This window comes from Xiphias gladius, chromosome 19 (assembly GCF_016859285.1).
Source record: "Xiphias gladius isolate SHS-SW01 ecotype Sanya breed wild chromosome 19, ASM1685928v1, whole genome shotgun sequence".
NCBI classification, from domain to species: domain Eukaryota; kingdom Metazoa; phylum Chordata; class Actinopteri; order Istiophoriformes; family Xiphiidae; genus Xiphias; species Xiphias gladius.
In genome coordinates, this window is record NC_053418.1 from 4,225,236 (window position 1) to 4,350,356 (window position 125,121).

General features: G+C 40.4%; 1 protein-coding gene and 1 long non-coding RNA gene across 4 annotated transcripts; one reads left to right on the plus strand and one right to left on the minus strand.

Moving 5' to 3' along the window:
- The first annotated feature begins 698 nt into the window (after nt 1-698).
- On the plus strand, nt 699-6,735 carry LOC120805634. 2 transcript variants are annotated; one of them, XR_005709579.1, is made up of 3 exons: nt 699-890; nt 2,343-2,398; nt 6,657-6,735. It is a non-coding gene; the product is annotated as an uncharacterized LOC120805634 (long non-coding RNA). The 2 variants fall into 2 exon arrangements; XR_005709578.1 differs by lacking the exon at nt 6,657-6,735 and adding an exon at nt 4,011-4,736.
- Nucleotides 6,736-9,400: 2,665 nt separating this feature from the next.
- On the minus strand, nt 9,401-64,298 carry smarca2 (SWI/SNF related, matrix associated, actin dependent regulator of chromatin, subfamily a, member 2). Of its 2 annotated transcripts, XM_040154995.1 has the most exons (35): nt 64,196-64,296; nt 63,294-63,417; nt 61,691-61,954; nt 60,842-60,971; nt 59,946-60,446; nt 58,848-58,949; nt 57,896-58,148; nt 56,498-56,624; nt 55,650-55,823; nt 54,960-55,133; nt 53,619-53,789; nt 52,646-52,696; nt 51,083-51,213; nt 49,475-49,532; nt 49,060-49,154; nt 48,425-48,572; nt 44,810-44,973; nt 43,065-43,131; nt 42,841-42,951; nt 40,646-40,888; nt 38,344-38,457; nt 37,601-37,705; nt 36,505-36,591; nt 35,776-35,822; nt 34,443-34,609; nt 33,204-33,367; nt 31,136-31,363; nt 30,628-30,705; nt 29,229-29,447; nt 27,118-27,341; nt 21,114-21,219; nt 20,817-20,918; nt 18,917-19,043; nt 16,832-16,965; nt 9,401-11,938 (listed from the first exon to the last, which is right to left on the minus strand). In XM_040154995.1, the coding sequence occupies exons 3-35, from the start codon at nt 61,922-61,924 to the stop codon at nt 11,903-11,905; spliced, it is 4,872 nt and encodes a 1,623-aa protein (XP_040010929.1). In that variant the 5' UTR covers nt 61,925-61,954; nt 63,294-63,417; nt 64,196-64,296; the 3' UTR covers nt 9,401-11,902. The 2 variants fall into 2 exon arrangements, with proteins under 2 accessions (XP_040010929.1, XP_040010928.1); XM_040154994.1 differs by lacking the exon at nt 63,294-63,417 and having other exon boundaries at nt 64,196-64,298.
- Nucleotides 64,299-125,121: the final 60,823 nt, after the last annotated feature.

Here is a 125,121-nt window from a genome sequence, read left to right on the forward strand (position 1 = left end):
TGAATTTCACAATCTCGGCTCAATGAATCACAAACAGTCTTTATATTCTATGAGAACTAAAAACTTAAACAAACAAAAACAAAACAAAAAACAAAAAAAACAGATTTGCTGCTTAATACCTACGATTAGCATGGACCTTTAAATACTGTATACAAGCTTGAAAACCCCAATCTGCAAGTTCTAGTTTGTGTACACACAAAGCATCCAAAATCAAGTCTCAAAATAGCCACCACCTCATAAGCTAGCTACAGGTACATACAAGTTTTTGTTGTTTCGTTTTCGTTTTGGTTTTGTAATCAAGAAAATATGGACAATTAATCTTTCAATGGCCACACTACAACCATGTCTATCATACTCCAGGTTACCAGAGACTTCTAAAAACTCCACAGAAATGTAACAATATCTCAGTTAAGCCCATTAAATGTGGATTAAAATCACTATGAATCATACCTCCATGTTGTAATGCCTCTCCTATAAGATTCTACGTATTTTTTGACCGTTAGTAATTTTCAAATAAATAAACCGTGAAAGTGGCCAATCGGCATTCACAAAGAGCGTGTTGCTTGACTGACAACCTTTGCACCCAATATAATTAATCGCTGCCGAGAGCCAAGGGGCTGACAGGGACGGGGGCGGGTCTTCAAAATGCCAATGACAAGCCTGATTGGACGGTCTCAGCGTTGCTAGCCTACGTGGACGAAGTTTGTTTATCATGGCGATGAAGTGTAAAAATCATTTGTGAATTATTTTTAAGCATCTTCTGGGTTTTATTTAATCAAAAACTGGGGCAAACAAAAGAACATTGATCTCAAATGTTTTAGAGGAGATTATTTTTGAGGGAGAGACCACATAATAACTCAATTTGTACAGAGCGACCCCATCCTTGCCATGTAAGTAGCCATGTTGCTAATACATTTGGACTCTTTAACAACCCGTTTTTATGTGTTATATGTTGAAAGGACACACAAACTGCTGGCTTGGCTACCAACACTGTCCCTTGATTACTCCGTCCGTTGTGAACTGCAATGTAACCTGGAGCTGTACCACTGGCAAGTTTGTATAAATCGGCTGAGTAGAGCGGCAATGAGAATCAGTACCGCTAGCAGTGCAGTAGAGGCAGTGGGGAGAGGCGTGTTAGCATCAGCAGATTGTTGTAAAGTTAAAGAAGAAACGAAAACAAGATTCGTTTATGTCTCAGGAGTAGTTTTAACGTGTAACTTAAAAGCCAACAATGCCTGCATTTATATTAACACCATGCCTCACTTCCAGCTTTATGTAGTGAATTTTTATATGGTAGAGCTGGGTAAAGGTTGATATCGCTAAATATATACCTTTTAATAAATTAATATTATTGTATCTTTAGGACTTGACAAAAAAGCTTTACACTAAGGATTTTTCTAACAAATAATTACAAACCTTTACAGTACAGACTGTAAATCATTCCTGACACAATGGACGTTAAAAATTTGCCATCTTTCAAATGTTTATTCACTGTTGAACGGTGACTGTGGCATGTTCAAAGGTTTTGGCTCCCTTCTACTTTTGAAGTCTCAGAACTCGTTAGGACTAGTAAGGCAGGTCAAGAACCTTCATTAGGAGTTGTCAGCTGATGATGATGATCCAGAGCTGATAAATTCTCCGACTCTTTAGACCCTGTTGTAACACACGATGACCATGGGCTCCTCTAAGCAACTGGATGAGGATCTTAAAAAATTGATATATCTAGTGAAAATTTGTTTTGGATGTGTTTGAACCACCGCATGATGAAGACAAGATAGGTTTGACGCAAAGAACGATGCAAAAATATATCATTTCCTAGTTTTTATTATGAAACACAAACAAGTTACCAATTTTTCATGTCAGTTAAAATAAAATATACTTGTGGACAAGCGATATAAGAACCAGAGGATGTAAAGTTTAAAGAATTTTGCAGGTTTCGTTCAGTTTAGATTCAGTTCGCTTTAAATTAATAGTAGAGCTGCAACAATTAGTTTATTAATCAGTTAGTCGATCATCCAAATTAATTGGCAACTATTTGAATAATCTAATAATCTTTTAACAAATTTTTCAAGAAAAAATGCGAAACATTCACAGGTTCAAAGCTCAAATGTGAGAATTTGTTGCTTTTCTTGGTGTTAAGTAATTTTTTTCAGTTTTGGACTGTCGGTTTCGACAAAATAAGACATGTGAGGACATCACCTTGGACTCCAGGGATGATGATTAATCGTCAAAATAACTGGCACATTAATTGATAATAAAAATAATCGTTAGTTGCAGCGTGAAATGTGAAATGTCCTGACAACTATTCGATGGATTGCTACTGATATTCATGTTCTTCTCAGGATGAATTCACACATCTTTGTTGATCTCCAGACTTTTCATCTTCTGACATTATCAGGTAAAAATTTCAATTTGTCAGATACCCATACAAATGATAGTATGATCACATGCTTAACTAAGATGGTAAAAATAGTAGCGATGTCCCGAGCCAATCTTAAGAATCTGTTTCTGAGTCTTTCTCTAAGTTCCAACAAATCCAACAGAGTGAGATGTCTTGTTTCTAGCGTATTGCATCAAGTCACTGTCAGGGGGTGGCATTCTCCCAACTGAAATTTCATTCATATTATATCAATAATTTGATCATTTTGGATCAAGAAGCTCATAAAAAATTAAGGTGTGTAAGATTCAGTATTGCCAGATACCCGGTATTACGGGCTCAGATCAGGATCAGGGGCAGAAAAACTGGATTTTTCCGATCAGAGCATGGTAGACATTATACCTGCTAAACATCAGACCTCAAAAAAATATTTCTTCGAAAGGCTTTACATTCTATACAACATAGGACACCCTCTATCCTTTGACCCTCAGTTTGGTTACCCCCAAAAAGACAGTCAATTGGGGGGGGACATGTCCCCTGGAGAGCAACAGACGAGGATGGACAGACAGACATACAATAGAGGTTATATATACAGTGGAGACAGAAACAGCAAAAGTAGCATGACAGTACGGAGAAACAGAATGACAATGTTAGGTAAATAAAGTGTGAGCAGAGGAAAAATATGGATCAGGGGAGACATTGACCAACTGCCAGGGGTCACCAAGAATTGTACCTCTTGTGCTACCCCAGATGTCTGACTGTATTAGGATGTTGGGTTTGTCACAGCAACCTTGTTCAGACATATTCTATTTATCTCTACATATTTTTATAGGTAGCAACTTTTTTCAATCGCATTCTGTTTTTCATCAATGGAATCTGTTAGCATTTTGCACCAAAACCTATAAGAGAGACTATTAAAAAAACAAAAGCAGTTTGTTTTTGTTTGTTTTTTTTTACATCAAAAGCTGAAACATTTAATCAATTGATTAGTTAATCAATAGAAAGTGAATAGCCAAATATATCATGTTTTTTATAGAATTGTAAAGTTAATATCTCTTTTATTTGATTAATAGAAACAGTGAACAGTTTAATTGATAATGAAAAAAATGGTCAGTCGGGCATTTATGTATGTAAACTGGGAACCCTGTTGATCTGACACTATAATTACATCCTTGCCCTCAATGGAAAGAAAATGCGGTGCTATTCATAATCTAATAGAGTTTTCGTTCTGTCTAAACTAGTGCTGAGAAAGTTATTCAACGATTCAGTCTACAGAAAATAATTCACCAATAATTTTGATCACCAATTATGTTATTTATCGAGGAAAAATGGTAAAAAAATTGCACTTTCCAGCTTGTCAAATGTGAGAATTTGCTGCTTTTTGTTTTATAGCACTCTAAATCGAATATCTCTGACATTTGGACTGTTGGTCGGGCTAAATGGCCAATCTGAAGATGTGGTGGAAAGTTTTATCAATTTTCTGACATTTTAATGACAAAAAATAAGCAACGGCTCAATGGATAATGAATATAATCACTTTTGCAGCTCTAATGTAAGGCACAAATGACGTTAGTGTATACTGTATGTCCTGTTTGTACATGAAACCCTCATTGTCCTTATGTCTGTGATGTAGCCTTCCAGCTTACCAGGACTCGAAGCTTACCGGGCTGCAAAGAAAAATGAGCCTTTTCCTCGATCATGCGTTAAACTGATAGTGAACCCCGGAATCCGAAGGGAGACAAAGCCTTTTCCCGCTTTTCCTTTTAAGCTGTGCAAGAGTTAGCATCGATAGGGCCCGTTTCCCGCCTTGAATGTGGACGGGTTATAACACCAGACAAACTGGGCTCTCTAATAATACAGAGCACCTGGCCCTTTCAGATCACCATTCATGAGTCATTAGGAAGGAAAATTCCCTGAATCAGTTTGGGGTTGGAAGGACCTGCATCTGCTGCTTGGAGAATGTGATGATGGTGGAGCCCTGGACAAAAGCTACAGAGGAATAGCAGAAATTGCACTGGCACCTGACTTTTTCCAGCTGACATCTCTGGCGCTCAGACAAGGATTAACATCCAATTTGTTCCTCTCTTCCTGGGCTCAAGTCTATCCCAACAGCTCGGCACTTCAAAGAGGCAGATAAAAAGGGGGCGATGGATGGTCATTCTTCAGGGGGAATTGGCTTAGTGAAGCTCTGTTTAAAATGGCAGGAATACAAAAAGGAAAACTGTTTTGATGTGCTGCAGAGTGTGAGGGTCCGGCCAGCTGTACAGTATGACGGGCCATCTTTTGCCCTCCTGTGCCTGAGCTGCACAATGCAACCACGATGCCATTAAATACGGTATGAACCCTTCTGCAGCGCAGACGGACCACAGCACTGGTTTACACAGGTGTGTGTAAATGTTGGTTTAGGGTTACGCGTCTGAAAAGTACATGAGAATAAAGAATGAGATTGAGATTTAAATTTTAAATTCATTTTAAGAAATCAGTATAAGCATATCTGTGATGTTTGTTATGACTGTGGTAAATAACTTGTGGTCAAAACTGTAAAATACCAAAAAGGGGGAATTTAAATTTTATTTATTTACTATTTTCCCCCTCATTCCTTGAATAAATGCATGAAATAGTGACATACTGGCACCACCTATAGGCCGCTTGATAGAAACACATTGACTCCTGAGCCTGTAACCCCTGGTTGCACACGTTACTTCACCAGTGTAGCTGGTCTGCAGAGATATGGAGCGATTTTTTTATTTTATTTTTTTATTTTTTTTTTTAAATGTGTGGGAGCATGAAATCCCAAGATGCTGACACTTAAAAAAAGGCAGGAAGCAGGACATATGACGAAAAGTACCTGGAGTATGGCTTCACTCAGACCTCGGATGGCGTGTTGGCAAAGGACAGTCTTAAAGCCTTCAGGATTCTGAGGCACTTGCAGAAACGACATGAGGCACAAATCTGCCTGTGCTTTTCGAACGCAAAATACAGGGGCAAAATATTTTCACCCTCAAAAGGTGGTCGCATCCCCAAAAAACCCAAAAACCACTGCTGTAATGTACTGTATGAAAAAGGACCTTTTAACTGCTTTTGACAAGAAATATGATCCTGTAGAACCTGTTATATGTTAAATATACCGGTGAAATAGGTTATGATCCAAAGGAAATTTAGACCGGTTTCAATAGATGGCTGCATTTAATTTAATAGACATCTGTGCTTTCACTGTCTGTGTGAATGCAGTTTGAGTCCTCCAGTTGACAGCAGGTCTGAAGGCAACACCAGCTCCTCTGCCGTCATGAGAAACACACACTCTGCGGTTTCAGGCTTCGAAACCGTTTCCACAGGAATGTTCAAAAACGACTGGAAAAACAACTAAACAACAACCACTTTTAGCTGCTCGGGGGCTTTCAGTCATTCCACACGGTCTTCATCATCAAACGGCGTTTGGCAGATGTCATGGAATCGTAGATTAAAATCAAAATGGAAATTCGATTCGTTCAAATTTCTTTCTTCCTTTTCTTTTTTTTCTGAGCTCTTAAAGGACATTTTGTCCATGTCGGCTTCTCCATGTCTCCTTTTTAGTAGCTGTTTGTGATCATATCACGTGAACTTTGAACTTCAGCTTAGACATTCAGAAGTCCTTACAGTGCTCAGAAATGAAAATGGGAATATCTGCTATTCCAAGACAACTTGCCAAACTCCAGCCGCTACGGAAGATTTGATTTTAATTTCACTTTATTATCAGAATATTTTTTCCCAAACTCGCGTCACCGAGGTGTGCACTGTTTCACATACATAACAAGATGCAACATTTAACCCAATTGCAAATACTACAAATATATATCACACACTGCAAATAAGTAGCTGCAGTGCAGTGTATTTAATCCCTCGCTCTCGGATTCAGGGCTTAGTCTACACAGATACACCGAGGCTTTCTTAGACCGTGTAATATGACTGAAAACCCCAGAACCGGTACTAAATGGACCTTGGAGCTAAGATTGTTTTTTTTTTTTTTTTTTTTTTTTAATCTGCTGTTTCCAAAGTCAGGAGTGAACTTTGTGTCCCAGTGTCCAAAAGCAAAATTAATAATGATGATGATGATGATGATGATGATAATAGAATAAAGTTGAAAACAGTGGCCAACAGCTGTAGCATCATTAGAGTTTATATGTCCATTCACAAGAAAATTAAGAGAATTCAGTTTTATTTTCGATTTTAAGGAAAATGCTGGATTCATAATGACTTTAACTTAATTTGTTGCCTTTGGGTTTTTTTTTGCTTTTTACAGGAAACTGAACTGAAACCAGGATAAATGTCATCATTACCCATGACCCATTGTTGGCTAACGAGAGCCCGGCAGATGTCATGTAAGAAAGCAAAAACTCTACCTCGTTGCTGTTGCTGGTCAATATCCTGTGGGCCCGAGTTATTGATTTGAGAGCATAGATTTATCAATCAACTGCATGAATTTCTTTATCTGTGAATCCTGCCAGGCCCTGTGCATTACTGTGAGACAACAGTATTGCTTGTGAGTTTTTCCTTCCTTATCTTGCTAAACAGTTGCATCAGCTGACATCTGAATACTGTACTCTAAATAAATGTTTTAACTGAACAGTTAAATCAGTGGCGAAATCTCTCACTGACTACCCCGATCATATGTTCGGTCTAACTTAGAGTCATCTGAAGGAGCGCACTAATATTCTTTTTTTAAATATTAAAAAAATCGGCCAGTAAACATCTGACTTATACATTTTTTGTTAAAATGGGAAGGTCTAAAAGTAATAGTAAAACAAGTTTCTGAGCCATTTTTTCCTTGCATCCATGGTTTGCTAATTGGTAATGTAGGTAATAGAGAAGATGGTAGTGCATACATTTGCTATCGGTGTGTGAGGTGAGTAGTGCCTGAGCTTCAATTCCTCCAAAGTTTTTGATGCTCACAACTCAATATAATCTTTTGGATAGTGTCAAGACAGTTGTGTGGACAGACATGGCGGTAACATGTATGGTTGAAGAGCATCTGCAAGTCTTGCTAAGTCTTCAAGCAGTGAATTCATTTGCCTCAAAAAAAAAAAAAAAAAAGCTTCAGAAGGTATAAAACGTCTTGACTTTAACCTTTAAAAAAATGCACCGTCCCACTCGTGGGACGCTTTGGCCTTGGCAGCACTACTTTAGGTGTGTTTTGGTCTGTACCGGACCCAGTCTTTACACAACCTTGACAAATTACACATTGTCTGAGAGCTTCAAGTCTCCTGATTCTATCTGTGCAAAGTATTTCAGGATCCCCATCTCACTGCAACAGCTGTTGACACAGAAGTGGTTCAGACTTGGGGCTATGGTTTCACACACAAATGGGCCTATTATAGGCTTAATATTCCCTTTTTTTATACAAAAGAAGAATAGGCGAGGGAAAAAAAACAAAATAAACCTTGCATTTCTAGCGTGTTTTTGCCTCTGTAACTTCGGTTCATTGTGTTTTATACTCATTCTGACATTTTGGTTGTAAAATTAAAAAGAGTTACCTATGAAAGGAGACCAGGGTTATGACTATAATCAAAAGGGTTGAAGAACAGTTACCTTTTTACCTTTTTTATTTTGGGTAAATTCTTTTCGGGCTTGTGACAAAGATAGAGGTGTCTTGTAACAGGTTAATGTACGAAAGTCATAGATTTTCTCTTTCCTGCTTCTGGCGCGGGCTGTATAACAGTGGGATTGTTGTGACAGTGTATTGTGCTGCCGGAGGCTGTTCAACCCTTTCTTCTTTTTTTTTTCAGACCTGTAGCAAACGCTGTTACTACTGCTGCTACAGTAGCTTGGAACCTCATCGTTTCATAATGGGCAAGTGTTTATTTTAACAAAACTCGAATGAATGCATTTTTAATTAGTTAATCCACCCTTCCAATTCATGCCACTTGTCTGGGTTGAGGTCACAGTAATTTATTTAATTATATCATAAACTGTTCGCAAAAACTGATGTGAAGTGCTGAAAAAAATTATGTTATAATAAAGAATTCCCAACCATATATTCCATACTGGTTTCTCTTCATACTTACATACTTTCTATTTAGTATTTAAGAAGTCTCTTAAAAGTCTTACATTTAACCTGGGGATTGATGCAGAAACCCTGGAGCAGAGTGACCTCAGACAGGAAGTTGTCTCAGATTAGGTATAAGACTTTTAAAAAGTTTTGTAATGGCAGTTACCAGAGGCAGTAACACAAACAGCATCACCGGAAAGCAGGTCGGGCTGCTCGCTCATTTCTCAACCAAAGATCAGCACGCTGAAATGTTACATGTCATATTAATTAATTTATGTACTGTCATGACGTGACAAAGACTTTTTCAGAACTTGCATACGTGCCGTTTCTAAACTCCATTAAAAGGCAGTAACAGGTACACAGTCTTGCAGTGATGGAGGAGGTATTCAGACCCTTAAGTAAAAGTACTCCACTGCAAGTAAATGTTCTGCAATAAAAATGTTAAGTTTGTAAGTATAATCAGGAAAATGTACAGAAGTATAAAAAGTGAAAGTACTCATTATGCAGAAAAATGGACCCTGTGACTAAAATATAATTATTTCTCATTTGATTATTACCACTAATGATTGTTTCCATTCCATATTTCCTGCTAATTATTTTCTTAATTAATCGATTGTTTTGTTTGTAAACATTCAAAAAATTGTGAGAAATGTTTCACAGTTAACCAAAGCCCAAAGTGACACTTTCAAAATGTCTTGGCGTGAGGAGAAAATCCTCAAGTACAAGTCCCTCAAATTTGTATTTTAACTACAGTACTTTTTAAATGTACTTTGTTACATTCTACCACTGCAGTTTTGTAACCGAAAACCAGCTTTCTAACTAAAACAATGAATGAAATTCAGGGCTCCGAGGACTTTCCATTTTAAACAGCGTGTACAATAAATTCCATAAGCAGCGTGCACCGCAAAACCCGTTACACGTGCACAAACTGTCACAGATTGTAAAAATGGTTCCCAGCAAAATATAAATAAATAAGCAAAACATTCTTTAGTTTTTGTTTTTGTTGTGCTGAACATCTGTGAGATTTTATTTGCCCTGGGCTATGAGATACAACCACAAAGACACTGTGCAAAGAGAGCAAAGATTAAGTCACACTTATGGAGAATCGGCAAGCACATATTACACAAACAGAAATGATATATCTGCATGTACACCGTATATTGTCAAAAGAGTTCATGCTACAAACAACATATAAACCAATAAAATGAAGGCTCCAAACTAATACACAAGCGACACAAACACACCAATCCAAATGTATAAATCAATACATTTTTTAAAATATACTGTTATATATTCAATGTTATTCAAATCAGAATACTGTTTTCATTGTAATATCCAAAAACCCAGCAGAGACTTGGTTCTTTACATTCTGTTTGCTGCAACAGATCTGCCTGGTGTAACGTATTCAGACGCTTTTAAAAAGCTACATGTACTGCTACGTTAGATGCTGGTCGGGTTCAACAAAACAAGGTGTTTCGCCATGGATCCGCTGCCGGGGATAAAATGTTGTTCTGAACGGCCAGTTTCGCACTCAAAACTACCAAAAACACACCTTTTTCTACGTGAGAAAATTATGGAGACAGAGTTTCTGCTCTGATTCACAACAACTTGAAAGCATTAGAAGATACATGAAACACATGGACTAAATGTTGTGCCGCCTCTACAATGTAAGGTTACAGTTTTCTTAGTAAAAGCAATTTAAAAAAGCATTCGGCATTTATGGCCACCCCAAATTAATCTGTAAATCATCAGGCAACAGCTGACATTCTGTCATATTGGCTCTAAGATACATACATTTTTGACACATCTGTCTGAACAATCTCGTAATTGACCGTTCGCTAAGCCCTCAGTTACTGACGCTACGTCTGACAAGCCTTCGCAAATTCAAGAGTAGTTTTCTACACAACGGGTCTAGAGCTGAAATGATTAGTCAATTAATCCATTAGTCGATGGACGTTGACGTAAAACGGATTAATCGTTTTTACTTCTTTATCAAGCGAAAATAGTTTAGAAAATTTTGTACTTTCTCAGGTTTCACCTTCTAAAATGGGAGGACTTTCTACTTCTCGTTGCCATATGTCACGAAAAAACTGATTATCTGGGTTTTGGACTGTCGGTCGTACTGACTGTTGGGTTTTGAAGACGTGACAAGGTGACGTCCGGAGTCCTAGACATCACCCTGGACTCTGGAAAGAAATAATCTGCAGATTAACTGGCAATAAACATAACAGTTGCAGCCCTAAACAGGTATTTTCTTTAAGGCAGAAATGGATAAAAGCACGTTTCAAGATTCTCGCTGGTGACCGTCGATTTTTGCCGAAAAGACAACCGTCGCTACCAGTGTTTAATCTGCAGAAAGCTTTTTAAACATAACCGATTACCCCACAGACAAAATGTGGGTAGTTAATGATAAGGAATTAATCTGCAGATTATTTTCAAATCATTGTTTAGTCTGTGAAATGTCATAAATGCCCGTCAGAACTTCACAGATGTCTAAAAAAACATTTAGATTACTACAATGTATGACCAAAAAAAGCAGGAAATCTTCTGATTTGAGAGTCTGTAATCAGAGAATATTGGGCAATTTTTCCACTAATTTTGCTTAAGAAAAATAAAAGACCGAAACAATTCATCGACTATCAAAACAGCAGCCAGTTGTTTTTCCGCCGATCGACGACTCATCTCAGCTCTAGTTGCTACTTCAGTGAGTAAGATAATTAACCGGATATTGTAACCTTTGGGGCTTTCATAACAGCAGGTAACCACTATGTAATCTATTCAAAAAATACATCTACCACCCTCCACATTGTTTTAAATGCGGTTTAGCTAAAGCTTGCCAGGCCTGCCGTACCTAGCTACGGTTGCCGAGCTATGATTAGACAATCTCTGGTCAGGGGCGGGGTTTAGCAAACGATCGATTTCTCTACGTTTCAACTTTTGGCACTGCATGAGGTGGAACAAGAAATCAAAAAATCTAAAACGTGATTGCCATTTTTTTTTTTTAAATCTCCACTGGCTCTCCAAATTTAATTGGATGTCCTTGGCTCTCTCTCTCTCTCTCCCCTACATATATAATATAGTTTTTATTACATACTTTTTTAAATTTGGATATTAAGATTTCATTTTCTAAAAGTGCAAGCAAGTACAAATAAAGCAAAAGCATGTGTTGCATTACCATATTTTTTTTCTCCTTTTTTTTCATACAGAATTTAAATCTTAGTTAAAGCACAGAGTTAAAAAATATACTACAAAATTGTCTTAAAAACAGGAATATAAGCAGATTGGTATTGCTGTAGTTTATCGATTAATAGTAATACATTTCCAAGCTGGTGGTAGAAGGGACAACAATACGTGCTACAGACAGACCAAGAGGACAAATGAACTCAAATTTAAGAAAAAGGAAAAAACAGAATATGCACCTGAACGACAGTAATGAAAGATATTGTCCTTTTGTTTAAGTGCTATAAACAATATCCTCACATCCTGGCATCGCACCGTTCTCACTCATCATCGCTCTTGCTCTTGTCTGACTGATCCTGCAGAAAGAGAAAGGGGGGGGGGGGATAAAGAGCATTTAGAGAGAGGGAGACTTAAAAGGCAGATTAGAGAGGGATAACGCTGTTGAATGAAGGTTTATTGTCTGTAGAGGAGCATCAACAAGAGGCAGCGGAGGTCATCTCAAGCTGAATATATCAACACCCCAAAATAAGCAAGAAGGCTCCCCAGGGGAAGAGACGGTTTGAAGGTGAAGCCGGTGCCCTTTCCTTAGATCCTCTCCCCCTGTTTAGAGTCTGTTTCTGGGCAGAAGCTGACAAGGAGAGCGCTGAAGAGGGATGACGAGGTTTAAAAGACCTTTTAGAAGTTCAGGAGGGAAAGTTCAGTTTGTAATCTGTAGCGAGAAGAGAGAGAGATAAACAGAGACAGAAAGAGACCGGGCTTTCCTTTGAACACACTGCACAAAGGCAGATTATGTTACCGCCGTGACTGATAGACAGCTGTGGAAATCACTCACTACATTTATATTCAGAGTAATGTGGCTTCTGGCCATGCTTTGGTGAAGGTCTTATTTTGACTGAGCTGTTTACATTAACCTCAAACAGCCAGCAGTTCAGTATCACTCTCGGCACGAATAAAAACACATGCTGAGAGTTGACTTAGATCTAATGAAGGGGGAAACTATTTCTGATCCCCGTAGATTAAATATTAAGATAGCGCTCAGTGCTGTTCTTAACGATGTCAAAACGTATTTGTTTTGCTCCTGATTTATACTCAAGGGGATTTGGACCGAGAACCGGCGCTGGCGAGAGCATGTTGTTTGAGGCACCGCTGAAACATGAAATGCGATCCAATAGGTAGCAAATTAAGTGGTAGAAGGCTTATTAAATGCCAAAACACTGCCCAGCAGGTTGTAATACTCACTATACTGGATTCTACAAGTTATCATGGCAGCAGCTATTCTATCCGTCGTCATCACGATCGCAGGTTAAACAACAGAAACATGGTCGTGGCCAGCGCAGCGTCTCGCTGGACGACGTCGCACTGCCTCGCTTAAAAGTTGAGCCAGGTTCAGCTTTTTTGTTTTTTTTTTTCTGCTAGACAGCCCTGCGTTGTTTTGCCGGACCGACATTCAACAAGTGAGCAACACTGTTGTTTCCTTCAAAATAAAATGGTGTAACAGATGTTATGAGGGAGTCTGCATGCACATTGTCACACGCCGTGCCACCCACCTCCACAAGGGAATTCTCACCCTGTGGGGAAACACTGGAGAGGCTTATTTTATATAGGCTACTTATGTTATATAATTTTTCATTTACGCGTTGTGCAGCTGTATATTTTCAAACAGGGAAGGAAACCCTGTCCTTGCATTTTATTCTTATCACAGCCTGGTTTAATGAAAGTGCTTGTGACTGCTCACATCTGGCTTTGAACTTACAACTGAACATTTAGCCCACTCCGCAGAAAATACTGGGATATATGTCGTGTGTGGCCATTCAGCCTGAAAATACAGAGAAATGACTTTTGGTCCATATCGCACAGCCCTAAGTTGCTTGTATCAAAAAGTGATTGAAAGACTCTAAAGACAGTAGCCGTGGGGAATATAAATAAAGCTCAATATGGTCCAAACATGTATGATCCACCCCCCCCCACACCCCTCTGTGCATAGGTTCATAGAGGGGTGTTACAGCCTGAGAGGTTTCCATGCTACTTAAGTCTTTCCTCTTAAAAGCAGGGGAAAGGTCCTTTTTAATTAGTCTGGACTGAATCATTAATTTAGGTTATAATAAAGTAATGATTAGGAATGTAGGTGGGTGAGAAGTAAAGGAACTACTAGCCTGAATTTTTAGACTTCTGGTTCATTGTATAGAAAACGACAAGATGGCCAGACTTTCCCCAAAATTCCAAATCTCAGGTTGGTGCCCAAATGAATAATTCAAAAGAAAAGAACAAAAAATTTAAAAAAAATAAAACCCCGACCATGTCAGTTCCCGGTGAATGAGTCGATCAAGACAACTTTAACTGGCAGCAGGGACAAAGCTTGCAGCAATCGTCCAGCACTCTAACCACAGTACAGGCGTCGATAAATTCTTTACACCGTGGACTGTTTCACTTTTACAGCATCAAAAAAAACATCAACAAATCGGATTATGTTAGACAACTGCTATTCAGTACTTTATGATAATTAGTAAGACATAGCTACAGTTGTGTGTTCTGACATTGTGGCGTTGGGACTCCCTCTGTAGCAGGTTTTAGCGCCCTGTTTTTGTGTACACTGGTTCATATTCATGTCGTAAATATATAAATGTATTGTAGACAGCATAAAATTATCAAATACATCTATGAAAGTTGTATAGTGAGAGGGGCTTTTCACGTCTCATTTACTTGGAAACGACCTAGATCTGACAGGTGCTGTCTTTTACCTTGGCAGCTGTGGTAGATATGCTACTGTATTTATCACACTATCTCTGTGTTTTTCTTACAGGCTTCACTGGTTGCCGATTAAATGAAGAACTATTTAAGAATTCTTTTTAGGACCCAAGAACTCGCCCATCAATAGGTCCATAAATGTGAAGATGTCTGTTTTTATTGGGAAGACGCACAGCAGTCATAATGGAGGGAAAGAGAGAAGTCTATTATCATTAGAGCTGTTATTACTGACGGAATGAGAGATTGCCCCACAGAGTGGCAGCATCAAAAGGCAGATGGGACTACGCTGACACACGTTGGGACCATGGCTCATCTACGGGGATGAACTCTGGTGGAGTAAACTGAATAACTGTTTAAAAAACGTGAGCATCAGCTGCAACACAAATATATACAGTATGGTGTTTGCTGCAGGGGCCTCATAACTTTGTCTGCACAGTAAATGTCACGTAACGTGAAGATATCCTCTACTTCCATGCTGCTTCATACTTCCATCTTTTAAATTTATTAGTTTTATTTTCCTTTCTGTGTCATGCTAAACATCTGGCCCATCCCACATGGGATTACAAGACACTGCTGTTTTACAAAACACACATCTTCTAGTAAAATATATATATATACAAAAAAGAGCAAAAAAAAAAAAAAAGTACTTCTGTATTCTTTGAAATAAAATTTATGTGGAAAGAAAATTCCAAATGAACTGTTCACTGAAAAAAAAGAATAACCTGCTACATAGCTACACTTTATCTGGAGAGAAAAGTATTACATTTGAGGAGTTTGCTTTTATCAAATGAAGGTAACTTCAAACCTCTCTGAGGTGTGTATGAATGAATCAGTGCGGCCAGGGTTTCACTTACACAACCAGAAGCAAAAGCAAAAGCAGCAGCAGGAGGAAGAGGAGGAGCAGGAGGAGCAGGAGGGGAAGGTATCTATTAGGTGTTAATTATATGAAGTCAGGTACATTAGTGGCGGTTGTCATGGCTTTAATTTCCCATTACTGGTTTCACTGAATGCTGTGTTGGGCTGTTTGTACGGGTACACTGAATAGGATAAACATTATAGAAGTTGGGGGATACGGTATTAAGTTTACAGGTTTTGCTCTGTGGCTCACTGACATTTACTCGAGCATACGATGAAACCCATCTGAAATGTAGAGAACCATGTTAGCATTAAATGTAGTGCAGACTGAATACTTAATCTAGTTTTATTACTGCCCAAATTATTATTTAATAATAATTATTATTTTTTATTACTGTAATATCTTTCGTCAGTATGTGACACTTGTACACAGCGCTGAGAGAATCTGTAACATCTTTTAAATCACATCTCAAAACGTTTTTAAACACGTCTTATCTGTTTTTTAATATTATTAATGCTTTAATTGTTTTTTTTTAAATCTTATATTATTGTTGAGTATTTAATCAATTTTATATTTGAACTATTTTCATTCAATGCAGCCCCGAAATATTTTAATCGTGGTTCAACAATGTAAAACACTTTCTAACTTTGTTATGAAAAGTTCTGTATAAATAAACTTACCATGATTATTATTATATTATTATTAGACTGGTTGACAGGAAATTAATCAACAATGTTGATAACTGATAAATAAATAAAGTCGTTTTTTTAGGCAAAAATACCAAGTATTTGCTAGTTTCAGCTTCTTAAATGTGATGATTTGCTGCTTTTCTGTTTTATTTCACAGAATTTTGTTGAGTTTTGGACGATTAGTCAGACGAAACAATTTGACACCATTACTTTAGGCTCTTGGAACTTGTGCTGGGCATTTTGTCACTCTTATAGAATAAACGATTAATTGATTATTCAAAAAAAAATAAAATAACAAAGATTCATTGACATGCACTGATGTAGGAGTTTTTGGGAGGCAGTTTTACTCGGTACATACAGTAGCCTTCAGAACGTGCAAAAAAAAAAAAACAGGGTCCCTGCGGTTCTCGCTGAAAAGAGTGGATTTTGGCAGGAAATACCTGGATCTCACTTCACATGCTTTAAACCTAAACCTGATTACTTATTGATGTGACACTGATGTCTTCAAACACCCCCTCAGACATTCAGTGGTGGCGAGCCCAGTCTTTCGCCTGCACCTGGCATCCCAGGTATTAAACAGCTGGAAGGAAACCAGCGCGACTCTTGAATCGTCCACCGTGCTTCAGAAAGTTTGCCAACATCACACAGTGCGTTATTTCCCCGTGCTCCGTGCCAAAACATGGGGGATGCGCTGCGACTATGAGCTTCCCTATGCTGTTGTAGCTAAATGTTATTAAAATGATTCGATAGTTGTAATTTATGTCAGTGTCACTTCCATATAAAGTCACGTCTCTCATTTGCCCATTCAGAATTTTATTCACATGATGAAGACCTGCTGAGTTTGAAAGTCAGTTTTGCCTGACAGTGACGTATTGGTGTTTTTCTGACTCAAGGATCATTGGATTATTGTTCAGATCTACCAATGACACGGTAAAATGCTGTAGAGTGGAACGACCTACATTATCATCCTGGTCCTCGTCGCTGTCGTCGTCGCTGACCACCGGCTTGGCCTTCCCTCGGCTTTGCCTCTTCTTGCCTTTGTCGTGGCTCCGCATCTCCTTACTCAGCTTGATCTTAACCCGCACTGACTTGGCTGAATGAAGCACAAGGGGAAAGCAGGCGTAACTGTGAGGTTCGACCAAACAGAGTGTTACGTAACTGGTTTCATCACTGGTTGCTCAGTCAGAAAACATAAATTACACTCATCTCGTCTAAGTGTCCGTCCACATCTGGGCACAGAAGAAATGTTGATTATATCTTGAATCATTGAATTATGTTTACTGTGTTGTAGATTCAATTTTAAATTGATAAAATTGCATTTTTGCCAATCAGTCTAAACTCAGTAACCCATCAAAACAAAAACAAAAAAATTAGAAGTTTTCTCAACTTTAAATCAAAAACTGAAATCTCTCACTTACAAAATATCCAGACCCTTAATTCAGTACTTTGTAGAAACTCCTTTGACAGCAATTACAACTTGGAGTCTTCTTGGGCAAGTCTCTACAAGCCTTGCACACCTGGATATGGGCGGTTTATCCCATTTTTCCTGGCAGATCCTCGGCAGAATTGTCGGACCCTTGCATACACATGCGTGTGCCTTTTCTAAACTACTCTATGTCGAATCAACTCAATTTGCCACAGGTGGACGCCACATCTCAAGGATAAATAAAGCAAAGAGGATGCACCTGACCACAGCATGGAGTGCCAAAGCAAACGGTCTCAATACTTTTTGTAAATGAGAGATTTCAGTTTTGATTTTTGATAAATTTGCAAAACCTTATAAAAACATGTTTTCACTTGTCATTATGAGTTACTGAGTGTAGATTTATGGGGAAAAATGGTAATTTTCCCCAGGTAAATTAAATCTATGACACAAAGTTTGCAAAGTGAAGAGGTCTAAATACTTTCCTGAAGCTACTGTATGAATCTATGTGGATTAGAGCTGAAACAATTAGTCAGTTGACTGATTATTCATACAATTTTGATAATCAGTAATTGTTTAAATTGTTTTTGTGTGTGTGTGTGTGTGTGTGTGTGTGTGTGTGTGTGTGTGTGTGTGTGTGTGTGTGTGTGTGTGGTGTTTTTATATCATTTTAAATTAATATTTGGGTTGTGGACTGTTGGCCAAAAAAAAAACCCACATAATGAAAACTTGACCTTTTAGCTTTGGAAAATGCTCCTTTTTCATTATTCTTATAACCAATTTTTAATCAACTACTTGTGAAGATAATCAGCAGAGTAAGTAAAATGAAAATAATTTGTTGCAGCCCTAATGTCAATTGAAAATAGCATGTTTTAATATTATTATTTTTGGTAAACAAAAAGATAAACTGGACACATTACGTGTTTGTGCTCAAAAATAAAACTTGTTTGCTTTTTTGTAATTTTTGATCCGCATGTATTTTTACTCAAAATATTTTACTGTTTTTTTGCAACGGATGGATAAGATACAGATAAAAGGCATTTTTAAAACTTACAAAAAGATCATGTTTCCATTTGAGATGACATTTGTGAATGATTTCAGGAATATAATAAACTCTTCTTAACTCAAAGTCTACTTTAAAGCTTTTTCTGGAGCTTTCAACCGCATCAGTCTTCATCCCAGACTTTCTGGAGCTTTCAGCCAGTTTTTTTTGGCTGCTGTGGGAGGCCAGTTGAAAGCTCCAAAAAAAAAAGCAAGAAGTGGACCTTTTCCTTCTTTCTTTCTTTCTTTTTTAAACAAATGTCTCAAAGGTCAAGAATGTATCGTGATGCCCAATTAAAATAAACCTTTTTTTTCCCCCCAAGTGCAGTTGTTGCAATTGTATTCTTCATTACTATCTTTAACATTATATTTTTCCTCTGTGTTAGAAAGCAGCAGTAGCCCAAATTGCTCCCAGTGGGACGGCGGCAACGTGAATCAACCAACCCGATCAGCATTCACTGGGTTTACAGTGTAGAATTTAAATGAGATGGCACAAGTGTGTGTGTGTGTGTGTGTGTGTGTGTGTGTGTGTGTGTGTTTTCGCATGCATGCCCTAGAAACAGTAACAGAAACATCTTACCCTCAGCCTCTGACTCATCCTCGTCGTCATCATCCTCGTCGCTTTCATCGTCACTCTCTTCGTCCTTTGCAATCTTCTGCCTGGCACTCTTGAAGACAGACTGAAGGACGATGGAGTCCTCATATATCTGCAGGAAAATAAAGAAAGGAGACCGGACAATATAAACAATTCTTCAAACAGCATGAACGACATGCTGTGTAATACTGGGAATGTGGGAGAGAAGAGCCTAACGAGCAAAAGAGGGATGAGGGCAAAGATAATAATAGAGAGATGAATATGAGTGGGAATAGTAAGACAGAAGATATTAAACATTAATGGACAGAGAGAGAATGGATGAAAAAAATGGTAGAGTAAAACTAGAGGATAAAGGGCTACAAATAGACTGTAAATAGTTAAACTGAGCTAACTAATCTGAAATAACCTGCTGCATTTTAACAAAAAAAAGAGAAGAAAAAAAGAACTGTGTGTGGGTGTCAGACCATGCGCAATGGATCATGGAACAAGCAAGTGGTACTTCAACAAATAATTATCTCTTTTTCTTTTTTTTAAACTGACCAGTTTATTGTTTTACTCTATAAAATGCCCCTAACACATTCCCAGAGCCCCGAGTTGATGCCTTCAGATGTGTTGATTCGTCCAACCAACAGTCTAAATCCCAAGTGGATTCAATTTACAATGATATGAAACTGAAGAAAAAAAAACAACACGTTTTCACATTAGAGAAGGTGGAGCTAGAAAATGTTTGGAGTTTCTCTATAACATTCGTTTCAATGAAGGGATACGCCTTGAAGGGATAAGTCTGCACTTGGGGCCTCCCCTTTTTATATATGGCCGAGGCACTACACTTTCCTACTCGGAGAACCAAGTTTATGCAAATAACTATACTAAATAATAATGGAGACTTACTGTAAGTATTGCTGGACAAGCTTATAGACGACTGACCACTTATCCACCTACACTGTGGATGACGCAAGTCTGCCGAGGAGCCCGCGCCCAGGACAGCACGAAGCAGGCTTGAAGACGTCAAACCAATAAAATGCTGCAGTGATAAAGACCCCAGGGACAAGCAGTTTGCAGTAATCCTGGCAGAAACTTCAGAACTGAAGTAGGCAAATGTGACAGTGTCCAACGACCAGTGAGGTCTTTGTTTGGTAATGGGCTTTCCCCTTTGTGGCTTGGCCCACGATACAAACAATTGGCTCCTTATTCTGAAGGCCCTGTGCAAACTTTTTAGGCACTAACGGTAAAGTGAGGATACTTTCAAAAATAATGCCTTGACTAGCTTTTATTTATTAGTTAACTTCATACAAAGAGCAGTGAAGAGAAAAAAACCTAAATCATATCAAGATGTGCTGTGTCAACCCTTTGCATTTAAATCAACAACAATTCTCCTCCGTACGCTTACGGACAGTTTTTCAAATTACTGGGCAGGTAGATTGTTCCAACGTTCTTCTGTGGATTTAGGCTGTCTCAGTGTCCCCTGTCTCTTCATGTAAGTCCCAGACTGACTGAACAGGGTGCAACACATGCAACCTTATCCCTCCGCATAACTGAACGGTGGAGAGTGAAACGGCTGCAAGGTACTACTACTGAGCATATGTTAACCACCATGGGAACAAAAGCAGGATAAGGCCTCAAGGTGACATCAACATCATGCTACTCAGAGAACCAGGGTTACACCTAAAGTAACCTTTAGTTTTACTTGATTACTCAAATCATCAAAATTGTCGAGTGAGCTTTCTGTCCATTGATTAAGTAGTTAAGTGTTTCTCCACGACGTGAGAGTAAAAAACCGTCAGAGCTCTGGCTCTCCATCACACATGGTTAAACACCACACGAAAAACCAAAGATTAATTAGACAAAATAAATGAGAAAAGGTGCAATTCGCTGGGCTTCCGACCTGGGATCCCTCCAGGTTGAAGGTCTGGGCGTTGTGACAGAGCAGCATCACATCCTTCTCCAGGTCTCCCACATTCCTGTATTTATGATTTCTCACACGTTCCTGTTGACAGAAAAAAACCAGCATGGAAGAACAGCTTGATTCACACTCATCCCTGCACGGCCAAATAAATAAAATATTTAATCTATTATAACTACTGTATAAAATAGCATTTACAATATCATTGGACTGTCAGACGCATATTTCTGTTCCCATTGATCATTTCTGTTAAATGCTGGGTTATCATATTTATCATACCTTGATCTTTTTAAAGTCCACAGGTTTTCTGATCAGCTCATAATATTCAGGAAGCTCCTTTCTGGATGGTAGTTGGACAAAGACCTCGCTTAGTTGTCTTCCTGACCTGGAAATGAACATAAAGTAATTGAGCATAATAATTAGATTCGTACTCTACCGCATCAACTTGCAGATCGTAACTTGAAAGCATAATCCTTAAAGGATAAGGCTGGTGATTTTCTATATTTTTCTCATTTTCAGCAAGTCCCACGAAAAGACCAAAACCAGCAATGAATATATCCTACTAACAAGGATTGTGTGTATCAAAAGCCTGATTTAGCTTATTCGTCTTTTCTGTAGAGCTCCATTGTCATCCAAAAACTATTAAGAGCGCATCAGTGAGCCCCACTGTCTCACTGGGTGACATGTTCCTTTATTACGAAAAGTATGGGAATTGTACTTTATTTAGAAACAGCTCATCAGACTAATAGCAGTGATCAGGTTCGGGAACCAGACTCCAGAGAAGAGCAGTTCCTGCAGTGACTGCAAACATAGCTGTCAAGTGAGATGGTGAGTCTTAATTGTAAACCTGCAGTCTGCCTCTTCAGTTATCATCAGTTAGCAGGAACAATTAAAACTTTGTGATTACCCAAACACTGAAAGTAATGCAAAAGAAATGTTTGTTATTGATAATAATAAATTGTGAGTTGTGTTTTCTGTGACTTGAAGTCCCAAACCTTTCCTGGGTGTAACTGCAAATTGGCCTCTTGAAGTGTGCTATGTTACAATATCTGTTTTTATAAATAAAAATGATTCATCACAATTAATTAAAGAAGTGTTTGTGCTTGAGGCCGAGTTGGCTGTTTAGGAGTTACTGAAGTTCACTACAAGCGACTGAGTACAAAGGAAGGTTGGCCATGTGGCAACTAGAATGATAATTCAGAAACCACAAAGCTTTTCTGCGAATAGGATGTTGAATAGGATTCACGAGAATAGAGCTGTGTGAGTTGTTGTGGCTCCATCTATTCATTTTCCAGAGCCGCGTGTGTATAGACTCCATACTCTGAATACTTAAAGGAAACTGCCAGCAATAAGTTGAGGATTGCTTCAAATCAAAGAAGCAGAGATAATTTCACACCTTTTCCCTCCATATTTCACCAGTGAGATTATACTGATAAACTAAATATGTTAAGTGCTCTTTCCCTTTCGAAGGTTCCTCTGAGGCAGAACGACACACCGAGCTGCAACAACAAGCCCACGTTAACGAGAGAGCAAAAATTTGACGGGGTCTGTCTCTTACTGCAATATCTTTCCACAACTGATTTCCCCAGAGTTTGGGAAAATATCAAAGGAGACAAGTAAGTGAGAAATGAGCATTCAAGTTATTTTAACATCAACCCTGTAAACACACATGATCTTGATTGCTCATGTCAGTAAGACTATTTCATGCTCATCTGCTTTGCTTCCTCCCACAAAAGGTTTTTCTGTGCCAACGCCAAGGTCTCTTCAACGCTGATCCATCCGCCTCAAATTATTAATGCTTGATTACTTTCTAAGGGGTTAAAATCTGCCAAGACCTGTCACTGTTGTGTTTTTAGTCTTTATTAGTATAAACTCTAATGTTTCTTGAGTAGATTTAAACTGATCTGTCCGGCCACATGGAGATCATTTAAGGATCCACTTGATGCTTCTTTGGCTGACTGTTAGGACCCCCCACCGATTAATAAGCAAGCCAGAGGCCAGATACTGTAAGCACGCCTCTGGCCTGAAAGAGAACAGTTCAGATCCTGGACTAGCTGGGAAAAGCTGTGCAAGAAAAGTGAATGAGCCATTTGTTTCCCCACACTGGAAACACACTAGTGTGACCTTAAATCTGCAGTGATTCGTGACCACTAGAAGTAGAGTTCCAGTGTGTCAGATAATAAGAGTTTAAAGTAGAGTTTAGCAGTGGCTTCTCTACAGATCTCTTAATGGCTTAGGGACCAAAGTACATCTCCACTAGACTTTTACCATGTGAACCCTCTGGGCCTCTCAGGTCATCAGGTAGAGGGCTGCTAATTGTTCCCAGAGTGCAAACCAAACACGGAGAAGCAGAGTTTAGCTACTGTGCACCTTTAATCCAGGTTTTAAACTTTTATACTCTGTGTTGCTTTTGACTGAATATTAAATACTCATCCTGAACCATCTTACCCTCCTTTCTTGTATATATGTGTCTGTTCTTAAATTTTTAATTTCCTTTAAAAGGTTCATACTCTTAATTGGCATTTTAATGTTTTTATGCTATTGCTGTTTTTATTGTATGCTGTTCTTTCTTTTTTTTTTTATAAATGTTTTTAATGCCTCATGTAAAGCACTCTGAAGTGCTCTTGTGAATGAAATGTGCTATACAAATAAACCTGGTCTTGCCCTCAAATGCTCAGATTACAAAACAGCTTGCAAAAGTTCTAATACCATTATACATATTTTTTCGGCATTTTGCGTATATTTAACAGTCGACAGTGTAAAGAGAGACAGGAAACAAGGGGAAAGAGAGGGGTGCGACGTGCAACAAAGGTCCCCCGGTAGGGAATCGAACTGTGGACATCGCGGTTTAATCAGCAGACCACCAGACGCCCCTGACAAAAAGGTCTACTTTTAATATAAAAGTTGCACTATGAGGCTGCCTACACATAATCACTCTGCACTGACTTGAGCCAATTCTTTAGCCACAGTAGCACCTTGACTCTAGGGATGGAAATGTAGTTTGGTCCATCGGCCATCGAATGCGGTGACAAACTCATTATTTATCAGCAAAAGACCAACCTAAATAAGCTTTTTTTTTTTTTTACTTTAATACTAAACAAATATTCCATCTAGAACACACAGGAAATCACTCAACCGAGTCCCTGCGACGCATGAAAACAGAAAACATTTCTACATATAAAATGACAACACAATATTAACCGCACGGCTCTTTGTTTACCAGATCTTTAAAGAGCAGATACAAATACTAAATTCAAATACATCTTTTCCTGGGTTTTATGTCAGGATGCACCAAAAATGTGGTGGTTTTTGTACTGGAAAAAGATGCAGAATATCATAGTCATAGTCAACTTTAAAAAATTAAACTGAAAAATAAACCCTGCGCAGACACTATCACCTAAACGTTGAAACTGCATCAGCAGAGAAGCTCAGCCTGATTTAAAGGATGCTGATCTCAGATGACTTGGATACTGTACAATCGCCCCACTGCTCGACTCTGAGCTCTGAACGTACTGTGAGCTTAGATCCACTGTGTAAACTGTGCTGAAACCACAAAGGTGGGTGGTATGTTCGAAATAAGTTTTTGCATCTCAACCGGGACCTCTGGGAAACAGACCCTATTGTTGACTTAAGCGAAAGACACTGGAATTAACGGAAATGTGATCTCGCAGGCTTTGAAATAGAGGGGTTTCTACTGACAGGGACTGTGATAGCAAGACGGCAAAACAACCGCTGATTTCAAAACAATCCGTGTTCGACACGCTACATTGGAAATCACAGTGATCTCTGTTGCCATTTTTATTAGAGATCTCATCACAGTTACACCTTAATCTGGTTTATGGAGGACGTGGAGCCACGACTGCTGCCAGGCTCCACTGAACAGGTAAGAGTTTATTCAATTCCAGGAAGCTCCAAATCAATTTAAAGTTGCACTCACATTTGCTTATTGCATTTTAGAGGTGTAGTTTGTTTTATGAGGAAACAGCATTGCAACCTGAGGTGGAAATTCCGAAAATCTCCCAGTCTAGTTAAGTGAGAGGAGAGCCAGAGCGATGACTGAGATGCTCTGGTAAGAGCAACCATCAACTAGGAGGGGAAAGAATTTGACATCTGGAAAGGCAGGAAGCAGTTTCCTGGAAAAGCTCCGAAATAGTACTCAGCCAGTGCATATCTGAGTAATGGGAAAACAAATGCACATGTTTCACCATGCACAGGTGTACATGACAGAGACACGAGACACACATAGTTGCAAGAGAGAAAAAAAACAAAAAACTCAGACACAACAAAACAGAACACACACACACACACACACACACACACATACAAATACACTTTCAGGACTGCTGGACTGAAAGAATACAAGGATGTTTATCTCACTGTACTGTTCCTAAGACATGACTTCATGTCTTTTTTTTTTTTTTCTCATGACCAGGTAGAAATATGTACTTTCCATTAGTCTCATGAACAGAGAACTGAGAAGTACATTTTTAGAGAAGTATCATAACAAGGACAGAACGGCAGATTCGTACCTCTTTGATCCACTATAGATGAATTTGGGTAGTAGGCGAAAGCACGCAAGCCGCCATTACTGTGTTAGCACCTCACTTGTAAACCCGTGTATAAGACTGTGATGTATGAAAGGATTCCACATTTTAAGCGCCTTTGCATCAAATACCATTAAGATTAAGTTTATTATCTACAGAGCTTTACAGTTAACAGAGAGCTTCAAACCAGTGATACTGTAAAAGTGGAACTTCGGCCGGAGAGTGCAGTACCAAGCTAGCACGAGATTAGCAGGACCATACGGGCAGATTGCTCCTTTGTGAGCATGCTGCTCAGAAGTTAAACATGAGGATTTAATGGAGATTTGTGAAAGTAAAATTGATTTCATGGAGCAGAAACTTGTGGCTTTTACTTTCCTTTTTTTCTCTCAACGTCTCAGTTTGTTGTTGATAACAGACGAAGCGAAGAGAAGACGTCTCCCTGGTAAAACTGGACTAAACTTCTGAACGTCAAGTGGGACTTACTCCTCATCTAAACTGGCCACGTAGTGAGAGAAGCATGTCAGCAGCACAACAGTAATATTTACAGTCCTCCATCAGTTTCTGCACAAGATGTGTTCAGCCACAGAATCATTTTGACCACCGTTACAGCCCAGCGATCAACGCTGTTTGAGGCTGCAGTTACGTGTCAAGCATGAGGCATTATGCTGAGGGTGTAGACAGCCCCGCTGTTTCATATTGAAATGTATCTGTTCAGTCAGATGGACAACTGGAGCATCCTGTTTGGGCAAAGAGCCAAGGGTCCGGCAGAATACTGTATTTCTGAAAACAAATTTGGTTTTATCGAGGGCTGTCAAATACTGTGACACTGTGTGAAAATGTCAGCACACTCACTGCGACCAGCGATTTGTCCTTCCACACCAGATTTGTGGATGTTAATTTAACGTGAGGAAGATGACGCCAGAAATAAACTTGGCTGCCGGTTCAGTAGGTACACATGCCTAAAACTAATGCAGTCTAATGCAACAAGTAGCGGTAAATCCTACTTTCATACACACTGATGAGCCACAACATTTCATCCAGTTACCGGTTTTAGAGTCTCCAAAAGTAGAATGGGAGGCTGGGCCTTCAGTTATCAGGCCCCACTACTGTGGAACCACCTTCCAGGTTGGGCCCAGGAGGCAGACCCCCTTCTCCATGTTCAAGAGTGGGCTTAAAATCTTCCTTTTTGAAAAAGCTTACAGTTAGGGCTGGCTCAGGCTTGCCTTGACCCATCCACTATACATGCTGCTATGGGCCTCAACTGCCGGGGGACTTCCCATGATGCACCAGCCTCCTCTCTCCATCTCTCCCTCTCCATCTGTATGCATTCATATCCCATTAATGCATTTTACTAACTTGGCTTCTTCAAGGTCACTGGGATCTCACAAAAACCAATTCATTCTCAAGAATGGGGATGAGATCAACACAGCTGCACAGGTTGTTTTAGGTCGACTAACACAAATAACAATTTCTGAATTAAATTAAATCTGCAAATTTCTTCAATTTCCCATAAAGCGATGTTGCTCCTGGCAACCTATGATGCAACTTCTGTGTCAACTAAAAGTTACGTTGGCAAGACAGAGATGTTGTTTGCCGCTCACTGGCAAAGGCAAAAGAAAAAAGAAAAAAAATCCCTTTGAAAACAGAAAATGGCAAACATACTCATTTCAGACGGAATAATGCAGTGACATAGAATGGCCAATGAGTCTGATTTAACTCGTGGAAATAAATCTCCTTACCCATCTCTGTAGTTGATCACTGTATCGATGATGGTGTTCATTTGCTTGGTGAGTCTTGGGGGGTTGGGGGAGAGTTTCTCCGCCGGTGGACGTCCACGTCGCTTCTTGGCCTTGCTGCCTCCGTCGTCTCGGCTCGACGAGTCCTTGTCCTGACGTCTCTTGCGTTTGCGCTTTTTCAGCCGGATCTCCTCCTCCATCTCCTCCAGGTTTCCATCCTCAATGGCCTGAAGTTGAAAGGAGCCAGACCGGAGACATGGTTAAAAAGGATCAAGTGAAAACCTCTATTAAATTCATGGGACCTTGCAAAATCCTACAGCTCTACTTCAAATACTCTTTTAGTTATGAATTTTTGAAGTTTGGCCCTTGGAGCTTAATTTCCTCATATTTGCGATTCTTTCTTCTGTATTCTAAGCCACAAAAATCACTTATTTTTCACTGGACTGGGTTGAAATTTGCACTGAACATCCAAGAAACCCTGAGGATAATTTGCAACATGTATTTATGTAAATAAGTGTTGCTGAATGCTTTACAGTGATCAAATTACTAAAAAAGGAATAATTTTTTTTACGTAAATGAAAAGTCTTTTGTTTTCAAAAATGTATATCTCCACTAGTTTTCACTTTCCTGCAAACAAATTTTGATTCTGTGTGGTGTTAATACAGTCCTATCACGACTAGAAGTTATTTGGTCCTGTATAAAAGAAAGAATGCCACAGATCTTGCTAAATATAGCATCAGAGCTGAAAAACACACTTTTTTTTTTAAAGATATTTTGACTGCAGGTCTGGGCTAATCCCACGTGAAACAGGTTTAGGCGGATTATTGGAAAATGGATTGCTGCAGATGTTCGTGTATACTCGTCGTATTCAGTCATGTGTGTATCTTCATCAGTTTCTCTTCCAGCAGTGAATCCTGAGTCCTTTATCAAACATGGGGCACACCACTTCTGTCCAGGCTTGACAGACCTTCCTGTGCATGTTGTAAGCTCCCTTGCTTTCTCTGTATCTATGATCCACGGTGAGTGTCTCCGTTTGCTGTTGGGAAGCGACTTGAAGGGATCACAACACTGTGAAGCAAGCTATATTTCACCAAGAAGTACTTTTGGTGATGCCAATAAACTGTGGCATCATCTGTCAAGTCAGAACATCCTCTTCTCAACTTCGGTGGTTCCCTGTCTGTCCCCAACTCAGCCAAGCTTGAAAGATCAACTTTTCCATTTAGCGCAAGCTGTCTTGAGACGGTCGTTTTCTTCTTCTTGGCTTTTTCCAATAGAGCAGGTCTCCATGAGCTCACTATCACATCAAACTGCTAAATGATGACATGAATTAGGATTGCACTCTTTTATAAACTTATGGGCGTGTTGCAAATTTCTGAACCCAATGAAAAACAGGCTCAGTGGGTATCATGCAGTGATAGAAAACCTTGAAGTAATGATTTTGAACAAATCAGAATGATCAGAAAACAGGCAGCCTACAAGTTTCTACATTTTTAATTAGAGTCTCTCTGAACCACAGCTAACACTTCCAACATACTGACAGCTCGGCCTCCAAGTTTCTTTGTTCTATTCTTGTTTCCCCTGAAACACCTGAGTCACAGTCAATAAAATGGATCTGCAAGGCCTGAGATGTCTCTCCAGGACAATGTGTCACTGTATATTTGATGTGGGTGACTGGGTCCCATTTGTATCATGTGAAAAAAAAAAAAAAAAAAATTTGGCATCCTATTGTGGTTAAGACTTGTTTTGCTAACACTAGATAATAATTTGCTTGGTCCAAAAAAATATGTAGTTGTTTAACACCTTAAATAGTCCCATAGTTTACATTCATCTTCTTCAAGTACAAAAAAAAAAACATTCTTCTGTCGATGAGGTGCTGCCGTAGCAGGACCTCATGTTTAACTGGGCATGTGTAGAAATACGTACGGATGTCTTTTTGTAGTTGCCTCTCACCTTAATTTGTACCATCAACGCATTTTCCAAAGTAGTACTATCACTATATAAACTTTTTACTACATTATTATAATGGCAAAAGATAAATTGATATATATATATATTGCACTTTTATTTCTGAGAAAAAGGTTCAGAGATTGGTACAACGTATGCTCAGACTTTACCCGTAGCCACTGTTTTTCAGTCAGTGTGTCACTGTAGTCCACATCCCGACGACAGCGTGATCCTCGGCCGAACATCTTCTCCTCCTCCTCTTCATACGTGAGCCGCTCCACCTCAGCATCATCTTTGATGATCCAGGAGGGCAGCTCGTCCTCCTCCATTAGACGAGGCTTACGCTTCGGGTTTCTTGCGTCCTCCCGGCGTCGGTCCATGTCCATGCGCTAGAGGAGAAAAGCAGGAAAATCACAGCAGCTCAAGCACCACATGACACAATTCTTGGTTCTTTTATGTTATACCACACAAATGGAACCCATAAGCTGGATTTGTACTTGAATCAAGGGCTTAACAGCAGTTCTACCTTAGATACCTATGGCGTAGGTTTTGATTTACATATCAGCATCGGATTTCTCCTGTTGGTATCACCACCGCATCACTGGATGGATCTATCGTACATAATCAGGCCATATTGTGCTTTAATTATATTCCCTGCAGTGACTGTGTTTACATTCTTTCATTGAGCTTGTGATTTAACGTGACAGGCCATGAGACTAAGTCACCTTGTCTCATTACTGAATAGGAGACTACTGCCATGCAATCGACATGTTTATGTCCATTCATTCAGGGTGAACTGGAATCGCGGTGAGCATAGGGTTTGCAGTGGAGACGGTTTTGTTACATGTGTGCAACTAAAAAAGTGTGTAACTACGGATCCGAACTAACGAATCGCAGTTTCCGGAGCTTCAGTGGCCACAACGTGTAGTTATTTTAGAGCATGTGCATACAACCTCTTAATGCAGAACTATAAATTCAACCTTACATTGAGTAATATTAAAGCTCTTTTAAAAGTTTAGTCATGGGGCTAGCCATTAAGAGCTGGCTGAAACATGGAAGACGGGGCAACACCACCAGGAACCAGTGAAGCTTCAGGTTGTGTAGTGCCAGGTTTATGAACACACAAAAGACACAACATTAAACTTCCGCTGCGTGTTGTTCACAAACTAGTAGTTGAGCCAAGTGACAGAACAACTGTACAGGATATTGCAAAGACAGATCAGACAGACATGGTTATGGACTGTAAAACTGTCAAGTGGTGTACTGTGAAAGACATGGTGACTGTGAGTCCTGTCTCCACGTCAGTCTTTCACTATGCAAGAACAAACATCTGGCAGGGGACAGTTGTTGCGAAGCGTGAAAGTGCCTGAACAAATGGTGAATTCTAACCAGAATAATGGTCCTGACATGATGGACAACCTACAATTACTTTGGGGTAGATAGAAAAAAGAACCAGCTGTCAGCGACTCCTCTTTTGGCAAAATAATATTTTAAGACTGGCCATTTCACAGTTTTACTGTGCAATTTAAAAAATCAGCTAGATCCCACAAAAATGTGGACTTTTCTTACCATAAAGAGCTCAAATTCATCTTCATTGCGGGCTATCATCTGGTTAAGGGTTTCATCATCAGGTACCTCATCTTCCTCCTAATATAACAAGAGGAGAAAAACATGAAAAGACTGTCTCCTGGAAACAGTTAAAATACAATACAATCTTTTAACTATTGCAGCAAAACAGAAGCTTCTCATGCTCAGTTCGAAACAAATCTGTCAAGTGTACAGATTAGATTAAATACCAATTAAATTGCTGAAACTGCATTACAAACCCATGTAATATTACAAGTGAAAGATGGTTAACTCGCTGATCATACCAACTGAGCTGTCTCTGGGCCGGAGGTAATTCAATCAAAACCAGCATGCATAATTTAACTAGAGGGACAAAAATCTATTTGAAGCCTCCTACTTTCATTATATAAAGATGCCTGCTCATGCACGAACACCTCATCCCGCTCTCGAGATGCTTATACTTCTAATATAATAAATGTCCAAAAACAGAACTTACAAACTCAGAATTTACCTCATTCTGCTCCTCGTGCTCTAAAATGGCCTGTAGGAAGGCACGGCGCTCGTGGCTCGAGGACTTCTGGTCAAACATGCCTGCCTGGATGACCTTCTGATCCACGTTCAATTTGTATTTGGCAGCTGCCAAGATTTTCTCCTCCACACTGTTGACGGTGCAGAGACGAAGCACACGCACTTCATTCTGCTGACCAATGCGGTGAGCCCGGTCCTGAGCCTGAAGGTCCTGGATTTAGCAGATGAAAGAGAAATATGAGACCATTTCAGACTGCCTCAATATTAAACAGCCAATATGTCCTTTTACCAATACGCAAAGTAAGTAAGTACCTATACTCCTCTTAAACATAGCACATCTGGCCACCTATGCTTTCTCTGAATTACATGAAATGAAATCAAACGTAAAGTCCTGTATCATTCACACTCCTGTTTGCCTGTTAAAGCCCTGACCCACTAAACCAAAAATCAAAGAAAGACTGATCAAAGCTACTGCGTCAGCACAACTTCTGTTACAAGTTGTACTTAAAAACATGCACGTACGTTCCGCTTGAGAGGAACTATCTGCTCAAGTCAAAAGTCTGTGTCCTAATCCAAAAAACATCACAGAAAGACAAACACAACTAACCACTTTTCTTCTGCTGTGAATCTGTCCAGTCATATGGAGAAGATATTGGACAAGGACACTTTAAAATATAGCTTTACTTTTCTTTGCTTTGCATTACATAGGTGTGATTACGCTGTTTTCTTTTGTTTGGAGAAACCATGCAAAATGATTCGCTAGATTTAAGAGCCAGTCTGACAGCGTTACCTCTGCCAGTTCAACATGTCCAGTTTATCTTAACGGCCATTAATAAAGGCTGACTAGAGCCAATGGCGCTGAACACATCGCAGAAACTAAAGGCTGGCCACACTTTCAGCAGGGACCCAGCAGCACCTCATGTAATGGCCTCTGAGCTGTTCCTGTCATCTTGATACAAGGTACTTCATACCTGACTTCTTCATTTTACTGAAACCTGGATTGAATGTAAAAACGAGACAATGAATTGCAGTCAAACTCTAAAGCAGATATTCACTGAGCCTGTCAGAAGTTACTGTCAGGAGCCCAAAATGTTGCATCACTGCACTTTTTTCAGTTTATTATAAATGAGCTCAGCCACAGTTAATCTGATTTGCATAATTTATATCCGGAATGCAATGGAAGACAAAACAAAAGTGTTTTCTGTTGCTGATGTTGAAATATGAGTTGAAGGGGACTGCAGGCATGAATTCATCCTGCCAGAGAAAGACAAGTTAAAAAGCTTGATGTGTTCGGCTCAACAAAAAGATCATTGATTGAATAATGCATTATGATAAGTGTGTGTGTGTGTGTGTGTGTGTGTGTGTGAGTGTGTTGGGGGGGGGGACTTTTTACTCTTTGACTAACTTATTTCTGTAAAAATGATATAACATAAAAGCACCCCACTTAATAAATATCACTGCCTGCTTCAATCATATCACACTGGACCGGAGCCATTTAAAGTCAGGAAAAACAAACAGGAAGATGATGTTGTATTGCCTCTTGTCTTTGTGTTGTGTGTGCTGAGTGGAGAGGTACGGTAATACATCGTTTCATTTGTGTTTCTCTCTCTCTCTCCATTGCTCTCACTCACTGCTTTGACCTGGCTTAAGTCTCCCACCCTCCTTGTGTGTATTTTACACCTGCTTTTTCCACAATGTCCTCTGTTGCAGTGGAAAAATCAGGTGCAGCAAATATTTGTCTGAATTTCCATTTCCCTCCTTAAAATACATGAGACCAAACACAATTTTTAGGGTGCTACTTTTCTTCTTTTTTACCAGCAGAAAACCTCAGTGTGGTCCTCAGTAAATAACAACAAACACTATTTGACTGGGACAGAAATCTCTTCTAAATATCCCTTTAAATGTGCTTGTCTAGAGGTTTTATTTTGTTAACTACCGTAAACAGCCAACGCTATAACAAACATACTGAACACTTTCTACAATCATGCGTTCACACCATGAGCAGTAATGTCATTACAGGTTTTAATAATAAAATATGGTGATGGACGGACCTGGTGGGGGTTCCAGTCACTGTCAAAGATGACGACAGTGTCAGCAGCCTGCAGGTTGAGGCCGAGGCCGCCGGCTCTTGTGCTGAGCAGGAAGATGAAGTACTGAGATCCTTCCTCGTTAAATTTCTTCAGCAGGGACGCTCGGTCCTCAGACTTGGTGGTTCCTGAAACATCAAACATGATCACTTTGAAGTGCAGAGTCTGTCAAATTAACTTTGAAAAGTCGGCTTTCACTTCTTCACTTATTCTGATAAGAAGCATATCGTTTTCAGGAAACATGTTGACTGTGCCACAGATGTGACCAATTAAAAAGGTTTCAGCGGTAGCGGCTCTAATTGAGCAGGGCTCAAAATATGATGAAACCATTCAATAACCATTGTATATGTGTGATTAAATAATGATAACTAAGGAGGCTCACAAACTGCATATCAGAGACAAGTATCTTAATCTAGTTTGTTTCTCAAAGTGCTGTGTGAATGGTATAAAAGTATAACTGGGACACTTGGAATATCTGGAATATCTAAATATGACCCACTTTATTTTTCACAAGCTTTTAAGCATTGAAATACTGGACGTCCTGGTTCAAAACTATCAAATTATTGATATGAATGAAAGTTTAATCGGGAGAATGTGACTCCTTAAAACTGACGTCACGTGGTCGGCTCGGGAGGAAACGCATCACTGTGCTGGAGTTGTTGGAACAATAGTGATGTTACAGAGTGGAGCCTCCCCCCTCACAAAGGATCTTTGGCTGAGTACAGACGCCAGCTTGCAGACAGCACTTTAACCTGACAACAATCAAATTTCAATATGACCTGTTATCACGTCACTCAAGGAACTAAGATTGGTTAGCGACGGCGGGTATGACAATGAAAGCAGCAGTTAGCGTTGGCTAAAAATGGGACGCTGCTACCTGAATGTTTTGTGCACTGTTCTTTGCTAATGAAATAGAAGAGATAACGGGTTTGATACCATCAGAATGAAGTGAATCTGAGTTACGTTATTTTGCCAACCCGGGTGTCAGAACAGAGGCAGAAATGAATAAAAATATGTTGGAACAGCATACGCCACAAATTGTGGATCATCTCAGTTACCAACCTTTACAAATCAGCTTGGGACATTTATTTATCTAATAATCATATACTATATATTCTACATTATACTTATCATTAAGGTGCAATCATCTGTAGTATTGATGATTGTAGAATTTTTAAACATTATTATGGGGGGCGAGCTTACCATCAAGACGTAAATACAGAAAGTTGCGGTAGCTGAAATAGTCCTCCATGATTGTCATGAGAGAAGTCATCTGGCAGAACAGCAGGACTCTGTGGTTGGTGGCCTGGAGCTTCGGTAGGATGCGATCTAGGAGCTCAAACTTCCCAGAAGCTCGATACAGGTCCGGCCTTGGAGTGGAGATGATGAAACCAAAAGTGTGTCACATGTTGTCATTAACACAGATGATTATTAAAGTCTCTGTGGCCTCTAGTCGGTTAGCAGTTAATACTCTTAATCGGTAAATAATGCCACGATGCTATGTGCAGTGATGCAATGACAAGTTAACGAGATCGTTTACTGTCTCGTTGGTTGATGGCAGATGTAGCCTCGTTATATTGTCTCTGTAAAAAAACTGTTTCCTACATCCAGGAAGAATGGTGTCAACATAACGCAATGACAGGGATTAAGGCTTTGTGTTACCAATAGTGAGCAAAATTACACTTTTCAAGCAGTCCTGCACTTCTCCGGGCACCTTTGTAACACAGAAACATTACAACCTAAAAGAAAATTCGATAGTTATTTTGTAAAATAAATATGACTGAAATGCTCTACAATAGAAACTATCTAGAAGTGATGGAGGTTTCCAGTAATTAAAACTTGTAAAACTTTTATCTCTACCTACAGGATCAATGTTTGTCCAAACAACGATCAATGATTTTAGGAATTACAGGCCTCTAGGTTGATGGTGATAACAGTAAACATTATTAGCAGATTTGATAATGACACATGGTAAATCTGTGGCTTAAGCAATATGTCATTAACAAAAGAGGAATGTTCTTTACAAATCAGCATACAACAAAAATCCAGACCAGCTATATAAATTTCAAGGTCTGGCACAAGAGATTTTGTGTATGTGGTAGATCGGAGTGGATATGTAAGCCCCCACACAGCACAGGAGCGATATGATACTGAATTACACACACAAGGAAATCCTCCTGCCTGAAGCCGCACCAGATGGAGAGCTCAAGCACAAAGACTCTCCGGCTACTTTACTCTATTCACTTCAAAAGGGTTTGAAGTAGAGCTGTAACAATATGTTGTATCCTATTGTATTGTACTGAGCTCTTGTTTGGATATACTGCACGCTCTTTTTAATGATTCTGTGCAGTGGTGTTGAGAGCTGAGACGTCATGTCCTGTTCCTGTCACCACAACTGGCTGTTTCTGGTATTTTGGAAAGCACAGCTGCTGTTTACGAGGATGGGAAATCAGAGAGATCCGCTGCCTGGTGGGCAAATACAGTAAAATGAAGTGTGTAAGTGTAAAGGACAAAAGAACTTTTTTGTACAACTTACCCACTGATTATGCCATTTGGATAGCCCAAGTGTTCCGCAAAAGATTCCTATAACAGAGAACATTTACTCATTTAAAGAAGGAGAGACTATGAAACTAAGTCCTATATTTAAATTTGACTGTACTGCGGAAAGACCTCAAAAAAAGCTTCTGACCTTTCATAAAACGTGGTGTTTTGTTAAAGCAGATTGCCTATCAGTCTCTCCTTAAATTATATGTATATGTTTACATGTGTTTGTATGTACATTTTCACACACGGGACTTGTTTTGAAGTTCTAAGCCTGCAGATAACGACATCTCTCCCTCAGTACAGAGTGATGTCGGGCAAATCTAAAGCTATAATCAGCCGGTCTATGAATTGCATGGTTGTTCGATGACCTCAGTCTAATCAAGGAGATCAAAAACAATGTCAGACACTACCCAAAATGTTAGAGGCTGTTAAAGGAAAAAACCATAAACCTGAAATGAACAAAGATGATAAGGATGAAATTAAGGCCTGAGAATGAAAAAAAAATATAACTTCGGATGTCATGCAAGAATTTCGAGGGAGTGCAGAAAACTCTCAAAATGAGGTCTATTTTAGTGAAGGTAATACATTTGCAATTAGCTGATGATTATGAAAATGAGACAAACATGCACAAGTACTGCAGAAACAAATATCAAGTTTTAACTAGCTCTAGTAATTCGTTCTCAACAGCCAGTACCAGTGGTCTAGGCCAAGCCGTGCTCACCTCAATGTGCTGGAACATGTATGGATGGTTGCAGATCTTCTTCAGCTGCATGATGGTGTTCATCAGGGTCTTCGCCCCTCCTTTGCCCTGGAGAAAATTATTTCATAGATAAAAGAAATTTAAATTACCGAACAGAACAATGATTCTTGTCATGATGTGAGTTTACCCTGCAATAACAGATTTTTTTTTTTTTGGGGGGGGCAAGTTGGTTGCTGCGGAAACATGTTGCTAACACAACGTTGACATATCATCACCTCTTAAGTTAATATGAAAAACTTTTTGGCAAATAGTTGCTTATTTATACATTTAGCTTTGCAGATTAACATAATCATTCATTTGGAGTCATGTTTCTGGCCACCTGATGAATGTAAGTCCCAAATTAACTCTCTTTTAGCTCTGTCTTTGGTCTCTACCAACTCCTAAAAGGGAAATATCTGGCTCTTTAGCTCCGAAATGCTCCACTCTGTTCACTACTGCTGTGTCCGTCTGCTGTTTGGTGCTGAGCAGGTAGTGAACAGTGCGTTTGTAGATTTGTTTTCACTGAAAATAGCTGCTAAACAATGAGCCGAAACTCACTATGAAACTCTGTAAAGCCGAGACACCTTTCACACTGTCAAAATGTTTTCAAGTTGTCATGATAAAAAATATCTCTTATACTTTATTAAACTGCACTCAAATCTATGATAAGCTTTGATCACTCCTTTGAACTTTGAATGGATTTTGAACAGTGTATTCCAATTTTTCTCAAAATCTATGCAGTCTGCTTTCCAAAGTGGTTTGGATAATAGTCATTCTGCTTCACTTGAACTTGAAAGCCAAGATGAAGCTTCTGAAGTTAAATAAAATTGACAGTTTACTCTTTATCTTTAGCAAACACAGCGTTTTGTTCATTTCACAGCGCTTTTTTAAAAGCAAAAGCCCAATGAAACTGTAACTCCAATTACACAACAAAATTCAGGGACCTTCTGATGTCAAACAGAAGGGAAGTGTAAATATCATTGAGCTCTAGGCCATATGGCTCAGTTTGCCAGCATGACACGCTGATAAAAGAAAGTGTAGACATACAGTGAAGACATGGGGGTCTTTTTATATTTACCTTCTTGTCTTTCTCTGAACCGTCGGTGAGGAGGATGCCTTTCTGCATGTGGCGGTACAGAACCTTCTGTATGGCAGACATGTCACATTTAATGACATACTCCACCTGTGTGAATGACAATAAAAGCAAAGCTTCAGTGACACAGAGATGTCTTTTCAATGGTGAGGTAGCCCGGCTTTTTTGAATGCTTTACAACTGTGGATGGTAACAACATAAGAACAAAATCCTGGTGTCATTATCGCTTTAATCCAGATTATATCGGTTTTACTTACCATATTTTCAGTGTATCCTTTAGAAATAAGACTGCACTCATAGTCGGAAGTAAAGTTATTAACAAGGCATTTGTGTTGCCTTGCTACATTATTTTATACCCGGGGCATGGGGAATATGTCATCCTTATGAGGAAGGGGTGCACATTATTTTCAGATAATAGCACAGCTCTGACATAGTGGCCTCATCACTATTCTTAAGTAGCACTTAAAGTTGATTGTTTCAGCAGTTACAAGGCTACGACTTCAATTATTGCTTAAGTTAAAAACTAGCTTTCAAGGCTGGCAAAGATTTTGCCCACATAGTCTTTATTTAGAGAGTGTACTGCCCCAAAATAAGAATAAACATACTTGTACCTGGATTTATGGTAATTTAATCAAACAACAGTGCAGATTTTCTGCATTGCAGACCATGTAACATATATAATCATGCTACATGAAATGAAAGTACACAAAGCTTGGTGTTGATCTCACCTTTTCTGGCAGCTGAGACTCCACCTCTTTCTTCAGTCTGCGTAGCAGGAAGGGGCGGAGCACCTTATGCAAACGCCGAATAATCAGGATGGTCTCCTCCTCATTTAGGTCAACCTGAACAGGTCATAAAGTATATGTGATGATACACCACAGGTTATACACGGTTTAACCTTCTTACTTAAAATAACAATACATAAACAGAATCTTATATACATCAACAGTTTGTGGGACTGTGCTCGAATCTGCCCCTCTTTCCTTGAGGGTTGGATGTTTAATGAGATTGGAGACGTTTTTGAGCGTGGTACTGTTGTTATGGCCAGTTGTCCCATTAAGGTGTTTTTATGTGGGGGCCCGTGTACTATGCACACGTGACGTCGATGCAGTGCACAGCCCTGCCGATGTTTTCACACTATTCCACTGATCAACAGTTGGTAGTGGTACCACTCAAAAAAGGGCGTGAAAAGGTGGTGGACAAGACTGCAAGCTAGTAAAAATCAATGTAAACATTACACAATTAAAATAATTTTAAAAATAGGTTTTGCAAATATTATATTAGGAAGGAGATGTATTTGACATTGTATTGCATTGTTGTGCTTTTATATTTGTTCTGCATCAAATTCGATAGAGTTCAGGATTTTTAGAACTGGTTCAATAGGATCAGTGTCTCCCGATTCGTTGTTATTGGGGTGTTTTTCACTCTCTAATTTACGATTTTGGTTAGGCACGAGTAAAAATTTCAAGTTTTTCAAATCTCACTCTGGCCTGGTGATGGGGACAGGGAGAATTATTGTATTTCAGAATTCTTCCAAATGTCCCTTATCCACAGAGCCAAAGGTTGCTCATTTTGGCCGTACGGTTGTGGACCTATTACTGATTTAATTTGGGTATGTTTTTTTTATGTAGAAATTCCCCAAAAATTGCAACGGGCTTAATGGGCTAAGTCTTCATTACAGACAGTGGAGAACCAACCGGAAATACAACATAAGTCTCCAACTGGGCTTGAACCAGGGATGTTACGGTTTCATGATCAGCATCTTAACCCTTAAACTACGGGTTCGCCCATTAACTTTTTTTTCTTTTCAATAAAACTCCACATGGCACCCTTAATATTAATCTAATGGTCAAAGCCTTCCAGAGCTCAAAAGCTTGCCATCTGAAAATTAATATTCCGTTTTATTTGTATTTTTTCTTCAGTCAGAGCCCAACCTGAAAGTCTCAGCTGAATGTTGGAGAGAATTTTGTGAAGAGACTGGCCGACTGAAGCAGCTTCTTGTTTATATCTTCGGCAGCTTTGATTTGTGTTTTGGAAACATAAGCCTTTCCTTTTTTGTTTCCTTTAAAAGTGGGTTTAGAGGTTTCCTCAGCCTCAGGCTAGATGGCATCTCAATGTGGACAGCTCAACCTATTGTGACCCTCTGTAAGGGAAGAGGACAATACTAACAGTACTTGTGGAAAAAAATTAGAAGGGGTTTCATATTGTAGCAGACCCTGAATCAGTAATAAGGATGCTAGTCTGTAATTGAGCGTGGCTCTAACTTCCCAGAGGGCAGAAAACATTTCCCTAGGGTAAATTGCAATTACATTCATCCTTATGGTGAACATTTCCTGAGTGTTCATTGAGTGTTTAAAATATATCTTTCTCGTGCCTTTAACGGAGCTTTGTAAAAGCTTGTGCTTTATAGCGGTGTACTAAACATTATATTTTACATACGTTTAATAACTTCCTTTTGCTTTATTTTCAGGAGAAATGACAAGTGTGATTACTTCGAAGGGAAGAAAGTCCTTAGGGTGACAGATTTAAAGACAGATCCATTTATAGAAACCTTTTATCAGGTTTAAGAAGATGCACAGTATCTCCACGTTTAGCAAAAAATGGATCCCCTTTACATGGTAAAGACTGCAATTTACATTGTATGTATTCAGATTTAGAAATATTTCAAAAAGTTTTGGACTTGGAGTTTGGGCAGTCTATGGCACTGATTCTCACTCAGGGTGCTCCCAGCAGATCAGAAGCCAATTTCTAACCACAGGAGATAAAACAATTGGTTGAATTTTTGGAATTCGGTTTTCCAAAGATTCAACCAATCGTTTTATCTCTGAGCATCGCTGTTTTCTTACTTGGATTCTGGTACTCAAGATAAACATCACATACAATACGAAGCAGGCTAAAAAAAATGTATTAAGAGCATTTGCAAAAAACTATCTGATGTATGTTATGACCCTTGTCCACCCAAAAATGTTAACATTTCACCAAAATGAAATGGAAGCTAAAAGAGTCCAGGCTGTTTCTCAAAGTACTTACCCTCTCTCCTGTCATGGCGAATGGTGCGTTGAACCACTGCTCGAAGGTGCTGCAGCTCTTGAAGATGGTGGGCAGGAGGAAATTGAGCAAGGCCCACAGCTCAGGCAGTTTGTTCTGTAGTGGTGTACCAGTGAGGAGGAGACGGCGGGGAGCCACATAGTGGGTGTTCAACACCTGGGTCAACTTACAGTGGTGGTTCTTCATGCGGTGACCCTCATCCACAATCATGTACTTCCAACGAATCTGTATGTGGAAGAAGACTGGTTGGACCCCTATTTCTACACTTTTGGATAGTGAGAACACAAAAATGCCATGACCAAATTTGCCTTTGACATGGATATGATTACAAAGGAGGTCAGGAGTGGCTGCAGAGAAGAAAATGCAGATTTTACTGCAGACAAATGAGAAGTTTCTTATTTCCTCTATTATTATTACTCTTACAACAAGTGTTTGTGAACCCATTTTTTTCTAACTAGTACCAAATTAACATGTACCTCTACTTAGTAAATAGTGAAAAGGAATAAAAATTCCTGCAGCCCTGACTGTGTACACAATTATACACATCATGCATTCGAGACCACAGCTTACAGCCTCCAAAACATGACTTAATGACACATACTGAAATATAATTTAATCAACCCACACATTTGCTGAGTCTAACCCAAGCCCAACGTCTTTATTAGAAATTGTACTGAGGAGGTTTCAGACCTCTTCACATTTTGTTAAACGGCAACTGAATCTCTTGATTCTGACTGCAAACCGTACAATCGAGTTGCAGCCACTGCATATTTATTTGCAAATCACAAAATTAACTATGCCACTGGTGTAGACATCTTCTAAGCGAAAGAGAACAAAAGCGAGGCTCTTTGTCCTTGAGATACTCAGAAGCTTGTGTGTTAATTTATTACAAGCATGGTCGACTTCTGTAGTGGATTGTTCTCAGGTCTCCCTGAAAATTCCCTAAATCAATTACAGCTCATGCAGGGTACTGCTGCTGCCATGGTTTTAACTGGAACAAAGAAAAGAGATTACTTCACGTGTTTTTAATTTCAGAACTGGAGTCAAGTTACTCTTAAATGACTAAACTTGTCAGATTATAATGTCACATGCTGCTGTATGGTACTTTATGTCCTCCCAGCTTCTCTGCTCACTGTACGTAAAACTAATGGACTATTCAGACAGAGATTCAGAGAGCTGTGAAAAAGCTGCTATTCAACCATTCATTCTTTGATCTCTTTCACCTTTGTCAGTATGTGCTCGTCCTTGATGATGTATTCATAGGTCGTCAGTAAGACACTGGATTTCCCATTGCAGCCCTGCACCCCCCAAACTTAAAAAGTTGTCAGCTACACTACAGGGGAAAGTTGAGAAAACTCAACTTTATGCAAATATTCTCGGATGTAGTGCGAGCGACAGCCAGGTGAGAGCCAAATGTGATTGATTCCAGCTCAAACTGACGCACAAAGTGTTGTTTACTGCTGCACTCAACTACACGAAGGAACTTCAAACCATTTTAACTTTAAACAAAATGGCAGAAAAGCTGATTGTTGCAGTCTCTAGCTTCCCAATTCTCTATGACATATAACAAATTACCAGGACATTCAAAAGAGCGGCGTGTGGAAACAAAACACCGACATTATTCTGTCTGGCGGCGGCGAATACATCAGAAAACAACTGTCCAGTCAGAGCAGATTATGTAAAGAATGTTCTCAACACAAAAGACCTCAAGAACTACAGATTCATGAGAGGCCAGATACTACAAACTACTTTGTATCCATACGTGTGAACGCACAGACGCAAGACAAAGACCCACGATGAAACACCTTCTAGACGCAAACTGACCCAAATAGTGTCTCTCTTGATCTGAGGAGTTATAAGTGGCTGCTACAACTGACCTTTTTAGATCTTATTTTACCTAGAAGCTGCCATTAATATCTCCTTGAATTCTGCAGTAAGTGCAGAGCAGTTAAGATACAGATGGTCAGTCATGAAAAGTCTTTCTGGCACTTGCGCGGTGTCATTTAACCACTGATTAGTAAAGTTGTGGTGAAAACTGTAAAATTTTAGGTGAATTAAAGAGTATGTATCTGTAAAATGTGTGAGACACTATGTGTATGTGAAGTGTATGAATTGGCAACAGAGCGCAAGTGGGAAAGTGTATTATACAGAGAGGACAGAGCTTTGATCTCTTTCACCTTTGCCAGTATGTGCTTGTCCTTGATGATGTATTCATAGGTGGTCAGCAAGACATTGAATTTTCCATTGCGGAGCTGAGGCACGAGTCCACGGCGCAAAGCAGGGGTGCCCTTTAATGGGGGAGACACAGAGAAAAGACAACTTTCTGTCGTAGGTCCGCCAAAGGAATCAGAATGTCTTGGATGGAGAAAAAAAAAAGAGGAAAATGACTTTTCTTTCTTACCTTGTAAGCAATTTTGACAACAGAGGGTGCCCACTTGTCAAGTTCATAGACCCAGTTAGACAAAGTCCTTAAAAAAAGAAATCAATGACAATCATCAAACGTGGAGAAGGTCACATGTTAGAAAGTGGTCTCAATTTAGAACAATGTTGTTCAAAACTGGGCCCCTTGGGCAGATCAATGTCTCTGCCTACTAACTTTATTTTCCTAACACACAACTGCAAGTGAAAGAGGAAGAGTTTAATGCTTTGCTCCACATTAAGAAGCACACAGTTACCCTGAGGTCAAATTTAAGCCTGTGCTTTGCTGTTTGACTACAAAACGCAGTTTCACAACTCAGTTATGATGAAAAAATGGGTATTGCAGAAAACAAACCCATCCTTCCTTCTAATCCTTTAACACCTGCAGTTGTAAATTATCACTAAAAAGAAATACTAATTAGGTGAAATGTGAACTTTGGAATTACAACACAGTTTTCCCTTCACTCTAAATCTGAAAAAGGTAAATATGTGAGTACTAAGGGTGTTTTCACCTGCCATGTTTATAGAAGCTGAAAAGAACCCAGGAGCATTAACCTACTTATACTGTTTTTTGGGGAGTTAGGAGTTGGAGTGGTTTGTGCTTGAAGGTGTTTGAAGAACCTGAAGGGATCAATGGCGTGAAAAATGCGAGGAAAAACACACGCTCTGTGAAGCTGAATGAATGATTGAAGAGATTCCCATATATTCATCTCAAAATTAACAACAGAAGATGGAGAATATTTGCAAAAAAGGACGATTTTCAATTTTTTTTTTTTTAAATTGACACTTGAAAATAAAATTTATGAGTTGGAACATTTTATTGCATGCTTAAATTTATGCGATTTTTTCAGCTTGGAAGGTTTTTGCTCAAGTCCTGCACGCTCCTTATGGCAACCAGTGGTAATTTCCGTTCTGGTCCAAATACAAGTCGATATTTTTTTCTGAAAATTACATTTGATGTGTAGATCATATTACATTCAAGGACTAGACAATTACATATCCACAATATCAGATATTATTTTTGAAAGAGGAGAGTATTGGTGTAACAATAATACAGAGAGAACAACAATAGAGAGTGTTGCTTTAAGGGGTGTTTGTAGTGTTACTGTTGCTATTCTCAAGTCTTTTAGATTTACTCGGCCTTACGTGTTTAGGAAGCACTGTTTATTCTGCGGGAGTTTTTGACGGCTCATGTAATATGTTTTGCTGCCATGAAGGTCAAAAGGTTGTGTCGAAAGCTGAAAAACGCCAACAGTGAAAAAAACGTCTGACATTTTCACATTTTGAATACACAAACATAAATGTGGGATTTACATTATGTTATATGAAAATTTTCGAGGTTTTGGATATTAAAATAAAGCACTGGTGAATGCACTATTGTCTGACCAAAGTAGTAACTCACTGCTGCTTTAGAGACAGTCTGTGTTTGCTGTTAACTTTGACTCATCATTCCCTGTAGGCAGATGAGTGTGCACACCTGACACTTGAATTTCATTTGAGCTAACAGGTGCATCGGTGTCTCAGTCAGGGATGGGACTCCTGACTCCCCTGTTCTATTATAGCTCTATCTTGCAATTTGGGCTGATCCGGTTGGTTTATTTCAATCTAAATTTAATTGTTAGAGTAATTTCAAAAACTGTGCTCGTCGGTCCCTTGCTGAAAACATTTCAGGGTGTCATGACACTGAGCAATAACAGCCATGGTGGAATTCAGCTGAGGAGTACTGACGAGAGAGGAACAATGATGAGATAGGGACCGTTGAGCCTCTTGTGCTCCATCAGGTAGGTGATAAGGGCGATGGTTTGGATGGTTTTGCCGAGGCCCATCTCATCAGCCAGGATGCCGTTTAGATTGTTGTTGTACAGGGACACCATCCACTCCAGCCCCTGGATCTAGATAACGCACAGAAATAGAGCCTGAAAATATGCTTGCAGAGAAAACCTCATTCCTCAATTCATGTCTTTCCAAACCTTTTATGTATCATTCCTTAACCACCAATCATAAAAGACAACACTTTGAACAGTGATGTGCCATATCAAGGAAAATTACATGCTGCATGTCAAAGAGACAAAATGTTTTAAGTGGCAAAAGTTTACACTGTTTTAAAGCACAAGTATGACAATCAGCTCAGACAGGTACCATGAATAATTTATAACCACAAAAAAACATGGTGGTTGTCATGCCCTGCTCTTTCTTATTAAATCTCTCCTGTCACTTTTAGCTGCATCAGTCTAAAAGAAAAAAATGCTAGAAAATAAGCATTTCTTCTGCATCTCTGCATGTGATGGTACAAACCATTAAATACATCTAAATAAGTTAACTTGATGCATTTCAAAGCAAGTTCTGCAAATATACTTTGATCTTACTGCCACTGTGGCATTTTATATCCCGACTGATTCAAGCACCGTAGCAAAATATCAGATGTGTTACCAACTGAGCAACGCGCCTCTGGCAAAAACAATCACTAAAAGACAGAATGGAGAAACAGGAAAGGGCAGGGGGGCACTGGCAGCAGAAAAAAGGGACCAATTAGTTAAGGGCATAGTTAACTTAACACCTGACAGCAGAGCTAACTTCAGAGGAAACGACTGGCTGTGGGTAAAATCAATAAAACTTAAAATAAACTTAAAATTGTCCCATATGAGTACTTCACAGCTTCCGTAAATTCTTGCTAAAAATTCAGGTTTGATACACATATTGCTGTGGTTACTGCACGCAGCTGATCCAATTGAAATTGAAATCTCTCCCAGGAGCTACCACCATATTTCATTTAAAATCTGGCACACCATTAATCAGAGGAGTGCTAGGACTGCAACCTGATTGGAAGAAAGAAAACACGAACAGCACCCAATTTGCCAGTTCCATATCTCTGGTACTATACTATTTTTCACTGCTATCCCCACTTATCCCCACTAAGAGATGGGATTATAGTGTCACACTGGAAACGTGGTTTTGTCGTTATGAGCAGACAGATTGTCTTTAAGCTTGACTAAAATTATTGAGCATTTAGTTGCCCTGCAGCTAAACAGATATGTTTGGTCTCTCGATCCATAACCAAAGCCACATGACCACTAATAGTGCTTTCACACTGCACAGAAATATTCAGGAACCCTGCATGAGGCAAACCGACAGGGACAGAGGGGATCCCGATTCCTGTTTCCACAGCTCAATAAGAGTCAGTGAATGTCCAGAGGAGCGGCAAAAACACTACATAAATAGATACACACATCATATACACATCATCACAAAAGACAGGCGACTAAAGTCATCATCTTGCTTTGCAATATTTTTTACTACTACTGAAGAACATAAACGTAGGGGTGTTCGTAGAGCTGCAACTAACTATTATTTTCAATATCAACTAACTAATATCAACTATCTGCCTATTGTTTTCCTGATTAACTAATTAAATGTTTCACCTCTAAAATCTTTTGTTTTGTCCAAAGAACAATTCAACAATTCACTATCACAGAAGACTAAGGCCACATCCAGACCAATTTCGGCGCTGCGTGAAAACACGCCGCCCTCTCATTCAACCGAATGAGGCCGGCAGGGCTGCCAGTGCAAGGTGGCTGCGGCAAAACAATACCTGGTCGTCAAGCAAAAAAAAGATTAACCTGGCTGAACTATTGCTGCAACATAATACGACATCATCCAGCAAATACATGCAAGCGCACATTCCTGGTGGATTATTTTCTAACGTGAACCTGTATTTCTACCACTAACCTTGCGATCCTTGTGCTGAAAGATTAAATAGTTTCTGCTCTTAACTTTCCAGAGTTGTACAATCCTGTCTGTGAGTGTTATACTGTGAACCGCTGTGAAGTGTTTTGGTGTCTTATACGCCTTTAAACCCATTAATCTGTTGCTCCAACTTCCTGGATTGTTTTTCATTGTCTAGCGGGACTTCAAACAACACACCCCCACCGCCACAACCCACTTCACTGTTTTAATGCAGGGCTGTTTTCCGTATGAATCCCCCACATGAACGCCAGCAAGTATTCACATTTGAGAAGATGAAGCCATTGAATTTTTTGCTTAAAAAATTGTTAACACTAATAAGTGATTATCCAAACTGCTGCCTAATCAATGAATCGACTAATTGTTTTAGCGCTAGGTTCTTGTAATCTGCTGTTTCTTGAAACAAAATTAATAAGAGACTGTCAATTAATTACTAAGCAGCCTGACTTATTTTAGTACAATGACCCATCAACAAAGAGCGCACATGATCATTACAAAAGTTTGAAAAAGACAGGGCAAATAAAAATTTTTACTCAACATTAACTGAAACAAATCAGACACTTGTCTAGTGTTACTGAACCACGAAAAGTCCAACTGACATCAAAAATCTCTTATACAACAGCCTTATAAAGAAGAATATGCCAATGGTTAAATCTACAGGCGGACAAGGCAGACCATCCAACTCAAGCATACAATGAGCAATGGTGAGTAAGGGCTATAGATGTAGAAAAAACCTCAGTGCTCCATAGTAGACAGTAACCTGTTCGTGTAAGCACTGCGAAGATGCAAGCACGTATATAGTCCTGCATAGACATAAAGGTGGTGGCAAAGGAAAGGGAAGACCGGATTCTAAAATGAAAACCCAATTTCAACTTCAGGTTTTTCACCCATGCTGAACGTGAGGCGTGAAAAAGAGAAAAGTCATGAATTACAATACCTGTATATTTGTATTGAGATACAGGCTCATTCTCAGAAGGTTGATGGAAGGTTCAGTGGCTTTGATTTTGCGTTTGAAAACATCATGAGTTTTGTTTTGTCAGCTTTCAGAACAAGTTGTAAATCACAAAAGATATGTTGTACTGTATTAAAAGATAGCTGTAGCTGACACAGAGCCTGGTTTGGTGTAGACGTAGAGCAGTATATCACAATATTACAGTTTGACACTGTGGCACAATGTCGCACGGCATAATACTGGAAAACAGCAGAAGGTTCTATAGGACCATACCAGTTGTTCTAGGTGTTTTCTCTCCAAGTACTTCATGAGCGCAAAGTGGACTAATTTGCATTCATTTCAGTTTTTCCATTACAATCACCTCTGTTCTGGCTGTTAATTTACTGTCGTTTCATTTTAAAGACCAATATGAAATAATGAGTGAAAATGAAAATGTGAAGGTGGTCGCTTATTGTATTAAACAGGATATCCATTAGATAGGTGATAAACAATCAGTTGGAAACCAATTTAAAGCAACGTGGATAAAAAATAATAAACAATCTAAAATCAACCACAATTCAAAGGTGAGCAGCAAAAGCACCCAAACGCTGCTGCAAGTCTACAAAATAAGAGGGACTGCAGGTATACTGTGTGTGTGTGCATGTGTGTACCTGGTACTGTTTGAGCATGCCGTTGATCAGCAGTGACGATTGCTTCTCCACCCTTTCAATCACAGCATGGGCAACGCCATAGTAGGACTGGGAGCTGGTTTGTCCAGTAGGAACACTGTACTCATCATCCACATCCTGCTTGGCCGAGCTGAATGTGTGTTTGGTGTAAAAAGAAAAAAAAAATTAAAAAAGACAGAAAACACATTTGAAACCCCCCTAACACATCGATTTGATCAGTTTTCAAGCCTTAGCTGGGTCTGGCAGCAGGAGCACAGCCTGAGGACAGCCTGAGCGCCTCACTAAGGGTCCCTCTGGAAAAGACTACAAGTCTACCAAGACTACCAGAGCTTTACTTATTTATTTTGTTGCACCTTTTTCTTTCATCTGAGTGCCTGGAATTTTGACTCATTTACCCCCACAGTGAGACTCCTCTTCGTAGAACCAAATTTAATGTTTAATGTTTGATATCTTTTAAAAACAATACAGCCTGGTAAAAAGTACTCCATCAAACAACACTAAAATTCCAGCATACCAAGAACTGGACATTTAATTAATTCTTTTATCTTCGTTTCTAACTGACACAATTCCTGCCGAGTAAATCTGAGATAGAGGGATAGTGGGAAGGAATACAGTACTCGATGATGTGCTTGGCAGCCTTCACAGACACTTCATTTCCATTGGGATCAATTATCTTCTCCTCTGTTTCTGCCTTGGCCCCCTCCTCTTCGTCCTTATAAGGCAAAGTTGACAATACATAACTGGGATTATACATAAAATAATGATAATAGTACAAAGACGATCACAGAAGAAGCTCTGATGGAGAAAAAACCAAATCATCAGCAGTAGCATTATTCAAGTGCACACAGCTACAGCCCCCTGGTGGATTTTGATGTGTGTGTGTACTGCATGTGTAGAGAGGGTCTGACTGTTAGACTGAGACATACTCTAAATCCCATTTAATCACATTTGCATGATTTGAAGAACTGCAGATGAGGGAGGCTCATCTCAAATCCTCCACTGTTGGAGTTCATTAATGAGAAAGTCACTGACCTCCTCCTCAAACTCGGAGCCACTCTCCTCGCTGTCGGATCGCGGGGCGACTTCATACCTGGTTTTCAAAGGTGGAATCACCAGGAAGAGGGGAAAAAAAGGGAAATACAAAATACATTTAAAAGCATGAATCACGCATTAACTTTAAGTGTAGCCACTGTCACAGGTTCTGCTTTGGTGGCAAACATAACTTTTGGCACTGCTCAGGAGGTGCTACTAACCGAGGTCCAGGTACCTTAGGGTGGAAGAAATGCAACAGGTGGTTTGCAACGCTACAAACACAACAATTAATAGCGCAGGACGTGAGTTAAGATTTGCACTCCAAGGATGTGTGTCTCAATATGCAGGAGACAGTCTGATTCAGAATATCTGATGCGTGTTTTACTGCAATGTTACGCATTTGTCCATGTGAACTGTAAACTGTGTTGGGGAGTATGTTAAAAGTTTAATTACATTTCCCAGTAACTCAAACGTTCAGGTAGTGTTTTTTGAAAAACACTCTTTCAAAATCATGTAACATTTGCAGGAGCTTTTTTTCCAAATTAGTAGCAGGGCAGTGCAACTGAAAACCTGCATTACTATATTTTCTCTTGAAGAAAATGAAAAGAAATGATTATCAGAAATGAATAACTCCCCCATGCTCTCTTCAAACGTCACTTCCTTTTCTTCTAATTTTGGATGAATTTAGGAAGTGGGATGTTTTTCTGACGGTACGGAGCAGAGAGAGAGAGAGAGCAGGACCTGCAGCTTCTGGTGCATAAGTCAGGGTAGTAGACCAGTCCTGAGGGATGCACCGAACTCTGGAGAGCTGGTCAACTGTGCTCTGTGGGAGCTGGTGTGGCACCAGTAATCATGTACTCTGTTTTTGCTCCACTCTGTCATTCTCCTACTGCAGGTGGCGTTCTTCCATTAATGTAATGATACTGACATTTAAAAGTCAAGAATATTTATTTTAGCGCCCCTATTTTCAATGTTTTTTGTCCCACAACTGAACTCCACTCTGTACACTCGCTTACAAAATACCACATAAAAATGCCACTGTTGGTCCCGCTGTCGCCATATAGTGTTGCCTTTTCAATTACATATAGCTGAAACATACTGGTGTGGGGAACACAGAGAGAAATCATGGCAGAGCCTAAAACCAGGACCTTGCAGGTGCTTACAGATTCAGGTTATGGAAAGTTCCAGGTTATGGGTATTTAAGTTCCTATAAAGGAAAAGGCCTGTAATTCTCAAAAAAAGTATCTTTCAGAAGTGATCCTGGTCTCAGGACTGTGACCACAACAGTGACCATTTTATTTCAGGTCTGTCAGTGTTGGCTCATGTACAAAAAAGGGGCTGCCTGTTAGGGCCTTACATCCACAATTTGAGGAAGGGACTGAGCATTTTGTTTCAAGCATTAGAGACATTGGGTTGTTATTAAAAAACACACAACTAGGTAGGAAAAGCAGTGATAGCCATCCTCGCTAAACAGAAAAAGACTGTCACCCGAAACTCAGAAAAGTCACTTATAAATACTTTCCAAAAAGACGAAACAGCAACATCACTTTAATTTAAAAGAGATATCAGAGGTTGACAACAGAATAGTGCAGTAATGTGCCTCCTCACCCAGGGTTCATCTCGAGCCAAGCCTCCAGCTGGCTGGATTTGGGAGCATCGGTTCCCTGCAAAACTTTCCCAGTCTCTGTCTGAATCACTTTGACTGGCAGCTCACTCATTTGGCTGCTCTCGTCCATGGGCTGCCGGACAAACAAACCACAAAGAGAAACGTGTGCATTAATAAAACTGAAATACAATATCTTCATTTAATCAGTGATTACAGATTTTTTCCTGTTATCTTGGCTGCACTAATATAAAGGAATACTGATATAAACAAAATTAATTACCGATTGGGGAGTGGATAATCACTTGACCCGTAAATCACATTAATATGAGATAAAACTTTCGATTACTCGCATAGCCCCAGTTCTCTGAGGGTTACGCATCTTCTGTGAATACACAAGGGAGCGTGTCCCTATGGTAGGACAGAGAAACAAATACTATGAAATAGAAAACATATTGTCTAGGCAATTCTGATGGACCTGAATATGAGTTTTGTCCTTGCTTTACTAATTCATCTTTATAAATGGTACTGGAAAATAAAGGAGGGATAATAACTCCAAGTTCCAAACCATTTATCACCCCCTTCCTCAGAATCTAACAATTGGGACTTCCAAAACCCCTTTTAAAGATGGAAAACCACTGCGATATTGTTTCTTCCAAAAATGGCCTTCGAGGCATATCTCTATTTGACAGGAGAAGAGAGGAGGAGAATGCATTCAAAAGCTTTGGGAAGTTGTGAATGAGAACAAAAATTTCCATTTGGTTTTTTAGCATTATTTACAAGACATTCAATTTGCTTCAGCCCTACTATCCAGGGACCGGTTTGCATCTGAAAGGGATTTACTGTTTTTCTGATCTCATGTTCAGTTTATTTTTTTCATTTTTGCCAGAGTACATTATTAGGATGATGAAGAGTGCAGGTTTGGTTTCACAGCAGCCAAAATGCAAGTATGGGTGAAAGCAAGAGAGCAACAAATATCAGTATAACACATTTTGCTTGAAACATAAATATCCTCAGAGGACAAGGGACAAAATTACAGCCTGAGATCCAGCTGTGGATTTAGAAACTTGAAATACCCTTTAAACCTGCAATAACTGATTTGGGGGTGGTGGAAACAAGCTGTGAACACAGCAATGACATATCATTATCTAAGTTGATGCAGTGGATTTATTGGCAAACCAGCAGTTACGGAGCAACACTATTATTCATTTGGAGTCATTCTTGTGCCTTCTGGCAAATTTAAGACCAATACTAACTCTCCTTTAGCAGTTTTTTTTTTTTTAGCTTTTTTAGCTGAATCTGTTTTTGGTCTCGACCAACTCATGAGGGAAAATGCTTAAATGCTTCACTATGTTCACCAGCTAGTCTATAACTGTGTCCGTCTGCTGCACAGTTTTTGCATCTTGTAATTTGATACACTGTTATTATCGGAATGTTGGTTAAAGCTGCTTTAAAGAGACATCTCAGACAGCTAGATAACAAGTATACACAGTTAAATGACCAGGATGGGAAAAAACTACCAACAGAAAGGAAAATTTAATAGCATACAGAAAAGCACTGCAGCTTACCTCTCCATCAGGTCCAATTGCGCTGGTGCCTTCGCCATCTCCATCAACCTTCTAGACATCAAACACATAAACCCATTGTTGACACATTGTAAGTGTTGTCATTCTATATCAGAACAGGTTATGTTAAAGTGTAAGTCACGGCAGCATTAGGTCATTTCTCAAAGGAGCGGCTCTAATATGGGTATGGTTGCTTTTAATGGCATAGTTCCGGTCCATTCCTCCTTTTCACAGTGGTTACAAAGGAGCTCTCCAACAGCATTACTACCAGTCATGTAAGCTATTCCCAGAAACATCTTTACACGTGGTCAACTGAGGTAGCACAGTATGTGGTTACAGAAAAAGGATTTTCAAATGGCTAACATGAGTGTCAGGGACGTCACATCAAGTGTAATGAATGACTGAGAGTCTGCAGGTGTTCGTTCCAGTCAAAGACGACACCAGATGAGTTCACTGATTAGTTCTGCCTGTCTGACAGAAGGTGTGAAACCATGTGGGGTAGTGTGAACTTTCAGCCCACCACGTCAGTGAGATACCCTTTAATGCTTTAAATCACAAGGAGGCCATATGACGGAAGAGATTAGGGAGATTTCAAAGAATAATTCATGTCATAGTTAAACCGTGGTCCATGCTCCTACGGAGGGCTAGATAGACTGTATGTCAAGATATGAACCCGGCAACACAGAAACACCACGAATACCAACCTATCTGATAATGGGTTTGGCTGTATTTTGACATTTTTTACTGCTTTAGACGAGGTGTAATGAAAAAAAAAAACTGTATTTGTGACCAATTTTTAAAGATTTACATCTTCTGTAGGAAAGAATGGGTTTAGGGTGGACTGCCATTGACATGGTAAAGGACCCAGAAGGTACTGAGAGACTTATTAATGCATTAACGATTTATCTCTTGTCATGGTTTTTTTTTTTTCAATAGGAAAAACAAAAAATTACCACTTTAACATTTCTCTTCCTACCTTCTTTCTCTTCTTCCTCCTCTTCTTCTCCTTGGCAGCTTGGGCAGCTTTGTGTTCATACACCAGGGTGGTGAGGTTGGCCACGTATTCATCCGTCTGCTGCAGCAAGTAGGCCAGTCGCTTGTCTTTCTTTTGGTCAATTAGTTTTCGGTAGCCTTCCTCATCTTCTGCCTGAGAGGGGGATGATGACAGGAGATTGATGGAGGAAGAGGACCAGAGCTTTTTAAGGATATCAATCACCAAAATATTACGTACAGCTTAATAATGTCTAGTCGGTTTGCGCTTTATATGACTAGAGCAGCTCTGGTGTAATAATGCATCAATACAATATACCACATCAGTGTCGGTGTAAATACTAACCTTATTTAATGGTTATCAGTTATCAATACCTATCCATATTAAATACTGTTTTCTAGTCAATCTCATGACTGACTAGTCACACTTACTATGAAGCTCTAGATGTCTTACAAACAAGTGCCGCGGATCATAAACTCTGATTGTGAAAGTTCAACACACTGTCTGTCACTTGTACTCATTGTATTTGCCACATTTCAATTCCTTTATCGGGTAAAAAAACACACGAGCAGCCACATTCACTCAAATTGTAACATCAAAATTCTACAAACTTCATAGAATATACACGATGAGACAAAAGATTATCACAACTCACAGATGAAGGGAAGAACATTAATCATAACAACGGCACATGTCAAGGTGTGGGACACATTCGGTGGTAAGTAAACAATCGGTTTATGTAGTCCATGTGTTGGATTTCCGAAAAATGGCCAGGTGTAAAGATCTGAGCGACTACGTCAAAGGCCACACGGTTATTACGGCAGTGCTCTGAGGAGGAAAAAAACATGAACTGCCAACAGCGTGTTGGGAAATGCGCGTGGAGCTAGTCTGAACCATCCACCTCACAACTTATAGGACTTAAAAGGATCTACTAACATCACATGCTAACATCTTGCTACCAGATACCGCAAAGGACCAACAGCATATTAGGCAAAGTTATAAAATCCCTCGGACCGAACAACAAATAATTTTACCAGCACAACCTGTGCCGTGACACACGTGTCATAAGTACACCTGTTTACAGTCAACTAAGCTGAGGACAAAATACAAAGTGTATTCTGAACTACAGCAGTTGTATATTCATTTAAAACAAAAATCGAAAATACACCAATAGTTGATACTGATTTCTGATTTTGTTTTGTGTGAAGTCTATTTTAATAAGGCGAGAGACAGCCGTGAAAAAGCTCAAGCATAAAGCTTCTAGGACTGTCGTAGATTTATTTCTAAAAGAGGTGATACAATTTATTGTGACTCTCAGGCTCTTACCATAAGTCTCCTCATCCTCTCCTTCTCGATTCTCTCAGTCTCCTTCTTCTGCTCCCGCTCTGTGTTGGTGTGCCAGTTGGCAATAGCTCTGGTGAGTTTCTGCATTTTACCGGACACTGAGCGGTGATACTCTTTGAAGTCCTTAGCATGCTGAAGGATACTGTTGAGATATTCCTGAAAAACAAATCGTAAAAATTGTTGAAGTATTAATACTATTTTGAATACATAGCACACGAGAAATATCATTAAGAGCTGTATTACCAGACTCCACTTTCTTTGTCAGTTTGTCCTGTACTTTAGATCAATTCATGTCGACATGCAGGGACTGTTTGATGCTGCTGCCTTGTTTTCACCTTTCGGAAATTTTTGAATTTTGTTTTGAGTTTTGATGTCCCCTGTAAAGAAACAGGCCGCTGATCTCTGGTTTAACGTTGTCTTCATCTCAACTTTTTCAGTTGCAGCTTACAGAAAACATTTGAAGTTTTCTTTAAACATCAGCTCAAAGTAACTGGGATTCACAACTGTATTTTTTATCAAAATCTCAGTTCTCATGAAAGCACTTGTCTTCAGGGCATTCATGGCAAATTTATGCAACAACCAAAAGAACATGTGTTGCTGCTGTGGTGGTTCAAACCAGCCTTGACACCGCTCTTCTCTGAAATTTAGTACAAACAACCTAGTGTGGATCACCTGATGTTTCTGTCTGCGCTTCTTTTCCTGCTCGAGCTTCTGCTGCTTCTCCAGCTTCTCAGTCATGCGTGCCTCCCTCAGCGTCTGCCTCTTGCTGCGTCTGTAAGCCTTCGAGTTTAGGGCCGTCTCCAGGGTTGTGTCTCGCCTCATACACGCCACCACGTCCTGCCTCAGCTGAAGGTATTTACAGTTCACACATCGAATTCAATGTCTGGGTATACAGATACTGCTGAAACTGTTCATGTGAACAGTAAATATGGCTGACAAATAACACTGCAAATCTGCAACTTACGAAGTATCATGAAACCTTCACACGGCCTGAAACTTCTCATTAAAAAAATGACTTGAACGTTATTTTTTAAAACTTTGTATTATGTTATCGACAGGATGCTGATGAATTTCATAAGTAAATATTACTATATGGTAATATTATTAAGTCTGGGGAGGCCAGTAATCCAAAAACAAAATACAATCCAACTGAAATTAAATCACTATTTTATTCTATCTGCATGAATTTATTTATTAATATGTATAATTGACAGTTAAAATAGACAAGACTGACTCAGACAACTGCCACAAAAAAAAGAATTTCTGGCTCAACCTGTCCTAAATATTCCATTGAGAATAATCTCCAGGCAGAAAAATGACATCTACTGTGTGGATTCAGTGAGTACGAGTCAATGGTAAAAATACTCATTCTCAGTACTCATATTGCACTTGCAAGAACGCTAACACACCATCAACGATAAATACAATGAACCCCTTCCGCTCAACTTCGAGTCATTCTAGGTATGGCTTTACGTTCTTGCAGTCACATTAAACAGGAAAACGTGGCAGCTGTTGCGTACCTGCCGCTGGAAGTTGAGCAGGCGCAGTGCCTTGAGTTCCACTGTGGCTTTAGTCCTCAGGTCAGGAGGCAGGGAGCCTGGCAGACTCTCTAGTTCCTGGATTCGATGTGCAATCCGAGCCTGCAATCTGAAGAACATCATGAGGACATTAGGTCAAGTTAATTTTCATTATTAGGGCTGCAACTAATTCTTATTATCAATATAGCTGTATCATTGTAAACAGAGTAATGCAGGATAACAACATGGCAGCCTGTAAACTTTTACAAACCCAGTCCTGTGTTGATTGACTAACTTATTAACTGGCTGACTGTTGGCTAATATTAACAATAATTGATAATTGTTGGCACATATTAGAGCAGTGGCCTTAAAAAAAAATCAAATCAGAATGAGTGGCATTATGGGAGTTCCCAGTATCATTATCACGATCAGAATAGCTTATTCTACATTGGAAAAATAAATCTGCTGAATAATGCTGTAATCTTTTTTACTGTCACCCAGCTGTACTCAGTAACTTTAAAGAGTTTAATGTATTTTCAGAAAAGTACCATTTTCCCTGGCAGTGCATGATGGAAAGATACAATAACCACTTCACAAGGACTCCTTTTCACTTTAGTTATCCACTGTGCCTGGTTTCACCTACTATGGCCAAACAACGTGAGGAGTCACAGTTTACGGTGAACTGTGAGTGTGAGTCAAACTTTTTCAGGGCTGATCTTCATACAGGATCTTCATACAACTCTCAAAACACAACTTTGACCTGCTCCTATATTTCGGTGTCCTGACATCTATGGTGTAGGTACCCATTGAGCTGTTTTACTCAGGACTAGTTCAGGAAAGCGTAAAGTCTGTACAGAGAGCTGACCTTCAAACTCAGTCTATAACTTGTAGAAAAGTTGTGTTTCATGTTTTTTTGTAGTACATTTAGTATCCAAAGGTTGCTGCCGTCTTTTTTCAACATGGGGGAGTGAAAATAGAAAACTTTAAATTGTTGCTCTCTAATGATCTCAATAAAAAGGTGGAGACCGACATTTATTCCTCTTGACAGTTTTTAATTGGCAGAAAGGGAGTATTTTCTGTTTGTCATCAAAACTGAGCTCGTGTGACATCCTTTGAAATGAATACTCTGATTTTGAACAAAATTAAAGACAAAAAACATTTGATGTTTGAAGTCACCCATCGGTGATATCTGACAGCATAACAGCCTATATTGTGTTAAAATTAGGCCTGATGATGTGGCTGATTTAGAAACGGAAAAACGAAACTAAATGATGGATCTCAAATTTGTAAATGTCATTTCATGACATGAAGGTAGTGGAGACAAGAAATGTTTATGAACTGTATGTGCATTAAGTTTTTCCATGCAGAAGGGTGAGAGCAACATAAACGGATGATAATTACCTGTACTCTCTCTCCTGCAGGATCCCCACTGGGTCCAGGCCCTGGGGCTTCTGGATTGGAGTGACACGGTTCTGCTTCTGCTGCATCTGAAGCATGGGGGACACCTGCTGCCCGGGAGGCTGAGGGGTCACTGAAGTGCCGGGCATGGGCCCGGCTGGTACTGCTGTGGCCTGAGGTGGTGCAGGGGACGGGCGTCCACTTGATGCAGGGGTGAGGTGCTTCTGAGCGTTGGCTTGATTTTCACCGCCCTGTCCTGGAGACCAAAGACTTTGCCTGTTACTGGGTCAATTCTCAGTAAGGCAGGTTGACAAAGACATGATCAAAATAAAGAAAATGTTCTTGCAGAGTGCATATCCACCGGATATTCCACTTTTTTCATTTTTAAAGACAAATTTGCAAAGCACCTGACACCTGACATAATATTACTGGCCTTTCCCCTCCCAGGCCTCCCAGCTCCAGGGGGGACTCCCCCTGTCCGAGGACACTTCTCAATCCAAACCTCCATGTCTCTGAATCGCTTTGAATCTGGTCCCTCACCTGGGACCAATTTGCCATCAGAGTCCCCTCCAGGACATATTGCTATTTTGACCTGCCCCCAGCCCTTATTGCAAGAGGTTCTTGGTTCTAGAGCGGCAAAATGTTGGTACCGCCCTTGAACCAGTTTTCTCGGCCAAGAACCGGTTCTTTGGCTGCCTAAACACGAAAAACTGGTTAGAGATTATGCAGCTGCTCCGAACAGACCCTCAAACTGCCTTGAGAATCTGATGCAAGACTATGGTTAGCGTGTTCAGTCTCAAACCTTTCACTTTCACTCACACACTGGATTATGATGTATGGAGTGAAAAGGTGTACTTTCAGTCAAGACTAATGCAGCTCACTGTGGCTTTAGTCTAAATGTACAGTTCATTCTACAGCTCAATTGGTCTTCCATGTACACTTATACAGTACTTACCATCAGACCAAGGCTTGGGTCCTGTGCTTTGATTGTGTCCTTGAATGGCTGGGGTTGGGCAAGGACTTGATTGGGGTCCACCTATAGGTGCCATTGCCATACCTTTCAAAAACATAAGAGTATTTTTTGTTATTCCTCTGTCTCCACATGCACCACAGTTGTATTTTCAATCTCTAAGGCAACATTACTCCTAAGCATGTTTCGTGACCCTAAAAAGATAAATGAGCCTGTGATGAGGTGATAGTTGCATTTTGACAAAAGTGTTTTTACTCTCTTATTTGTTTGTTCGCGATCAATCGAATGAAAATAACTTTTTTTTTTCCAAGAACAGTTTTCTGTTTCTCAAAATGTTAGGATTTGCTGCTTTTCTCTGTTTTATATCATTGTAAAAAGAATAAAGGTTTAGGTTTTGGATTGTTGGTCAGTCAAAACAAGTTATCTGAATACTTGGCTCTACGAAAATGTGATGGACATTTTTCAATATTTTCTGACATTTCATAGACAATTACTTGATAATTGTAAAATTAATCAAGTAATTGTAAAATGAATTGTAAAATTAATCAGCAGATTAATCAAAGATGAAAATACTAAAATATTTTTAAGTGATGCCCAAAAATCTCTATCGGTATCCAGTAACTTCCCATTTGACAGTTTTTAAGCCCCTCAAAAAAACAAATGTTTATGCTTGAGAATTTATTGTTATTAGGGTGGAAATACAAGACACCTTTTAGATCATTTGCCAAAAGACCCCCACAAAAAGTGGGAAATAACAACAGCAAAATCAATATTACCTGAGATAAATCTGATAAAATGTGAGATTATAATCATTTCTGGTTTCTGGATTCAACAGACAGCCACTGTAATACCGATCACTTACATGTAACCATACAAACTGCATTATCTCCTTGATATAAGTGGTTTCTGACTCTAAGATATGAACTCTAAATCCATGTTTTGAGGAGGGCCTGGCTCACATTAAAGTGTGATCAGATCTGTTGCATCAGAACACAAAGTCTACGTTGATTCACCTGCTCATAATAAAGCAACCCATGTTGTCTCGTTAACCAGTTTGTATCTTTGTTAAATTTCATCTCCTACCTGGAGGCCTGTTGTAAGGACTAGCGCTAGGTGCTTGCTGCTGCTGCTGCTGCTGCTGTTGTTGTTGTTGTTGCTGCTGTTGTTGTTGTTGTTGTTGCTGCTGCTGCTGTTGTTGTTGTTGTTGTTGTTGTTGTTGTTGCTGCTGCTGCTGCTGCTGCTGCTGCTGTTGCTGCTGTTGCATTGTGGGTAGGCTCCTCTTGCCCTGAACAGCCAGTTGGAGGTTTTCAGGCAGGGGTTGCCCACGCCCCAGGATCTTGTAGGCCAGGATCTGAGCTCTGAGCTGCTGCAGCTGGACCGGGCTGAAAGCAGAAGGTCCCCGCCCCTGCTGGGCCATGTTGGACATGCTGGGCATGCCTCCCTGGGGATCCATGGGCATCATAGGACCTGGCTGCGAGGGAGGCATGTGGGGCGGTGTGGGGCCCCCACCTCCTCCACCTCCTGACATGGGGCTAGAAGCATGCTCATGGACACCCATAGGGGATGGATGAGGAGACATGTATCCTATAGAAGACAGGAAGAGGTTTTAATTCTTCTGACAATTCAAGTTGGTACCGTTAAAGCAGTGGTTTCTAACCTATGGGTCTGAGCCCATCTAAGGGATGTACAACAAATCAAATGAGTCAAGATATTAACAAGAAAGAAGAGCAGAAAATACATATTTTTCTGGAAGAAAACTTGGCCATTTTTTTTTGAATTTTTTTAATCTAATCATGGCTTCTTTTCTTGTTAATGACTAGTAAAGTATGACATTAAGGTTGGCAACAACCACCTTTAAGTACTGATTAAGTTTGTGATCCTTCTGAGCAAAAAAAAATCCTTATTACAATCTTAATAAAACATTAAGCCTGCTTAGAAAGCCCACTGCTTTTAGTTTTAAAAAGAAAGCAAAACGATACCTTGGCTGTGCTGCTCCATGGGACTCTGTGGAGGCCCCATCCCACTATGCAGAGATCTCATTCCGACACCTTTCATATGACTAAAATGCATCGCGTCTGCCATTGTCTTGTCATTCATCCCCTCCATGGGCTGAAAATGGAAAAAAAACATTCAAGATTAAAATTCATTCATTGTATACAACCCCCCCCAAAATGTAATTTCTAACACAACCCTGAAATCAACACCTACAAAACTGAAGACTGTGATGAAAAGTCTATCCAGCAAGCAACCCACATATAAAATACCATTATTGTGGATATTCAAGCCAAATGACTCATCTTACCTCTCGCACCAAGTAAAATGTATCTTTCTATTCATTTTAGGCCATTACACTGTTAAAAAGGGGCTCAATGAATTGAACCGATAACTGAACCGGCTAACAATTGTTAAGAATCTCCAGCTAAGGGACAGATAAACATATCAAAAAAGAGGATAAAATACAAGTGAAGAAATATACTTCCACTTATAGATTCCACAAATCATACCTTGGATATTTATTTTTCAGTTTTGTCTTTGTGATTTGTGATGTCAACAAATGACAAGTGACAAATATAGCGTAAGCTATTACTTTTGTTATTAAAATTTAACATAAAAAACATTACAAATATAAAATATATCTTCAAAAAAAGAAAAAACAAAAAAAGAACTTAGTCCTTGGTTTCAGGCATATAAACTATGTTACAGAGAAACTGTTTCTATATAACTTTATATTCATTTTGGTATTTCTGTAATCCAATTTCTTGTTACATATTGAGTAACATATGCAGCAATGATACCAAATGACACCTGTAGCAGTAGGGACACTCTACCTTGTGCATAGGATACATGCTGTCCTGAGAATAATCACTTTGCCCCTGGCCCTGCATGCCATGAGGTGCATTAGGTGTTCCAGGTCCAGGACTGGGTCCCATCATACTGTGAACGGAGCCGGGTGAGGGGTCTGGTCCAGGGCTTGGGCCCAAGATGGGCCCTGGGGACAGACCTGCCCCCGGAGAAGGGCCAGGATGTGACATACCACCTGAAGTGTCGGAGGGGGTGGACATCTACTGAACTGCTGGAAGGATACCAGACAGCTTCAGGGAAAAAAGGAAGAACATCATTTATAACATGATTATTATTATTATATTCATAATTCTGTTTTGTACAACTCATTTATTATCTGACTTGTACAGTCCCTTTATTACTTAAATTAATAATAATAATAATACAAATAAAATAATAATAATTAAGCATAATTTGATAAAGAATTCAATTTTTTGTTTTTGTTTTGTTTTTTAATGCTACCCTACCATTTTAACATTATGTTAATGAGGGGGCATTCTTTTGGCCTAGTGGTTAAGCCACGTACCATACTGTATACTTTAACTGACTTTTGTCGCAGACCATTCCCCCTTCTTTCCCCTCTCTACTGTCCGCCGTCAATAAAGGCAATAATTCTCAAAGAACACCTAAATCACAGGCAGTGCTTCATATAGACAGTGTGCATCTTAAGACCTGACACATGGTGAAATTTATTTTCCTGTAAAAAACAAACGAACTTTCAAGTCTTATTTTGATGGACAAAACCCCTGAGTAACAAAAGCAACATGGACATTAAATCAACCATAACATATACATTACTGTGCAAAGGTTTTGGCACTTTATATGTTTATATTCTTATCCATCACGCAGTACAATCAGGAAGGCATCTGACTGGTCCTGAACTCATTCTGCAGCAAGACAATGAACCTAAACATACAGACAAGAGTCATAAAGAACTATCTCCAGAGGCAAGAAGAACAAGGAGTCCTGCAACAGGTGGTCTGGGCCCCACAGAGCCCTGGTCTCAACATCATGGAGTCAGTCTGGGACTACGTGAAGAGACAGAAGACACTGAGACAGCCTAAATCCACAGAAGAACTGTAGCAAGTTCTCCGAGATGGGCTACTGGGAACAGCCTACCTGCCGAGTACCTTGAAAAACTGTGCGCAAAAGTACTTAAGTGAACTGGTGCTGTATTAAAAGCAAAGGGTGGTGACACCGAATACTGATCTGATAAAGGATTTTTTTTTCGAGTTACTGCACTTTATATGAAGTTAACTGATGTATAAAAACTATTCATGGCATTATTACCTGTGTTTTCACCCATGTCTGTTTGTTTGTACTGAACAAATTTGCAACAAACTTGGTCGGAGGGATGGGGCATGGGACAGGGAAGAACTCAGTACATTTTGGTGTAGATCTTGTTAATAGGGCTGATACAAGAATTTTTTTTAATCACTTTCCTTAATATTGCAAGACAGGGCATTTTTCACCTTGGTTTGCGCTCTACTGAGTGCCAGTCTAGTTTATCAAATCATTCTCACTTAATTCTTAGTGCCTAAAACTTTTGCACAGACATACAGAGCTACATTGAGTAACCGGACTGCAAACCTTAATGTAAACAAATGCCTGGCTTCTGAGGTTATCACTGGTGACTGCTCAGACTGTGCCATCACTGGACATCTTTCCATTCACAGCCGTCAACCCTCAGAGCCATAGCTGCTCCTGCACAGGACTGGTGCACAGGTGTAAATCAGTCATTTGATCCTATTTGTCTCAACTGACGTTAAAAGACGTGTGTATGTATATATATATCTATATATATATAGATATATATATACACACATATTGTTTGTTTGTTTTAAGCATAACACAATGACCCCTCTCTGAACAAGGCTGTCGGTACCGTAATCACTCCTGACTACTGGCAATACTGTCAACCCATTTCCCGCAACGGTAACGTTTGAAAAAAACAGAAACAAACAGTATTTAACTTACTGCGTTAAAACAGATGACAAATTACCACTAAGATATAGAATAAATAGCGTGATTTGGATAACATAAGTAGGCTAGCGTTACATCGCTGTTTTATGTCAATCCTTGTACGCTTCAGTTCTGTGCAACTAACTCTGATTGGATCATGGCTTCCCCAAAACTGGTGGCCATCACGGATAAGCATACAAAAAATGAAAGTTTAGGTGAAAGTCAAGCTCCTGACATGACCTTGGCAACATTTGTAGAGACAAAGATAAACTTTAATATGAAATTTTGAAGCTCAGTTTCATAGCACAAACAATAAGGACGTTTTTACGCGATCTGTTCCGCTCGATCGACGAGGGAACTTGGCTAACATCTAGCTGACGTTAGCTAGCTAAGCAACTAGCCTGCTAGCTCTGGTTACAGACTCTCCAGCTACCGAACTGTTACATGTCAGAAAGTTTGGACAGTTAGCAAAACGCCGAATAGTTACATGCCAGTATTTATCAAATATGAAGCGCAGTTAGTCAAATTACCTTTCGGCTGAACTGAAACTTGTCACAATTAGGTAAAAATATTATAATGTTCCTACAAAATATGACTGCTATCTATAAGTTCACTCCCCCTCCGTGTTGTTTTGCTGACATGCTAAAGTTTTTTTTTGTGTGTCGCCATTACTGATTTGTCAATGTCACCGGAAATCCCCCCCTACCTCCACAGTGATTGGCTGGCTCACACGTCAATCATCTTATTTTGCTCTTGGGCGTGTAGCTGCAAATTTCTGGTTGAGTTGCTGCAACTGCAAACCAGACGGCCACACTCGTGTAAAAAGTTCACTACAAACTTTGAAATCCTGTTCGGAGCTGCACCTATGATGAAATGAAAGTAATACTGTAATAACTTAAGTTTAATACAGTGATTAGCGCCATTGCAACTGCGAAAGCGGTTTGGATCTGCCATCGGTACTAGACCCTCTCCCTGCCTTTAACAATGAATAAATAAATCCTATTTATTTCGTTGCTTTTGATTTTGATCTTAACATTATAGCTATTTAAAGTTAGTTACATATATATTGCACAGGTGCAATATAAGAAAGTACTGTTTTGTACTGTACTGTGAGTTTTAGGCACTAAAATAAAGTGAAGATGCTTTCAAAAATAATGCGTAGTTATTGTATCCCAGTCAACTTCATGCAAAGTGCAGTAAATGAAAAAAAAAAAAACTTAATCAAATTAATATTTCTTGTGACCAGCATTTGTCTTTAAAACAGCACCATTTTCCCTAGTTTTTCAATGTACTTTAGCCCATCTCGGAGAACTTGCCACAGTTCTTCTGTGAATTTGGTCTGCCTCTGTGTCTTCTGTCTCTTCGCATAGTCCCAGACTGACTCCATGATGTCGAGATCAGGTTTCTACGGGGGCCCAGACCACCTGTTGCAGGACTCATGGTTCTTCTTGCATCTGGAGATAGTTCTTCATGACTCCTGGCTGTATGTTTGGGTTCATTATCTTGCTGCAGAATGAATTCAGGTCCGATCAGACGCCTCCCTGGTTGTACTGCGTGATGGATAAGAATCTAAGTGCCTAAAAATTTTGCACAGTTCTGTACTTGTGCTTTGTTTGAGTATATTGCTTTATTCATCTTCTCCACTACATTTAACAGAGAAATATAGTTTTTGCTCCACTACAGTTATTTTACAGCTGTAGTTACCAGTTATTTTGCAGATTGAAATTTAACATACAAAACGTATCACAGGCTTATAAAATATGATGTGTTTTAATAGATTAAGCCACTCAACTTTATATAAAGAAGCACCAATAATAATCCAATAATATGATACTGAGGGGGGCTTGTGCTATATAATGAGTACTTTTTCTTTTGATACATTTAGTACACATTGCTGATCATACTTAAGTAGAATTATGAACCTGTACTTGTAATGGAATATTTATGACATTGTAGTATTGCTATTGTTACTTACGTAAAGGATCTGAGTACCTCTTGTTTTTTAGACACCCATGTTTTTTAGACACATATGGAATCCTGAAACTATCTCACACACACCAAAGTCAAATAAAGAATTAATGTTATAAATAGAATTTACTATCCCGAATCAAATGATCAAATCGAATATGACTGTTTTACACACTGTTTTTATATTTCTGTGTGTGTTTAGGAGGAGCCTATATCATACCAGCAAAAGACACTTCCAGGGGAATGTCTTACATTTAATACGAAGCCTAATATTTTTGGTGTTTTCATACATGTGGGTTACGCGGAAGTTTGGAGAATTATGAGAAAGAAAAGTGCTAAAGGCATCTGTAACGTTTCCATTGGAAGTACTGCTGGAGTCACGGGAAAAACATCACCCAATGTCTGCATCATATAGGCTACAATGAAGTGCTGAAAACAAATGAATATTAAACAAATGTGTGATAACGTTGAGACATATTTTTTAAGGCTGAAAAAGCTGCATGGCTGCTACAACTAGTTAGAGGGAAATCCAGAGGCTAAAATGTTGTGGAACGTGTTCACCTGTGCAGTCTTTAAAGTGGAAACAAGATGGCAGCAGTGACCAGCAGTTGCTTCGGTAAACCGGCCTCTGCAGCTCTGTGCTGCGGCAGAGAAGTGGCAGGCAGGTAAGGAATTACCACACGCATCTGAGCCCAAACAGGTCGAGTGCAGGGTGATTTAGTGCCAGCCCACATTTACATACACTAACTTAGTAAGTCTGATGATAGCATTGTGGAGTTTCAAAGGCAAGTCATGCAAATAACACACAGGTTTAGTCCAACTCCATTTGCATCTTTCTGACATCAGAAGCTTTGTTTTGTTTTCGCTATGAAATGATTAACCTGTTTTTACTGGACATTTGTTTGTTTAAAATCAATGGAGGTATCGTTTTGTTTATTCAGTTTGTTTCTACATTGTACAGTTCATAATTTGTCTGCATTTTTATCAAGTGCATCTCATCTAAATAAACGAAAATTATACCCGTTTTTAGGCCTGAAATATGCCAGTGTTATTTTTTTTCCCTCTGCAACCTTTCTTAGGTCTAGCTTTTGTATAAGCTAGCGATTTTTAAAATCACACATGGAAATAATTTTTTTTTAAATCTCACTGACTCCATCTTACACACCTACACCGCACTGGATGCTCTAGTGTGGTAACGGCAGACTTCAGCTTCAGGGAGGACAAGAAATATGCCTGTGGTACAGAAAATAACGTTTGCGAAATAATCTTTAACAATTTGTGGAGAAAAATGAGGTTTGCACCAAGTTAATCATTATTTTAAGACCATTTTTACAATAAATTTGAGCATATGTTCAGATTTAGCCCACTGAATTTCTAAAAAGAAACAAATGTCAGTATTATTCTAAACATAGGATTTTAAAGCTCTTAATTTCATTTGGTGCGTGCTATCTTTCTATCCATGGGCCATGACACTTCGATGACCTTGTGAGACATTCAGAGCCCTCCATCCTGACAGCCCATCATTTGAATACCTCACAGATCAATAAACAAAGCTGCAAATTTGAACTTTGATCTTGACTTCCCCTTCCCGACAAATCTGCCTTTTCTTATATTTCTGCATAAAGGATGTGCTCAGGGTTCCTGAATGTAAATTGTACCCAAATAATCAAACCTAATTAACTCTGTGGTTAAAACCGCCACCCCCTTCAGATTCACCGATCCAGGAAAGGGCTCGGCCGCAGTCATTTGGCAGTGAAAGAGGTAGTGGTTGTGGCTTCCATTCACCTTGAAACCTTCTTTAAAAGGCTCAGGTGAATCACTGGCATGACATTTTATTCAAAGTTGACAGATTTTTAAATAGCTGGGCTGAACAATGGAACTCTCATTTACAGATGCAAAGAAGTTCCCTTGAATTCGCCTTTCTTTCTTTCAGCAATAGAGAGCAATTTAATAGCTTTAAAAGTTACTGACACCGACTCTGAACTGAGAAAGACTGCTCTCTGGAACTATGCATCTTAGTACTGGAACGAACTGCAACACAAACTGAAGTTAGAGGCTGTCATTTGCTAATTAAATGAGGCGTACACTGTCATAATGCAAAACTACTTGATGTATAAATAACTTTGTTCATTTATAGAGCAACCATTTTTGATTATTTGCTGGTTGTAGCATTACTATTACCACGATTAAACATTTGTTTCTGCTTTTCATGTCATAAAATGTGCACAGTATGTTGGGTTGTTGCTTGTTTTTTTTTGGGCTGTGTGAACATATATTGTTGGACAGCTTGTCAATTGACATTCTTTTTAATAGACTGAACGATTAAACAGTCTATTTATAGATTCATCTCTGTTAAGTTAAATCAAATCAAAACAAATCATTAGTGGCAGTCTTGCATGTTATTGTTTATTTTACTCGTATGATTGATAGGAACGGTGCTGAGAAAAAAAACTGTAAATGTACCAGAGTTGGCCTAAAAGATTTTTATCCCTGCCCAGATGTTAAAAAGGCACCCTAAAAATATAAAAACATGGGGTATCTTACAAAATTCATATACACAACATATGCACAAAATAAAACAGTGCACACCCACAAATTAATAATGCCACATTATAACGCATGTTATTTTGCTATACATACAATAAAAAAATCAAGATCAAGACGACAAGAAAGGCACCGATTGACAACATGTCACTGAAATTTCTATTTAAAACAATTAAAGAAATGTTTTAGAATTACATTCTTATCCTGCTATGAGAGAAGTAGCAAGGTAAAACAGACGCAGACAGTAAAGCATTAAGTGAAAATGAGATTGATCAACTTAAAAATAAAAATAAAAATATCCTGATGTATTTTACTGTAAATGAAAAGATAAAAGAGAAACAAACAAATAACTGGATTAACTAGCAGTTAGTTTGAAACACAAAAATTAATGTTTTGAAAATATCAAACAATATCAGCATAATTTATTTAACAGTATGTACTACTACCTTTAATTTTAAGAGTTTGTCAAGTAGCGGAGACCTTGCATTGGAACAAAGCTGTGTATTATTAATCTTTGTGTATCATATGGTTTATTTGTATCCAATGATATTTAGGAGTGAATGGATTGAAGATGAATGGATTTTTTTCACTCCCTAACTGGAAGTTAGCAAGAGTTAGTTTCTAACTGACAGTTAGCAAGCCAGTTAGCCTAGTCGGTTCATTTAAAAGGTGTGCTTTTACCATAAACTCTCGTCTAATAACTCTCTGCAAACCATTGCTCTGTTGCGGAGAAGTTTATACTCCAACAAAGGAGGTTGAATAAAAGTTGATGGTGCAGTAAGATAGCTAATAAGCTAGCTTCCTCCATTCAAGACTCTCCCGCTCTACGTTGACTGTTACGATGGCTTGCTATAGGCCTTTTTTCGCAGCAGACGTTTTGGCTTTTCATAGTAAGAAAAAAAAAAAAACGGGATATTCTACCTTTTCAGCTTTTTCATCTTTTTTCCTCTCAATTGTTATAATATATATTAGCCAAAGTAGTTCAAGTATTTTTGCTTCATCACCATTTGTAGGAGCAGCGAAAATAACAGTAGTACTTGAAGTATTAGATATAGTTCTTTCTGTTGTTCATCATGAAATTCTCAAGTTATTGGTGCTTTAAGTGTATCTGTTAGTCATCTGCAAAAGTTATTGGGTATAACATTACAAGAGCAATGCACATTCAAACAGACAGTTGGAAAAAACAGGCATTTAATATCTGCATGATTGACTTTTGGATCTCAGAGGTGTCCAGTTTGGCCCCAGCCGTTGTGTTGGCTTAGTAAATGATTTCCTAATCATCTTTCTTGGCCAGCTGGCTACTCTCTCTCTCGGCTTTATCCCCTGGCCCTCTGACCAGTGTTTGTTATTTAGCTCTTCAAGTACTTCTCATGAAAGGAAAACTTCTGCAAGATTTATGGGCAGGTGCGCCGTGCCCTCCTCCATTACTCCACCCTCAATTTCTGCCTGCCAGTGCTCAATTTTGCGAGAGCTGCTTTTGAGCGCTCTCAAGGGACTGGTGTCTGGTCCAGAGCTACGGTGCTGAGATCTTTTTCCAAGATGGTGCCGGGGTCATGTAGGAGGCTGAGGAGAGAGGAAATGCTGTCAGAGGAAACCTCTTTGTAGTTGCCTTTGTTGCAGGTGTTCTGCCATTCATTGTTAAAGCACGCTGCTTAATATTACAACCCGCCTGACATCTGGTGGCCTGGGCCGGACCAAGGCAACATGATGATCAGTTCTAACCCTGCCTGGTAATCTGTTCTGACAGATTACACATAAGCACAGATGTTGATTATCAGCAGTAAGCATCCTGCACAAACTGTTCAGTAGTCTGATGGAAAATCTCTAAAAGTTTTTTGTAAATAAATGTCAACTTTGCTTCATGCCGCCACAGAATCAATCGGTCCTCCAAATTAGATGCCACAGTACGTTGTTCGTCTGTCCTCCAGAATGACATATATAAACGTTTTCTGATCTGATGCCTCTATTGGCAGAACAACATCAGCTGTTGGCGTCCTCCAAAATTAAAAAATAAAACAGTTTTCTTATCTGACACCATAATTAAATTCAATTCAGTTCAATTAATTTGAATTGGTTGGTTACTATGGCTGAGGTTTGGTTAGGTTTAGGTACAAAAATTACTTGGTTAGTTGAAATAACGACCACTTAAGGTTAAAGGACCTTTGTCATCATGGCTAAAGCAACATCTACTTGTTTAAAGTTAAGGGACAATCATGATCATGGTTAAAAGAAACCTGAATGACAGCAGGAAACAGGAAGAATGAATGATGAATAATTTGGTGTTCAAAACGTCTAATGTCTGTTAAACAATCGTCCTGATTGCTAAAAATACTCTAGCGCACAGGAAGTGATACAGCAGGAACAGTAGCGCAACAGTCTTGTGTTTCAATCAGCAGCAACAGCCTCCTTGGTTGACACGTGAATGTTTGAAGGGAGATGGATACAGTGCCACCACCCAGTCTTGCTGTCAGATTTTCCCGGTCCCAGCTTGTACCCCTGTGGCCCAAAAAGCACATGGAGAGATGGCACATTTTCCCATAGACCACCATTATAAAAGAGAGGTCGATAAAACGTCTCAAACTGAAAACCTCCACTGCTACAGCTCCCTGGCTGATGAAGTACGTTCATGTCAGTGTCGTTTACTGCTACAGCTCCCTCCACCACACCAACCTGCAGCTCAACGTCGTATGTTTGTGGTATTGCTGATTAAAATGTAATGTTAGTGGACGTGTTTATTAAGGGGAGGACAGTTTCTCCCTGCAGATTCCTTATTGCTGCTTGGATTTTTTTGGAGGTCAAAATTGAATCAAAGTGTGTCTGATTGAAATAAAGAAAAGGCTGCCAACTATGGCACTTCAAACTTCAACAAACAAGGAGAAAGACACTACGGTGCTTCCCAAAGACTTTTGATTGATGTGGGATGTCTGGGATGTGAGGTGGGCTGCTCAAAATTTTGAAAAAAAAAAAGTTGAAAAGAAAGATCAATTTCAGCAGCAGCAATTCGCAGAGCATTTAACATTTTACCGCAATTTTTTGAACTACAAAGAAGAAACTACTTCAGATACGTGTGTATTAATGACATCTGTAATTGAGTTGTGCCCTCTTCTTCCACCGCGGGTTGGAATTGGCTGAAACAGATGAAACGGGGCAGAATGGTTAGTTTGGCTCTTTTCACCCAAATGTGTTTTCTGCTCTTTCAACTTGTAGCAGAGGCGAAGGTGGACGCGCGAAGCCAGCATGTGTTTTGAACTTGTCACAGTGAATCGCTGCAGCTCGGGGGGGGGGGGGTTGGGTGAAGTCAGCCCTGAATACCTGCCCACCATCAGCGCACGGTGAGCATCTGTGATCTGTTAAAAGCACTTCATCTTAACCACCTCCACAGGAGTGTGAGGTTAGTGGTGTGAAGGTGTAAAGAGAGGTGCAATATGTCTGTCTGTATTTGTAAAGAAATGTGTCTGCTGCTGTATGACCATTCAGTGTTGAAGAAGAAAATGCGTAAATGTGTTTTCTTTCTTAGTTCCTCTTTGAATTGGTGCGGAGAGACGACACAAGAAGCTCAGGAATGGTGCACTATGGTATGTGTGGCATGCTGGGACTAATTGCTTGTTTCCACTCACAAAATTTAATGTGGAGCCGTGACAATGGACAGTTTTCGTGTATGGAATAATCATTCTCTATCCCTAAAACACCCAAAAGGCCACTACTGACGTAATTCGTGATTAAAATAAGATCTATTCAAATGGACACCTTCACACTTCAAATAGGCAGCCGCTTCTGCTTGGGAGAATCATAGAAGAAGAGTACTTGTGGGATCAAAATGTTTTTCCTGGTCTTTGACCTATGTGTGGTTTGGAAGTAAATGTCAAAAGCCAAAGATCAACATGCCTAATGGATCTGTAGTAGCCTGGCTCTGTCTGAAACACACTTTTCACCGCATCTTAGGACTCGTCTTTATCACTAATGTTTCTCCTTCCCATGAAATTTTTTCCAACCAGTCTACGTTTTGTTAATTTTCTCCACAGCCCATCAAAAGGCTCATTTGAATATTGAAAGGATTCGTTTTGAAGTCCTGCAGAAAAATCTATGCCTTTGTTTACCATCAGGTTTTGTTGTGATGACGTGATTTAAAGAGCTCCAGTCAATCCTCAAACGACGGAAACTCAAGCGCACAGCGTGGTGGAAATGTGACGTTCGTGTTTGGTTCATGTATTAATTCGAAGAAAGTCACAGTCTCCTCATGGCTGGACACAGATCTGACGTTTTTGTCCGCTGCTATTTTTTTTGACTCTTCAGTGGAGCAGAAGCTTCAGTGGACGTTTAAGTCACACGCTTCATGTACGTCATGATTTATTTGCTAAGTCTGTTTCCATTTCTTTTTTTTTCTTTTTTCTTTTTGAATTTCCAGCGTTTTCACTCAGATTTTTTTTTTTTTTTTTATGTGCAAATTGAGAATGCCCGTAAAAGCAGGCAGATGGAAACAGACTTTCAGTCATAGACTACAAAGTGTAGTTGGAAGTTACTGGTCGTGGCAAAGAAATAGTTTGGTTTTTGTACCAATTAAACACATAAGCTATGATGAAGCTATGATCAGCGAGCTTTAGAGGAGCTGGTGGACGGATTTTGTTACCGTCAGACAGAGCCACGCTAGCTGTTTCCCCTTGTTTCCGGTCTTTGCGCCACACAAAGCTAACCAGCCTTTACTACATATTACTGCACGTGAGCGTTATGTCGATCCTCTCAACTAAATCTTGGCAAGAGAATGAAAAAGTGTACTTCCCAAAATTTAAAAACTTTTCCCTTGGGGTACTACTTCACAGAGAATTTCTTGTCAGTAAATTATTTATTGGTATCTAGAACATCAAGGCAAAAAAATGTACCTATTGAGTAGACAGCTTTCGAAAATATTGTTTAGATTAATCATTACATTTCTTGTCTTCTACCTTGGTCTGATCTTGTGACCTAGAGAAAACTTAAATGTTAAGTCTGACGTGACCAAAAAAAAAAAAAAAAAAAAAAAATTACACCAAGACAGTTGAAATGCTTGGAGGTGGACAAGCAGCTTTGCAGCAAACCAGTCTGGAAAAGTGCAATAACTGGCATCCTTTGTTTGACTATCTTGACAGAAATGATATATTGCGGTATGACATAACATATGTGACATGGATTTTGACCTCTATGTAAACTCTGCTTCATTTGTCCGTTTGTGTACTGAGCAGTCCGTCATATTTCTCTGTGTCTGTCTGGTTTTGGGTTTCTTTGTCTCTGTTTGTTGTGTTTTTGTAATTTCATCAGTTTTTTTCCTTATCCGTCATTTCTCTGTTCCTTACTTAAAACACCAAAATCTGATATATTTCAAAGCTGCATTTTGATTTTTTTTCGTATTTGGCATAAATAAATTTCTTCGTTGTCAGGTTTGCATCGTAGTGTATCTCTATATTTTTATAATTTCTGATTGTATTAGCTTTTTTTTTTTTTTTTCAAAAATATTTTATCTCATTTTATTTGCATCTGTTTCTTTGTGTTTATTGTTCATTGTTGCAAACTGAATTCTCCATGTGGATTATAAAGTGAACTGATTAGAACAAAATAGTAGCACTTTGGTGATTCTTAAACTCACACACACATTCTATTAGTATCAGGTATTTATACAGGTTATCACTTGCTGTAATGCACACCGTTCTTATTGGAGTTAACAGTGTGTAAGTAGAAGATGATGTATGTTTTGTCAGCCCTGTGCCATTTGACAGATTCTCGAGGCTTAACCCATTATTGAGGTAACGACAGACGGGTTTTTGACAAACGGGATCAGGCGCTGCATTCAGATACATCAGCCTTCATCTTTTCACTGGAGACTCAGCACTCACTTTGAGAGAACAATACCGGAGATAAGTATTTAGTTGTTGATTTCAAGCCCGTGGTATTTCACCTGGCACTGCAGACCAAAGCCCATTGACAGCGATGGCAGCCGCCCTTCGCTGCAATTAATACGGGATTCCTCTGCTCACAAAGAGCTTGTCAAAGTGCCCCACCTCTCTCCTCTCAGGCCTTTCACAATACAAATCCCCTCGCTATTCTCCGAGCTGCAGTTAAAGGCCTCGGCCGTACATTCAAAAGGCATTTTCCCTTTTCTCTCTCTCTCTCCCTCGCTCTCTCTCTCTGTCTCTCTGTCTTGCAGCAGACGTGTTTGTAACTTTTTCACCCTGGACAGGAATCTTGTGATGACTTGTTGTTGCTCACAAACAGATTGGCCTTTCATATTTGTCAGACGCGTGTTTTGTTATGGTATTAAGCAGAGAGAACGTTCGCAGGATAATCTGACTGGAGTCAGTGACGCCCAGTGAACGGGTCATATCCAGACTACTTCATCTCTGTAACCTCTTCAAGTGTGAGCTGATACACTTTGCTTGGTGCATTATGTGAATGTGCGAAGACTCTGTCTCTATTAGTATCTACGCTATTGTCGCCTCTTCTTATTTTTGTTTAAGGAAGTGTCACTGGGGTTGTTGCTTGTAAAAACCAAAGTAGAAAACGAGCGGGATTACACATTACACATTTGCTTGGCAAAAACTGTTTAATTCTTATTTTCTGCTTTGACAGTTTGCAGAATTCAGAAACAGAGAATGGAGAATTACATAAAAATAAAAAAATAAATGGATGAATGGATTTTAACTATTATATCGCAGGCAACTGGGAGGCATGATTGCCAGATACATCATCAGGGCACTGAAATATATATTTTTTAAAAATCTTTACAGCTGTAGTGTAGATGCAGATAGATCAGGTCTGACTTATGACATAAAGGATGAGGTGGTGCTGACTTACTGCTTCACATTGCTGCACCCAGCATCCATCAGACTTGCTCCCGGCACACCACACATGAAAACGCGGTGTAGCTTCACTTTGTTATCGCCAGCGGCAAATTCTGTGATTCAGCCAGCAACTGTTTAATCAAAGCTTTTTCTTTGAGGTTTTCGCAGATTACTGCACAGTGTCTGTCTTGACAAGTCTTTAGGGAGCCGTGCCTTTCAGTCTGCTCAGTGCTGACACATAACCTGAGTCAAATAAAGGCAAAAAAAAAAAAAAAAGCCAAAAAATCCGCACTATAAGAATCATCCCCAAAAAGAAGTAGATATGGTAGGATTTTTATTTTGATGGGATGAGAAAACAAACGTGTAACACTAAGAAGAAATCTTTTCATATCTCTTTGTGGTGTGTGATACATACAATTGTAGTTTTCGTGGAAAACCGCCGTGTGTAGCAAAAAAGTCTCGATGAATGCTGCACTGTGAAAATCACCCCGACTACGTTGGTCTAATTTGGGCTCTAATTTATCAGTGTCCTGAGAGGGGGGAATTGAGTGGACTGTGGGTCTAAGACGTCCCTAGTTGCAATTACCTTTGTCTTCACCGGACTTGTGTGTCGGAGAGACACTGTTGTGAATGTAGTTAGCTTCTCAGCCCGGTTTGCCCAAGTTCGCATCCCCAAAAACCCAGCTCTGTATAACGAATTGGCCAAAGTGAGAGTCAGCTGGCATTTGGTCGTATGTGTCAGAATGCAGCCAAGCATGGAACGCTCCAGCCTAGGCCTACTTTCAGTGAAAAACATCTTGGGATCCAACTTCCCTTCCGTTCCCCGTGTGGCTCTGGCTGCTTCTGTTTCCAGTCCACCACGGTGTCCCATGCTGCAGTTATTAAACACAAAGTAAGTCAGACCAGGCACCGGCCGGTCAGGGCTTACTCTGGCAAATTCAAACTTGGCTGTTTACATTTGCTCACATTTCCCTTTTCCCTTTTTTTTTTTTTAGCTGCCAAACATAGTCAGAATTCTTTTTCAAGCTAAACAATGAAGAGGAAATGAATACAGATTTGATGGCGTAATATTTACGATGTAAGCCTCATTTGTTCGGATCAGAGGGTTGAGTACAGACCATCAGACGTGGGTGAACATTGTGTTGTTTTAACATTTGAATTTTTTTAACTATATATACAGAGAGCTATAACGTCAAACTCTCCAAAAACCTTCAATAGCAGAGCCGTCTGTTCCGTCTTATGGAAAAGTTATTTATGACGGTGTCATTTGTAATACATTCAAAGCCTGTGTTACCCTGCTATTCATCCCCTGACAGGTTTCCGCTGAACTCAGTGTTACTCCTCTGAAACGAAAAGGCTCACACGTGAACTGAACGCCATCTCTGAAAAGTGGGCTGATCAGTTTGATTCTATTTTTATTCGGACTCAAACAACACAAGTTACAGGAAGGAACATCTAGTCGAAAAAAGCCAAACGTGCCTGAAATTGTCACAGTGATGCGTTTTCCAGAGGTTTAGCTGTACAGCTGGGATAAGTTTGTTCAGGCAAATTGCCGTGCCAGTCCATCAGTGAAATGTAGACAGGGCTGGCTCTGAGCCAGAGCATAGCAGGCCCACTGCAGTCATCAAGAGGCATTTGCTTTGCAGTCAAAGCAGTGACGAGGGGATAATGATGTGACCAGTAGAAACCTGTTGATGAAAGAAGGTGAAATGTGTGAACACTGTCTGTAAAACCCAATGGCCTACTGCCACTTTAACACTGCGGAGAAACACTTGAAATTCAGTTTTAGTCATTAATGTCAAAAATGTGTCAACTCAACGGTTTTTCTATCCTTTCTCTTTACCCTCAGGGTGCCGACACGTCAGGCAGAAATGGGCAACTCTCCCAGAAACCCGGGACGTCACATCACAGGTTTCATGTTCAATCCTGAGAGCTATATTTTACTATAAAATAATAATTAGATGCCATTGAGCCAAAAATGTTCAGCTTTGGTATGCTACTCTTCATGGACTGTCTTTATTCTTTTTACTTCATGCGCTATAGTACCGCCCCTGTGCATTCTCCGACCAAATGAATTTCTTCTTTAAATTCAGTCAAATTTGATTTGATGATAGTTTTTTTTTAAAATGGCCTAAATCTGGCACTGTCGCATAGCTGTCGAACACGTGCCAGAATCGGCACAAACACTGGCCCAGGGCTGGCCTGAGCGACTTCCCGCTGGAGCTGAGTTTCAACTCAAACTGGCCGAAGTCCGTTCCCTCAAGTTCCTACCGTAACTGGCAGCCATATGTGACTGGACCGTCTCAGATTCGGTGCCAGCAACTCGCCAAGGTGGCGGGATCTGTTTGGTTGGCATCAGCTACAAAGAGTAGATAGAATAATGTAAACCCCTTTAACTCTGGAGTAAATTAATCACAGATGCACACTCTGTGCAAAGATGGGTGGAATTAAGCTGAAGTAAGTATCATGATATTTTAATTTCAGAGCCTTTTAACTGCGCAGGTTGATTTTTCTTTACCAAAGCAGCAATAGAGTTTGGAATTTAACTCTTCACTATTAACCGATCAGGACTTTGTTTCCCAAAAGCGCTTAAGGCTGAGGTGATCTTAGTCCCACTCTAAGGATTTAAGGAACAGATTATGCAAAAATAACAGAATTTATAGTGACAACTGATAAAAGAGAAGCTCTTGACTCTATGGGAAAACATTTAAGGTAGCGTTCGGGGGAACACGCTGGATTAGTTGTTTCTGAAATCGAGGTTGATTACAAATAACGACATTTTCAGTGCCTCGAGATATGCAAACCGAGCTCCAAAAGGCCGGATCGTCTGTTTCCAAACCACGGCGCTGCTCAAAAAGCAAGCCGCAAAATTATTTAACAAACCAACACAATAAACCCAGACAAGCTGCGTCGTAAAAGAGGAACCGCAGTCAGCTGAAAGTAACAGACACATTAAGTCTGAAGCGACTTGAAAATGGATGCTAACTGACATGCAAAACTAAGGAGATTTAAGGTTTGCAGCAGTTTTCTTTTCATGAGTTACATAAAAATCGAAAGTTCTTTTTTAAGAATTGCTACTATTATATTGTCGACGGCCTGTAGACTGTCTGACTGGTTTTGGTTTGCTGTGTCCAGATGCCCAGTCGATCTATTTCAGTTAAATGGATATTTGTTCCTTCTGACACAAATTTGTGGACGTTCTCTGGCCTCTTGATATAACTCAAGTTCATTTATTGATTAAAAACAAAATGGGACGTCCCTCCTTGTAACTTGAGCCAAGCGCGACAGACTTATTGCTGTATCTTTCCTTGTATGTTGTTCATACCAGGTACAAACAGAAAGAAACACCTGAATACTAGCGTCGTGTGAGTCCTGCTGGCTATTACATATCAACATCCATCTCTTTTTTCTTTTTTTTTTTCACCCCTCAACTAAAGTTTATTCGGATTTTCTTGTCACTCCAAAACAACCAGAATGGGCTTATGGACACAGATTTGTCACGTCTCTTTGCTGTTACTTTGTTTAAGGATTAAGGGATTAAAAACAAAAGTTAAATTCTACGACAAAACTGCTTCATGTGAATACTCTGCTCACCAGATGCTCAATACAGCTCTAAGTGAGCGTGAATGCATTGCTTTTAGTTTTCATATTTTCTCCTTTCAGCTGCGTTGAAAGGTTTCCACTTACTGCAGCAACATGGCCTGTACTGAAACCCCCCATTTCAGAGGCAGTCAAAGCATCGGAAATGTTTTCATGTTCAACTTCTCCATTGGCTTTCTATGGAGCTGCTGTCTTTTATCACCTGATCTTCACATGCATGAATCAAAAAGCTACAAATGTGGTGAAACTCGTAATTTGTTCCATAACAAAACACATCTTTTCCACCCTGTTTCTGGGTGTAGTCTTAGCCGGTGTTTGTAATGTCTGAAAGAGGTGAAAGTGAATGTTTTCATCTGTTTTTGACGAAACCTTTGTCCAAAAGCGGTCGGAGCAGACTCGCTGACAGCACCGATTTTGCGTTTCGTCGTGTTACTTTAAAATATTCAAAGTTAACAGTAACATGGTGTGACTTAACGGGGAACAGGTGGACCTCCTTAAGCTGTAAGAAAATAGCAAAAGCATAACAAGGCCCCTGTGGTTTCCTAAGTGTGCCCTCATTTACCATATATACCCGCATATATCAGGGTTATAATCATTAACAACCAGTTCAGAAGGAGTTCAACGTGCACCCTGAGCCTGTGGAAGCCTGTTCTGAATGGGATATTTTGGTTTTCCCTGAAACCACACGAGAGAGACTGACCAAATGTTATGGTTTACTTGTTTCACAGAGCTCAATGGGAACTATTTCCTCTCACTGCAGAGAGAAATCAAACGGGATAGAGTTGCAAATAACAGCTTATTTCTCAGCGGTTTCTTTTTGTGGGTAAAGCCCAGCGCTGAAAATTTCCCTCAATTGCAAATGATTTAACATGCGTGATACATATTTTACTTTTACTGCAAAAAAAAGAAAAAAAAGAAAAAAGGAACTCAGTCTGACGGTACTCCTGCAGGCGCCATTGTCCCACGTTGCCCCCAAATAACGATTAAGGCTTCTATCAAATATCACCGGGGATCTTAAGTGGCTCTGCGGCGTCATACTGTCTTCTGCACGTCTCACCTCGTCGAAGAAATGTGATCGCCCCACGCTAAGCGCTGCTGGGGGAAAAAAAAAAGTGCAAACACTGGCTACATGCGACAATTGAATACTTTTAGGAGGTAACCATTAGACTTTTTAAAACATACAGGAACCTCGCCGTGCGGTGATTCTCTGATGTCCCTCTTTTGTGCTCGGCAGCAAGATCACTCAAAACCTCAAAGGGCCACAAACTCAGGAATTCTACAGCCCGCCAATCCTAAAGAGTGACACCACTTTTAAAAAAAAATTGTACCCAAACAAACACTATAAAAAAAAGTTGAGTTCACAGGGCTTCAGGCAGCCCAAAGAGTCCCCCCTTGTGCAACAATTACCCTTTTAGGATTGGCTAATCCTGAAATATGGGCCTGTGACTAATGGCGGAATTTAGCAAGAAATCAGCTCCAGTTTCACCAGGTTTTATTGACTCTAATGCAGGATGCAGATACCTTCGGCTGTGATGAATGAGCGTGGGGATATTGTCAAGTTCACCCCTCCGCCTCCTCTTCCTCCTCTTCCCCCTCCTTGTCTTTCACAGTTGCTTTTGTGCAGGTGACAATGAAAAGTGTCAGAGAAGCATGTAACAGGCCCTTTTCATTCGCCTGCCAAAAGAATAAGTTGTCATGTCAACAATGGTGTTGAATGGGAACACTTGAGCTGTTTTCTTGTTTTTTTATAGGGCGCGGTGCCTCAGAGAAGACTTTTTTTTTTAAATATCTCTGTATAAACTGCAATATTGTGTCTTATTTTTAAGCGTGTGCCGGCCTGCTCTGACATTTTGCTACAGGGGGATTGAGCAGGGTTCAGTGTACTTTACTGCACAAACAACGCATCAGTCATGCTCTGAATGTGGAGCTGCGCGGCATCAACAACGTTGTGGACATGCGAAACATGTGATGTTGTACCGATGGTGCAGATTACTCGATAGAGCGACCCCGCAGTTTCCACGCTGACGGACGCTTCAGGTGCCCTGAAGGGAGCAAGTCAATATTTGCACGGTTTCCCCCTGTGGCGTGCAAAACGTGGATAATTACAATGTCATGTAACACGGTCCTTGGCGCGAAGATTGTAATTCCTGAACTGTCATGTCATTAAATACCTTCAGATCTGAGATAAGGTGAGATTTTATAGATTTTACTGAACTGCAGAAGCAAAATGAACAACGTAAAGTCGTTTTTAAGTGTGTGCATTTCAGTGTTTGCAAACAGAAACACGTGCCAGATATATAGGATTTATGGTTCATCAAGAAGTGTGAAATAATTAGTACATTTCCTCAAGTTCTGTCAAGTACTTTACCACAGATTTTGTGAGCTTTTCATTACAGTTAAATATCGTCCTTTTTCGTAGACTACGCAGTATTTATCTGACAGCTGTAGCCATTATTACTTTTCAAGTTATACGGATTACACAGAATATACAAATACATGCATGAGATAAGATCATAACTTGTCAGTGTGATTTGAAAAACTCTTAGTTCATGGTCCATCATTGCATCCACTGGTTAAGACACGAGCATCTCCTGGTCTCCTTCGGCGGATGGAGTTGGCTCGGTCACCATGACAGACAGTGCTCAAACAACCTTCAGGGGTGTGGAAATCCTTCTGATGATCTGAAACCACAAGGATAACCAAAATTTAGACTTTTTTTTCTTTTTCTTTTCAGTGTTCAGGCTTGGAACCCAATATATTTTCATTTAACTTTACGTCCCCAGTTGTTGGGAAATTTGACACCCTTACAACACTCCATTCTTCACAATACCTCTACTTTTTTAATGTGATTACTTGTCTTTAAAATTTAAATGCCGGCATTTTACTCGAATTGAAGTCTATTTCCCATTGTGGCATTTCTACTTTTGTATGAGGGAAATATGTCAGTGCTTTTCCACCGATGTTAATAACTGAGATAATACAATACAAAAACCATCAAAACCCACAGTCAGTTCAAAGACGTGGTTCTACTCAATGGATTAAGGTGATGTCTTGTAGTTAGGCCACTGAAAAACTGAGGTAAAGTAGAAGATAATAATAAAATATTACATATTTTTCACATTTCATGATGAGAAAAGGTTGTTTGCCACTTGTATTCCAGCAAGAGTAATAGGGACGGACATAGGGACATAGAATAGGATTTATTTATTGTTATTGTATTAAATTTCCGTCCCTTTTTTCACTCCGTAATTACTTTCTGGAGTAAAACATGCAGCAGCAAATACTTACTGCTCTAACTTGTGTGTTTTTTTGTTTTGTTTTCATTTGTTGCTACTTCCATGTGTTTTTCCATGCTGTGATCGTCGAGCTCAGACCCTGAAGTAAATGTAACTCGGTGCGTGGCGGCGGCGGCAGCAGCAGCAGCAGCAGCAGCAGAGATCCCGTCGCACATATCCCTGAAAAGCTTGAATACATATTTACATAATACACAGGCAGCGTTTGACCACAACAGCCACCGCTGCCACTTGTTTGATGTCAAATAGAAATTTCCGATGAAAGAAACGGTACCCTTTATAAAAGGCTGTTGTATAAATAAAGCGAAACCTGTGCTTTGTGGATTTTATTTTATGAATAAACAAGTGTATGTATCATTTAAACAGAAAAGAAGAATAAAAAGTGCTGGAAATATTGAGGCAACAATGAGCCAGGAAGAACTTGCCAAGAATTGGAGATAGTTGGCTGCAGACAGATTGTATTTAATACATTTATATTTTGGGGTTTGGTGCAGGAGCTGAGCACACGCATGAGTTAGTGCTTAAACCTCCAACCAGTCAAATATCAGTAAAATGATGTTCATTTTATTTAACAGAATGCTTTGACTTCTCCCCTGATTGCTTTCCTTGCTTTGTGTCTTGCACACGTCCTTCATGCAGCGAGGAGTGAGAGATTACATCTTGGCAGTTGCAAAACCCAACTGACTGTCCGACGTGAAACTACAGCCAGAGACAACACCAATGAGTCACGCTCATGAACCCAGGAGGCAAATACGATCAGGTGTTATTTCAAAAGCGATGCAAATCAGGCCAAAGTGATACAAGTTGAAAGGCCGAGCCTTTGGAAGGGGGCTCTCAGAAATGCTTCTTTGCAACAGTCAGGTGCTTTGATCGGCCGGCAGCATGAGAGACTTGGGCAGAAGATATCAACCTCCTCTGCCGCACATCTTCGCGTCTTCAAGTGTTAGTCTTCTATGAGCTGTTGATTAAACTCGATTCTTCAAATCCGTATATACACATGAAGGGTGTGTATCTGCCAAAATCTGTGTTGTGTATCCTGGATTAACCCCCTCTGATTCAAGTCCCTCAGCAGCTGCCTGTGCTCAGAAACAGTTAAGATAACGGCAGTGCTGTTTAATGACACTGGATCCCCCTTTATTGGTAATGTTAAGTACCAATATGAAGTCAGGAGCCCAGTAATGACCCCCTGGGGAAGGAAGCACTCTGGTGAACGGGGGAGATCATAAACTCCTGAGTATTGTAGTGCTCCAGCAGCTGCACAAGCTCTTCTGACAAATGCTTATCTGATGCTCTCTGAGCAGCAAGTCTTCACTATGTTGGACTGTTTGTGTTTTAAATTTACAACTAAATTTAAAAAAACGTTTTTATTTGTTTTTCTTGTAACAAGTCGCACCTGCCGTATTTAACACACAAAGCAAACACAAGCAGACTACGTTTACATTCTGGAGCTTGCAGATTTTGTTGTGATCACCTAGTTAGATAAATGATTTAAAGTCTCCGTCCAAATTTGGCCCAATTTTGACGACATTTCCAGATAATCAGAGAAAAGCGAATCAATGCAAATTTTCACCTGCTGCTGTTGTTGTGAATATCAGGCGGAAGATCATCAAGATAAGCAGTTGGTGGTGATACTCCACCAGCCAAGTGCCATTAAACCATCGCAGAAGGAGAGGATGCAATGACAATATATAACGACAAAATAAAAACAATTCCGTCAGAGCTCAAATGATGGCGAACCACAAGGGCAACAGGGCATAGCGTGGAAATATGGCTTTTATGTTTGATTCACTCACTCACTTTGATTCAGTCTGTTTCCAGTCATTGCCTTTTGCCGTATTTTGCGACTTTTTGCGATACACCAACTTTGCCTACCCGGCCGAGAGTAAAAGCTTTTATTGGGGTATTTTAACTTAGATCCTTGACTAAATTTAGATGTTATAAGAAACTGGACATGGTAACAGTTTAAGATTTTAAATTTCCTCCATAAGTAACCTATCCTGCTGAACAGGCAGAAAGAGACCAATATATTAATCATGACCTCAATTGGTTGAATCACATGGATATATACTGTACATTAAATATAATGCAAACACATACAGCAACAAATAGCCTTTAGCCAAATGTCCAAAAACAGATGAGGATATACAGTTAGGTGCATAAGTCTGGACAGTGACACAGTTTTCATAATTTTGCCTCTGTATACCACCACGATGGATGTGAAACTCAAAGTCATCAAGAATTGATTGACGCGTAGAGTTCCTGCTTTAATCAAGGGGTTTAACAGAAATATTGCATTAACCGTTTAGGAATTACAGCCATTTTTACACATAGTCCCTCATTTTCAGAGGCTCAAAAGTAATTTGACAATTGACTGACAATCAGTTTCATGGCCAGGTGTGGGCTGTTCCCTTGTCATTTCATGAAAGGTTAAGCAGATAAAAGGTCTGGAGTTGATGCCAAGTGTTGAATTTGCATTTGGTAGCTGTTCAGGGGAACTTTCAATATGGGTTGCCAAGAAGTGTTGATGCAAATGAAGGACAAGATCATTAGGCTAGAAAAACAAAATAAATCTATCAGACAGACAGCAGCAACTTTAGGAGAGGCAAAACCAACAATTTGTTACATTCTTAAAAAGAAGAAATGCACCGACGAGCTCAGCAACACCAAAAGGCCCGGAAGACCAAAGAAGACAACTAAAGTGGATGATCAGAAAATGATTTCCTTGGTGTGGAAAAAACCGCCTTCACAACGTCTATCCAGGTCAACAACACTCTCAAGGAGGCAGGCGCATCATTCTCAAAGTCTACAATCAAGAGACGCGAGGGTTTACCACAAGGTGCTAACCACCGGTAATGCTCAAGAACAGAAAGGCCAGATTAGACTTTGCCAGAAATCATCAAAAAAAGCCTGCCCAGATCTGGAACAAGATGAAAACAAGATTAACTTGTACCAGAATGATGGGAAGAGAAGAGTATGGGGAAGGAAAGGAACAGCTCATGATCCAAAGCAACCACATCATCTGTCAAACATGGCGGAGGCAGTGTTATGGCGTGGGCATGTACAGTATGGCTGCCAATGGAACTGGGTCACTGGTGTTTATTGATGATGTGACTGCTGATGGAAGTAGCAGGATGAATTCAGATGAAGTGTATAGGGCTGTGCTATCTGCTCAGATTCAGCCAAATGCTGCAAAACCGATGGATTGTGACCCAAAACATACTGTGAAAGCAACCCAAGAGCTTCTCAAGGCATAGGAATAGAATATTCTTCAATGGGCCAACTCAGTCACCTGACCTTAACCCAACTGAGCATGGTTTTGACTTAATGAGGACAAAACTGAGGGCAGAAGGACCCACAAACAAGCAGCAACTGAAGGCGGCTGCAGTAAAGGCCAGGCAGAGGATCTCAAGAGAGGAAACTCCGCATCTGGTTAAACTTCAATCACATCTTGATGGCTTTGTTTCATATTCATTGTGGCGGTGTACAGAGGCAAAATTACGAAAATTGTGTCAGTTATGTACCTAACTGTACACTGCACCTTGTTAAAGTCTAAATGTAAATGAAAGAAACCCAAGTCAGTAAGTAATATTCTCTATATCATGACTGTCAACAAAAGCTTTGTTTTCATTCTGTCCCTACAACACCTAGGGGTCCCCATAATCCAAGATTTAACTGAGTTAAACACACTGTTTTAACACCAGCAAAATGCTGCTTCTTTGTTTTTGGAGATGTGTTTTTTTTTTTTTTTTTCATTTCTTTTTTTACGGGAAAGTGCAGTATTACTGTGTTCTTGACCTTTTTTTTTTAAAGGAAAGTAGTAATCGTGATTTCAATGCACTTTTCACAATTTCTATTGAACTGGAATCATGTATATCAATTTTACAGTAGAACTACCATTCAGTTGTTGTTGATAGCTCTCTACGTCTCTCCCTCCAACACCTTCCTCCAGTCTGCAGTTCTGTAAAAGCTCTGTGCACAAAGAATAGTTATCATTGATGCATCACAAAACCAAAATGCGGTGAAAATGTAGCTTTTAGAAAATATATGAGGTCACACAGTCAAATGAGAGCATTACAGCATTTTAATACCTGTGATATTTGTATTGAACACCACAAATAAACTGTAACTGTCTTGAAAAATCACTCCGTTTCCAACATCTCCATTCACTAGATCTTAATTTACACAGCTTGACATTGTGCAGCTCATGCAGTGATTTGGGAGGTGATGGAAAGGAGGGAAGCCCTTCCCTAAAGTTTGAGTTTTTGAAAGGTGTTTAATATTTGTTATTCCAACGGCATGTGTTAGACAGTGTTTAGTTTTGAAAACAAACGCTTTTCATCCCTAGAATTACTTTCCATTTTTCAGTTTTAGAGACTAATGGCGACCTTGATATCTTATCAGCAGAACACATCTCATGCGCAGATTCCTCACTGTTCTCCAACTGAAGTTATATTTTCTCAACATGGACCGTGTGTCTCTTGGGGCGCTTTTTTTCCCACAGGTTTGTTGGTCATTTATTTTGAAGGCAGACCTTGGCAGTCTATCAGCACAAGTGTTGATAGACAGCCAATGGAGCATGGCCAAACAACATGGACGCAGGTGTTGGTGCTGTACATCTGAGATCTGAGGAGCCATCTTACTGAGGTCATGATCAAAGCGAAGACCCTGACCGGGGGAATTTTCCCATCTGCAAATCAACGAGCCAGTTTATCGTTCATGCTAAAAGTGATAGGATGATGGCATTTGGATAGTTTGTAACTTAGATAAAGATCGCGGTCGTCCATCAAAATGTTAACACAATTCTACTCACGTAAGTGTGTAAAATAAAACATCATATCTCCTAGAAAATTGGTTCCATCGCTGCTATCTCCTCTATCACAGCCGGGCCTTTTGTTTGGGGTCGTTATCAGCGTGGTCACAGTCAGCTTTTCTTCTTGTCACCTCAATCATATCTGCCTTGGTGGTGGTTTATGATGATCGTTTATCATATATAATCCAAATACCTGCATGCCCGTAGTGGGGAGTACAGTGGCACAAAGATGACTTAAGTTCTGACTTCTGTAGTTAGTTCAGCAGGTTCACGAAGAAGTAGATTATCTGTGGATGCAACTTTTGTAGCGTGAAACCGAAAATAAAGATGTCATCTTTACACGATTCCTTGAGAAAGAAAAGGTTTTACACAGGAATTACTAAGGAGAATACGTTTGTCACGGTATCAGACATTTGTCAGCTTTGTTTCCAATAACATTTCCCACCAGTTAATCGAGTGAAACACAATGAATTTTCGATATCAGATTAAAGGGGAATCCACACTCAGTAAGCACTGACGTGTGGTGATATTCTCTATTTGCCTTGTTGACAACAAATCCATTAAAAGATTTTGGCAGTTGTCAACAAATGGACTATTTACTGCTGTTTGAGTCGTTTGTACTAAAAACTGCAGTGGTTGGGGAAATTATTTAGTCATTTTTATAAAATCAAATATTACATTTGTGACCTGTTAAAAAAAATCTTCCAAAGAAGCCACAGACAGGCCCAGATGATGTCTAGATATCTTGGTTAAGCAAGACGATATTTGGCTGAAGCATCTTTGTTTTATTTCGTCTGACATGTACAAAAAAGGGTTTGAAAATGTTGTGTGGCAACGAGGCCCCGGCCAGCATTAACTTTCATTAATTCTTGCACGCTTGTGATTATCAATCAACAGACTTGAAGTCTGAAATGTGGTTCTCCTCTCCGGGGCCAAGAAACATGTGCAAAGATTTTGGTTGTAGAAAAACAGGTGGATTTCATTGAGGTGAATTAAAATGAACAGAACTTCATAGAGCTGTGGATTTTGATTTGTTTATTTATGTATTTTCTAGGGCGGCTAACATCATATCTGTCAGGTAGTTTGGTGATTTGCAGGTAAAAAAAAAAATAAAACATCAGGGCAACCATTAAAACTGGCGAAAATCCTTGGGTTTTTTTTTACACATTTAGGTAAGGTACCACTTTATTCTTCCCCAGGTGGAATATAGATCAGGACCAGACCAGATGAAGATATTTAAAAGGAAAAAAACAGAGCAAAAGAAATAATTGGAAAAAAAAAAAACACATTACAAGAGCACTAAACAAATTAAATGAAAGTTAAATACATATACAAAATAAGCAGAAAGTACACAGTGAAAAGGAAAAATTATACAATAAACCTAAATAAAATAGCCATATAAAACAATACAATCAATCAGGCCAGCGTACATAGAAGTGCTGTATGTAGTATATGTGCAACAAATCTGCAGACCTCAGTTTTACCGCATGGGTTTACGAGCAAGATGATACCGCAGTAATAGAGGCTACTTTACTTCAGCCTACCTCACAGATTTCTTTCTATATAACTAAAAAAGATTTTTAAAAATTTGCCCTGATTTTACCCAGATATCTACACATTTTCGACATCAATCAACAATTCAGTGCTTACCGGGCAGGCCTGGGTCAGAAGAACAGCTGAGTTAAAAAAAAGAAAAAGAAAAAGAAAAAGAAAAAGAAAAAAGAAAAGTGACTTGGCTTGAAGCATAAAATAAAAATATTAAAAATTCGGTTAAATATGATTTATAGTCTAAACAAAGTGCGCTCCAAACAGGGGTGTGAATGAGAGAAAGGTGGCACACATTTTGAAGACACGAGAGGACGTGAGTTCAAGTGTGGATGAGTCCGTGGACTTGGCCCCGCTGCCTGCTGTGTGACTGATAGTTTGGTATTTCTACATGTGAAAGACGTACACTTTATTGATGTGCTGGGCCTGTTTCGCTCTCCTCTGGTGGTGGGAGACTGTGCCATGTGCAGATTTGCTCACGCCTCGCTCCCCATATGGCCACCCAAAAGCTTTTAGGTGTCTTTTTTTTTTTTTCTTCTTCTTCTTTTTTTTCATCTTCAAATGCCAAACTCGCTCTGCGTGGAAGAGTTAAGGGCGGTCAATGAGAGATAAAACAAAACCTGACACAACAGGACAAACCTAGTTCAGATGAATAGTGGTTTCTTTTTTTTCTTTTTTTTGCATAAAGACCTAGTTGTACTTTTTTTTTGGTAAAATCCAGGGACTACAAGCAGAGGCGCGTATAATGTGCGTGTATATTCTCACAGCACTACTGGTCATGAAAAGGATAACTGACTAAGGGGCAAAGGTCAAGCAAAGGGTCACTTAAAACAAGCCTAGGGGGCATTTCAAGTGTTTACTTTTTGCATAAAGGATCACTGCAGGAGGACAAGTACAGCTGTTAACTGCTAAAACTGAACTATAGCATTTGAATAAATGCTTTCAGTTTTTTCTTCTGGGACTCAGAGCGACAATATAGAAACAATCATAACTTGTTTCTGTTACTGGGAATGTGAACTGTTTAAACGTTTTGCACCGCTGTACCGTTCTGTCTGAGACAGAATGCTTTGTCGAAATCGTTATGACTGTAATGTCACTGTTTCTCTGATACCGTGTAACTATTATTTACACTGACCCGGACCGGGACGTATACATTATGTCCATGAAAGCAAAAATGGTTTGTAGGCACACTATACGTACTAAACTCAACATACCGTATATGCTTCTCATCACTTTATTTCTATTTGAGCTCAAACCCGAAATTTAAAAATTTGATTAAGTTTCTATGAAACTTGGCACTGACACGGTTTCACTCTAGAAAGTCTTTTTTTCCAGCTCAAGCAGGTCAAAAAACTTTCCACCGGTCCGCCACTTCTGGTCTCAGAATACCTCTAAAACTAACGACTGAATTGAACCTCTGCCCTCAGCTGTGCCTTCATATGACAGTGTGTATAATAATAATGATATAAAACTTTATTTCTACAGCACCTTTGGAAAAAAGTGGCAGGTTGGTTGAGTGAGAGTTTAAAACACTGCGAACAATTTAGCATTATATTCATTAAATATGCGTTTTAATTACCTTGAACAACAGACTTTGAAATGTTAGGCCTGCACTTGTGTATTATTTAGCACAATATATTGAAGAGTTTCAGCAGATTCCCAGTACGGGAACAGTACTTACAACTCTGAAACTGGTAATTGCGGTGACTCCGGCGTGGATATGAACGTGGCGTCAGTGGTGGTGGTTTTCTAGCTGCCAGAGTGGGATTAGCGGTTCGCACGAGGGCCTGGGACCATTACTTCCGTTAGAGAATAGCTGCAGAACCAAGAAGATTCCAAAAAAGAAAACAAATCTTAATTTGGATCCTGTTGAGTCCAATATACAGTATATTTTAAAACCACCAAGAGTTACTCGAAGCATTATTCTATGCCGTCGTTTTCAATGGCAGTGACACTAACGTTACCATTTTTATGAGGAGGACGCTGACGATGGCACTGCCTGGACCCCTAACTATTTCCTTCAGTGGTCCAATAAACCCTCCGATTGTTCCAGGACTTCCCATCACACCGTGGTAACCTGGTGGTGTTAAGACGCGTCTCTAAGCTCTGTTCTGTTTCATTGGTGTGAAAGGTTGAGCGGGAGGCGAGTGAGGCGCTCACACCTGAACACATGAAATGTTTCCTCTGGTTTAAAGTATAGAGAGGTGAAGGCCCATCCTCAAGTGTATATGTGTCTATCTCGGGGCCTCATTGAGTTACATGGCCTGGTGATGAGGGAAGGGGAGACCAAGGGAGGGGGGGGGGGACACACCTGCCTCACCCTTGTGTCCAACAAAAAGGTTATGTTCCAGTGAAAAGCCACCATAAACCTGGACACGGGCACGCAAGCCCTAATCGGCCTGATCCCGAGGTGTCCCTTCTTCTCTGAGGTTGCTGCCAAAAAACTCCACCTTCCCCTCCAGACCCCGCTATATATCCCGCTCCCCCACTGAGCTTGGGCCGGCTGACGCGCCAGCCCATCATCTTAATTGTCAAAAAAAATGATAATAATAAATATATATATACATACACGTGTATGCGTATGTGTATGCGCTGCCAACTTTGCAGCTGGTGCATGTTTGCAGATAATGTGAGATTCCTCCGGACCAGTTCTCCACTTACCAGAAATATCTCTGAGATTTAAATGACATGACGGGAGGCTGTGAAGTGCACACCAGCAGGCGTCTCTGTTGGTGGAAAAAGAAAAAAAAAAAAAAGGAGGGAGGGGGGGGGTTGTAGCTTGTAGAATGGAAAGAAGAGCAAGTCTCTCCAGGGAGCGATCCGTCTTGTACCGGAGCTCTTGTGAAGTGCTTTTTAGTATCAGGTGCATCATCTTGAGAACACATCTGACATTCCTGGCTGAATTAGTCTGAAATTCCCACATAAAAAAAAAAAAAAAAGGCAGAGCCAGGTGGCTGACCATTGTAGAACTAAAATGTTTTGCATGTCTCTGTAGTAGGAATGTTTGGGCAATTTTAAAGCAAGGTCATTTTTTACTCACTGCCACAGACACTTTTAACTGGAGCTGTCAGCAGAGGCGCAATTTTTCACCGAGCTGCCAAACAGGAGGACTAATTCTTTATCTTTATCAGCAACACGAGAGCCCTTTTTTTCCTCCTTTACATTTTGAAGCAGAATACTTTCAAACCTTTTAGTCTTATGTAACGCTACTTAACACAAATTGAACAATGCTGTCAGCGTAAAATTGCGTCAGATATCGACGCAATTAAGATTTGAGCCTGCACGATTCTCATTTGACATATTTGTCAGGCGGTGAATGTACTCCCACATTCAATTCATATTCAACTCTTCTCTCATGTAACTTACACTGCATAAACACACAGAGCTCATCTAATGTATACCACTTAAATAAAAAAAGCCAATATCTGCAGTTCCTCTTGGCATCTTGTCTTTCGGTAATAAATAAAGACAATAAAGTCTGGCATGTTGCAACTGGGAGAGCCCGGCGGCAAGTTTGGACACCGGTGGCAGTCATGGTTATGCAGTGATGGAAAATGCTCGGGCAAAGTGCAGAAGGAACATGAGCACACAACAGTGACCTGACGGTAATGTCAGTTACACAGTAATATCTATCTGAAGTTGGCTAGCGTTAGCCACTATTAGCTGCTGGTCAAACCAGACCAGGTAAGGTCGCTGCAGGAAGAACCCCTGAGTTTGTTTTATTGCTTTTGAATTCAAAGAGGACAAATGTGTCATTTCTTCTTTCAAAAGTTACGTGGTCTTTAAAGACTTGTTCTTATTCTTGACGTGTTTTTTTCTGCATTATGTGTTCAATGTTTATTATCCAATGTTTATTTATTGATAGCACTTACCATTTATTAATATATCTTAAAAGAAACCAACTTAGGGTAGAAACAACAAAATGTTGTGGAAAAATTGTTTTGATTGTCTAAATACATCTCTCTTTTTTGAGTCCGAACTCTCTCTGGCCCTCATGATTTATTTTTTTTTCCGGAATATGCTTGACCACTGCATTTGTAGGATTAAAAAAATACGCAGCTGCAAACTCGTTCTGTGCAGCCAAACTTTGTTCATATCTACAGAACATCATTTTAAATCCTAGAAGTTACCTCAACATTCACAGGGATACCAAACACCAAATGTGTACAAAATGATGGACGAGACCATCTAGAATATTTCCATTTGATGAAGTGGTGCAGCCATAAAAAAAAAAATTTTTTTAAAAATACACTCAAACAATTCAAAATAAGATGATTTTTATAACTTTAAAGCTACTCAAAGGTAGCCTAAACCAACCTGGGAAAACTGGATGTTAAGATATTAATAATTAATTAATTTCTGTTTCCAGAGGCTGTTTCCAGTCATTCCGATAAAGTGAAAAGCTGTTATCTCTCTGTTTGCGGCCTGTCTGGTTTTTGTTTTCCACCTCCAGGATAGTAATTGTCCACATGTTGTTGTTCTCTGAGGTATTTCAACATGACTTATGGCTCGATCCTGAGATAGGACGCCTCTGTTGGGCCATGCCCCCCCCAGACACACACACACACACACACACACACACACCACACACCCACCCCTCCCTTTTTGTCCATATGGTTTGACTTGGTTACAGCGTGAGTGTGGTAAGATACTTGTTAAAATGTGGTATGCGGCGGCTGCACTTGCTGAGACTCTTCTTGAGCCGCCTGATGTTTTGTTCTTCACTACAGGGGGGATGCGATACCCTCCTCGTGGAGGGTTTCGCTACAGTAAGGTCGTAACATTTTGATAAATGAGTCAGAAAAATTATTATCCAACGTCGACAAAAATTATGTGGAAATGACATTCCTCCACTTCAACTTATGTTGCGTTACAATACAATGTGTTGCTCACATGTTGCTCACATAAAAAAGGGCAGTCGATGAGATGCGAGAAAAAAACCTTTGGGCTAGGGTGAAGCAAATAAACTTCGATGTAAATTATAATTTAATTAAATGTAACTTCCACTTTCAGAGGGAACGAATGTGAACATTTGGCTTGAGTTGGGTCCGGATAGATCCTGGATTGAAGAAGATGAATGTAACCTCAGAAAATATCCAAGCCAGGTGTTTAACACACACACAAAAAATAATAATTTTCTTCAGTGTATCAAAACTTTAAAACATAAAAATGCGCTGGCAAGAAATAACACAGGACTGTCAGAGAAACTGGCTTCAAGACCTTTTTCTCCCAGTATATAAATCTGCCAAATTTACAAGTGCGCATGTTTTTTTTTTTTTTAAGAGTTAAGAAACAAGCTTGCTATCAAACATATTAGATTCCACAACACGGATTTTTTTTAAAAACTGGTTTGGAATCATGTAAAGGTCCTTTGAATAGTTTGATCACAAAAAATCTCAGTAGATTTATAGCTTTTGTCCGTGTTCAAAGATGGTCTGTGTGTGTGTGTGTGTGTGTGTGTGTGTGTGTGTGTGTGTGTGTGTGTGTGTGTGTGTTTCATTTTGTTTTTCATGGTCAAAAACCAACTTCTCTTGTCATTTAAATCGTTTTATTATAAAAACATTTGGTCAATTTTTTAACAAGACGCATGGAAACAATTGTGTAGCCCAGTCTAAACTGTGCGAAATAACTACATTCTATTTAACCTGCGACCGCTTTCAGGCAGCACAACAAAGCTGTGAACACAACACTGACATAACATATCTCATAAAGTTGATATGGGAAGCAAAATATTGCTTGTTTACACATCCAGCAGACACGGGGGGACATTAGCATTTATGTGGAGTCATGTTTGTGATGTAGGTCCAATATTCACTGTTTGTCTCCACTAACTCCTGAGAAAAATATCAGTGTCTCTAGCCGCTAAATGCTCCGCTATGTTCACCAGCTAGTTGCTAACTTTGTCCAGCTGTTGTATGGTGCTGGGCAGGTGGCATAGAGTGGATTTTTAGAGCTTTTTATTTTTTACTCAAAATGGTGGCCTTCTGTTGCAGGAAATGAGCTTGTTGAGAGGGATGAGAGAGAACCGCAACCAGAAAAACCAAAACAAAGAGCTGAAAGATGCTAAAGTGCTCCTTAGCGCTCAGGGGCACTGCAGAGTCAGGTGATCGTCTTCTGTGGGTTCATCACTGCAATGGCTCCTTTTCCATTATAAGTAGTCCGACCTATTGTGAACACCAAAATACTCGTTAGTGCAACTTTAAGTTTAGCAGATATTTACTTTCTCCGGGGCTTTCCACCACAGCTCATGGACCTCATCAGTGGATGATGTTTGCAAAGTCGTCACGGGAGCAAAGCAGAAAACTTTGGTCTGACATGAGGTGGAAATTGTTCAAGAGTGTACGAAGATGATATTCGGCATGGAAGATTGTGAGATGTGGTTGAAAGCTCTGGGAAAAGGTAGTAAGTGGACCTTGAATCGTTTTTTGGGGGCAGAGACAATTGTCCAAGGTCAAGAATGAAATTTCACTCTCATATTGTTTTTACAGGAAAAAAAATTTCATGTGACTTTTATGAAGATGCTTGGAAACAACATGGAACAACATCTAATTCCCATAAATAGAATAACAGCACTATATTGATTTCTTAATAAAAATTTTGAAGAAAAAATTAAATTAAAGAAACAGTGTCACTAAAAGGAGGATACCTCTGCACGTGTTTAACATTTTTCTCAGTGGGATCGACTTGCTCTACTTTTCCAAGTCTGTAATGAATCATCTGATCAGTTTCAGTACTATTAGATACTGGGGAGACGTGAGGGACTGCTTTTATTGAGTCCGAGCTCTTCCCAGACAGAGATGCGTACACATTTGAACCGGATCCACAAACGGTTCAATCCGATTTGTCATTTGGTCTGAGGGAACGTCTGAGTTTCTCGTTTCTGCGGAGCTTTGGCACGATGCAGCCCGACCGGTCCGTGGAGGCTAATTGTTTTCGGGCCTAACTGTCCGCCTCACGATTTTCATCATCTGGAGCACAAACAGCCTGAGGAAACCTTTTTGGCTCTGCTCGCCCCGATCAGTTCTGAAGGGCTGACACCCAGATCAAATCGCATCGTTCCATAAAAAGCATAATTTATGATCCATTACCAGTGTTTTCTTTCTTTTCTCTCTTTTCTTTCTTCCCCTCTCTTACTTCACGTCAGCTCATAATATCCTAACAAAGTCATTCTTTGATGGCGGCTTTTCTCATGACTCCCGTAAAGTGGCTCCGCAGCGACGGAGAGAAAGAAACCGTGAAGGCCAAATGCGGAATAGGCTGAGATGGAAACTGAAGAACTCATCAAGCTCATCCATCTTGTCGGATGTGAAGGCCGAGAACGCCAAGCGGAGGAAATTTCACACTCGCTCATCTTTCTCAACACACTCTGTGAATCATATCAGATAACAGGTTGCATTGTGAATCACCGAGAATTTGAACAGACTTGGTGCTTCTCTGTGATTACACTCTCTCTTCCTTTTACTTGTCAAGATGTTGGGGGTGTGTTCAAGCCTCATTATGGTCATAACTGAATTCAGCCCTCCAAACAGTTCCCCCTCTTTGGCTTGGCAGAGGTGAGCGGGTGCCTCTGGCCCGCTATCAAACAGGTAGTTCAGGAGATTTACGTCTCTTTGTCGCTCACACCGCACAGCAAACTGAATAGGAAGGAAGAGAGAGCGAAAGTCAATACCTCACCGAAGACAATATCTTTGCTCAAAACTTGCCACGGCATGCCAAGCCGTCTGGATGCCGAGGAAAGCGAGTGGCCCAAACCGCTGCCTCTGTACAGTATTTGTCTCCGGGCAACAGACGAAAGAAAAGTGGATCCACTGAGAACACTAAACGACTGACAGGAGAGGGATCGGGCCGGGATGTAATCACGTAGACACGAGCACATTTGTTCATTTTCTCGTTTAGAGTGAAATGGGAAGATGGTGTCGCTGAGAAATCATTTAATTTAACATCTAATAACTACGGCAGCACTCTACATTACAGGCTTTATACTTTGATACTTTAATACAGCCCGGTGGTATTACGGCGGAATTTTCTTGTATGAATCATGCACCAAAAAAATAGTTACTAGTTCCTACTGGTCCTTAAAGGTTAGTTGCGGTGGAAGAAAAACAAGACTACGGTGAACAAGGGAGCAACAACTGTGCATTTCAGAGGAAGGGAAAAAATAATCTACACTCTACGTATTTAAGTAAATACTGTTTATCTACAGGGTAACAAGGTACAACAACCTTTTTTCTTACTGCCTAAGAGTAAAAAGAAGAGATCGGCCACACCTTGTATTAAAGCCCATACGTTTGACTTTATCCTTACTGTGTAAGAACAGTCCAATAAACGGCTGACCACACTGGGATACTGAGTTCTGCAAACTGTTCGGTTTCCTCAACATTAGGGCAGGGGAAGACTGCATTTCCATTCTTTTGAAATAGAACACGGCCTCGTTGACTCCCTAATTCCCAATTCTTATTTTTCTTCAAGCAAGTCAACAAATCTCTACATTGTCTTGCAAATTCCCAGTAGAAATCAGCACTGGAACCATGACAGCCTTGTTTTAAGGTGCATTTTCAAAGGGAAAAAAATCCCGACTCGCAGGAAGAGTCACCGGGAACAGGTGGAATAATCTCATCCCAGTGGCAAAACTTACTCTCATTTTATCAAAAATATGAATCTTGAAGGCTGAATAAGAGACGTTTCTGCAGTGGGACAGGCTTTAATGACCCCTTATTGTGATGGTCTTGAAATGCCGATCTCAGAAGATGAAGTCCATGATTTAGGATGCAGCATAAGTGTTTAGATCAGAAAATGTCAAACCTTTAATGATGTAGATCTAAGCTCAAGTATAATTGTGTTAAGTTAGTAGATATTAGAGGGAAATCACTGAAGTAAGGAGCCAAGATGTTCTGCAAATAACCATTTAGTCAGGATATAAGATAAAGTGGTCTAAATGCAACACAGGTGGTTCAGAGTCTTTCTCCACGGTGTGTACTGTGGTCCTCGGCCCTGTTATCTCCTGGGACTCGTAGTAGCGGTCCATCCCCTTAATGGATAAGCAAATCAATCCGCCGCTGTCACTTTGAAGAGTCCACAGCAGAAGGGATCGGCGGTGTGAAACGACACCTTGAGCTGAGGGGGGGAAAAAGACAAAAAAAAAAAAAAACCCATAGAAAAACACTGTAGCTCGGCCTCTGATGTGTTTCACCTCTCTCACAGCAGTTGTTCAGAGGTTTCAACACACCCACACCCTCAGATACACTCACACACACACACACACACACACGGGCCCGCTGTCCCCCCTCCCATGACCACATCATGACCTCATTCCAGTCACCTGCTGCTGAGACCGTGGCTAACCTGCCCTCCTAACCGGAAAATCAGCCGCCTTTTTACAAAAGCTCCCTGAAGCCGCACAGGTCAGGATGCTGCTTGGAAAGATACATACCTTAACTTTTTTTTTTTTTCCGACATGTTTGTGCACCAAAACAGCAGGCAGAAATTGTTTTGTCTTACACAAAAGAAAAGAAAGACACTTTGTTGCATGCAAATCCGAGCTGAGGCTGTTACGAGAGTGAGCCGTTGGTTTGTTGGGGCTTGAGACTGAATGAAAACCAGCTTGCAGAGTTACATCCTGTACAAGGAAGAAAGAGCGATACCGAATGAGCCCCTGGGGATTCCCTGGCCACTCTTAAACATTTGGAACATTTATGCTGCTTTAAATTTCTTTTCCTCTTTTTCTCCCCCAAACATCTTCCTCTTGATATTTGGTCCGTGGAATTAATTTTGTTTGCCAGAACAATTCAGCACTCTATTGTGAATATCCTTTAAGTACATATGGGGATTTTGTGGTTGTGGTGTTACGTTTCTGGATGCAATTTATTACGGACTCAAAGCGGACACATGAAATAGCTCATTTCAACATGGGGATGACTTGTGCTCACACTTCTGAGGCTTTTTTAATGGAGCGCAGTGTAAATGTTATGTTTCCATGTGCTGTTTATACGCGAGTGAGGAGTTATGGCTTCAGCGTGACGCTGAAAACTTTAAATCCCACTGCTCCTCCCAAGCCACAAACACTTGCAAATTACGCAGCAGAAGGGCTTTTGTTGGAACAGATTTTCAACATTATCTTAAGAGGAAACAGGATAATTCTCCAAGTGCTCACTGGCTATTTTAACTACTAATAGCAGCGCCAGGCAGCTCGGGCCATAGTGGCAATTCCCATGAAATCTCACGATATTTCTTTCATTTGTTCTCCGTCCACAATTAGTTGTGGTCAGGCTGATCAAAGGCAGCGGTCGGGCGGTTGCATGTGAACCGGCAACCGCTTGCAATGACATCCACAAACCAGAATGAAATATGAAATATCAAGTTTCCACGGATGTATGGACTTGTAAAAAAGAATCTGAGGAATAGGAGGGTTTTCACACTGGGTAATGTGAAACATTTGGTGCGGATTTTTAGGCCACGGCAGAGGGAAGACGAGAGCCAAAATCTGTCTGGCAGTAAAACCAGAAGCGGGCAGAAGTTAAAACAACTGCAGTCGCGGAGTTCCGTTGATTTAGATGTCATTGCGCTGCTTGCTGCACGACACGATTTGCCGCTGTAAGCTGCTGTACAAAAACAAAGAAGAAGAAGAAGAAGAAGAAGAAGAAGAGGAAGAGGGAGAGGCCTGAAGAACGAAACATATCACTGGCATTTGTTCTCAGTGCAACAGCTAATGCGTCTCAGAGGAACAAAATGCCTTCATGAGCTCATCACTGATGAGAAAAATAGACTCAGCGGCCCCTTTATTAGGTTCACCTGTACAATCTATTGCAGTTCAATACAACAGCTCTGCCGTACATTTCCCAAGTGTGTAATGTTTTCTCTGACATTGTCAGAAACCTGTAAATTCAATCATGTGTTTATGTCTGAGCTTGTAGTGAGAGGTGGTGTTGTACTGGGCTGCATTATAGTGAGAGGTGTTTCCAATTTTTTTGGTCCTCCCTGTGTATAGCTCTAAAAACCTCGGTGCTAAAACATAATTTAATTAACACCTCTATGAAAATGTCAAAAAAAAAAAACAACCTGCCTGAACATTAAATGCATCATACAAGTAGACTTTATGGACTGCATTAGACCGTACAGGTGTATACAGTGTTTATTATTGTTGATTTTTTTTTTTTTTTTTTCATTTTTCATTTCATTTCATTTCATTTATCTCACAACTCTTTAATCTGCTTTTGAGGCCTGTAACCTTTTATTTGTTTTTCTCTCCAGCTTCCAGCTGAAATGAGCACGCTTCCAGCGTATTTTTAGAATCATGACCGTTCCCGAATCCTGAACCCGTCTACCTCTCTCGGTCTTGTACATTTAAGGGAAAAATAAAACATTGTGCGTGCTTAACAATAGGCTTTTTTCAGTATTTTTGCCACGTGGTGTTTACACGCAGGCCCCAGTCCAATACACTTACTGACATACGATCCTCTCTAAAACAAAAAACAAAACAAAACAATGAAACGAAAAGGTGCCAGAATAGCATATAATTATCCATGCATGGCCAGATATGCTGTATCTCCAGTGTCCGTAGCGGCTGTGATGAAAATACAGGCTGAAGCTGTCCCCGCATTGTCACAGCTGCAGATGTACAAATGAGTGTGATCTGAAAGGTTGTTCAAATAAACCGCACGCTAAGCCACGCTCGAGCAGAGCACATAAAACAACATACGTTGGTTGGTTGCAACCGTCCACTCGATTTCCGACATAATCAATTAAAAGATCCAAAATCTTAACAAAAGCACAGAGTCAGATGGGTCCGATGTTAAACTCCAAATAAAGACAGGAGACTATATCACTGAGCCACTTCCTCAAAATGAACATGTTGCAATGAGTCCTTCATCCTATCTTCATCTGACAAAAGGTAGATATTTTATTTTTCATATTTCCATATTTTTTTCGAAGATTCTTAAGGATACTACCTGTTGTAAACCCCCCCCCAATAATGTAGTAATGTTTGCGGTTAATCTACCTTTAACTAACAATTGTAATGTTGTTCAGATGGTTCTATACCAGGAGAGCACCATTTTTTGACGTCTGGGGTAAAAATATGGCCCACTGTATGGGAATGGAAAAAATAACACACTTTGGAGGGTTAAACTGTATCTTCCTCTTATTTAAGATACATTGATGTCGGGAATCACCTCATAAATTAAGTATTGGACCATGTTTGAAATTGTAAATCTAACGGTATGCAGTACCATACAAGATATATTAACCGTACAGGGGTGAACGGCTGTTATTTATTTAGTTGTCTTTTCTTTTGTGATATTTTTTATATGTGTTGTTGATGACGATCCTTTTTTTATATATAAATGATCTACGTGCCAAGACAAAAGTAGAAAAAAAAAGGGAGGGGAAACAGGAGGGAAGTTTGTTTTATCTCTTTTAAATGTTTAAATATTAAAGGTTGTTCAATATTTTAGTCTTGCTTTGTCTGTTTGAGTGAATAAAGGGGCCAGTGTACTCCACCACACTTACATGTTGGATGGTCGAATAGCTTCGGAAAACCCCCTCCGGCCACACCTTTCTGATGTCGGGTTGGGAAATGGGGGGGGGGAATTGTTGTCCAGCCATTTTTGTAACTTCCCGAAACTGACAATCCGACTTTCACACCGACGACAACAACCCAACAAACACTTGATTTCCAAGGTTTCCACGTCCTACGAACTAGTTCTGATCAAGCCAAACTGGACCCTGAGTATTGATTTGTCTGTAACTATTATGTTGATATCTTGGCCATGTCCCCTTTCCAAAAGATGTCTTATAACTCTTACACTCCTATAAATATCATCAGACCAATCACCATGAGGGGAGGGGTAAGGATGTCCCGTCGACTGTTGCACATGATGGATCTGCAGGCCGACAGAACATAGCCTGCCCTGGACAAATAGTGTATCTGAACCAAATGGGCCACTTCATCATTCCATGGCAATTGGCAGTAAATGTGGTGTCGGGTTCCCATGTGTCTACCCACCTCATCTAACCATAAATACTGCACAAAAAACAGACAGGTTGTGTGTGTGCGTGAACGCGGAAGAAGAAGAAGTCAGTGCAGCGGGTAGAAATAATTGTGTCCCTGTTGTCCCAAAACAGAAAAGCAGGCTTTGTTCCAATTAGTGTTCCCTGAGACAGGTGTTGCACGGTTATTGACCCTTAGGGGCTGAGTGGGCCATTGGAAAGCTGTGTAAGCAAATAAATAGCCATCCGTTAAGGAGGGTCGCCGGGTGGTGCGGGGTGGAGGGGTCTCTGTGTAACAGAAGCTGAAGAAAAAAGAAGCTTTATCTGTTTAGCAGGCATCCTCCTGCTCCTGAAGTGTTGGGGCGAGAAGCCTCTTTGCGACGGACGACCTTAAAGCTTTTAATTGCTTCCTGTGTTTTTTCCATCTGCAGGGGGGTATATACGCTTTCTCTTTCCTATACATCTCCCAAAAGGTTTATTGGTGTAGAAAATACCATTGGTTCACCCCACACCACACACATCACCATTTCATTATCAAACTTTGAAGTCAGAGCTCATTGCCGGGGTGTTTCTTCTCCTGCACTACACCTAGGGGATCGCCTGTCAGTCACATACTGTGGGCAGCACTGTGATGCTCTTCCTCTTCCCTGGAGTTTCTCCATGTCTGCAGGTGGTGCTCTTCTCTTCATGCGTGCAGGCTCAGAAGCTTCCACAAACTTGTGTCGTAAACTGTAGTTCTTCCAATGGTCACTGTGAGCTGGTTAAAACTTACTGAAATCAACTGAAAGCTCTTTTTATTGCAATTTTCCATTGCAATAAAAACGCAAGAAGATTGTTTTTTCACACCTCTTTGTTTGTTTTCTTTTTTCCCAGGTTACCGTCTCAGAATCATTTCACTTTTTCTCATGTGACTTGTGATAATTTTGTGAATTATATGTCCAGAAGACATCTGTTTCTGTTAAAATTTATTCTTTATCACTAACAAAGAAGAAAAAATTATAATAATAACAAGGCGCAATAAAGATTGAGAAAAAAATCTTAATTCAATTCCACTTACAAGCTTTTTCTGGGGTTTTTCAACCACATCTAAGAGTTTTCTCCAGCAGTCGGAGTTTGCTCAGTTGGAAGATAAATCATTATTTGCCATATGTTTAGAAAACTAAATGATGAGAAAGGTAACACAGGAATTGTCCTTTGGGAGATATATAGTGCTCTTATCAACCTTGTCAGCTGTTTTCAACCAAACAAGCTCCGCTAGACCTCAGCTTATGGACACAGTGGAGCATTTAGCAGCTAAAGAGCTAGACAATTTTCTCTGGAGTTGGTGGAGACCAAAAACAGAGCTAAAAGAGAGTGATTACCGTACTTACATTTATCTGGTGGACACAAACGCAACTCCAGTGGGATGATCGTGTTGCTCTGTGTTCGCTGGATGTGTAAGCAGACAGTTGTTTGCTAACACATTCGCTTTAACAGCTCCAGAAGGTAACGAACCAAACGGTGTGCAGCACATAGAGAACTTTCTTGTGAAATGGTTATATGAAGCACTAAAACACCACCTTGGTAACATTTTACAGCTTTGTGAGGCTTATAAAATTGATCCAGTTGACTGTTGACTGTGACTGAGTCTATATCTGGACTGGTAATACTCCAGATATAGACTCCACCTTTATGTATAATAAACCTCATTGGAACCATTCATGGATTCTTTACAGGCTACGACTTTGCATAAAAAGATCTGTGCTAATCTCATGTTTTATCGTCAATGTAAAAGCCTTTGCCAATTTGTGGTACCAGTTTCTTCAAAATGACATCAATGGTCATAAAAGGTGTCTTCATATTGAGTTATTCTGTTACTATGGTTTCACCACTTAGGAAGTCATTAAATGGTATTGGCTCATAAAAGTGCAATATTGTATTTTTGCAGAATAAGGGCTCATGTTCCAATTTCACATCCTGTCTTTGAGGTATTTTGTCGATCCTTACCAATCTGAATGTTTTACTGGGGTTTAGGTAATATGGAGAGAAGCTTTTTTAGATCAAAGAGAGCTTGAGGTTTTTATTATTTCATCTTTATTGTCGATCCAGGGAGCAAAGTTTCATGATCGCCTCCTGAGACTCGACTCCTTCTCCAAAATCATTACTCAGTCTGCAGGAACACATTCACTGTGTGAGTTCAGGAGTACAACAATTAAATTAAATAAAGAGTGCAAGAGTATGAAAGCAAAGACAACATTACACATCATTCAAAACCTGGGCGGTAAGGAGGAAATCAAAATGTTGGGCGGTATGTTTTTACCAAGTGATCACTTGTGTGCCAGATCATGATGGGAAATGTGCTCTCTGCCTGTTCAGGAAGTGGATAATGTGTCCTTTCAAGACGTCTGACATGGATGAGTACGTCCTGCTTTTTTTAGTCACCGGTTTACAATGGTGGAAATGTCATACTTCCATTCGCTCATTATTAACTCATTGCATTAGAAAATACTGTTCCGGCAATGAAACTGCATTCAAGTGAAATTACTGACGTTAGATCTAAAATGAACTCAGATGACAGGCTTGTGAGTTTTGTTATATATGGTAATTGCACTAAGAGAAACTACAATGACAAAATAAAAATGACTCAGCTGACCCCCCCGCACCGGCTGAAACCTCTGTCTCCAGCGGACTTGTTTCACATCGAGAAAATCAAAGGGTTCTAGATAAGCACTTTCTTGGCTACATACACCGATATCATGCTAAACCCAAGCTAAAGCTACCTATCCCAGGCAAAATTTCACCAGTTCAGCGCTGCCAGATTGTTTTCCACCCAGCTGGGCTACTTTTTTTCTTTAACTTGGGCGGGTTGTTATAGTTTTGGCTACTTTGTTGCACCATTAGGACGGTTTCCACCTACGAAAAGTTCAGCTATATTTAAACCGTGAGGGAGGCGCAGAGGGAGAGGGGTCCCTGTCCCACTTATCAACATGATCATCAGTTGATCAGTGGCAGCGACACACAGCTCACGGAGGCAATTAAGGGAGGCTACTTTAAAAAACCCTTAGCGTCCGACTGCCGCAATTTGTGTCAAAAATCGGCGTCAAACCCGAACACACGGTCATGATACACACGCTTAGGGGGGATAACATTATCTCCGATGTCCATCGTCAATAAATGTGCATTAACCCACTTAGAAGTCATAGAAAAAAGACCCGAGAATCCTGTCTGTGTTTTAGGTTTTCTTCACTGTCACAGTGATTTATTGTCAGTTCATCCAATGGTACGTAGCAAAAAGGGAAATGCTGAGAGCAAATTCGGTTTACTTATTTTCCAAAATGCAAGTGTATACAGGCTAAGGAAACAGAGCTCACTTTGTGGCCCGCAGCGCAACTCACTGAATCCATGGCAACGGTACGCTTGCCGTGTCTTGTGAAAGTTTGCATCTGTTGATATAATTGAAGACTGTAATGTTTAATGTAACATGGCTCAAAAGGGCTCTGTAGAAATAAAAAATGAATCATACTCATAATTTAAGCCCATACTCAATATAAACTGTATTTATAGTGACCGACAATAAAAACCTGTTGAGAATGAAAATCTCAATTTGAGCTGCTTTCATGAAAATTGGGTTCCGGACCGACTGGGCTGCTCTTTGTCAGTCGAATCTGGCAACACACTGATCGTGGAAATAGAGACACAGCCTGCACTCTAATACAGTTTCCATCCACTGGATTCAATGAATGTTCCATCCCGAACCCGGGCTTTTACTAACAGGTTATGACTGGTAACCCCCAAATAATATAACGAGCTAAGTACCTTCTCCTTGGCTTTGGAAGCGACATTGAGTCAACTACTGCACGCAGCGATCCACTACTACAAACTCGCTCCGGCTACACCCCGTGCACACCACTGTGACGAGGGCGAAATGTATTTCTGCAGTCAGCTGCAGTCACGGCTGACTGATGTCCTGTAACTTTACGCCTAACAGTCATTAAGAGGATCTCGTTGATCCCCGACCAAACAAAGGCATCGTTTCATCCAGGGATTCAGTTCGCTTGTTTCAGTTTTAACAACACCATTAACTGTGTTCTTTCGGGTCCATCGTCTGTCCGCCTGGGAAAAAAAAACCATGTGAAAACACGAAATAAAGATTCAAGAGGCGCGTTTCCAGCGATGATTCAATCTGTTTCACGAGTTCAAGTTTCGAATGAAACAACGGTGTCGGCTGACGTGCCTCGCTGTCCTGCCAGATCACTGTAATTCATTTTCACATAAAACATTTGTAGCTAATTAGCGGAGTCGTTATTAATGTCTTGTTGTAGATTGCTGGGTTTTGTTGGAAAGTGAGGGTTTCAGTACGCCTAGTCAGACGTAAGCCACGTGTTCTTACGCTTCGTCATTTGATGTCACACATGCAAACACAGAGGGGGGGACAAACTAATAAGCCGAACACCTGACAACGTGATGCAATCTGACACAACAGCCCTGCAGTAAAGCCCTGATTCAACTCCGTAAGAAATCACAAGGCTTAGGTATTGCTGTTGCTGAACCGGACTCCTGACATCCTGTCGATCCGCAGGAAATGGACAAAATACCAGAAACACTTTCCTGTCCGACATAGTGTCAATAACCAAAAGGACTGAGTCGTTTTCAGAGTGTCCTCTCCGTCCTGTGGTAGGCAGAGTGTGGACTCCCTCCCCTCGGGACAGGGACTCAGATGATTAAAAAAAAAAGCCAGGTCCAAAAGGGGGAAAAATGATTTTGTCCCTCATGTCCTCAAACTGTTAAATGCTCAGTACTTATACTACTGCTACTAATTGCCCACTGGTACAAGACTAATCAGCTGGTGCGTACCAGTGGGCAACGACGGGGATGTCGTTTACCCACTGATGGGCTGGACGCGCTCCGGGTTTTTGTTGATAGGCTGTCTCTTCAATGTGCAGTATATTGTTCTGTGTGAGCTGTGTGGTGGGTTTAGGCATATCTTCGGTATGATTTATGTGTCTTATTTTGTTTTATGTCCAAGTCTGTGTGGGCTCTGCCACCTCTCTGCACGGCAAATTTCCCCCCGGGCACTTCTACTAATTGCAGACCTCTTGTTTTGGATCTCGTCAGGCATTCCCGTTGTTGTGTCTATGCCGGTATTTGCCAAACACCTGGCAATTAGATCTCGTAATCTGGACACAATCGAGTAATGTCGGCGTTAGCAGCGTTGTGACGAGACAAGCAGGGGAGCAGAGAGAACGGATGTGGTGGATTTTAACCCAAATACAAACTTAGAGCCGGTCCACCACCATCATTTCAACAAACAGTCTAAAATTACAGCACATAGTATGTAAATATACGGTGCTTGTCATTGTCTATGGTCATGACTTGTTGAGCCTTTAAGTTTTGAAACATTTCCTTATCACAACAGTTTATATTGTTACCTGCAACTGACTGAAAAAGCACAGAGCTTTGCTCTTCTGGTACGTCTTCTCTGGGGGAAAGTTGTTATTATTACCGTACAGCAGCCGCCAGGATTTAGCATGAAAATGTCCTGGGGGGAAAAAATTCCTTTTTTTTGTTTTTGTTGTTTTGTTTTAAACAAGGGCTTTGCAGGTTATATCTTTAACCTGCTGCATGTGAAGCAGATTTTGCAGCGCTGCTCTCAGAGTCAGAGCTCCTCTGTGGTTCCAGCTGGTCGCTGCCGCCGCGGGACACTTATCGACCCTGACACCGCTTTTGAAAGAGTGAGCACGCACGCACTCCCCAGTTACTGCTTATTTCCTCACATCATTTAACGCCTCTGTTGCACCTGGGGTTACCAGACATGGCCTTCTCAGTTACACTCGGCCAGGTTGGGTCTCTCCTCTCTACCGAGCGCTCTCTCAAACCACAGAGCTGTTTTATTTCCTCCTCCTGGTCAGGATTAAGTTATATGAGGACTGTCAGCATCTCTTTGATTCAGATCTCAGACGTAGTGGAAGTCAACAGGAATGATTTCAGCATGTGTTGAAGTGTCCAATCATTCACTGCGAGCAAAGTAGAGCTGCTTAGTAACGTTTGAATTTGAATCAGCTGTCCTGAGTCGGAGCTTTGACTCAAAAACCCAGTTAAACCGCTTCAGAGAAACCAAGGAATCTAGAGCTGGATTTACACTTCTGTGTCGGGGGTTAATGTGCAGAAACGCAGCCTCCTTATCTACAGCTGTAGGCCGCGCAAGAGCTGATGTAGAACTACGCAGCAAGGCCACAGGGGTTAAAGGATAAGGCTGGCGTTATTCTATGTTTTTCTCAATCAAAAGCAACAGTGAAGCAGCACTGCCTGTGCAGCCAAAAGCCTGATACATCTTATTCCTCTGAGCCATTGAGCTCCACCGCCCAAAAACTATTAGAAACACACTAGTGAGCGCCGCTGCTGCACCGGGCGACATGTTCCTTCATTACTATGTAAATGGCCACTATAGTGGTGCTGTGCTGTCTAAACGCTGCAAATATTCAGAATACCAAATGTGTGCTAAGGCATGTCTGGAAATAGCCTTAGACAAATGCATTATTTCCCTCGGTGAGAGTAATGTTTGGTAAAAACTACAACAATTCTAGGAAATTACTCAGCCTTCTTTAAGAATGAAATTATGTGGGTGTTTTGTTTTTTTTTTTGTTTTCTTTTTAAAGATTTATGTCTCTGCTGAGAACCAATGGCTTTGGGGCTTGAGAGAGAGAGAGAGGGAGGAAGTCGGGACCCCTACTCGTTTCCGATGTCGAAAACGACATCAAGAAGGTTGGGGAAAGGTTAAAGCCGCAGGGACTGAAAAATACATTTTGTGAGTTTTAATCCCGGATTCCAACGCTAAATGTTGACGTCTCTTGTTATATGCTAAATATGTCCCAGAATAAACTCACTTTTGAGTCATTTTATAGCAGATTCCTTCTCCATCCTCTTCCCGTTAGACATTTCAGCACGTTCGATTATTCATCTCGAACTCAGGGGCACAGACATAAATGTACCCAGTCAAACATGATCTGCGGTGACAAGCTGACCCCCGTCCCTCATCATGTGAAACCCATCGTATGACGCCCTTGCAGTTTTCGTAGAAGTCGTCGCATCAATGACGGCACCAGAGTAACGTTTTGACCGGATGAAGATCTGACTTGGGTCGAAATGTTGTCATTCTGAATTTTGTGGCTTGGAGCTGATGTGCAGGTGATTTACTCATTGCAGTTTCTGAAATTAATTAATTCCTCCTTCATCCTGACGTAACATTGCAGGTGGATCTTTAACTTGAATCCTGGATTTTACTTAAATCCTTCTCATAGTTACGCTCTGCCCACATATTCAGCTTCACTGGAAACATGTTACATTAGAGAAGATAAAGACGCTCAAAGTGAGTGAAAAATATAATTATAGGCAGCGAACAAGCATGAAAACTTACGAAGAGGTAGGAGGCCTCTGACGGTTATGCAGCACAGACTTTGTTCCCAAAGCTAACGTTTCAGCAAAAGCGTGCCCTTTTCAGAAGTTAAAGGCTGAACCAGATTCGTGGATCTGATTTAGTCTTTAAGCCCGCAAAGTGCTCCTGCCTCTCTGCATGTTTTCATGCTCGTTCGCTGCGCACTACATTTCTCTGGAGACCTTGTGCAGCTGACCACACCTCCCCACAGTTTTGAGTGGGTTGGCTATGAAAGCGAGATCGTGAAGTTCAATATTATAAGTCGATAAGTAAAGAAATGATTGCAATTTTTGATTTGAAAGACTGTAAAAAAGGAGAGTTCAGAAGAGCAACACTGCTTGTGGAGACTCTAATTTGGGAAAAAAAAAAAAAAAGACCACAATTTCTAGGACTTGTATGGTTAAAGAACAAACTATAATCAAATCTGAATCAAAGTTTTTGCAGTTTTCCTTATTTCTTGTCCCACCCGTCCTCCTCTCTCCTCTTCTTCCGTTGTCCGAGCTGCTCTCTGGCCTCATCTGATTCGTTGTGAGTGTGTGAACTGACTCCGTGGACGGGAAAAGCTCCGAATAATAAAGCTGTTTTCTGTACTGAGCAGCACTTTACTGACCAATAAAGAGTCCGACCGCCCAGAAGACTGTGGAGATCTCAACACTGGATTTGGGCACAGCGAACTTAGTACAAAGATATTATTTGCTGTCACTGCCGACCTATTTTGTTTTACTTCTTGGTTTTTACTTATTCCTGTTTTATCCTTATGCTTCTCTTTTCTTCTCTTTTGTGCTCTGTCTTCATCTGTGTTTCCTGTAAAACACCTTGAATCAACTGTATTGTGTGTTAAGTGCTTGTCTATAAATCTGTACTGCTTTCATTTTTCATCTTCACGTCTTCTTACATGTTTTAAGGATGTTCGTGCTTTGCAGAGGAGTAAGGTTTGTTTGTTCAAACCTGTTTGCAGCTGCGGTGGATCCGGCTGCTTTTCACATATAATTGAACAGTGTGAAAACAATATGTTCACAATGTGTTCAGGTTCACTTTTTAACCTTCTGCATACTGAACATGTTTCATTTATAGTAACATAACTTTACTTATATATCATGTAGAGACAGGCTGAGAAAACCAGTTGAATGTGCTGACGTGGGGCTTTCACACAGTATCTCATGAACGTTTGTAGAATTTGGAAAAATAAAATTGAATTATTAATATTTTCAGTGTTTCACAATGGCATACATCGACTTTCACGGAAAAGGGACAAAAACAAATCACTTCAACTGTAAATAAACTGTAATTTAGTCTGTTTCTGCTCCTGCATCCTGTATTTGTGCCTATACGAATATTTTTTACAGCCTTGAACTGCTCCATAATAATATATTGAGTGATTGTCACTATAGATTTGTGATTATTTATAGGTGCCTGGGTCACTTTTCGTGTATTTCGGGTTCCCTGGAAGCTTTAGACTTTGTTACACTGATGAAAATGGTGAGTCAGGCGGAAAAAAAGAGACAAAGACAAAAAGGAAAGTGTAGAAATTTGACAAGAACCTGGACCCCAGAGGGTTAAAGATTAAGATGAGAGAGAAGGTGCTAAATGAATTTCTGCCATCTGCACATGTTAACATATCTACAGTAACATAAACTGACCGTGTATTTTTTTTAAATATTAGTGTTCAAGTTTGTTCAATTCAGCTTCTTAATTTACTTCTTATATTTGTGTTTTACTACTTTCTCTACATGTGGTGGGTTTTTATTTTAAAATCTTTTGGATATAAGCGCAAATAAAGTTCGACTTTTACGTCCCCATGGCTTTGCTGCCGAAAGGGTTCAAGGAATGCTGTAAGTGTAAATGAAGTAAGGTCTTCCCACCCTGCAGGTAAAGGTGCTTTGGAAATAAACTTCACAGCCGAACAACCTGCTCTCCTGCAACCAGCAACACGTTCGGCATAGTGGCCTCATCTAATATGACACATGCTGTTTGAAATACCAACACAGCTTTGTCAATTTTTCCACTGTAACAAGAAATACTCTTCTCATGGAAACAAGTCAGAAAGTAGCCAAATTCACGGAAAGTCCCCAGAGGCCGCCCCTGCTCCAGCTGGTTGGCCAGCACCGTCACTTTCTGTTTTCTCCCCCAAAGCAACGAGGCTGTCGGCCACAGTGCCGGCCCGCGCTCTCGCGAGAAAAGCGCCCAGATCTCTCCGTCTCAATAAAGTCAGGGCTGAAGTCTTCCCCTGAGAGCAATACGCTGCGGCACGGACCAATCGCCGCTACACTCCCCTCGCTGCGCACTCGGCCGAAAGAGAAGCTGGACTCGCACGGGGAAAGGGCCTGCTGGGGTCAGAAATATGAGAGGCGCTTGGCTTTTGTCTTCTGAGTGTTGAGTAACACAAGCCGCTGGGAGAGTACAGAAGTATTTGCGTGTGAAGTATTAAAATTAATATGCGTTTCCTGCTTCCATTAGCAGTCCATAATGTGCCAGAGACTGTGTGTGACCTCCTCTCTTTCTTCTTTTGCTCTCCCTTCACCTCCTGTGGTGCTGTTATCTCGCGTTTGTTGCCGTTCACTGTTTTGAATGATCTCTCAAATGAACGGATCGCACCGGGCACCCGTTGCACATGTCAACAAAGCGCTGAGGGCCTGGGCTTTCTGCTCCGATTTGTAGTCAAAATGCAACCTTGGTTTTCAGGATTTCCTTCGCTGTTGTTGACATCAAAGTGCCAAAGTTCATTCATCTTAAAGCCGGAGAGGAATTTTCTCTTGCGCCCCTTTAGTAGCTGTTTCAGAAATTAACAAACTGTCGTGCGGCGGCTATGCATTCGCCTGATCCTCATTAGATTACAAGCAGTAAAAGATCCCGTTTGCTGCTTGAGTCTGTTCTGTTAACTGAAAACTGCTGAGGACAAGCAACAAGCCAACTACTGTCAGCTCTCAGAGGTGTGATTGTTTTTATAGATGAGCTGCTGGCTCAGGATGAAATGAGCTGAAAAGCTGCGGTGCCAACCCCTGATTCAGCCGAGAGTGGAATTAGCTTCCCATTAACGTTCAGTTTAAATAAAAATAAAAGTTTACCAGGGAGGTAAACATGAAAAGGTCTGAGAAAAAAAATGAAAAACACTTTTGTGTTTATCTGACAACAAGCACAGACTTAAAGCGGAAAAAACCACAATCAACTCTAAAAATTCCAGCTCTCTGTGCGTTGCATTTAAGTTGCAGGCACAAATTCTGACCCTTTGTAACCTATGACAACCACTGTACTGACTATAGAACAGAAAGCAGGTACCCTCCGCCTTATTCTCTTAAAGAAAGCGGAACTGATTTACAACTACAGAGACAGTATCTAAGAATCAACCTGTTTATAGACTGATCCACTTCACTGATGTCAGGGTTGAAATTGGCTCTTCAATGGAAATAGGACAGATAACGATTTGAATGAGTCATAATAAAAACAGATGTTGCCTGTTGTTTCAACTGCTGCACCCAAGTTTTTAATCCAACGGTTCACAAACTGCAAGATAAATCCAAGGGCTCACAATTACTGGCCAGTTTTATCTCTGCAGTGTTCATATAGTTAATGCAAATTAAACCATCTGAGAAGGTAAAATCCCTCTGGTCAAACCTCTGCTGCTTTTTATTAATCTCTTCATTTATTTTATTAGAATCATTCTTATCTTCTTCTCCTTTTTTTAAATTTCTGTTGTGAATTCTGTTTTACTGTATATGACTGTACTGTTTTACTATCAGCCTGTCAGTCAGGCTTTGAATTTGCATTAACCTGTATGAAAAGGTGCCATATAAATAAAGTTATAAACTGCTCACAGCTCACACACACATGCAACTTCGTTTCAAGGGGCCCTAAGCCTAACGACTTACGCCTAAACATGTGTTTTCCAAACCCTTTCCTGTCATTGTCGGGTTCCCGCTTGATCGCCCAAACCTGTTTTGTAGCTCGTCGGAGCTAAATTAGTTCCCTTGAATTTAATGTGCGGTGACGCTTTAGCTGGAGTTTCGGTGATCTGCGTTTCACCCAGCAGAGTGTGACTCACTTAAGGTTTGGAGAACAGCTGTGGAGATCCGCGGAGCAGTGCGAGATCTCTTTATGTAGAGGAGATGTTGGAAACGGAAAGCATATTTATCTGTCAGGGCTGGCAGAGAGTCAAACTGACCCTCAGGTTTCCACTGAGCCTCTGAGATCAGGCCAAACTCTGCTCCAGCTCCCTTTGAGCTGCGTGATTTACTGACCAAGATGATGATTCTTTACCGGGCCGATTTCACTACTTGGATCCTCTTTGGTCTGCTGTGGCAAAGGTGAGATGACTTCCTCTGTCATCTTTTATTTGGAAATTACGTACCATCATATTGCTCTTTTTGTTTTACAGCCTGGATCTAATTTATTTTAGTGTTTTGGACATTATTCCTTATCAGTTATGATCAAATTTATTTAGAACAGAAACCAAAGGCACATGTTAAAATTATAATCCAAGATTTCTATCATAAATTCCTGGTTCAACTTTGACCTTCTGCACTGCAGTTTTACGGCGCAATGGAAAATCGCCGCGTTTCTTTTTTTCACCTCCAAACAAGTGGTTTAGACGGAAATCTGCTCGGGAAGTCACCGTCTCCCCCGCAGCTCAGCAGTTACTTTGGTGACCAACGCGAGCACCGTGACATTGGACAGCGTGCGTGCCAAGGCCTGAACCACAGCTATAAACAGACCCGGTTGTAACAGAACACGGCTTTTTCTTTGAGGCCGCACGCAATTTCCGGGAACAGTTGGAAAAAAATGTTTTGGGGCTAAATTTGAAAGCGGGGTAGCAAGAGGCAAAACGGACGACTTTCTACCTGTTGGCTGAACGAATGACAAAGTCAAGTTTAAGTGTGATGTCCGCACTGTTCCCTTCCACCGAAAGTCGGGAAAAAAGAAAAAAAAAATGTTTTTCCCAATCTGTCATTTTGGTAATAATCAAAACAGACATTTCGCTTTCACAGCCATTTAAAGCGCCCCAGTGCAAATCTGTACAGTCCATGAAGGTGCACTGATAATTAGAGCTGAAAATATTTATTAATGGATTAGTTGATCATAATAAACTTCATCAACTTCTATTTTGATAACTGAATAATTTTGTTTATGCAACAATGCAAAAAAAAGATTCACTGGTTCCAGCTCCTCAATTGTGAGGATTTGCTGCTTTTCTCTATTTCATACCGTTGTAAACGAGTGAATATCTTTTGGTTTTGGACTGTTGGAGGGAAAAAATAACAGGAGACTCTGGGAAACTGTCACGGCCATTTTTTTTTTTACACTTTTCTGACAATTTATTGACAAAATGTTGAATCGATTAATTCAGAAAACAATCTTCAGATAAATCGATAATGAAAAAAACAAAAAAAATTAATTGCAGCCCTAGTAACGATACAACACTGCACCAGCTGCACAAAACACACAAAATGAAGATCAACGTCCTAAAATCAAACTGAAACACACATTTTGTTCTTTAAATTCTTTTTTATTAGATGCAAAGACACATGTTTTCGACCCAAATGTGCCAGCTTCACCGTGTTGCAGCCTCAAAAGTTACAATGAAGCATCTGGTCTCCTTTAGTTTGTGTATTCCTATTGGAAACAAGATGTTTGGGTGGGGTGTTTAAAGTGGATCGTTCCTAAACGTACGACAGTGGGAGGTCTGTTAGAAAAAAAACTGTTTATTTGGTGGGAGCGGCAAAAAAATCTGTGATGGTTTTAACGGCTGAAATGTTTTATGCTCACTGTGAAACCACCGGAAAATATTTTCCAATTCCAGGGAAAAAAAGGTCCAGACGCACTATTTAATGTACATTTTAAGTAAATGTTTGGGGTATAGTTTATCAAACACATCTGATTGTAAGATTAGGCTGAAGATTGATTTTTCACTTTAAGCTCGACTTGAATAAAAATGATGAAAACCCTCTGTCACTTCTCTGTCTTGTATCACTCAAATACTGAAGGACCATGTGAAAGAAATCAGCACAGAGGATACAGAACACTTTTTATGGAAGACACATGTTGCGCCAGAGCCAGCCGGAGGCACCGGCGAACCGATAGCCCCGTGGCCACTGGGCAGCCCCAGAAAGCATCGAACATTGGCTTCATTTAAAAGTATTTTAAGATAAACTCACAGACGTTTCAATGGCACTTTTGGGAGCGCTAAGAAAATAAATAACCTCAGGGACAGTAAACCAAATTTTTTTGATTTGATGGCTCTATAACAAAGCCATAGAAAAAACTATCATTTCCTATGCTTTTATGTACCTTTTACTTCGGGCATAGGAAATTTTTACGTTTGCATTTTTTCCATAGGACTGAAAAAAATTGGGCTATCTCCCTAACAGCTGAGAAAACTCCATCCACTGCGGAGGACCTGTGGTTGAAAGCTCCAGAAAAAGCTGGAAAGTGGACCTCGAGGGAGGACTTTGAAGTCAAACTAGTGTTTTCAAGGACGAGAACAAACCGATTTCAGTGTTTTTTGTTTTGTTTTTTGAGCGATTTCCATTGTCTCAAAGGTTCCCTGCGGAGTTTTTGGCCACTAGTAGCGCTACAGAGCCATGTTTATACATTTGGTTTGTTCTTGTGTTCGCGCATGAGGGCCGGGGCAACATGGTACACCTTCCTATATCTTCCTATTCCACTGATTGGGAGTTGGCAGCAGTAACATGCAAAGAAGCACTGCAATGCTCTACAAAAGCAGTGAAGAGGAAGATTGTAGGCTAGTAAGCATGGACCTGAACAGGATTTACTTTTTTATCACACTAGCCAACGTTTTATGAAGAAGGAAGTGGATTCCACATGTTTGTTAGACTTCAAGGGCACACTCCAACTCTCCAATAACTGATTATTTTTGGCCACTTGGGGACGAAACATTGACAGATCATCACTTTTTAAGTTGATATGACGAACTTGTTAGCAAACCGTTGCTGATTTCCATATCCGAGAAACACCATCATGTTTCTGGCGACCTGGTGAATGCAGGTGCAGTATTCCCTCTCATTTAGCTTTGTTTTTCGTCTCTACCTACTCCTGAGGGAAAAATCTTGCTCTTTAGCGGCTAAATTCTGCACTATGTTCACCCCCTGGTCGCTAACCACCTGGTGTCTGTGTGGTGCCGAGCAGGTAGCGCGCAGTGGGTCTTCGAAGCTTTTTGTCTGAAATCAGCCGCCTGCTGCGCCCGAAAACGATGCTACGAGAGCGGTGACAGTGAACCAGAACAGCAAAGTCGTAGCCAAGCTCGAGGGAAAGCTCCGTAAAGCCGAGGGGAGCTGCCGATTCAGGTGGTAATTCTCTGTGGTTTAAACTCTATGAGGGACCCCTTTGCCACATTGTTTTCACATTGTCATTTGACACATTGCTGTTATAAAAATTTCAGTCAGAACCGCTTTAAATTGTAGGTACTTGTCGCCTCGGGGCCAAGTCCTGCTCAGGGCCCCAAACAGGCCGGCCCTGGCCCTGTGTTGCACACTAGTTATTTTCTCATTAGTGACATATTTCATATCTGTATATCAGCGGTGTCTTGTAACTGATATGTTTCATTTGTCTGGCATCACACAACAGCCAGCTGAAGCTCCCAAGCAAGATAAACTTTCCTCTTGTTGTGTCTATCTGTGATAGTGACACATGGCAATAAGATGTTCGCTTGTTTGAAGTATTTTTTTTTTTTCTTTTTCTTCCTCCATGTCTTTAACTTAGATTACAGCTCCTGGAGCTGGAAGCTGCAGCACATCTGTAAGCCAGCGGAAATACCAAAATCTTGCATGCCTCTTTGATTGTTACATTCAAGATATCATGTGCGCTACCAGCTCCGCTGCTGCAAACCATTAGGCTGAGTAACTGGTGGCTTGTAAAATACGTTTGGAAATCCTGGAGACAAGGCAAAGGGAATGAGATGGGGATTCCACATGGTAATCCAAAGAGATGATAAACAAAGGGAGAAGGTGATACAGTCTAAGTGATATATTGGGCACATGTGGGATCCTGGAACAAAAAGAGGGGATGGGAAAAAAAAAAAAAGAGAGACTTTTGAGGGAGGGGAGGGCAGAGGGTAGTCTCTTCTGATTTAATGCTGAGCTTCAGGGCTTGTGTATCCGAGAACAAGATTAGTTCAGTGGATCACATCACCCTGCTTCCTTTATAGATTTCCATCCCGCCGGGCCTCGACCGGTGGTGGAAAGTAACTAAGTACATTTACTCAAGTACTGTACTTTAGTGCAGTTTTTGAGGTACTTGTACTTCTTCTGCTGCTTTATACTCTCAGAGTATTCAACTACATTTATTACACAGCTATAGTTACTAGTTACTTTTCAGAACAACATTTTACAGATGAAGACACATATAAGATGATAAAATAAAGTTATTATTGAAGATTAAACCAATGGTTCCCAACATTTCTGGCTCGTGACCCCTTACCAAAAAAAAAGCAGTGTCTACTTTGAACCCCTCATCACATTTCATTGTCTTCAACCGGGTTTCCATCCAATTTAAGACAGATTTGAACTGAATTTCCAGAAAACTGGCAAAAGAAAATGCTGTTTAATACACATTTACATCCACTACTGTTAAGAAAATATTAACAACCGGTTCATCGAGATCAACAGTGGATGGTTTTAATTTTCCAGTCGGGTGTCATTAAAACGTTGCAGAGCAACAGAGCGGAGCAAGATGACGCCATTAAAAGAGCATCGGTCAAATGATTTAAACAAATGAATATGTGGAAAACAGGATGGTTTATACGGCATTCGTGGTCGTTACGTGTTTTAATCTGAGGAGTGTTTCGGTTTCCTCATCGCTCCACACAGATCTGACGATTCATCTCTTAAGTGGAAGCTTGAGTGAGTTCACCTGCTTCATGCATATCGTGATTTATTTGCTAAGTCTGTTGCATTTTTTGTTTGTTTGTTTGTTTGTTTTTATTTTTTGAGGTTTTTTTCATACATCAATTTTTCCGCCTCAGCTAAATCGCAGCTCTCCACCGCTGGAGACAGCTCTGGGCGAGTAAAGGAATAAAGTTTGATGCTGAACTCGCAACCTCTCTTCTACACTGGTAAGTAAACAGCTGTTGATGCTAACCTTGGCCATGCAGCAAGATCAAAACTTACATGTAGCTCCTTTAAGTACATTTTGCTTGATGATAATTGTGTACAAAGGTAGAATTTCAAATGCAGGACTCTTACATGCGCTAGAGTACTTTCACATTTTAATATTGGTACTTTAACCTAAGTAAAGGATCTGAATACTTCTACCACTGGCCCCGACTCCTCACACTTACCCAAAGAGCCGGCGAGAGGAGGCGAGGGGTCGAGGCCGCTTGTTAAAGCCCGAGTTGGACAGATGCAGAGGTCATCGTCGGCCGTCGCTCTGCGGATAAAAAGACTTCCAGAGCACGAAAGGAAAACCTCCAGCAGAGATTAATGCACTGCTTTATAGGGTCCGATCTAGATTCCAGATCCAGTTGTGCTTTCTTTATGGCTTTGCAAGCATTCCTGTTCCTATTGTAACCTGCTTGCACGGAAATAGCTGCGTCATACTTGCCAAAGGCTGATGATTTGAAGTAGCCGTAGGAGCAGCTGGCCTCTGCCAAAAGGGCCAGATCTGGGCAGGTCATCAGCGAGCCCACATCAAGGAGCTGAAGCACTTCAAATCCTCTGTGTTAACTTTTATGGTGAGTGTTTATGCAAGGTCATGCACATTGACTTGCACCTTTCTTTTATGTAGGGTTGAATGGACACATGTGTCGGATGGAAATGTATCTTGTTTGGTCACGTCCGGTCTGTTTTCCCTGCTGCGCGGCTCTTGCTTGGATTCATTTCGATTATTTTAACAATCGAAGTTTTAGGGTTTTTTTTTTTTTTAACCATTCTAAAGATGGTTTTTTCAGTTTTTACGCTGCTCTCTCTCTATTACCATTTTGGTCAGGACCGCTCTGTGTGCAGCTGCAGCCCGATTTCTCTGAGCTAAAAACATCAGCGGTGGGTCAGAGCATTAGCTCCGTTGCTACACCACATGCCACAGATGTACTGAATCTACGAAAAGAAAAGTCAAGGTAAAATCTGGACAGAACCCTTCGCATTCACAACTCTCTCTGCCGGGTTTTCCAACTAGGACCAGTGTCAGTCGTACACTTAGCTCTGCAAATCAAGGGCCTCTAACTGCAACCTTCATCCTGATTTGTTCAGTTTCAGTGACGGTGGTTCTCACTTGAAAGACTGAGAGAACGTCCACATCAAGCTTAAATTTTTTTCTCAGTTTCAGCCCTCCGTCCTCACTAAGCTGGCATTCTTATAACCCAAAAAACCGAGCTTTTCCAAAATGGACTCCAGAGTGGATGGATCTTAAAACGCTGGCTTGGTGTTTCACTGTGTACAAGGGAAAAAGAGCTTTTGCAAGTCGATGACGTAAGCTGCCAATACAGGGTTGGAGGCTGTGCGTCAGTAAAATTAAGAACTTGATATCGTCTACGACTTTCTCTGTGATCTCTCATTTTAAAAGGCCATAAAGCCGATCACATAGTTGGTGTCGCTAACCTGGATTTGTTTTGATTTTGTTTGTACGACCGTAAGATAATCATCTGGCTGAAAAGAGGATCAAGAGGAGGAGATTTAGCCATTCTAATATTTTTTTAGCTGTTTTACTGTGGGTAGAGGTTGGAAACAGTTGAAAACAACTGGGCAACGCTAGCGTAGGCACACGTTGGTTTCACACGAAAACAGTGTTTTAAAAAATTGGGTGACTCATTGTAAACATAGTTTGAAAGATCTCCAGAAATGGTTCAGAATGAGTTCATGTGCACCGAAAATACTAATTGATTAAATTATAGTTCCACCATCATTTTGTGGGCTTCTGTAGTGAAGACTAAGACAAATAGGTGCTTTCAGAGTTCATGCTCTTTTTGCTGCATCCGATATTTAAATGATATTGTGCAGTTGATGGTACTAAAACACAGCTCTTGCGTTCAAGATTTAGTAAACCATAGTAAACCATACCACTAGTGTTTTTGGTCACTGCAGACCTCCATCAGAGTTTGTGTTCTTTATTAAAATGACCAGGATTTAATTACACTGTTCATCACTTAAGCTCCTTCCTTGATTTCACTGGTTGGTGTCAGTGTACAGCTGAAGCCACTGAATACAAATGTTAGATACATTGAAGGTCATAACCTGAATGAAAACAATCCACGTAATGTTGATGATTTCCATCAAAAAATGGGTTCATTTATGATGTATCTCAAATGTAAATTAACTCGTCGAGTTACTTCGGACGATATCCTCGTAGTAAAGACTGAGTAGCGCATTTTAAGACTGTTATTATGAGCAAATATTGCTTCTTTTTAATCGTGTTCCTTGTTGGCATTCTACTTAAATGACCTGTAGTCTAGTCCTCTTCCGTTTGACAAGGAAATTATACTCCGAAGAAGGTCTGCAGCAACAGATCTGACATACAGATCCAATAAATGTCCTGAATATGTACTGCATGGTTTTGCCATTTAATATCACACTGACTGATGAAGTTCTGCAAAACTCCCGACTGAAATGTGACACGATACTGAAATAAAAAAAAATCTGCTTTGCCAATTTTCTGTCATTTTGAGTCTAGTTCAAAAAATGGCTGACTTACAGAATCTCATGCCAACCAGTAAGCGCTGTCATTTTGGATGTTGGTCTAAAATGACTATGTTTCAGCATGTGGTTCCGACACAGCTTTCACATCAAAATATTGCCGTTGAAATGCTCTTGAAAGAGCTGTTATATGTAAAAAAACGATTCAATTTTTAAATTTAGTCTCTTGTAAACCCAAACATCTATACATCTTTTCAGTCACAAATCACCAAAATAATGGCTACGGAAAAAGGTGCAACAGTAAGAACAGGTAAACTTTCTTCTAACCTTTCTAAGAGAAGGGATCGAAGCACTAGCTCTCTGCAGTGATTTGTGGTCAGCGAACCGCTGACCTGCCAGGTCTGCACGCGCCGCCTGGTCAGCCGTGTTTACACAGCGGCTCGTGGAAGCAGTTTGAAGGAGCTGCAGCGTAGCAGATCAGCAGATCAGCAGGAAGGCTTCTGGCCGCGAGAGGAGGACGTCTTCCCTTCTCCAGCAGAGTCGAAGGGCGCTGAGATAACCAGCAGCACACCAGGGAGGCACACACACACACACACACACACACACACACACACACACACACATTTACATACACACACACACAGGCTCAGAGGGTGAGCGATATGCAACACCACTGAAGTGGAGGATGGTGGGTAAAAGAAAACTGCCAGACCAAAGGGTTACACAGGGACAGAGCTACTTTAATCGTACAGTGTCACTCTGTTATTTTTTGGTGGAATTTGTTTAAACTTCAAAAGCACCTAAGTTGTTCCAGAGATAATTCATTAAGCTCTGGACTTAATGAATGAACGAATGAATGAATATCTTTATTCAAGTAAAGGTGCTAAAGGTGCCAAAGGTGCCCAGTCCACATGGGTTTACAAGACCCTGTTTACTTTACCTTTAGAGGCAAGAGACAACAAAAAGAGAAGGAAGCCAATACTTGGCTCTGTATGCAGTACATGTGTCAAACCCATTATATCAGCTATAAACTGAACAGATGAAACATACAACGTATATGTAAACGTACTGTAGTTTACATCCATCTGTCATATCAAACAGACTGGGATGCCCAGCAGACGTATTCAGGGAAAGTAGTAACTCGAAGGTCATGGTAGAATGGTCATGATCATCCTATTGATCATGACCATGACTCCTGCCTTGAGGTGGCCACGTTCAACAACATCCACAGCACACACCAATCGTCGAGGCTCAACACCGTCATAGGGGTCGAGGCAGTCAGTTCTTCCCCTTCAGCCAGCTGATACGACCACAGCTCGCCCGGCTCGCACTTGAACACGTAACCCCAGGATCCAGACATCCACGGAGCCAGAGGCCACTCTTCATGCAGACTTCCCGAGGGAGGTGTCTGTGTACGGCCCAGATACACCGTGCGTCTCTTCGGAGCGTCCGGCGCAACAGGGGGCTCTCGATAGACGTTTACTGGCGTCTGACTGAGCAACGATGTGGACCAGTTGCGGGACGAGACGTCGGACGGGACCATCGTCATCATTCATCATTCACCATTTATACCCCCTTAACCCAAAATCTCAGGGACAACCCCCACCCCTGGGAATTTTCCCACACTTCCTCATTCGAAACCTTGGGGGGGGCAGGACCTCTGTCTCTCTATGTCTCTGACACTCTTCTCAGCCAGGCCAGGGTTTTGTGGACATTCTAACTGGCAGACCTCATCACGGCTGCTAGAGAGAGGCCTCATCACCACGATCGAATGGTGATCGATGAACTATCCGCAAACATTAGACTCGTATTCTCAACATGAAATTAAGACGTTTTACGATCGCTGCTCCTGTACACACTCCTCCCTTCCGACGCCGCACTTACATATCTACTTACAAAACACTCGTACACCCACAAACACCTCCATTCACAGATTTACGATCTTTGCAGCTGTACACACTCCTCCTTTCAGACCCCCTAGAGTTCAAAGGGTGAACCTTACTGGACAGGATTCACCCCCTGGGAGATTTTCTGGGGGGAAAAAAGGCGGGCGCGGGGGGGAAAAGACGGGACTTCCGTGGCGACATATCATTGGTTGGAAAAATAAAATACAAGGCGGGACTTCTGGTTGTGTCATGGTCGCTTCTGATTGGGACCTGTCAAAGTTTGAGAAGAAGTGGGGCCCCTATACTCTCTCACCACACACTGACAGTTTTGGGGCCATTTTATGCTCGCCCCAAAAAAACAACACATAGCTCCGTTTTGCACTTTATCAATTTTTGTTTGCCCACAACAAAACCCCACATCCTTGCAGCGTAATCCAAAATCGGACAGACACAGCATTTCAACATCTGCGAATATGTTCCGTGACCAAGATCTTTGCAAAGCTTTACCTTGTTTAGAACAGGATCCTGGCGAAGCTGTTTCTCTGTGAGTGAGTCCCCATTTTGCCTGCTGCGTTACATGATACACAATCCTGCCGGTGGTTTCCCACTTTTCCACTGATCTACAGGTGGCAGTAACACGCCAAGAAATGCAGCAAAGGAAAAAGAAGACTGCAAGCTAGTAAACATGGATGTAAACAATTTTTTTTATATAAACTAATCAGCTCTGCAAATTTTTTTTGATGAAGGAAATACATTCATACACGCAAACCCCACAGCGGACATTTAACTTAAATATTCAGGTTCAGCAGAGGCCTCTGTTAGTGGATATGTAAAAAACAAACCTATTTACTTGACTTGATTCCATTAGGGATAAGTGGGAATGTTTCCTTGTGATTTGAGTGAAGTAACCCTTTAATGAAAAGAGAGGGAATCTGAAATGTCTCTTTCGTTGATCCTCTCCTGATAGACAACCGGCCAAGATTTGAGATTTGAGCTTACAAGGCATATGCTTTGGTTTTCAAATTAAAAACTTTAACTTTAAACACATGCACCTTTTCCCTGACACCAAATCCTGCCCGTATAAAAACTTATGATTTGCAACGCCCGAATCTTCAAATTCATCAAAGGGAAATCAGCAGGGAAGGAAGGTGGAATACTCGAGTGACGGGTGACGTCCCGATCAACAGAAACAGCAGAATGACGAGTTTGAACATCAAAGATAGAAACCGAAGAGACGTCTTTAAGAGCTGAAAATGTAGGGAGAGATGAAAGTTGGAATTAAGACAGAATGAGTGAAGGATGAGCAGAACCGACAGAGGTGATACAGACAGAGAAGAGAGGAAGGGGTGAGAAGGCGAGAGACTGGAGGTCTGGTTACCATTAGTCCTTATTTGTCAAGTGTGTGTGTGCCAGTAACCCTGCTGGGCACCTCGGGGTGTCACATTGGAAAACCATGTGAGTCTGAGAGGAGGGAGGAGACATCCCGGTCTTTCTGGGGCGAGTTTTATATCCCAACTGTAGGGAAACAAGTATTTGCATTTTATTTATTTCTCTGGACGAGTGCACGCTAACAGTTCTAGGTTGTGCTATCTTAGCATTTAGAAATAACTGCCAGTTTACCAGATGACCCTGCTCTATTTTCCTGGAATTACTACCAAATTATATGGTTCTTTTCCGGAGACTTCTTGGGAGATTATTTGGAACTAAATGGGAAATTACGGACCTGTAATAAAAAGTTATTGTGGCATAAAGTTTGGTCAGTCAGTATTTTGTAATCCACCCACAGATTTTCACAACTGATTTAGCAGGGTTCCCAAACTGTTGCACAAACCACAATCATTGCTTAATTTTTTCTATTTTTAAACTTCCTCGAATAAAAAGTAACAGTACAATAACATTTGAAGAAAGCTTTGTTTATGGATATCTGTTCTCTGCCATGTTTGTATTTATTTCTTTTCGTTTCTTTTTTCTTTTTTTTGCAAACACTTACTATCTATGTGATTTCCAAGACACGTCCCTATGCAAAGCCAAGGACTGAGTAAATGTGTAGGAGAGTCGTCAGCAAGTATTGGGCCCTTAGTGAGTCAGGCACTTTGTCATCGTCCCAGTCCTTCTCCTTAACCCTTCTCCTTGTTCTGAATTCTCTAACTGCCCTTCAAAAAGGAGGCTATAGAGGGGGACACGCACCTGTGTACATCAGAGCTTAACAACAGAACGGGCAACAAAGACTGAAGCCAAAGGTTTTTTTTTCTCCTCCTTCTTCTTGTCTTGTTAATTGACAGATCACGACAAGTTTAAAGACTGTTCCACAGCCATTCGGCTGCCGGGGTGCTCCAAGCCGCGGCTTCTTGAGGTTTCTGCAAAACGTGGAGCTTCTGGTGCCTTGTGCAGTAGTGAGAAGTGCTCCAGTGGAGCCGCTTGGTGGCCAACAGTGACTAAGAAGTTCCCAGCTGTGAACATCAACTCTCTCCTAGGGAAAGCTGACAACTAGTTGCTTCGAAAGTGAACGGCAGTTTGTTGTATTGCGTTGTCTTTTTTCGTCGGGACACGCGTGTCCTCAGGTTGACGAGAAACTGGTGCGGCTGGAGCTCTTCCAGTTTGCCTGAGTCAATACACAAAAAAAAGGTACCAATAACAAAAAGGAATTTAAAGTTTGTCTGTGGCTGATTTTGATTTTGAGCTACATTTTCATCACAGAAGTCTAAAAATTTGCCAAGCCTTGTGAAAAAGCTACAAAATCACCAATCACACGAGAGCACCTGAGTAAATCTGAGACAAGACATTGCTATAAAAGTGAACATTCACTCTTTTTTCTGACTTTCCATGGAGGCAAATGTTAACAGAAATAAGCTCCAGGAGTCGCGGCTCCAGCTGGATGGGTCATCAAGCTGAGAGAGCCGGGGCCCCACCAGACCCAGAGAGGGCAGCATGCAGATGGGGAGGTCCTCGTCTTTACAAGGACTCGGCCCTCCAGAGACCACCCTGCCGCCGCACCATCAAGGCCTCTAACTAACACACTTTAAAGGAGGT

Coding starts and splice junctions, on each gene's coding strand:
- smarca2 (XM_040154994.1), bottom strand. CDS start 61,924: ATGTCCACCCCCTCCGACACTTCAGGTGGTATGTCACATCCTGGCCCT. Junction 52,697..53,618: donor GGAGGAAGAAGAGAAAGAAG/GTAGGAAGAGAA, acceptor TTTGATGTCTAG/AAGGTTGATGGAGATGGCGA. Junction 34,610..35,775: donor CCAAATGGCATAATCAGTGG/GTAAGTTGTACA, acceptor CTCCACTCCAAG/GCCGGACCTGTATCGAGCTT.